Here is a 127,871-nt window from a genome sequence, read left to right as displayed (position 1 = left end):
TGAACCCTGTCAGACCTTCATGTTCACTTTACAATCTTTTCCCACACCAAATGTCGTTGACCTATTGCTGATACTCTTAGAATCTGAGAAAAGAACTTAATTTAATAAAAACTAATGTTGACCAATGATCCATGAAAATGAAGTCAAGATGAACCTCGTCCAGTTGGACATGTACACCTTACATTCATTCCATACCCCAAATTAAGCTTGAAAACAGAATATTCTTATATGAAATAAAATGTTTCGCTGGGCGCAGCTTGATACGACCACAGAGGTCGAACCCTGAACAGTTGGGGCAAGTATGGACACAACATTCAAGCTTGATACAGCTCTGAATTTGGATTGTGATTAAATATTTGACAGCATAGGTTTCTGACACAGAAAGAATGTGGTCTAAGAACTTGATTTTTTGAAATTTACCTATTATGGTCCAATATCCAAAATCAAAATACATGGTTAGATTCAGCATATCAAAGAACCCCATATATTCAATTTTTGTTGAAATCAAACAAAGTTTAATTTTGGACCCCAACTTGGACAAACTTGAAAACTGGGCCCATAATCAAAAATCTAAACACATGTTTAAATTCAGCATATCAAAGAACCCCAAGAATTCAATTTTTGTTAAAATCAAACTAAATTTAATTTTGGACCCTTTTGACCTCGATATGAACCAATTTGATAGCGGGGCCCACAAATAAAAAATCTAAATACATGGTTAGATTCAGCATATCAAAGAACCCCATATATTCAATTTTTGTTGAAATCAAACAAAGTTTAATTTTGGACCCAAACTTGGACCAACTTGAAAACTCGGCCCATAATCAAAAATCTAAACACATGTTTAGATTCAGCATATCAAAGAACCCCAAGAATTCAATTTTTGTTTAAATCAAACTTAGTTTAATGTTGGACCCTTTGGACCTTAACGTAGACCAATTTAAAAAACGAGCCCCAAAATTAAAAATCTAAAAACACGGTTAGATTTGGGATATCAAAGGACCCCAATAATTCAATTTTTGATGAAATCAAACAAAGTTTAATTTTGGACCCTTTTGACCTCAATATGAACCAATTTGATAGCGGGGCCCACAAATAAAAAATCTAAATACTTGGTTAGATTCAGCATATCAAAGAACCCCATATATTCAATTTTTGTTTTAATCAAACAAAGTTTAATTTTGGACCCCAATTTGGACCAACTTGAAAACTGGGCCAAAAATCGAAAATCTAAATACATGTTTAGATTCAGCATATCAAAGAACCCCATATATTCAAATTTTGTTGAAATCAAACAAAGTTTAATTTTGGACCCCAACTTGGACCAACTTGAAAACTGGGCCCATAATCAAAAATTTAAACACATGTTTAGATTCAGCATATCAAAGAACCCCAAGAATTCAATTGTTGTTAAAATCAAACTAAGTTTAATTTTGGACCCTTTGGACCTTAATGTAGACCAATTTGAAAACTGGACCCAAAATTAAAAATCTAAATACACGGTTAGAATCGGCATAACAAATAAATAAATGTGGTCAAAGATTTTATCAATCTAATGCGCCATACTGTGCAATTAAAGATTACTTCTTGAAATTTGAAAAAAAAAATATTTGATGAAGAATTATTTTTAATTTCTGAAATCTGAAATGAGAAAAAATTGACCCCCCACATTTTCTTTTTACTCCCCCCCCCCTTTTTCCCCCAAAAAATTCTTTCCCTCAAGATATGGTCATAATTTCAAATTTCCAATGGAGTTTGCAACTATAATTACCCATTTAAATTTACCATAGTGCTAACTTAATCTATTTTATAATAGAATTTAAAATATAGTGTCAAAACTTTCATATGGATTTTTTTGTAAAAAAAAAAGATGCAACATTTGCAGATATTTTTACTGGTCTTCCTTTATAAATATGCATTTCTTTAAACATAATTTAAAAGCAGTGTAAGGGAAGTTACCAAAACGTTGTATTTGGATTACCTCCCTTACACTGTTTTAAATTATCTTAATTGTTCATTAACCATTTCTTTATACATAATTTAAAAGCAGTGTAAGGGAGGTAATTTCAATGATGCATTTGATTTATCTCCCTTACACTGCTTTAAATTATGTTTTGTACTAAAGTATTTGTCCATTAACCAGGACAACCTTGTTTTTCACCCTTTTTTGCCCCTAATTCCTAAACGGTTTGAGCCACAACACCCCAAAGTAAATCCTAACCATCCCTTTGTGGTATGGAAACTTGTAGTATAATTTCAGAGAGATCCATACACCGTTCCAAAGTTATCGTCTGGAAACTAGAAAATGCTTATTTTTGGCCCCTTTTTGGCCCCTAATTCCTTAACTGTTGGTACCATAACCCCCAAAATCAATCCCAACCTTCCGTTTGTGGTATTTAACCTAATGGTAAAATTTCAAAGAGATCCATTATCTTAAACTAAAGTTAGAGTGTGAAAACCAATGTGTCTTCGGACGACGACGACGACGACGCCGGACGACGACGACAACGACGACGACGACGACGACGACGACGCCAACGTCATACCAATATACGACCGCAAAATTTTGTGGTCGTATAAAAAGCATAACCCCACCCTCAGAGTTAAATGGTCGTTCCCTTAACGTGGATAATTTATCTTTTTAACGAAGTCAATATCAGATGAACCCTGTCTGACGGACATGTTCATCTTACAATCATTCTATACACCAAACGTAGTTGACTATAACTAATAGTAACTGAGAAACGAACCTAATTACATAAACATTAACATTGACTAATAAACCATGAAATGATGTTAAGGTCACTATGATACAATGTCAGATGAATCCTGCTAGACGGGCATATGACTAATAATCATTCTATTCACAAATAAAGTTGATCTATTGTAATTATATCCGAGAAATGAACCTGTAAATTATGAAAACTTAAGATTGGCTAATGAACCATGAAAATGAGGTCAAGGTCATCTCATTCCATTCAACAAATATAGTTGACATATAGCTTATAGTATTGGGGAGACTGATTTAACGTTGAATATTGGTCCATGAATTGAGGTCAATATCATCTGAACCCGGTCTGACAGACATGACTTGTATACCTTGCAATTATTCAAATTGCAAAATATAGTTGACATATTCTCGTAACTGAAAAATATAATAAATTTAATCAGTTGCTGAACCGTGAAAATGAGAGGTAAAAAAGACAACAGACATTTGCTGGAAGGAAACTTCTGAACATAATAAAGTCATTTGTATACAAAATATGAATTAACCTGGTCTTCGGAAATATTATACAATTACTGTCTTTTGATGAGGTAAATGTGTGGTTTTATTGACTTTTGAAAAACTGATATTCACTGAGGCCAACGGCCGAAGTGAATGTCACTAGGTTTTTCAAAAGTCAATTAAACCACATATTCACCGAAACAAAAGACAGTAATTGTTTTATTCCATGTTCCGAGCGAGAAAAATATGTATAAAATAACAGTTATTTACCAAAACCAACTAAACGTCAAACATTGTATCGTTATTATACACGTAAAAGCACGCGACGTTTTGCGCGGTGAATATACTTTTTCCGCAGGTGAATATGCTTATTTATTCAAAATCCCATTCATATAGAAAAACCTACTAAAGTTCTATCAATATGGAATAAAAAGCTTTATACAAATACGTTACGTTTAGGTATCATGAGGAATAAATGAAACTCCAAAAAATGGTTGATGCTGTTCTATGAGATGGATCTACTGAAGCCATGTCGACAAAAGTTACATTAGTGAACTAAATTTTTCTGATATAAAGGCAGTGCAAACATATACCAAAGTTTTTGCTTGTTTATTGTATTTATCATATTAAATCAGATTAATCTGAAGTGAAGGTGTAGTAGTGTGGTTGTTTGAAGTTATATTTAGATACTGCAGTAAAAGGCAGTCAGTTTTATTGCTTTTACTGACCGGCGTAATATGAAAAGACCTTACCAAATTGAAACAATGCATTTCACCTAGTTTTTTATGTTCATAATTACAGATAAGGTTACAATAGGTGTATTTGAGCAATACATTGTAAATGGAAAATGATGGAAATATTTCCATGGAATTCCATAAAAACAAAAACATCATGGAATATGTTTACATGGAATTCTATGGAAAAATATCATGGAAAATATTTCCATGGAATTCCATGGAAAATGTTTTTAGATGGAAATATTATTTTTTCCTTTTTTTCTCTTTATTTTTGATGGAATTCCATGGAAAACAGGTTCCAATACTCCATGGAAGTCCATGAATTTTCCATGATAGACAATGGAAAATCTAGGGATGGGTAAAGTAAGAGAACGGAAACTAAAAATTCAGCAATTTTTCCATTTGTAAAGGGGCATAACTCTAGAACGGTAGAAGTGACGCCACCCAAACTCGAACTTGATCTGAATTATGTGGTAATAAGCATTGTGTATAAGTTTCATAACAGTTGGTTAAGGCAAACTAAAGTTAGAGAACGGAAACGAAAAATTCAGCAATATTTCATCTGTAAAGGCAATTTTTCCGTTTGTAAAGAGGCATAACTCTAGAACTGTAAAAGTAACGCCACCAAAATTCAAACTTGATCTTTGTTTTGTGGTAATAAGCATTGTGTATAAGATTCATAACATTTGGTTGATGCAAACTAAAGTTAGAGAACGGAAATCAATTTTGATACGTACGGACGGACAGACATACATACAGACAGACAAGAGTAAAACTTAATGCCCCCTCCGCTACGGTGGGGTCATAAAAATGCCATGCACCCCAAACAAGCTGAATGGTTGAAACCTTTGTTTTATGCCAGTTGAAGAACATATATTTCAGAGAGTTAAAATATTTTTAGAAATTTTCTGTGTTTATGCCTATCAAACTAGAGAAGTGTCAATGTAGCATTCTATAACTTTGAATTTTTGGATTGCCTAGTCCCAATGGGCCATGTGAGCAATTGCCATCACTTGACATCCTTTGTCAGAAGAAATCTTATAACAAACCCATGACAGATTTGAACCAAACATTGTGTGTATCTAGTTTATAAAATTATGAATCAGATATTTTAATTGGTCAACAATCACTTAGAACTCAAAAATTAAACCAATTAGAGAAAAACTGAAGTGTGTAAAAAAACATCAGCAGTTCAAGATATAATTCTATCTTGAAATTTAAAGACCCACTTCTGAGTAATTGCCCCCGAAATGTAAATTTTAGAAAAATTTTGGCTCCTAGCTTGAAAAAAAGTGGCTCTTTGACTTATGAATTTGTGAATGTCTACTTGGTGTCATCCGTCACTTTTTAGCTCGCCTAGCCCGAAGAGCCAAGTGAGCTTTTCTCATCACTTGGTGTCCGTTGTCCATCGTCGTCGTCATTAACTTTTTACATTTTGAACTTCTTCTAGAGAACCACTGAATGGAATGAAACCAAACATGGCATGAATGTTCCTTATGAGGTGCTGACCAAGTGTTGTTACTTTGTAGGCGATCCATCATCCAAGATGGCCGCCAGTGGGGGACTTCGTTTAACATATGACCCTATGGACAATACATACAAATGTCTTCATTTAGAAAACCACTGAATGGAATGAAACCAAATATGGCATGAATGTTCCTTATGAGGTTCTGACCAAGTGTTGTAACTTTGTAGGCGATCAATCATCCAAGATGTTAGCCAGTGGGGGACTTCGTTTAACATAGGACCCTATGGACAATACATACAAATGTCTTCTTTTAGAGAACCACAGAATGGAATGAAACCAAACATGGCATGAATGTTCCTTATGAGGTGCTGACCAAGTGTTGTTACTCTGAAGCCGATCCATCATCCAAGATGGCCGCCAGAGGGGGACTTAGTTTAACATAGGACTCTATTGGAAATACATACAAATGTCTTCTTTTGGAGAACCACTAAATGCAATGAAATCAAACATGGCATGAATGTTCCTTATGGGGTGCTGACCAAGTGTTGTAACTTTGTAGGCAATCAATCATCCAAGATGGTCGCCAGTGGTGGACTTAGTTTAACATAGGACCCTAAGGACAATACATACAAATGTCTTCTTTTAGAGAACCACTGAATGGAATAACACCAAACATGGCATGAATGTTCCTTATGAGATGCTGACCAAGTGTTGTTACTTTGAAGCCGATCCATTATCAAAGATGGCCGCCAGAGAGGGACTTAGTTAAACATAGGACCCTATGGGAAATACATACAAATGTCTTCTTTTAGAGAACCACTGAATGGAATGAAACCAAACATGGCATGAATGTTCCTAATGAGGTGCTGACCAAGTGTTGTTACTTTGTAGCATATCCATCAACCAAGATGGCTGCCAACGAGAGACTTAGTTTAACAAAGGACTCTATGGGAAATATATAAAAATGTCTTCTTCTAGAAAACCGCTTAATGGAATGAAACCAAACATGGCATAAATGTTCCTTATAAGTTGCTGATGAAGACCTTAATACATGTATCTTTATAGATTGAGATATACTGTAAACTGCAAAAATATCAAGAAAAGAAGATCTACACATAAGTCAACATGAGCAAAATTGTCAATTGACATCTTGTTGGAGTTATTGTCCTTATAAATTCATTTTCTACAATTTCAATGAATTTATTGGTAATTTCTGTAAACTTTACAAAAGTCTTCTGCTTTTGATTAAATTACAGGGCCAATATTAAACCAAATTTGGCCTCAATCATTATTAGGGTATCTGTTATGATTTAAATCTATTTAACATGATTTCCAAAACCAAAGTAGAATCAGGTGAGCGACACAGGCTCTTGAGAGCCTCTAGTTCTTTTTCATTCAAAAGAACTATGTTGAAAACAGCCCTTCATCTTTGAACTAATAAAATCTCAAATCATCTACTCAATATGACAGTATGCATTTTCATAAAAATTTCTATTATGGGCTTTTGCACTTGTATACCCCTTTGCAATTATCTCATAAACCGAAGAGAATTTTTATTTCCCTTCAAAATCTGACTAAGTATACCAGTGAAAATTTTCAGCTATTTTTATCCTCTCAGAGACATTTAAAATCTACAGTAAATATGTTAAACATACCAACCTATAAGAAGGTTTTCAGTAATTTAATGGGGAACAAAACATTTTATAGTGTTAGTAAAAAAAAAAAAAAATCACAAAAATACTGAACTCCGAGGAAAATTCAAAACGGAAATTCCCTAATCAAATGGCAAAATCAAATGATAAAACACATCAAACAAATGGACAACAACTGTCATATTCCTGACTTGGTACAGGCATTTTTGAATGTAGAAAACGGTGGATTGAACCTGGTTTTATAGCGCTAAACCTCTCACTTGTACGACAGTCGCATCAAATAAATAAAATAGTTTACACATTCTTAAAAGATCTTTCATGAATAATACGTTGAAAGTTTTTTTGTTGTTGTCATCCAGTGGCAAGCATTTCATACATATTCAGGAGGAAAACAAATCAAACCGTATGAATTATGTTTGTTTAACAAATGGATATTTTAATTTTACTGGAAGAAATGGGTATGTTTGGGAGAGCCCTTATTTGCCTGAAAATAAGTCTTTGAAATCAAAGTTACATCCTCTCAGATGGAAATTTTTATAACCGTAGGAACCACTGTTATAGGATTGTTAAAATGTAAATAAAAGGAGATGTGGTTTGTATGTCAATGAGACAGCAACCAAATGCAAAATAAAAATCCAAAAGACAAGACATCTAAAGATTAACAGAATCTTTTCAACATTAGACAGGTTTCTATACAATATGTCAAGCTCGAAATTACCATTGTTCTAAAAAGTCAACTAATCACTTAATACGTTATCCATAGTTCAAAATTAGAAAAAAATTAATGTTGAATAATGAGCCAATATAAATGAGGCCAAGGTCACCAATGAACACCATAGCATTAGGCATCTGTATACAATATATTGATTACATAGCACTTCTAACTTCAGAACTTTATACAAATAGTTTATGCCAGTACCTGATTAATGTTCATACCTTGCCTTCAGAGATATTGTAAGAGGCAAATTAATAATATCATCACAATCAAATTAAAATTGATAAACGAGTATTGCCTGCTGTAAGTAGAAATGGCATAGTCAATGTTTTTGTACGGCATTATTTAACCACAAAAATCAATCAGATCTAAAATAGCTGGTGCACAATTTCATGAACTGTAGAAGAAGCTGTTTAGTTCTAGTTGAATTCTGTCAAGCCATTTCAAGAAGTTGCGGATTAATAAAGTGTGACACAGACGATGAAGGAGACAATAATGACCTGGACTAAAATGCAACCCTGTCATGTGACCAAAAAGAGTCGCCATCTTAGGTGTGAATTCGGTACTTACATATATTAAAAGCAATAAGAGCAATCTCATGTCTATTGAAATACTGCTTAAAGGGAAAAAACATCAAATAAAACAGAAGTCAGATATCTTTCATGATGACAAATATTTCATTAAGATAAAATCAGTTCTTATTTTTTTACAAGTCACTTCTAGAACAAAAAATAGTCAACATCATGACATAATTTATTCTTTGAGAGTAAACTTTCTATTTATATGAATGTTTTTCTACACTGGATCCTGTCTTTGATAAAGTGTGCATATTGTGAGGTACAGAAATAGAATATTAAATCTGACCATCTTTACACTAGGTACTGTTCATAGTTGCACTGTCACAGATGTATAAAAGTGAAAAAAATCACCTTTTCAGTCACATTTTTTTTAAGGATAAATTTATCTTAGAAGTAGTGAGACAATGGTATATACTCCTTCAAAAAATCCTTACAGACAAAAACGTATGACTGTCTATCACTGAATGTCTTTTGTCCTATATCCTCAATACCCAGACTCAGATTCCAAACTTGCCACGTCTTGGTGTAGGTGTTCTTGGTTCTATCCTACCTGGTGTGGCAATGGCAGTTCTTTAAAAAAAAGAAAATAATAAACTTTTATTGCTATACCTTATTTTAACCCCTTCTCCTCCAAAAAAAATCATAAATACATGTCAATAAATAAATTTATTGTAGTAATTACACCACTTTTTTTAAAGACGTTTTGGCCACTGGGCATCAAAATGAATTAATTCCTACAATAATTTAATATGTGTTCCCTATTGGCATTGATAAACAAAAATAAATGAATTTAATAAAATAATTTGTTCTGTATTTGTACCACTACATGTCAATCACTGGACAAAAATGATTTCAAGTAAAGATTTCTAAAATACTCTATAGCTCAACTGAGAGCTATCAATATACAAATAAGATGTGGTATGATTTCCAATGAGACAACTATCCACAAAGACCAAAGGACAAAGATGTGAACAATTACAGGTAACTGTACAACCTTCAAAAAATGAACAAAACCCATACCGTATAGTAAGCTATACTGATGGACTTAAAAAATGCAACACATATTTTACCAAATCATGATTAATCTTCATATGATAGATATTTATGCTTACCATGCTTCTTTCTGTTTAGAAAAATTCAATACCTGACTTACCTGAGGTAATTGAACATACTATTGAAGTCGCACAAATTTCTTCAAGTGAGATTTGAAACACATGCATGATTTTTTTTAAATCCATAGAATTTTTTAATCATTTGCCAAAATGTAGTTTAGATCATGCTTTTTTCAAAAATATAACAAAAAATATGGATCATGGGGCCAAGACTAACCAATGAAAATCTGAATTGGGCCATAAGAATGTTGCAGGCAGGACTAAGTCAACATGCTCATCATTTTTGCTATTTCAAGTTTCTATCTATCATAGTTTTCAAGTTAATAGGCAAAAAGGCAAAAAATTAGGAAAAATCGTCATTAAAGGGCAATAACTTCAAAAAGGTGTCGACTGACGATTTCGATTATGTTGACTTATTTGTCTTGTTGATCATTTTTGCTATATAAAGTTTCTGTTTATTTATTATAATTTTCCAGATAATAGGCAAAATTCAAAAAATTGGTAAAATTTGTCGTTTAAGGGCAACTCCTGTAAGAAGTCATCTGACAGTCTTGATGTCAATATTTATTGTGAAGATCTCATCATTATGATCATTTTTGCCCCTGTCAGATTTTCTTTATCTCTAACTGTTCAAGATAAAAGACAAAAATTGCATTTTACCCCTATGTTCTATTTTTAGCCATGTCAGCCATGTTTGTCGGCAGATGGGTCATGGGCCCTTTTTAAAACTAGATACCCTATTGATGATTGTGGCCAAGTTTGGTAAAATTTGGCTGAGTAGTTTCAGAGGAGATGATCTTTGTAAAAGTTAATGAATGATAATGGGCGACAGAGACGACAAATGATTACAAAAGCAAATTATCAAGAGGAACCTTTAAAACAAACTTTCTGATAAAAGGAATTATCTTATTTTTTTACTTTTATAATGGTGGCCATCTGTATTATGGCTTTGATGAGGAACTTCAATTTCAATTTCATAACAATGTGTCCAAATAGGTTTCCCTGATATGTTCTATTAATTAATAGTAATGGCAGCCAAGTTGGTTTGTCACTGAGATTTCATAATACTTTACTTTATAAATCAGGCCAAGATTTGTTCAGATGTGCTCTGTAGATTCAAATAAGTAAATATTCCATGATAAAACATAAAACAATGACAGATGACTATTGCAAAAGGTCATTTTTTTGGACACTGGGGAGCCCAAACACGTTAACATCAAAATAAGTGTTTTACAACTGGCTTAAACATGGCAGCATAAACATTTACTAAAACATGAACTGAATAACATAATGATCAAAATGCACTATCACTACACTCGAATCACGTAATCAAGGTGTTATGTTTAATTTTGTAATTGGACTCCATGACAGATATGAAATGTAAACAACTGATCAAGGTAATTCTTTAATAATCAAGGAATCAACAGATTATATAGCCTGATAGCCTGATATATCCAGGCTGTTAAGTCATATTTTTTCTTAAGTTGTACTTTTATCCAAGTGGGATGCAGTTTTGAAAATGAAAATGACATAAAAAAAACATATTCTATAAACAAATAATTCAGAATTCTAATTGATCTCATTCTACAAACAAACAAGCATTATGATAGTATTGCATGGCAATACATAGTCCCCTACCGGTTACAAATTCATTGTACTGGAACAAAATGCTAACATGAACTATAACTTGACATGGCGTAAACTATATAACTAATATCAAATCAATATCTTCTAGCATGATGAAAAAAAAGTGTGGAAAACTGATTATTTGCGTGATATTTCTAAGTCCGAGAACCATAACTCTGCAAATAATCATCCTAATAGAACAAAATTTGAGTTTGAACTGTAACTTGTAATGGTTAAACTATATACCAAATATCAAATCAATACCTTCAAGCATAATAAAAATAAAAGCGGAAAACTGATTATTTGCCTGAATTTTCTAAGTCCGAGGACCATAACGCTGCAAAAAAAATTATCCGAACCGAACAAAATTCTAACTTGATCTGTAACTTGTCATGGTTAAACTATATACCAAATATCAAATCAATATCTTCAAGCATAATGAGAAAAATGTGGAAGACTGATTACTTGCGTGAAATTTCTAAGTCCAAGGACCATAACTCTGCACAAAATCATCAAACGGGAACAACATTAGAACTTGATCTGTAACTTGTTATCGTGAAAGTATATACCAAATATCAAATCAATATCTTCAAGCATTAAGAAAAAAAAAGTGGAAAACTGATTTGCCAGACTGACGGATGGACAGACAGACGGACAAACGTTTTGGTAACTTCCCTTACACTGCTTTTAAATTATCTTAATTGTTCATTAACCATTTCTTTATACATAATTTAAAAGCAGTGTAAGGGAGGTAATTTCAATGATGTATTTGATTTATCTCCCTTACACTGCTTTAAATTATGTTTTGTACTAAAGTATTTGTCCATTAACCAGGACAATCTTGTTTTTCACCCTTTTTTGCCCCTAATTCCTAAACGGTTTGAGCCACAACACCCCAAAGCAAATCCTAACCATCCCTTTGTGGTATGGAAACTTGTAGTATAATTTCAGAGAGATCCATACACCGTTCCAAAGTTATCGTCTGGAAACTAGAAAATGCTTATTTTTGGCCCCTTTTTGGCCCCTAATTCCTTAACTGTTGGTACCATAACCCCCAAAATCAATCCCAACCTTCCTTTTGTGGTATTTAACCTGATGGTAAAATTTCAAAGAGATCCATTATCTTAAACTAAAGTTAGAGTGCGAAAACCAATGTGTCTTCGGACGACGACGACGACGACGCCGGACGCCGGACGACGACGACGACGACGACGACGCCAACGTCATACCAATATACGACCGCAAAAATTTTGTGGTCGTATAAAAAGCATAACCCCACCCTCAGAGTTAAATGGTCGTTCCCTTAACGTGGATAATTTGTCTTTTTAACGAAGTCAATATCAGATGAACCCTGTCTGACGGACATGTTCATCTTACAATCATTCTATACACCAAACGTAGTTGACTATAACTAATAGTAACTGAGAAACGAACCTAATTACATAAACATTAACATTGACTAATAAACCATGAAAATGATGTTAAGGTCACTATGATACAATGTCAGATGAATCCTGCTAGACGGGCATATGACTAATAATCATTCTATTCACAAATAAAGTTGATCTATTGTAATTATATCCGAGAAATGAACCTGTAAATTATGAAAACTTAAGATTGGCTAATGAACCATGAAAATGAGGTCAAGGTCATCTCATTCCATTCAACAAATATAGTTGACATATAGCTTATAGTATTGGGGAGACTGATTTAACGTTGAATATTGGTCCATGAATTGAGGTCAATATCATCTGAACCCGGTCTGACAGACATGACTTGTATACCTTGCAATTATTCAAATTGCAAAATATAGTTGACATATTCTCGTAACTGAAAAATATAATAAATTTAATCAGTTGCTGAACCGTGAAAATGAGAGGTAAAAAAGACAACAGACATTTGCTGGAAGGAAACTTCTGAACATAATAAAGTCATTTGTATACAAAATATGAATTAACCAGGTCTTCGGAAATATAAAGCTTTATACAAATACGTTACGTTTAGGTATCATGAGGAATAAATGAAACTCCAAAAAATGGTTGATGCTGTTCTATGAGATGGATCTACTGAAGCCATGTCGACAAAAGTTACATTAATGAACTAAATTTTTCTGATATAAAGGCAGTGCAAACATATACCAAAGTTTTTGCTTGTTTATTGTATTTATCATATTTAATCAGATTAATCTGAAGTGAAGGTGTAGTCGTGTGGTTGTTTGAAGTTATATTTAGATACTGCAGTAAAAGGCAGTCAGTTTTATTGCTTTTACTGACCGGCGTAATCTGAAAAGACCTTACCAAACTGAAACAATGCATTTCACCTAGTTTTTTATGTTCATAATTACAGATAAGGTTACAATAGGTTTATTTGAGCAATACATTGTAAATGGAAAATGATGGAAATATTTCCATGGAATTCCATAAAAACAAAAACATCATGGAATATATTTCCATGGAATTCCATGGAAAAATATCATGGAAAATATTTCCATGGAATTCCATGGAAAATGTTTTTAGATGGAAATATTATTTTTTCCTTTTTTTCTCTTTATTTTTGATGGAATTCCATGGAAAACAGGTTCCAATACTCCATGGAAGTCCATGAATTTTCCATGATAGACAATGGAAAATCTAGGGATGGGTAAAGTAAGAGAACGGAAACTAAAAATTCAGGTATTTTTCCATTTGTAAAGGGGCATAACTCTAGAACGGTAGAAGTGACGCCACCCAAACTCGAACTTGATCTGAATTATGTGGTAATAAGCATTGTGTATAAGTTTCATAACAGTTGGTTAAGGCAAACTAAAGTTAGAGAACGGAAACGAAAAATTCAGCAATATTTCATCTGTAAAGGCAATTTTTCCGTTTGTAAAGAGGCATAACTCTAGAACTGTAAAAGTAACGCCAACATAATTCAAACTTGATCTTTGTTTTGTGGTAATAAGCATTGTGTATAAGATTCATAACATTTGGTTGATGCAAACTAAAGTTAGAGAACGGAAATCAATTTTGGTACGTACGGACGGACAGACATACATACAGACAGACAAGAGTAAAACTTAATGCCCCCTCCGCTACGGTGGGGTCATAAAAATGCCATGCACCCCAAACAAGCTGAATGGTTGAAACCTTTGTTTTATGCCAGTTGAAGAATATATATTTCTGAGAGTTAAAATATTTTTAGAAATTTTCTGTGTTTATGCCTATCAAACTAGAGAAGTGTCAATGTAGCATTCTATAACGTTGAATTTTTGGATTGCCTAGTCCCAATGGGCCATGTGAGCAATTGCCATCACTTGACATCCTTTGTCAGAAGAAATCTTATAACAAACCCATGACAGATTTGAACCAAACATTGTGTGTATCTAGTTTATAAAATTATGAATCAGATATTTTAATTGGTCAACAATCACTTAGAACTCAAAAATTAAACCAATTAGAGAAAAACTGAAGTGTGTAAAAAAACATCAGCAGTTCAAGATATAATTCTATCTTGAAATTTAAAGACCCACTTCTGAGTAATTGCCCCCGAAATGTAAATTTTAGAAAAATTTTGGCTCCTAGCTTGAAAAAAAGTGGCTCTTTGACTTATGAATTTGTGAATGTCTACTTGGTGTCATCCGTCTCTTTTTAGCTCACCTAGCCCGAAGAGCCAAGTGAGCTTTTCTCATCACTTGGTGTCCGTCGTCCATCGTCGTCGTCATTAACTTTTTACATTTTGAACTTCTTCTAGAGAACCACTGAATGGAATGAAACCAAACATGGCATGAATGTTCCTTATGAGGTGCTGACCAAGTGTTGTTACTTTGTAGGCGATCCATCATCCAAGATGGCCGCCAGTGGGGGACTTCGTTTAACATATGACCCTATGGACAATACATACAAATGTCTTCTTTTAGAAAACCACTGAATGGAATGAAACCAAACATGGCATGAATTTACTTATGAGGTGCTGACCAAGTGTTGTTACTTTGAAGCCGACCCATCATCCAAGATGGCCGCCAGAGGGGGACTTAGTTTAACATAGGACCCTATGGGAAATACATACAAATGTCTTCTTTTGGAGAACCACTAAATGCAATGATATCAAACATGGCATGAATTTCCTTATGAGGTGGTGACCAAGTGTTGTTACTTTGAAGCTGATCCATCATCCAAGATGGCCGCCAGAGGGGGACTTAGTTTAACATAGGACCCTATGGGAAATACATACAAATGTCTTCTTTTGGAGAACCACTAAATGCAATGAAATCAAATATGGCATGAATGTTCCTTATGAGGTTCTGACCAAGTGTTGTAACTTTGTAGGCGATCAATCATCCAAGATGTTAGCCAGTGGGGGACTTCGTTTAACATAGGACCCTATGGACAATACATTCAAATGTCTTCTTTTAGAGAACCACAGAATGGAATGAAACCAAACATGGCATGAATGTTCCTTATGATGTGCTGACCAAGTGTTGTTACTCTGAAGCCGATCCATCATCCAAGATGGCCGCCAGAGGGGGACTTAGTTTAACATAGGACTCTATTGGAAATACATACAAATGTCTTCTTTTGGAGAACCACTAAATGCAATGAAATCAAATATGGCATGAATGTTCCTTATGGGGTGCTGACCAAGTGTTGTAACTTTGTAGGCAATCAATCATCCAAGATGGTCGCCAATGGTGGACTTAGTTTAACATAGGACCCTAAGGACAATACATACAAATGTCTTCTTTTAGAGAACCACTGAATGGAATAACACCAAACATGGCATGAATGTTCCTTATGAGATGCTGACCAAGTGTTGTTACTTTGAAGCCGATCCATTATCAAAGATGGCCGCCAGAGAGGGACTTAGTTAAACATAGGACCCTATGGGAAATACATACAAATGTCTTCTTTTAGAGAACCACTGAATGGAATGAAACCAAACATGGCATGAATGTTCCTAATGAGGTGCTGACCAAGTGTTGTTACTTTGTAGCATATCCATTAACCAAGATGGCTGCCATCGAGAGACTTAGTTTAACAAAGGACTCTACGGGAAATATATAAAAATGTCTTCTTCTAGAAAACCGCTTAATGGAATGAAACCAAACATGGCATAAATGTTCCTTATAAGTTGCTGATGAAGACCTTAATACATGTATCTTTATAGATTGAGATATACTGTAAACTGCAAAAATATCAAGAAAAGAAGATCTACACATAAGTCAACATGAGCAAAATTGTCAATTGACATCTTGTTGGAGTTATTGTCCTTATAAATTCATTTTCTACAATTTCAATGAATTTATTGGTAATTTCTGTAAACTTTACAAAAGTCTTCTGCTTTTGATTAAATTACAGGGCCAATATTAAACCAAATTTGGCCTCAATCATTATTAGGGTATCTGTTATGATTTAAATCTATTTAACATGATTTCCAAAACCAAAGTAGAATCAGGTGAGCGACACAGGCTCTTGAGAGCCTCTAGTTCTTTTTCATTCAAAAGAACTATGTTGAAAACAGCCCTTCATCTTTGAACTAATAAAATCTCAAATCATCTACTCAATATAACAGTATGCAGTTTCATAAAAATTTCTATTATGGGCTTTTGCACTTGTATACCCCTTTGCAATTATCTCATAAACCGAAGAGAATTTTTATTTCCCTTCAAAATCTGACTAAGTATACCAGTGAAAATTTTCAGCTATTTTTATCCTCTCAGAGACATTTAAAATCTACAGTAAATATGTTAAACATACCAACCTATAAGAAGGTTTTCAGTAATTTAATGGGGAACAAAACATTTTATAGTGTTAAAAAAAAAAAAAAAAAAATCACAAAAATACTGAACTCCGAGGAAAATTCAAAACGGAAATTCCCTAATCAAATGGCAAAATCAAATGATAAAACACATCAAACAAATGGACAACAACTGTCATATTCCTGACTTGGTACAGGCATTTTTAAATGTAGAAAAAGGTGGATTGAACCTGGTTTTATAGCACTAAACCTCTCACTTGTACGACAGTCGCATCAAATAAATAAAATAGTTTACACATTCTTAAAAGATCTTTCATGAATAATACGTTGAAAGTTTTTTTGTTGTTGTCATCCAGTGGCAAGCATTTCATACATATTCAGGAGGAAAACAAATCAAACCGTATGAATTATGTTTGTTTAACAAATGGATATTTTAATTTTACTGGAAGAAATGGGTATGTTTGGGAGAGCCCTTATTTGCCTGAAAATATGTCTTTGAAATCAAAGTTACATCCTCTCAGATGGAAATTTTTATAACCGTAGGAACCACTGTTATAGGATTGTTAAAATGTAAATAAAAGGAGATGTGGTTTGTATGTCAATGAGACAGCAACCAAATGCAAAATAAAAATCCAAAAGACAAGACATCTAAAGATTAACAGAATCTTTTCAACATTAGACAGGTTTCTATACAATATGTCAAGCTCGAAATTACCATTGTTCTAAAAAGTCAACTAATCACTTAATACGTTATCCATAGTTCAAAATTAGAAAAAAATTAATGTTGAATAATGAGCCAATATAAATGAGGCCAAGGTCACCAATGAACACCATAGCATTAGGCATCTGTATACAATATATTGATTACATAGCACTTCTAACTTCAGAACTTTATACAAATAGTTTATGCCAGTACCTGATTAATGTTCATACCTTGCCTTCAGAGATATTGTAAGAGGCAAATTAATAATATCATCACAATCAAATTAAAATTGATAAACGAGTATTGCCTGCTGTAAGTAGAAATGGCATAGTCCATGTTTTGGTATGGCATTATTTAACCACAAAAATCAATCAGATCTAAAATAGCTGGTGCACAATTTCATGAACTGTAGAAGCATCTGTTTAGTTCTAGTTGAATTCTGTCAAACCATTTCGGATTAATAAAGTGTGACACAGACGATGAAGGAGACAATAATGACCTGCGACTCTTTTCACAAAAAATCTTACGATTAAAATTGATCGTAAGTTATACTGAAATGTGTATGACTTACGAGTATTTTTACTCTTAAGATTTTTTGTGAAAAGAGCCGCTGGACTAAAATGCAACCCTGTCATGTGACCAAAAAGAGTCGCCATCTTGGGTGTGAACTCGGTACTTACATATATTAAAAGCAATAAGAGCAATTTCATGTCTATTGAAATACTGCTTAAAGGGAAAAAACATCAAATAAAACAGAAGTCACATATCTTTCATGATGACAAATATTTCATTAAGATAAAATCAGTTCTTATTTTTTTACAAGTCACTTCTAGAACAAAAAATAGTCAACATCATGACATAATTTATTCTTTGAGAGTAAACTTTCTATTTATATAAATGTTTTTCTACACTGGATCATGTCTTTGATAAAGTGTGCATATTGTGAGGTACAGAAATAGAATATTAAATCTGACCATCTTTACACTAGGTACTGTTCATAGTTGCACTGTCACAGATGTATAAAAGTGAAAAAAATCACCTTTTCAGTCACATTATCACAAGGATAAATTTATCTTAGAAGTAGTGAGACAATGGTATATACTCCTTCAATAAATCCTTACAGACAAAAAAGTATGCCTGTCTATCACTGAATGTCTTTTGTCCTATATCCTCAATACCCTGACTCAGATTCCAAACTTGCCACGTCTTGGTGTAGGTGTTCTTGGTTCTATCCTGCCTGGTGTGGCAATGGCAGTTCTTTAAAAAAAAGAAAATAATAAACTTTAATTGCTATACCTTATTTAAACCCCTTCTCCTCCAAAAAAAATCATAAATACATGTCAATGAATAAATTTATTGTAGTAATTACACCATTGTTTTAAAGACGTTTTGGCCACTGGGCATCAAAATGAATTAATTCCTACAATAATTTAATATGTGTTCCCTATTGGCATTAATAAACAAAAATAAATGAATTTAATAAAATAATTTGTTCTGTATTTGTACCACTACATGTCAATCACTGGACAGAAAATGATTTCAAGTAAAGATTTCTAATATACTCTATAGCTCAACTGAGAGCTATCAATATACAAATAAGATGTGGTATGATTTCCAATGAGACAACTATCCACAAAGACCAAAGGACAAAGATGTGAACAATTACAGGTAACTGTACAACCTTCAAAAAATGAACAAAACCCATACCGTATAGTAAGCTATACTGATGGACTTAAAAAATGCAACACATATTTTACCAAATCATGATTAATCTTCATATAATAGATATTTATGCTTACCATGCTTCTTTCTGTTTAGAAAAATTCAATACCTGACTTACCTGAGGTAATTGAACATACTATTGAAGTCGCACAAATTTCTTCAAGTGAGATTTGAAACCCATGCATGATTTTTTTTAAATCCATAGAATTTTTTAATCATTTGCCAAATTGTAGTTTAGATCATGCTTTTTCAAAAATATAACAAAAAGTATGGATCATGGGGCCAAGACTAACCGATGAAAATCTGAATTGGGCCATAAGAATCTTGCAGGCAGGACTAAGTCAACATGCTCATCATTTTTGCTATTTCAAGTTTCTATCTATCATAGTTTTCAAGTAAATAGGCAAAAAGGCAAAAAATTAGGAAAAATCGTCATTAAAGGGCAATAACTTCAAAAAGGTGTCGACTGACGATTTCGATTATGTTGACTTATTTGTAGATCTTGTCTTGTTGATCATTTTTGCTATATAAAGTTTCTGTTTATGTTATATTATAATTTTCCAGATAATAGGCAAAAATTCAAAAAATTGGTAAAATTTGTCGTTTAAGGGCAACTCCTGTAAGAAGTCATCTGACAGTCTTGATGTCAATATTCATTGTGAAGATCTCATCATTATGATCATTTTTGCCCCTGTCAAAATTTCTTTATCTCTAACTGTTCAAGATAAAAGACAAAAATTGCATTTTACCCCTGTGTTCTATTTTTAGCTATGTCAGCCATGTTTGTCGGCAGACGGGTCATGGGCCCCTTTATAAAACTAGATACCCTATTGATGATTGTGGCCAAGTTTGGTTAAATTTGGCTCAGTAGTTTCAGAGGAGATGATCTTTGTAAAAGTTAATGGATGATAGTGGGTGACAGAGACGACAAATGATTACAAAAGCAAATTATCAAGAGGAACCTTTAAAACAAACTTTCTGATAAAAGGAATTATCTTATTTTTTTACTTTAATAATGGTGGCCATCTGTATTGTGGCTTTGATGAGGTACTTCAATTTCAATTTCATAACAATGTGTCCAAATAGGTTTCCCTGATATGTTCTATTAATTAATAGTAATGGCAGCCAAGTTGGTTTGTCACTGAGATTTCATAATACTTTACTTTATAAATCAGGCCAAGATTTGTTCAGATGTGCTCTGTAGATTCAAATAAGTAAATATTCCATGATAAAACATAAAACAATGACAGATGACTATTGCAAAAGGTCATTTTTTTGGACACTGGGGAGCCCAAACACGTTAACATCAAAATAAGTGTTTTACAACTGGCTTAAACATGGCAGCATAAACATTTACTAAAACATGAACTGAATAACATGATGATCAAAATGCACTATCACTACACTCGAATCACGTAATCAAGGTGTTATGTTTAATTTTGTAATTGGATTCCATGACAGATATGAAATGTAAACAACTGATCAAGGTAATTCTTTAATAATCAAGGAATCAACAGATTATATAGCCTGATAGCCTGATATATCCAGGCTGTTAAGTCATATTTTTTCTTAAGTTATACTTTTATCCAAGTGGGATGCATGCAGTTTTGAAAATGAAAATGACATTAAAAAAACATATTCTATAAACAAATAATTCAGAATTCTAATTTATCTCATTCTACAAACAAACAAGCATTATGAGAGTATTGCATGGCAATACATAGTCCCCTACCGGTTAAAAATTCATTGTACTGGAACAAAATTCTAACATGAACTATAACTTGACATGGCGTAAACTATATAACTAATATCAAATCAATATCTTCAAGCATGATGAAAAAAAAGTGTGGAAAACTGATTATTTGCGTGATATTTCTAAGTCCGAGAACCATAATTCTGCAAAATAATCATCCTAATGGAACAAAATTTGAGTTTGATCTGTAACTTGTAATGGTTAAACTATATACCAAATATCAAATCAATACCTTCAAGCATAATAAAAATAAAAGCGGAAAACTGATTATTTGCCTGAATTTTCTAAGTCCGGGGACCATAACGCTGCAAAAAAAAATTATCCGAACCGAACAAAATTCTAACTTGATCTGTAACTTGTCATGGTTAAACTATATACCAAATATCAAATCAATATCTTCAAGCATAATGAGAAAAATGTGGAAGACTGATTACTTGCGTGAAATTTCTAAGTCCAAGGACCATAACTCTGCACAAAATCATCAAACGGGAACAACATTAGAACTTGATCTGTAACTTGTCATTGTGAAACTATATACCAAATATCAAATCAATATCTTCAAGCATTAAGAAAAAAAAAAGTGGAAAACTGATTTGCCAGACTGACGGATGGACAGACAGACGGACAGAGTGCAAACCTAAAGTCCCCTTCGACTGCGTTGGTTAGGGGACTAATAATTCAGAATTCTAATTTATCTCCATCTACAAACTGAAAGCAACAAGACCTTAGAAGAAAAATTGGACTTATTTGAGCTTAACTGGTATAACAAATATATGATGCTTTTACTTGTCATTATAACTTAGGGAAAGTTCACAGAACAGACAGACGCAAAAGCAAATATTTTCAACTTACTTTCTAACTGAAACTAACGCCTCTTTTTCTTGATGTTCTTTCCTGACTTTGATCAAGTCTTCCGCTCTCCTCATTTCATCTTCCATAGCACTCATTTCGTCTATAGCATGCTTTTTTCTTTCCTAAAACCACAAATAGCAGTAACAATAAAATATACCAGTTCTCTCCATAATAGACGTAAAGAACATACTTCAGTCTACAGTAAGTTTATAATAGTGCTGCTCTTACAATTTTTTTTTTATAATGAGGACTCATTTATTTTTCTTGGTACCAATTTTGGTGGATTGAAGAAAAAAATGTATTTTTTGTAGATACTTCATTTCAAGGTTTTGTCAATGTTTCCATACAAGCCTATATGAAATTTATACTATGTTAAACATTTAATTTTGTGGTTTGCCTCTACCAACGAAATCCATGAAAAGTGGTACCCAACAAGTTATAATGAACCCACAGTATTCAAATATGTACTGTTTATACCAAATTGCAATTTTACATTGACTAACCACTTAGTGACTTAGACTACATGTTAATGTATATGATCATCTCTAAAAAAGTTTTCTTCGAAGAATTTCCTCTGTGAAGTTTAAAAGCTGATTCAACTGTTTGTAGCATTTTTGAATCACACAATCAAAATCAAAATCAACATCTTAGAAATATAAAGGGTAAGTATAAACTTATTTTTCAAAATGCAGCACAGCGCTTGAACAAACCAAGTTAAAAAGATAAAGTTTGGTATTATAATGTGAATTAATTAGGAAGAAATGACATTGGTCATTCATAAGATCATTGCATAATATTTCACAACCAAGAAGACTTAAGTAGAGGCTCTTAAGAGACTGTGTTGCTCACATGAATTTATGTACATTTTCATCAATGGCCACTTTGGAACATTGTAGACTAGAATTCCAATCATGACTAAAATCTCTTTTTTGTTGATCTTGTATTGCTGATTATTTTTTCTGTATAGAAGTGATTGAAAAATCAAAGTACGAAGTCAACACATAGTCCAGATAGCCTGACTTTGTACAGGCACAACATGTGGTAGGTTAAGCTAGTTTAAACGAGAACCCCCACCCCTTTAGCCTTTCTTGACCATATGTCATAAAAACTAAAAAACATTATAAAAACCTGCATAGTACAGCTACCGAAGGATATTGTGGGAATTGTCAATTGTAGTGTGATATGTGGAGTGATATATACCTGTCTGGTTTTACTAGAATCTTTAATACTGTAAAACATGGGACCTAACTCTGCCAACCAATGACCATCTACAGCTGTTACACACTGCATATACTCCTATAAATATAAAAACAAAAATTTGTTATAACTCTTCCAACCAGTGACCATCTACAGCTGTTACACACTGCATATACTCCTATAAATATAAAAACAAAAATTTGGTATAACTCTTCCAACCAATGACCATCTACAGCTGTTACACACTGCATATACTCCTATAAATATAAAAACAAAAATTTGTTATAACTCTTCCAACCACTGACCATCTACAGCTGTTACACACTGCATATACTCCTATAAATATAAAAACAAAAATTTGTTATAACTCTGCCAACCAATGACCATCTACAGCTGTGTGACAGTTCAGAGTAGGAAATAAAATACCATTATATATTAGAATGTCCTGCACCGAAACACAGTATCTCTTACCATACTATGTATTATTTGTATATCTTTTTGCATGTCATTCTCTGTACCTTTGAATTTATTGGTTTTTAGAGTATAATATATATATATTTGTACGGGTAAATTTTGTTACACAATGCATACATATTAAACAAGAGTGCCTAAGCTGAAATGTCTTGCCTGCTTTACTATTATGATTGAACTTACTGTTAATAGTCTTTAAGATAAAGGTTTTACTACAGGTATCGCATAAACTTAACATTATCAATGATCCTTGAAAATGAGAGCAAGGTATAAAGACATTTACACTACAATCTTTCCTTTTTTCATGGCATTTTTTAAAATAAGGTGAGACGTATGATTTTTTACCTTTTTGCTTTCAAATTATTGTTTAGAACTTCAATCTCCTGACAGTTCCATTAAAGTACCATTATGTAATTAAATTTATCCTAGAATCGTTTCTACTCAAGGTCAAAACTTTGGGATAAAATGAGATTTTATACACATGCATTACAGTTATAGTCTATCCTCGTCAAAGATTAAAATGTTTCCAGTTGCATTCTTTAAGAGCTTTTTTTTTTAATAGAACATTTCATATAGTAAATCAATATGCAATGCAATAAATTATGCCTTGATGCCATAACTTTTTTGTTTATCATAAATTGGTACTATTTAGTCTATACTAAAACTTGGCATTCTATGTCTTGCCTACCGGTGCATTTCATGAAAAGGAGACAAAAAAACAACAAAAAATAGAGAGGTGATCTAGTGATCACAGATACCCCTGCCTGAATCAACTGAGAGATCATGATTTTGTTTAGTGGTCCAAAACATTCCATTTAAATTTCATTCAATTTGAAATATTTTTTTTTATTTATCATCTGGCAACCAAAATTGTGACGAAGGGACGGACAGACATGAGGATTCCTATAAACCCACAACTCTGTGGAGTTGGGGTATAATTGTAACTAAAGCATTTAGATATTTGTTCTAAATTGAATGTATTTCTACATTAATACACCTCACCTTGCATATTCAATGATTCAACACAACAAAATTACAACAATTTATATCTTAATATTTGAGATATAAGCCTAAATAAAAGTTAAGCTAATCAAAATGAAAAAAAAAAGATTACTCTATATTGGAGATTTAAGCCTGACATCAGACAACATCATATAAGCCTTTTTCTAAAACCTATCTTAAGTAATAATATTTTTTGTAGCTTCCATATCCTAAAACTGATTAAATTTACATAAAGATTCCTCACGACAGTCCATCAAATAAATGTATAAAATATTCTGAGATTAAAGTATTTGCATTTCTAAATAGGCAATGATCATATCCTCTCAGTGTCAGATACAGACTGTCTCTGGTGTTTTAATTTATTTTCCACGGAAATGGATATGGAACTGAGTGCATATCTTTCAATCTGAAAACACAATTGTTGATTTATCTTTTATTGTCAAACTACAAAAAATAAAAATAATTAAAAATAAAAAATTGACTGATACAAAATTTCATCTCTAATGGATTATTCATGAGTACCGATGATTGATATTCCTTCTGGTATACAAACACATGACTTTTAAAATACTAAAACATTTTTTTTCAAAGAAAGAATGTTCAACATGAAACAACTTTCAATTAATGAAATTTACATAACTTAAATACCATGGCAGTGTCTACATGAAAGGAACAGTAATATTGAATTCTTAAAATCAAACACATTAAATTGATAAATAAAATTAATGGACCGCCTACCATCAAATTCTGAATTACCAGATAATTTCAAAATTTCAAGTGCATATGAAGCTAAAAATAGATCAAAGATTAAAATGGCCAGGTTGCGTAAAATATTTCTTAAACAATGGAGAATGGCCTATACTGAACAGTTAAATATATATATATACATATATGAAAATTGAAAATATAATAAACTGTTGACAACGAGATATGTCTCGCCTGTTGGCATAAAATTTTAAAAAGACAATCTGATGGACAGCAACATGGTCTATTAATTCAGTCACTGGACCATTATCTAGTGGGCAGGGCCTGAAAATAATCATCTAACTGATATGTACTGATAGTATTGCAACTTTATACAAAATATCACTGATCAATCACAAGTAGTTCTTATCGAACTGACTTAAGCAGAAAACTTAACATTGAAAATTGCTAATTAATTCAAAGTCAATGGACCATGACCTAGGGGGCAGGGCCTTGAAATAGTCGCCAAGCTGATATGAACTGATAGTAATGCAACTTCATACAAAATATCATTGATCTATCACAAGTAGATCCTGACAAACTAACTTAAGCAGAAACCTTAACATTGAAAATTGCTAATTAATTCAAAGTCACTGGACATTGACCTAGGGCAGGTCATCGGAATAGTCGTCAAACTTACATGAACTGATAGTAATGCAACTTCATACAAAATATCATTGGTCTATCACAAGTAGATCCTATCAAACTAAATTAAGCAGAAAACTTAACATTGAAAATTGCTAATTAATTCAAAGTCCATGGACCATGACCTTGGAAGCAGGGCCTCAAAATAGTTGTCAAACTGATATATACTGATAGTAAAGCAATTTTATATTAAATATCAATGATCTATCACAAGTAGTTCCTATCAAACTAACTCAAACTTCAGCACGAGCCCCCCGTTATGGCGCTTCATTTATGGTTAATCCAGACTTTTTATCAGTACCACTACAAATTTTGTCTAGTTTGAAATGTTTACCAATCAGACAGCAATAAAAGAACAAAGGACAAAGATAAACACAAACTACTAGATGAAGTAACCTAACCAGAAAACAAAACACAGGAATTTTTTCCAAAAGAAATATTTTAAAGCTGTGAGCGGAAACCATACTGACCTAGATAAAATTAACCTACATATACCTTAGGACTCTTTAACAGGAGGTGAATAACTAAACACCAAAATGCATTATAACAACAAATGAGAATGCGTATGATTGCATGTAAAGACATAGAATGCGTTCACACACTCTGTGATGAAAAAAGCCTGTTTAAACAGTTGAAAAACAAACTTTGAAAATCAGATGTAAAGTGCTTGACTCATCAGGTCAGAACTTAGCACAAAAACAACTAGCAAATACTACAAGTTTGTTTCAAATTAGGTCCAATGGTGTCAAGAGCATTTTAACAAGATTATGGACAATGGGGAAGAATAACAGATAATAAACAAAGGCAATAGCTCATACTAAATCTTCAGGACAAGTGAACAAATAAGGAATACTGATATCAAACAGTGCATTCATTTATAAACATTAAAATTTAATAGTTTACTTCAAATTTCATCTAAGTCTAGTCACATTGATACGTGATCAAGGACTAATCATTGATGAGGCAAGCTAGGGTGACAAAGGATTATATATACATACCTTGACAGTCATAACTAATTCATGGTAGACTATATAATCTGGATTAAGTCACATGACTAAGCAGTTAAGGACCAATCTTTGAAGAAGCAGACAGGGGTCACAAGGGATTATATATACATACCTTGACAGTCATAACTAATTCATGGTAGACTATATAATCTGGATTAAATCCCATACCAAACAAGGCACTAGTAGGATGGAGGTGGCATGGCATTCCTGTTCTTACATGTACATATTCTCCTATACCCTGTAATCAAGATTTAAACTTTTCAGCATATAAGTCTAAAACAATAAATTGTACAACTACTGTAAACATATCAATTCTCCATAGCATTAGGTTAACAAATGATCAATACTGGTCCTATAACATTTCAGGAAATATCATTTCACTAATTTCCATACATATTTGATGATAAAATGTGTAAAACAATCAGACCTATACAAATTCATTAAGTTCAGATACATTAAACCTGTAATGATGTCATAATTGTGCAGTCTGACGTAGTTTGATAATTGAATTCTTGATTTTGACTAAAATTTGGCGACATTTTGATAATTTTTGCTTCTGATGACATTGGCCTCATAAATGGATGTGTATCTCACCCATATACATCATTTTATAACAAATTTACTTTGGTCAAAGGATTTATCCAATGTTTTTAGGTAGGAAATAGACCTTAAAAATTAATTGAAATAGGTAAAATATCATAGTCTTCTAACACATACATTTTAAATGTATATAAATAAATTAAGCCAAACAATGTTAAGAATTTAAAATTTTCCGTGACAAATATATATTTTTTTCTAATAGTAAAAGCTACTAATTTAAAGATTACGTTTTTCAACATTTCAATATTTTAAAATCTATCTCATAGAGTAGAAATTAAAGTTGTAATGACTGACTTATCTCCCTTTCCCATAAAAAAAGTCATAAATCACAACTTATATCTATATAGTCTTAACTGATACATATGTAACATAATGGTTCACAAGTTGTATATCTTTCATCTCAATACAATATTATACAATAATGATATAAAATGATACTGACCTTAAGTCTAGCCGCCTGGTGGAAGTAGGCAGAACAAATAGTTTTTCTGACCACATCCCATTCATTACCACATGATATCAGAGGCATTTTTTGTGCGTCCATTATCTCTTTTAATTGTTGTCTCACCTCTCTGACCTAAATAGTATACAAAATGTAAATATGTAACTGTGCATATCCAAAAGGCTTTATCCTTTCACAATATATCTGTATTATTATTACCAATGCAGAGGTTTGTATTCATAATTTCTTTATTTTTAATACAGGTATTGTGGAGAAAGGTGTATAAATACAAAAATAGAGACTCCTAAGAGCCTCAATCATGCATCTGGGAAATTTAAACTTTAACTGCTCCAGAGAAGATTGTTTCTGATATTCTTAGCTTTGGACAGCTTTGTTTTCATCAATCCAGTAATGTTTTAATATATCTCCTTCAGTTTCAGAAGATACTATTTCTGAAAATTTGCCAATCAAAATTAAAATATGCCTCTGACAGTCATTTTTTAATCAGATTGGAACTAAACAAGTATCATTTGTAGAGAAACTTTTATACATCATGCATGACATGTTTTGTTTAAATTTGCTGAGCAGTTTCAGAGAAAAAGATGAAAATTTAGGGTTTCAATGGAATATATGTGCCACCAATGCCTTCATGTGACAACTGATCAACATCAAATAAGTATCATTTGTAAATTGTATTTTACCATTCTCCATAAGTTTCATATTTTGCTTTGAAGCTTCAGAATGGAAGATTTTTTAACATTGGCATATGGAGAATGGGCACCTATTGACTGCATATATATTTTATATACAGTTTAAATATTCACCTTATGAATGTCTTAAGTTTGAGATGTCTCCTATACCTGTCTTCCTATTGTAAAAATGGCACACCAGAAACTCATATGAGCTACCCATATTTCATGAACTGGATTCGTCCCAAATACAAAAGATTTAAAGAATTATAAAATCACCATCCCTCAATAGTTTACCAAAAACAATAGTTTATTTGCCAATTACTAAATTGATTCTATTATTACACACTTTTAAACATGTTGCCTCCCTTTGCCAATTGAAGACTGGTTCTATACAGGACAAAACGGGCTGCTCCCAGCTGTGGTGCATAGCATGATAAGTTGAAAACAACATGAAAGTTTTTTAAACAATTTTGAAAATAACTTTTGATATCTAAAGGTCTAAGCTTAAATAAAAGATTTGGAAAACTAAAAAATTAAACAAATTAAGCAAAGGTAAATTTGCTCTTTCCGCTAGCTCTTCTTTTTCAACAAAAATTATATCCTTTCTAAGTAAAACAACTTGTACAAATGGATACCTAATTACAGGGTCAATTACAAAATTGGCAAATACTGTGGATTCATTTATTTTCGTGGGTGCCATTTTTCATGGATTGAGGAAAACTTGCATTTGCATGAATATTTAATTTCATGGTTTTGTCAAAGTCTGCATACAACCTTAAATAAAATGTGTCATTCGTTGAACATTAAAATTTGTGATTCACCTGTACCCACTAAATCCATGAATATTGGTATCCAACGAATAATAATGAATTCACAGTAAACTATTGGTATTATAGTTTCAGAGGAATATGTGAATAATGTTCATAAATGTACTTCAAATAGTACAAATTAAATTTTTTCTTAATGTTTCACATTTTGAACCTACAATGGTCAGCTCCAGACTTGTCTTAAGCAGTGGGGGCATTTCATTGTTTGCAATAGAAGATTCTCTGTTTTATGTTTTACCTTCCTCATGGCTTTGATATGTATAAAATGTTCATTACTCCAGGTTGCTGAGTATCTGAAAGGAAAAATAAGGACAAAATTAAATAAATGTGGATAGTGTCCACATGTGGACACAGATGATGCCCCCGCTTGCATATCATATAGTTATAAAGGGACATAACTGAAGAACAGTAAAAGTGACGCTACCCAAATTTGAACTTGATCTGAGTTTTGTGGTAATAAGCATTGTGTGTAAGTCTCATAACATTTGGTTGAGGCTAGCTTAAGTAGAGAACAGAAACTAAAAATTCAGCAGGTTGGCCTGATGGACAATAAATGCTGAATATCATCCACTCTACTATTAAGGAAGTAATAATACTATAAGATACTTATCTTGGGTTCTGAATAAAAGTGTTTTGGTCAATAGACCATTACCAGTATGTAGAATGGGTATCTTACTGTATCTTGGGCCTTGAATAAAAGTGTTTTGGTCAATAGACCATTACCAGTATGTAGAATGGGTGTTTTACTGTATCTTGGGCCATGAATAAAGTGTTTTGGTCAATAGACCATTACCAGTATGTAGAATGGGTGTTTTACTGTATCTTGGGCCCTGAATAAAAGTGTTTTGGTCAATAGACCATTACCAGTATGTAGAATGGGTGTTTTACTGTATCTTGGGCCATGAATAAAGTGTTTTGGTCAATAGACCTATACCTGTATGTAGAATGGGTATCTTACTGTATCTTGGGCCCTAAATAAAAGTGTTTTGGTCAATAGACCATTACCAGTATGTAGAATGGGTATCTTACTGTATCTTGGGCCCTGAATAAAAGTGTTTTGGTCAATAGACCTATACCAGTATGTAGAATGGGTGTCTTACTGATCTTGGGCCCTGAATAAAAGTGTTTTGGTCAATAGACCGATACCAGTATGAAGAATGGGTGTCTTACTGTATCTTGGGCCATGAATAAAATTGTTTTGGTCAATAGACCTATATCGGTATGTAGAATGGGTATCTTACTGATATTGGGCCATGAATAAAAGTGTTTTGGTCAATAGACCTATATCCGTATGTATAATGGGTGTCTTACTGTATCTTGGGCCACAAATAAAAGTGTTTTGGTCAATAGACCGATACCAGTATGTAGAATGGGTGTCTTACTGTAACTTGGGCCCTGAATAAAAGTGTTTTGGTCAATAGACCTATACTAGTATGTAGAATGGGTATCTTATTGTATCTTGGACCCTAGATAAAAGTGTTTTGGTCAATAGACCTAGACCAGTATGTAGAATGGGTATCTTACTGTATCTTGGGCCATGAATAAAAGTATTTTGGTCAATAAATCTATACCAGTGTGTAGAATTGGTATCTTACTGTATCTTAGACCCTGAATAAAAGTGTTTTGGTCAATAGACCTATACTAGTATGTAGAATATGGGTATCATATTGTATCTTGGGCCCTGAATAAAAGTGTTTTGTCAATAGACCTATACCAGTGTGTAGAATGGGTATCTTATTGTATCTTGGACCCTGAATAAAAGTGTTTTGGTCAATAGACCTAGACCAGTATGTAGAATGGGTATCTTATTGTATCTTGTACCCAAAGTATCAAAAGTCAAGTTTAATATCGTTTATGTGTCAATCATTGCTTATATGATGCCCAACAGATTGCCTTTTGTTAATTAGTTTTCAGGGATTAAAATTTGGATAAGACAAAAAATGTCCAGTTTGCTCAAATATTTCTTAGAAGGCCTGCCATGAATGGCTGTATTTAGGTCAATAGACCTTTATCAGTATGTAGAAAGTGTTTCTATTGTATCTTGGGCCATGAATGATAGTACTCTCTCTAATCAACATTGCTGTATCAGCATGTAGTAAATTGTCAATCTAAACTCTTGACCGATAAACCTTTTAAGTATCAATCTTATGTTAACTTGGGTAGTTATAAATAGTCCAATAATGATAAGTGATGCAACAACATATAATATGCTATCTTAAGCCCTAACCCTATATCTTGTTCATGTTTTGATAGTGATGATAAACATTTCCTATTTACAATCCCCATTATATTTTTCTTTGAAGAGTTCAATATTTATTTTCAAATTAAGATAAGCACAAAGTATAACTTTTTTGTCAAAAAGTTGAAAATCATGAACTGAAGTGATTTTTAAATTCTAAGGTAAGATGAAAGTATAAACTTTAGTTGAAAGCTTGTTTAGTTCAGTAATTTGAAGTTAAATTATCATTATTTTCTATTTCTAGTTTTTCAAAGAACTCTATACCTCACTTAAATTAACTACTTCTGTGGAAAATAGGTGACAGTAAAAGAAACCTTATTTTACTAAAAGTAACTTTCCAATTATCATTTAAATACACATACCAACTAGTCAAAACAACTATTCACTATAAACAGACATAGCTGAATGCTATAAAACAAGATTATAGTTTTTAAATTAAAAGTGTATGTAAATTAAACTTAAGAATTTGAAATTTTTAAAATCAACAAGTATACAAATCATGCAGATGATATTGCTAAGGAACAGACTTTTAATGACAGACCTAATTGTCTCTTAAGATATTTAATGATTTTTCTGGGTTGATTCTGTTGGCGGTCAATATGTGTGATGTGGATCCATCACCCTTTCTACAACCACAGAAAATAACGCCACAACAGAAAAAAACAATAAATATTGCAAAAATATTGGGACAAGAGAAAGGGGCCAAGTGTCCATAGGCTGAGGTAAATAATGTTGTATACTGTGGAAAACATCAGAAGAGTGGAAATGAAAATCCAAAACTTAGTTTAAAGTCACAATGACATATCATCTTAACTTAATGATAAAACATGAAGTCAGAGATCATGAATTCTATCTGGTTACATCAAAGTCAACAATTTGATTTTAATTCACTTCATATCATAAAGACTGTCTCATCATGTTATTTTGTTAGTCAAACTCAATCAAGTTAATCCAAAAGTTTATAACAAAATAAGTATATGTTCCGAACCATTTGAGTATTTGGACCATACTTGTATGGTCATGACCATATGCGTATACCCATATGGTCCGACCATACACGTATGGTCGGACCATATAAGTATAAGACTCGTTTGGTTATTAACGGGCCGGACCATATGAGTATTTACACCATATAGATATTCTTCAAATAAATTATAACTTCCTTCGCAGGAGAACAAAGCTCATTCTCCGAACCCAAACCAGCACCAGTTACAAACTGATTCCTTTATCTTTACATATTGTCTGAGTCATGGTGTAAATGTTATCTTGCCTTCGCTAAAAACAATTTAGAGCGTTTTATTTTGTCAAACTTTTCGTCCGCAAAGGAAGCCACAGATGTTTTGGGCATGGACCTTTTTTCTTGTTTAAATTATTATTTCAGAAACAGAGTTTATTTTTATCTCAACTTATATTCATTTAATTATTGCTTTCTTTCTCCTTTTCGTATGATTTTTCTGTTATTGTAAGATCGTATAAATAGGAGCAAGAAAATATTAAATAACTAAAAACAATTTGAAATATTTATTTTATTAAAAAAACAATAAAATAAATTTAAAAAAAGAAAACAAAAATGCTAAAACATGTGTAAACAAACACACAAGAGACAGAAAGTAAGTAAAATATATTATCAAAATAAAATTTAATCTCAGATGAAAAGTTATAAATAAGTCTTGACATAGTTATTATTTAAAGGTTGAGTGTAACACTATATTTTGTTCTGGTAGTCATATCTTGTGGTTTTTGGATGTAATTATAAAAGAGGACCATTCAATTAGTGTATCACTGCATAGCTGGTGCATTTTGGTCATCAACTAATAAGGGGTCGCTGTAATATTCACAAAAAAGAAATTAACAGTTCACAAACGTTTTCTCTAAACAGCCTCCATAATTTTTAAGAAAAAAATCTATGTCTGTAGTTTACCTAAAAAATATCAACAGAGATTGCAACTTTTCAAGGTATTACCACACAACATAAAAATAAGAATGTGACAATTCTCCACCAGAGATTGATTGATTGATTGTTGGTTGCTTAATGTCCACTCTACCAAAGACCAAATGAAGTAGAAGGTTAGCAACTATAGGTCACTGAACATCCTCCAACAATGAGCAAAACCCATACTGCATAGCAAGCCATAAAAGGTCCCTAAAGGACAAATGTAAAACAATTCAAACCAGCATATAGCAAGGAATTTCTTACTGATATAATACCAACCCATTCTTTTTCCACTGATGATAAACATTAAGTAGAGTAAGATGATCACTTTCAGGAACCTGGAACTTCTCCCTGGCGTTATCTGAATCTTCTTCTCTTCCCTTAGGTCTGTAGAATATGGCAGGCACTGATAACATAGATACTATTATCTGGAAATATAAAATAATTAAAATTGTATTCATCATTGATGACCTTAAATTTACACTGAAAGTTTTCTCTAACCATGTATATTAACAAGAGGCTCTCAAGAGCCTGAATCGCTCACCTGTATTTCAGAGAAGAAGATTTTTAAATGTTAGCAAACTTGATGAACAAATTGTGTAAAATTGTCTTTAAAGGGCAATAACTCCTTAAGGGGTCAATTGACAATTATGGTCATATTATCTTTTTTGTAGATCTTACTTCGCTGAACATTATTGCTGCTTACAGTTTATATATATCTATAATAATATTCAAAATAATAACAAAAAACTGCAAAATTTTGTTAAAACTACCAATTCGGTGGCAGCAACCCAACAATGAGTTGTTCGATTCGTCTGAAAATTTCAGAGCTGATAGATCTTGACCAATTGAACAATTTTACCCCATGTCACATTTGCTCTAAAAGATTTAGTTTTTGAGATATAAGCCAAAAACTGCATTTGACCCCTATGTTCTATTTTTAGCCATGGCGGCCATGTTTGTCGATGGATCAAAAGTTTGGATACAATTTACGACAACAGACGACGGACGATGACAGACGCCAAGTGATGGCATAAGCTCACATGGGGCCCTGTGGGCCCCGGTGAGCTAAAAAGGGGGAGGGCACTGAATGTCTTGGGAATTTTAAATTTTTTTGAAAGAGGAACTTGATTCTATGGGCTAATAACCTTGAGACTGAACATATACCTGAAATGTTATAATTTTTTCCCTTTATTTCTATTAATATAATTAATATGATAATTAAATTAAATTTTCCAGTGTTCTCTGGTGAGTTTGGAGTTTACAATCAACAATGTGTAACAAGTAATATGATTTTTAACCCTGTGTCTTGCCTGCGATTGCTGCTCTCGGTGTTAACGTGTAATGTTGACTTAAAAGTCAGTCAACAACATACAGAATCTAAACTTTTTCTTAAGATGCTATTTCTTGGTCTTGAAAATTAGAAATTATTTTCTGGTGGGTTTGAACCCACCACTACTGAAAAATGGTCATTTTCAGTCTATTTTTCTATTTTAATACGACCTTGAGAGGTGAACATTGACTAAACTGTGTTTCTTTGTCATTCAAGTATTACCTTACAGTTACAGCAGTCTATCCATACTGACTGGAAGTAAATGTGACTTGAGAATCTTGCTGGGGAATTATTATTGGCTAGCCAAGTATGCCTAAATGTACGTTTTTACCGATTTCTGACAAAACGGTGTCCTAGATTTTACAGACCAGATTTCTTTTGGCCATATTATACCTCCTTGTGTTCCTGTACCATCTATGCATGTATTTATGGTAATAGTTGATACCTACAGCCCATACCAGTAACATAGTGGCCATAAAAAGACTACCACCCCTACCTGATTTTGGCTACTTTTCACGTTTTTCCAATTCTGAACTTTAAAAAGGCCATTAAAGTTGCCATATTTTCATAATCACACATCTGAGAAGAGTTTATGGACCATGAATTGCATGGTTGAAGTCCCTGCTGTAAAGACAGTCGAGCTGGGGTAGTTCTAAAAAAGTATGGAGGGTCATACAGGCCATCAAAGAATGGTGGTCGCCATCACAAATACAGGTGGGATTGGGTGGAAGGAGTTAATCATAAAAAAGCTTCTGCCAAAGTTTCATAAAATTCTATGAAGGGTTGACAAAGTAATTGATGTGTAACAAACTTTAACCTCAGACTGTATCTACTTGTTAACTGTAAAGTCCATTTATCAGTAATATACGGGAAAATAAAAATAAATATTTTCAAAATTTGGCTCTGGATACTGCATGTCTTTTGGTCATAAACAAGCTTCTGTCTAAATTTCATAAAATTCCATGAAGGCTTGACCAAGTTATTGATGACTGAAAAACTTTAACCTCAGACTAAATCTGAATGTTAACTGTAAAAATAACTAAGTCCATTTATCAGTAAAATACAGAATAATGAAAATAGATATTTTCAAATTTTGCTCTGGATACTATATTTTGGTCATAAACAAGCTCCTGTCCAATTTCAATAAATTCCATGAAAGTTTGACCAAGTTATAGATGATCTATTATAATAAAACTTTAACCAGACTGAACCTAAATCATCATGACGCCGCCAATGCTGACGACTGAGTTTAGGATCACAATGTCTTGCTTTCACAACATAAATGTTGCAGGCTCGACAAAAAAGTTCAGCACTCAACCAAAAGCTGAAAAAAAACATGTCATTTTGAAATGTTTTTCACAAAAAAGATAGGGGTGCAAAATACAGAATATAATTCCTTTACACTTCTCAGGACCAGGTGCAGAGACAGAGTCTTAATGCAAGGTATTCAAATACATCTTTCATATTTTCACTTATTTTCATTTCTTTTAAAATAAACCGCAAATGGTCAGTGCCCCTCCCCCTTTTGAAAAATCCTGGATCGGTCACTGAAAAGTGACATTAACAGTCATTTAAAAAGTTGAGTTTAAAAATATGCTGGAATCTGATGGTAATTAACTGTGGCAGATCTCACAAGTTTCATTCCATTCATTATTTAAATAATACAAAGATAATTGATTTAAGCTTCAAGGTTAAATTATTGTAAATATACTGATCCCACCTAACAATATGACATCCTGGCTTTTGTTATCCACCATCTACCACAACACGATATGATGTCAAAGTTCTATTTGTTAATAAATATCTATTCAAAATGTTGAAGTAGTAACAAATCACAAAATCTTATTTAACATGCATTTCTACACTGTATAATTTATTTACTGTAATAATTGTTAATTAGACAATACCCTACTAATAAACCCTTTTTATTCTTTGGTTGGTTGTATTTAACTAAGCAACCTTAACCTAATAATTCCCTGCAACAAAACAGAAAAAAATAATCACCAGAGAATTATTAACTTTGAAACTGTTGTGAGTTTTGATACAGGATAATAATGTTCTCCTATCCATCTTTTTCCTTCATCCTCACACCTCTTTTATTACAGTTACTTTTATTCTATCATTGTTTGTATATTAAATGCCTGTAATTTCTAACCAAGATAGACATAGTAAATCCTGATTTGCTATATGCTATTACTTGTTGTATCTAAATAATTAGTTCTGGAAATAATAACAAGCCTGTACAAGCTGAAATGTCTCTTTACTGCTCATGATCTAATATATGTTGGAAGCTGTATTACAGGCATCACATAAACTTAACACAATGATCCATGAAAATATGGTCAAGGTCAGATGACCCTATCCAGACAGACATGTTCACCTTACCATCATTCCCCATACCAAGTAAAGTTGACCTATTGATTACAGTATCTAAGAAACAAACCTTACTATAAAAACTAAATGTTGACCATGAACCATAAAAATGAGGTAGTGGTAAGGTGAACCCTGCCAAACTGACATGTACACCTTACAATCAATCCATACCACAAACTCAGGTGACCTATTGCATAGGTGACCTATTGCTAAAAGAATTTGAGAAACAGACCTAACCACATAATCTTAACCATGCAAATGAGATCAAGGTCAAATGAACTCTGCTTAATGGACAAATAAACCTTACAATGATTCTATATACCACACAAAATTGTCCTATTACTCATAATGAGTGAAAAAATAATGTGATAATAATACTTTAAATTATTTAAGCAGTGGCTGAAACATGAAAATAATGGCAAGGGCAATGGACTTATGTCAGATGGAAACCTTGTAAAATAAGGCATCTGACATTCTATATACATTGGTATGGAACATTGTGGTCTTCTACCATCTGAAGTATAAAACTTTATACAATAGTTTATTCCTACACTTAATTAGCATACCTATGCCTTGCATTCTTTGACAGTCAAGGCAGGCAAGGCAAAATAATTTTTTTGTATCTTTTTCCAAATACCAAACAAATTTCCTTATTAAACTTAAAGTCAACACTTCATTTATCGCCCTCATTTTGCCTGGATTATACTAATACAAGAACATTAATAAAAAGATAGGGAAAAATAGTCTCCTATTACGATAACTAAAGCGTCATTTCATTTTCTTATTTCCATTAGATTGTATAAACATCCAGAACGACCTTCAATATCATTGCAAAAAATGGTCTCAATCTCATTAAAAAAAACTATTAATTTAGTATCATATATCTGTAATTGTTTACAAGTTACTTAAATAGTAACCAACCAAGCAGGCAACAAGTGCTGAGATATTCATTTCTTTTAATCAAAATATAAAGCGGTCATCATTTTAAGGAGAAATTGTTTTGGTCAACTATCGTTGAAGGTTATCTACACACCTCTTTTAATTCATATTTCTATACATAAATATAAAGGGAGTAGGTTTTAACAATAGATAACAATCATGACAATGGTAGACTTAATCTTCCTTGTATTACAATTTTGATATGTAAAATGAGATTGGATGATAGAGACTGAATTTTAGAAAACAGATAAGGCAGTGTATCTTTCTTTTAACAAGCTAATATCAATATATAATTACTTCACAGTGTCATAAATGACCCTTCTGAATTCATATCATTCTTCAACATAAAATAATTATTCATGTATGAAAATAAAAACTATTCATCTCATACCAGTGGCATTGGAGTAGACTGAAAAGGATGGGAAAGGGGGCAAACTTCTGAAAGTGAAAGCCAAAAAAAACCCTAAAAACATCTAAAGTGTCTAATAGATTAGAAGTTAGTCAGTGGTTTCTTTCCTTTTCCTTTTCTATTATGAATAATTTTCTTTTCTTCCAAATATGTTTTATGTAAAATAATGGGCCAAGAGAAAAACATGAATAAATGTATTTTAATTATATGCTTCACAAATGAATTAAGAATAGATATTTTATTGTTGTTTGTTGTACAGTCACATATATTTCCTTAAAACTCAAAATGGCGAACACAGTTCATTTAAAATATGTACAGCTTTATCTACAGCTTGATAACCTTACATTGTCTGACGTGTAATGTCATATGCTTTTTTATTGTTATGGCCTTTTGTTTTGCACCTTTTTGATATCACTATGCAAGTAAGTACCTGCAGAGGAACATTTGGATCACCGGTTCTTAAAAGAGATCAAATTGTAAAAAAAAATTTGCAGATGGAATCATTCTAAATGAAAGATGTCAACTAATAGCAATAAAATGCTTCGCTGGGGCGCAGCTTGATACGACCGCAGAGGTCGAACCCTGAACAGTTGGGGCAAGTATGGACACAACATTCAAGCTTGATACAGCTCTGAATTTGGATTGTTATTAAATATTTGAAACAGCATAGGTTTCTGACACAGAAAGAATGTGGTCTAAGAACTTGAATTTTTTTAATTTACCTATTATGGTCCAATGTCCAAAATCAAAATACATGGTTAGATTCAGCATATCAAAGAACCCCATATTTTTGTTAAAATCAAACAAAGTTTAATTTTGGACCCCAACTTGGACAAACTTGAAAACTGGACCCATAATCAAAAATCTAAACACATGTTTAGATTCAGCATATCAAAGAACCCCAAGAATTCAATTTTTGCTAAAATCAAACTAAGTTTAATTTTGGACCCTTTGGACCTTAATGTAGAATAATTTAAAAAACAGGACATAAAATTAAAAATCTAAATACACGGTTAGATTTGGAATATCAAAGAACCCCAATAATTCAATTTTTGATGAAATCAAACAAAGTTTAATTTTGGACCCTTTTGACCTCAATATGAACCAATTTGATAGCGGGGCCCACAAATAAAAAATCTAAATTCATGGTTAGATTCAGCATATCAAAGAACCCCATATATTCAATTTTTGTTGAAATCAAAAAAAGTTTAATTTTGGACCCCAACTGGGACCAACTTGAAAACTGGGCCCATAATCAAAAATCTAAACACATGTTTAGATTCAGCATATCAAAGAACCCCAAGAATTCAATTTTTGTTAAAATCAAACTAAGTTTAATTTTGGACCCTTAGGACCTCAATGAAGACCAATTTAAAAAACGGGACCCAAATTAAACATCTGAAAACACGGTTAGATTTGGCATATCAAAGAACCCCAATAATTCAATTTTTGATGAAATCAAACAAAGTTTAATTTTGGACCCTTTTGACCTCAATATGAACCAATTTGATAGCGGGGCCTACAAATAAAAAATCTAAATACATGGTTGGATTCAGCATATCAAAGAACCTCATATATTCAATTTTTGTTGAAATCAAACAAAGTTTAATTTTGGACCCCAATTTGGACCAACTTGAAAACTGGGCCCATAATCAAAAATCTAAATACATGTTTAGATTCAGCATATCAAAGAACCCCAAGAATTCAATTTTTGTTAAAATCAAACTAAGTTTAATTTTGGACCCTTTGGACCTTAATGTAGACCAATTTAAAAAACAGGACCCAAAATTAAAAATCTAAATACACGGTTAGATTTGGAATATCAAAGAGCCCCAATAATTCAATTTTAGATGAAATCAAACAAAGTTTAATTTTGGACCCTTTTGACCTCAATATGAACCAATTTGATAAAGGGGTCCAAAAATAAAAAATCTAAATACATGGTTAGATTCAGCATATCAAAGAACCCCATATTTTCAATTTTTGTTGAAATCAAACAAAGTTTAATTTTGGACCCCAATTTGGACCAACTTGAAAACTGGGCCAAAAATCAAAAATCTAAATACATGTTTAGATTCAGCATATCAAAGAACCTCATATATTCAATTTTTGCTAAAATCAAACAAAGTTTAATTTTGGACCCTTTGGACCTTAATGTAGACTATTTTGAAAACTGGACCCAAAATTAAAAATCTAAATACACTGTTAGATTCGGCATAACAAATAAATAAATGTGATCAAAGATTTAACAAATCTAATGCGCCATACTGTGCAATTAAAGATTACTTCTTGAAATTTTTCAATATTTGAAATTTGAAAAAAAAATAATATTTGAAGAATAATTCTTTTTAATTTCTGAAATCTGAAATGAGAAAAAATTGACCCCCCACAATTTCTTTTTATCCCCCCCCCCCCTTTTTTCCCCAAAAAAATTCTTTCCCTCAAGATATGGTGATAATCTCAATTCAAATTTCCAATGGAGTTGGCAACCATAATTACCCATTTAAATTTACCATAGTGCTAACTTTATCTATTTTATAATAGAATTAAAAATATAGTGTCAAATCTTTCATATGGATTTTTTTGTAAAAAAAAATGATGCAACATTTGCAGATATTTTTACTGGTCTTCCTTTATAAATATGCATTTCTTTAAACATAATTTAAAAGCAGTGTAAGGGAAGTAACCAAAACGTTGTATTTGGATTACCTCCCTTACACTGTTTTAAATTATCTTTATTGTTCATTAACCATTACTTTATACATAATTTAAAAGCAGTGTAAGGGAGATAATTTCAATGATGTATTTGATTTATCTCCCTTACACTGCTTTAAATTATGTTTTGTACTAAAGTATTTGTCCATTAACCAGGACAACCTTGTTTTTCCCCCTTTTTTGCCCCTTATTCCTAAACGGTTTGAGCCATAACCCCCCAAAGCAAATCCTAACCATCCCTTTGTGGTATGGAAACTTGTAGTATAATTTCAGAGAGATCCATACACCATTTCAACAGTTATTGTCTGGAAACTAGAAAATGCTTATTTTTGGCCCCTTTTTGGCCCCTAATTCCTTAACTGTTGGTACCATAACCCCCAAAATCAATCCCAACCTTCCTTTTGTGGTATTTGACCTTATGGTAAAATTTCAAAAAGATCCATTCACTTAAACTAAAGTTAGAGTGCGAAAACCAATGTGTATTCGGACGACGACGCCGTACGACGACAACGACGACGCCAGCCGACGACGACGACGACGACGCCAACGTCATACCAATATACGACCACAAAATTTTTTTGCGCTCGTATAAAAACTCCATTGCAAAAGCTCAATTGGCTATTGACAAGGTGAGCTAAATTTGTTGATTCTAACACTTTCATCAATACCAAAATTATCAAATGGTAAGTTAACCAATCAATTAAGGAACAAATTAGGAAAGAATTTTCAAAAACTCATTTATAACTTTAGACAAAAATAATATCAGACAAATAAACAATAATTAACCATTATGAATTGAAATTTATTGATGTAAATTTTCACTTACTTATTATCATGTCTTCTGACCAGGTTATTTAAATGTTATACTTTTAATACACTAGAGCAAGGATTTATAAGGTGAGATATAATAACATATAATATCTTACTATATAAATCCTTGGCAAGAGCGAATGTAAATATACTTCATTCAAAAAAGGTAAATTTTTAGTACCTTTGTGCACACAACCTCCTTCATTAGAAATTTCTAATCCACCCTAATATGCACACCTCCCTTTTTTCAAAATTAAGTGCTTTCAGAATTTTGCACTCAACATGAGGAGGTTTAAACAGGGAAATCTAGATTTTATAAAGGTAAAAAATAAATCACAAGTTTCAATAATCAAACAAATAAAAAGTATAACTTAGCATGCTTTTAAAGGGAAGGCTATTAAATTTTGACTGTAATAAATTTATAGGAAAATTTCATTTTTCATTATTTTTTATGTTTGATAGAACCTCAGCAACCCCAATTTGAAATACCCTGTATAAATTTTTCCACTATTATGAGAGTGTGAAGATTAACATTCTGAATTGTCCAGAAGCAATATCTAACATCTGATACATTCTGTATCTATACTCAATCTTTACAAGGATTCACACAAATAAGGTAAAGTTACTTTAAATTATAGGAAAAATAATAATTAATTTGTATGGATTGGAAAATTAAATATTTCAAAAAGTCTTTCAAATTTCTGATATTATTATAGGCCATTTTTACTTGAATAGACAGAAAAAAAAATGTATTTAAGTTTCAGGTTTACTTTTTTCCTTTTATTCTTTTTTATTCTGCTTCCCGAAATGTTTTGGAAACTAAAGAATGAAACAAACAAAAAACAAATTAACAATCGATAAATTTTCATTTCTTTTATTAGATTTAGTTTTCATATTCAGCTGTGGTTGATCCAAAAGTTTATGGACAAAATGTAAAAAATAACTGTTTTCATGCAAAGTTAGCCATCCAAAGACATTCATTAATAGAATAATAGAAATTGACATCAGAAAATAAAAGTTTTTTTTTCTGGTTAATCTTGGAAAAGTGTTGAATATTTTGTACATGTGAAAAACCCTACAGGGAGGCCATTTGTTTGCCGTTTGCATTTCAAATGATATAAAACATTACTATATATTACAAATAACAATTTTATATCATAAAAAGACTGCAAAAGTTCTTAAAATAAGATTTATGAGGAAAGAATTTATACATTCAGAAGAGCACAGAGTATACACAAATCTTTTCCTGGGGTGATATAGTAATTATGGATTGTCCTATATAAAACAAGGTAATGTGAGGTCACCCTTCACATATTATGGTAGTCATCATAATAATCATCTATAGAATATTAAATGTGTATCTCAATGCATATTTATCTGATGACCTGTCCATTAACTATTGGATCAGTCTTGAAACTTATCTTAGACAATTTCTTTTCTGATGAGTCAATGTCATATAGTTTTAGGAATTTCTAATTTTCTACATGTTTAATACACATATTCAATAAAATTATGGATGGAAGCTTTGCATTAATTTTGTCTGGGTGTGTGTGTGTATTTATCACAGTTGATTTATAAAATACAGTATAAAAATAAGGTGGTGTGGATTGATTGCCAATGAGACATCTATACCCCAAAGTCCAAATGATGTGGATGTAAGCAACAATAGGTTACACTAGGGCCTTCAACAATGAGCAAAACTTTTGTCATATAGCTCTTCAACTGTTTCGGTACTTATACATCCCTCGGATTTCAAATGTTTGGCTTTGAGCGTTCCTGATGAAGGTAAATCCAGAAAAGCGCTTCGGACGCATGGAATTATTAAACGTGTTGTTTTCAATTTTTTACATCACTGGGTCGATACCTCTGCTGGTGGACTATCAGTCCCCGAGGGTATCATCAGCTCAGTAGTCAGTACTTCGGTACTGACATGATTTATAACAAACTTTTCTAAAATTGTCCGTTTATAAATTTTGAAATTATAAAGAAACTAAGGTTTCAACTCCCTCAGGCAAAGTTGACCTTAGATGGATTTGGCTATTCGTTTTAGGTATTTTTTTTGTCATATAGCTCTTCAACTGTTTCAGTACTTATACATCCCTCAGATTTCAAATGTTTGGCTTTGAGCGTTCCTGATGAAGGTAAATCCAGAAAAGCGCTTCGGACGCATGAAATTATTAAACGTGTTGTTTTCATTTTTTTACATCACTCGGTCGATACCTCTGCTGGTGGACTATTAGTCCCCGAGGGTATCATCAGCTCAGTAGTCAGTACTTCGGTACTGACATGATTTATAACAAACTTTTCTAAAATTGTCCGTTTATAAATTTTGAAATTATAAAGAAACTAAGGTTTCAACTCCCTCAGGCAAAGTTGACCTTAGATGGATTTGGCTATTCGTTTTAGGTATTTTTTTGTCATATAGCTCTTCAACTGTTTCGGTACTTATACATCCCTTGGATTTCAAATGTTTGGCTTTGAGCGTTCCTGATGAAGGTAAATCCAGAAAAGCTCTTCGGACGCATGAAATTATTAAACGTGTTGTTTTCAATTTTTTGACTTACAAAATACTACTGTAATCTTGTAATGACTTTGACACTATCAGTCATAAAAATAATTTGCAAAGATAGTCAACTTCAGAACAAAACATTTCAACTTACACAAAAGTTTATTTCATACTTTTTAAAATCAAATATTTACTTGATATTTCATTAAGTTGGACAGTTGTTATGAGTTGTTTTAATCGCTTTGCACATGACATTTCCTTTGCCTTAAAATAATCAAATTTGGGGCATTTGGTTTCGACAGTAGAAGTTTGAAGAACTAGAAGTTAATTTGGTGTGGCCTCTTTGATACAAAGCCTGTACAGATTAAAAGAACTTCATTTTAAAATACTGCAACTGTCAACTTTTACCTTTCTTTAAAAGAGCTTGCACTGAGTTGTGATTTATTTATTTTTTATCTTCTTAATTTCATATTACTCTCCATATTTTTTATGCATCTTCTGCTTTCCAAAACATTGGCTATGAACATTGGAAAAGAAGGTTAAAGATAGACTCATATTAAATTCATTATCCTCATATAAACTTTACCAATAAATATTCTGTCAATCTAGATATTTGCTATGATAATTTATCAAATTAACATAACTTTAACACCTACAACAATGTACTGAATTTAAATAGCCAATGGGTAATATTTTCTCTCCTACCATCTGACTGGTAACAATATTCAAATCAACAGATATCACATGTACTAATCTGCTAGTTTATCTATCCATAAATTGAAAATCAAATAACTTTCACTCAAACTGGAAATTAATTTTCATATCCTTACTTGGTACAGGCTTTTTCAAGAAGAAATGGTGGGTTAAGAACCTTTAAATCTGGATTTATGGTGCCAAATCTCAACCTAATATCAAATTTTTGTTTCCACATCTCTCAAAATTGTCAATATAAAAAAGGGAAGATGTGGTATAATTGCCAATGAGACAACACTCTACCAGAGACCAAATGACATAGAAGTTAACAACTATAGGTCAATGTACAGCTAGATTACGTTTATTGTTGAAGTATGATTTCCCCTGCATTAAAGCTGATTTAAGTGGTATTTCCCATCCAATTTTTTATGGTGATATTATTCATAAAGCTAACAAGTCTAGGAATAAGTTAACATGGATCTAAATCAAGGAATTCAATAGGTTGCAAGCATTAAACTGGCATATTAGATTAAAAACGATGCAAAGCAAAGCGTTATCCAGGAACCAAGTCTGCTACTCCACGAATATATTATATAACTAGTTCAAAGTAATGGGTCACCTTGTAAAAACTGTCTTTTAAAAACTAAGTTATAGCTTCACATGTACTTACACATCTTTGGTTTTCAAAACTTGTGGCTCTGAGAGCTCCTAATGAAAAGTAATCCAGAAAACTATTTCAAACTCATTGGTTTTGCTCATTGATGAAGGCCATAGGCTACCTATAGTTGTTAACTTCTTTGTCATTTGGTTTCTGATGGAGATTTATCTCATTGGTAATCATACTTATTTTCATATCAACATATTTGACAGTAGGATTTTGGTTTAAGTTATTGGAATTAGAAAATAAATCTGAAATGTAAATACATTTTTCGAATGTCTCTGCTTTATTCTTTCAGATAATGTATGTACAGTTTCTACTGTTGTTTTGTGTTGTGTCCTGCATAGCCGTAACCAATCAAACATGTTCCCAATATCTATCCAACAGCTGCTTTTGTGTAAATGAAAATGCAAAAAACATTCGTTGCAACTTTAACACAACTGATGCATTAGAAATCCTCAACAATTCGGTAATAATAGAAACAGTGATGAATTTGACCAAATTAGATATCTCAGGAAACAATCTGAGTGCTCTGCCATCTTCTTTCTTCAATGGAATTCATACTATTCGTGAACTTGATCTCAGTGAAAACAACTTCAAAAAGTTACCTGAATTTCTTCCACTACAAATTGCCACGAACATTAAGAAATTGAATGTATCATCTAATCACCTTACAGATATAGATGATTTCACTTTTTCTACATTGCATCTACTAGAAATACTTGACCTTTCTTATAATGAGCTAACAGAGGTTAAAGACAATACATTTGTAAATAACAGATACCTCTGGTGTTTAAATCTGTCGAATAACAAACTGCAATCACTTTCAGCAACAACCTTTAATGGACTGGAAAATTCTGTACGAGACTTGGACTTAAGTGAAAACAACTTATCCATCCTACATTCGGAAACCTTCATCAACCTGCATGATCTTAAATCATTAAAACTTGCATACAATCTATACAGTGAACAAATATCAAATCTGCTCATTCCACATCATGTGGTTTTACTGGATCTAAGTAATTCTAGAATTCAGCAAATAAATGACTGCCAGCTTGAAGGACTTATTGACCTTGAATATATAAATCTCCATGGTAACCCCTTAGCCTGTTCTTGTCATTTGAGCTGGCTCCACCAACGTATAATCCACAACCAGGAAATGGACAGTATCCATACAATTCATCCACATGAGATCAATGACTGGACTTGTATAACATCAGAGGGAGCTACAATCAATGTGACCGATCTTAGCGTTCAATGCTCAGGTCACTACTTTCTTAATCCACTAGAACACTGCATTAAATCAAAAGATCCTGACACGGATACTGGTGAAGAGAAAATACTAGATATATTAAAGCTAAAATTACAAACTGAAAAGGAAGATGATGGAGTTTCTGTTACATGGCAAAGTTACAACAATTCAAACTTTTATGGCTACGACATCACAATATTCAATGAAGAAGGAAGCAAAATTTACCATTCTCCAACTCTCCATCAATCTGCAACAAAATATTCTGCACAATCTTCTGAACTCAGAAATGGAAAATATCAAGTATGCCTTAACGTACTTCAAAATGAAACACACAGTGCAGGTCGCGTTTGTAATGAAATTTCATATATAGACTTGCAAATTATTGTCGGTATTTTAGCAGGAGTTATATTTTTAATTCCATGCATAGTTGCACTTGTTTACATCATATGTTTAGATAAGAAAAAATTTCTATTGTATGATGACTATGACGAATTGTCTGTGTCAACAGAGGAAAAAGACAAAGATAAAAAGACAACAGAAAAATCAGAAAAGAATCCCTCAAAACAAAATACAGCAAAATGGAGCAAAAACCAAAAAGAAACACTTAAAGTACCCACAATAAAAGTATATGACTACGCAAAAAGTGATGACAATACTCTTCCTGTAGTGCGAAGTACAGACCGAATTTTACCTGATGACGATGTCAGTATTGAACCTGATGGTGACTCAGGAAGTAGCGCTGGAATACGTATTGATATTCCCAGTGATAATGACGAACCTGGTGTAGCAAACGAAGGTTATACAGAAGACGCTGCTGGAGGATATGACATTAAACTCTAGACAATATAAATGATATCATTTCATGTGTTATTTTAGAACAAACAAGCAGACGTCAGAAATTCTGAAAATTTATCATTTTTGCTACAACCTGATAATCCATTATTCATTCCATAATATAATTATTCATTTGGTATATAAACTAAATATAACATGAAAACCTGACAATTCATAGTTCATTCTATGATGTAAATATTTATCACGTATATAAACTAAATATAACATAAAAACCTGGCAATTCAGAGTTCATTCTATGATGTAAATATTCATTAGGTATATTAACTAAATATAACATAAAGAGAGATATGTGTAGACAATGAATCAACCGAAACCTTGACAATCTGCCTGAAAAACACCATTAGAACTCTTTCATGTGCCATTTATCTATTTTTGAGTTTAAACATAAAATCCCGAAATTTTTAACACAAATTTATATTCTCAGTCAAAATGTTGCATATTACACTACTAATAGGCTTTTTTATTTTTAATCAAATTTAAGGGAATAAGGCCCTAGAACATAAGTTTGAATAACAATAAAATTGCTTCAATTATAATAGTGATGAGATTTATACTCAATTCGTTATAACAGTAGAAAAACAAATAAAAAAGTAAACGATTGTGATATCTATAAGTTGCTGTTTTATTTATTCCTTCTTTGTACAAAAAATATATCCAAGTCCAATATTCAAAAGCTAAATTATTGTCACCTAATTTATATTTATATTTAGAGATGATTTACAATATATATGTATTGTTGATATTTCCAAAATAGGAAAAAAATCTTATAATTTCATAACAATGTAACCACTTTATATATATATATATATATATATATATACTGTAAACCAGCAAATTTTCGCGAGTGATTTATTTTTGCGACTTTTGCGAGTAGGAAAATAACGTGAATATTAATCGTTGCGAATGTGTAAAAATGGGATAATTCTTTAGTTAACTACTCCAAGAAAACTTGAAAATTGTGAAATTAAATCGGCGTGAAGTAGGAGAGAAATGGTTAGACGCGAAAAATAGTATCTGGGAAAATAAGTTGGTTTACAGTATGTATGATGTGTATGAACCAGTTTTAAGTCCAGTAAGGTATTTTTTATTCAGCTAGATTAGGGCTTGAAATTACCAATCTATACAAATATTAAATGAAACTAAGAACCAAAAATTAGTTTATTCATTAGAATATCATCTCCAAAATAGAATATCAACCACAGTGTTGCTTAAATACATACAAATTTTTGGAGACAACCACTAGATCAACCTAATGAAATGTGGCTTTCTGTTCAATAACTTATTTGTCGAATATATAACGGGAAAAAATTGTCACAAAAAAAACCAGTTCTTTGCATTTGCACAAATTACCATTTCATTTGCGCCAAAATGTTTCATTGTATTTTAATATTCAAATTATATTATTGACTTCTATTGATCTCTACCGTTCGCCAGCCATACCTGTTATCCCTGGTCTCAACAGGGAGGTGGGAGTAGGATATGGTGCAGGATAAATAAAAAATTAAATAAACATTAATCATCATTTATATTACCTGAAAAAATGCACAAAAAAGTAGTTATTTTTGGAGCAAATGAAAAATAATTGCCATTTAGGCGCAATTGAAATACTGCATTTAAAAAAAAATTATGCAAATGCAATGCACCCTAAAATAATCAACAATTCTTAGCTTCTCCATCATATTGTAATTATATATATACATGTATTATTTTGCCAAATATGGTCAATACATCATGTGAATGTACAAAATACCAATTACATGCTTAGTATATATAGTATAGCATCAATTTATTTCCTGATGGGAGAATCTGTTATGAATGGTTAATTATCATAACAATAATACCTTCAAAAGTAAATTGATTTTTGCAGGAAAGCTGATTTTTCTGTGAGTAAGGAACATACTAATTAATTTTGATTCCCTTAAGCCACAGCATTTCTGATTTTACAAATTTTGCCTTTATATTAAATATGTCCAACCTTCAGTCAAAATTTCTATGTACATTTAGCAAGTTACAGCGAACTTTTTTCCATCTCAACATTATGCACGTTTAACAGACATGATTTAAGTACATAAAGTGACTCATAATTCTAATTTTTTACTATCAAGTCTAAATAGTTTTTAATATTTTATCATTACTCAACATACTAAATCTCAAAAGATTCTGTCCAGAGGCAAATCAAAATAGAAAAATATCTATAAACAATTGTCTGAAGCTGTTTCTAAACAATATTTCTACATGCATTAACATTAGATGATATATTTTAGAGTCATTTTTGTTTTAAGAACATCCAGAGGTGATTAAAAAAACTGTAACATGACCGTTTACAGATGCGAATCTAATATTTTGAAAAAGGGTGGGGGGCTTGGGCCCCTCAACAAGGCAACATTTGGACTGGCACATGTAAAAGTAAAAAGTCAATGCATTAACCATTAATGTAGCTCCATAAGGGGGACCAAGGCACCCTGGAAACCCCCCCCCCCCCCCCCCTAAATCCACCTCTGGGTTATTGGAATTTCAATTATTTTATAATGTATTAACACATGGTAGTAACACTTGTGTAATGATAAATTGTGATAGTGGTAATTTACTTAATGTAGTTACTGTTGCCTAAATCAGTATACAGCAAAAGCATTACCCAAACAATTTGTCATCAGAAAGTAGATAAAACACATTTACTGTACAAATATTTTTTTGGATGTGGATATCAGTCTTTATTATTTCTAAGCATCTATGAGTTAAATGGTAAAATTGATTTTTGTCAAATTCATCTTCTTACTGTTTTTATCATGGCTCCATAAACTATGAAGAGCAAATACCTTCAACTAAAAAGGGTTTTCCATAAGAGTACATTAATTTGGAATAGAATTCTCCAAATTTTAGACAATATGATCTACAATTAATTTTAGGACCATTGTGGCCGCATGACAATCATATCTTTGCCTTTATTTAAGTCTTTTTAAAACTCACAACAACTGGATGAAATTCAAATATTATTAATGGCAAAAAAACCTCATGATACTTTTTATGCTGTCAAGTTTATAGTTTCATAGTCCCTAAAACATTTTGGGACACTACACAAATATCTATGAATATATTGACTGCTTTAAAATATTTTCTATCTCCTTTTTTCGGGCAAAAGTTGAAAAAAAAAATACAATTATTTTTTATCATTTCAAATGAATATTTTTATGTGCACGTGACATTTGGCACAGGCATGGTTTATTTATGTTTATTTATGTTTTAAAAGTTATGTGACCTAAAAATTAAATTCATATCTTTGCCTCTAGAGGATTATTATCAAAGAGATTCATAACAATAATGACTAATAAAATAAACTGTTACTATACCTCTTAGCTACTATTTATTACACAGACTTACCATTACAGGTCAAAATAGTAGATATATACTTATGCTTTTATACAAAAAAAGAGGTTAACCACAAGTAACAGTGCGGTGAACTTTTTATCTATGGCGATGACAGACTTACTGTCTACAAATTTTAGCAAAGAGGGCACAGTTTAACAATGCACTTACAAAGCCTTAGTCTTATCCTGTTGGTTTCATTCTGATCAGCATATTTCTACCTATTTTTTTTCATATTGCATCACTTTGTTTATATACACAAGTTTGACATCATTGCAAGCTACATAAACTTGTTTTCCCCCATCCCTTTAAACAAGTTAATTACCCTTATCCATTTTTTTAACATCCCACTTTTTCGTCTTTCTAAGTTAACATTTCAGTTCCAAGGAAATACCATTGTCTGACAGATATCCATATTTCAGGAGCAATGTTTAGAAAATTAAATTCTACATGAAATCTTTTATCAAACTATCAAAAAAGAAATTACAAATGTGTATGAAATTAATATCATAAAGTTATTAATGTTAGATAAAGTTTCATTGGAAGAAAACATTTCATGTTTATTCTTACAAAAATCTGATCAAATATGAGCTGCAAGTCATTATATGAAGATTTATATTTTTGACACAAGATTGTTGGTAAATGTAACTCTAAATGAAACTTTACTTTTCAAGGTCAAACAATTTTGACTCACAAAGCCCTAATAAGACTTTTCCAGCACTGTCTATGAGATGGACATAAGGAAATAGAATATGTCAATATATTGTGTTGTGAATGTGAGATGCTACATGTATGCATTATAATAGTACTGTTGGTAACTTGAAATGAAACTTTACATTTCAAGGTCAAACAATTCTGACTCACAAAGCCCTAAGACTTTTCTTCCAGTACACTGGATGTTATGTCTATCAGATAGACACTGGAAATAAAATATTTGTCAATATATTGTATTGTGAATGTGAGATGCTAAATGTATGCATTATTATAATATTGTTTGTAACCCTAAATGAAATTTCATTTTTCAAGGTCAAATAATTCTGACTCACAAAGCCCTTAGACTTTTCTTCCAAAACACTGGATGTTATGTCTATCAGATAGACACTGGAAATAAAATATTTGTCAATATATTGTGCTGTGAATGTGATATGCTACATGTATGCATTATCATATTGTTGGTGACCCTAAATGAAACTTTATTTTTCAAGGTCAAACAATTCTGACTCACAAAGCCCTAAGACTTTTCTTCCAGTACACTGGATGTTATGTCTATTAGATAGACACTGGAAATAAAATATTTGTCAATACATTATGATGTGAATGTGAGATGCTACATGTAAGCATTATTATAATATTGTTCTTTTTCATTTAATAACTAATATACAATAAAGCTATAAGCAGGTTTGTCTTTTGTTTTGATGTAGTCTATTGAATCTTTGATATAAAAATAAGGAGATGTGGTATGCCAATGAAACAACTATCCACCAGATTCCATAGGCCAGGATATAAACAGTTATAGGTCAATGTATGGCTTTCAACAATGAGAAAAACCCAGACCATATAGTAAACTATAAAGGCCTTATCATGACAACAGTCTGTTTTATGCTATATACAATGAAAGAAAAAGTAAATATGGAAGACAGCAATAACTAAATTACATACTCCTGACTTGGGACAGGCACACAAAGAATGTGCTCCTGGCTTGGGACAGGCACACAAAGAATGTGCTCCTGACTTGGGACAGGCACACAAAGAATGTGGCAGGGTAAAACATGTTTGTGAGCATTCAAACCGTCCCCTCAGTTCTCTATTTTGTAAAAGTACAGAAAGCTTCTCTTAATCAATTTCTGACAAACACACAGTTCAATGTGTATATAACATAGACATACAGAATATAAAATCATCAGGTTTATATGTACTTGGATACAATTTTTTGGCATGTGCAGATCTTTATGGCACCCTTCTAATGTTTGTTTAGAATATTGTGTATAGGAATTTAAACCAAATCCTTTTGTTTCAAGATATTTAACAAGACTCAGTTTAGCATAAATATGATTTTTTTGTATCTCCTGCAGATCTGTAAAATCTGTTAAAATTATTGCACAAGGAATTGAACAACCCTTGATACTGATGATAGTATATGTATACGTACATTGGCTTGACTTGCAAGTTTTACAGACCACAGCAATCATTAAGGAAATTCCACTTCTGGATGTCCTCTTCCAAATATGGAAATCATTTTGAAATTATGGAGGACAATGAATACTTTTTCACAATCTTGAACTATTTCATATAGCCATCTTGAACAAAATGCTAAATTTTGCCTACCAGTTGATAAACATAAAATAAACATCCTGTGTGAATAATATTTTAGGCAAGGGTTTTTGTTCTATACAATTTCTTAGAATATGTGAATCAAACAGTCAAGATTTTTTGTAATTTGGCCATTTTACTGAATTTACTGTTATTTCAAGAATGATAAACCCCATAAAAGGATCTATGCTAGGCTTTAAGTAGTGTCTTATTTAAAAGAAAATAGATTTAAAACAAAACAAGAGTGCACTCGCCTGCTTTACTGACCATTTAACAATCATTCTCTACAAAATATAGTTGACCTATTGCTTATAGTATCTACGAAAACAGTAATAACCAGGAAAACTAAACATTGACCAATGAATCAGGAAAATGAGGTCAAGGTTAGATGAGCACTGCCAGACGGACTTGTTCACCTTACAATCATTTCATACACCAAATATAGTTCACCTACTGCTTTTATCATCTAAGAAACAGATGTTATCATGTAACTTTAACCTTGATAATTGATCAATGAAATGAGGTTGAGGTCAGATGAATCTGTCAGACAAACGTGTAGACCTTGCAAGGAACCATATACCAAATACAGTTATTCAATTACTCATAATAAGTGAGAAATTTACATAACAAAAAAGGAATAATTTTTTAAAGCAGTTGCTTAACAATGAAAATGAGGTCAAGGACAATGAACATATGACAGACGTAAACTTCGTAACCTAAGACATCTGTTAACAAGGCATGAAGCTTCCAAGTTTTCTACCCTCTGAAATATAAAGCTGTATACAAATAGTTTACGCTGCCACCAGATTGTAATCCCTATGTCATGCATTCTGCAACTTTCATCACAGGTGAGACAATAGACAAATGACAGACAGAAACTTCGTAACTTAAGGCATCTGTACACAAGGTATGAAGTCTTCAGGTCTTTTACCCTCGAAACTTCAGCACTGCACTGCATCTCAAGGGAGACAATTAGTATTTTAGACATGGCTGGATCTACTCACCAATACTTCAGCACTACACTGCATCTCAAGGGAGACAATTAACATTTTAGACATGGCTGGGTCTACTTACCAATACTTCAGCACTGCACTGCATCTCAAGGGAGACAATTAATATTTTTAGACATGACTGGGTCTACTTACCAATACTTCAGCACTGCACTGCATCTCAAGGGGGAGACAATTAACATTTTAGACATGGCTAGATCTACTCACCAATACTTCAGCACTGCACTGCATCTCAAGGGAGACAATTAACTTTTAAGACATGGCTGGGTCTACTCACGTATACTTCAGCACTGCACTGCATCTCAAGAGAGACAGTTAATATTTTAAGACATGACTGGGTCTACTTACCAATACTTCAGCACTACACTGCATCTCAAGGGAGACAATTAACATTTTAGACATGGCTGGATCTAATGGAAATTCTACCATTTGTCTACCCATTGGTGTCAGACATCCTGTGTTATCTATGGCCCCCAATATCCATAACTGATACATGGAATTTAATATGTTGTCCTACAATATAACACTGACATAATTATAATCATTGTATTTTCTACTTCATTTCCTTTTTCTTCTTCTTTAGGACAAGGCTTTAAGATACCTATTATTTTTTAAAGATCTACTGATCACATTTTTGTGACATTGAAAAGAAAAATGCCATGTCAAAAATAACTATGAGAAAACTGTAGGTAATATTGAACCAAATGTTGGTGATCATTAAGAAGACTGTTATAGATTTTTGAGAAATGGACCTAAATGAAAAAAAATAATCAAATTATCTCTACTCTACTAACTTGAAATGTCATTCATAGAGACCTTAATATACTGAATAGCATAGAACTTTCAAAAAGAGATATGGCATATACATCAATGTGACAGCTACCTTAAAACTCAATAAAACCAAAAATGATTGCATTGATTATACATCATAGTTTTAATATCATAATCACAAAGCCAAACCATCACTTAACCCTGTAATGTAGGTCATCATGACCCAAATGTTGCAGAACATTGAAGTCATATACTGGTGAAAGTATTATTATTCTCATAAACTCATTAATTTTTTACCAAGACAGAAGTTTTGCATTCCCTAATACAATATTAACAAAGTTCTTACCTGTGGAGGAGGGTCCATAAAATGGAATTTTAACAGATCTTGTACCCCTAGAGACTTTAGTAATAACACAACATTAGCTAAGTTGGTCCGCTGCATTTCTGGAATGGTTGTAATTAACATTTCATCTTTATACTGCCTCTGTGTATATAGTCTGTAACAGTGACTGAAAATAAAGACAGGATTTATATAGTTTTCTGACTTGTATTCATCAAATTCAATACCAATTTTTAAAACAATGCTGTTTAAAGTTTACAATTTTTGTATAGATGCAGTATTTGGTGTTAACTAAGCTCTACATTAAAATCAACAGACCACCAACTGAAGACAGATGCTGTCTGATTTCCAAAATAGATACATTTGACCATGAACCTATTTCTTGAGTTCACAATTTCTACCTAGGATACACAGATATAAGTTGCCCTGGATCTTATCTGCTTACTCCCACTGACCTTAAGTTTATCATTAGCTAGTATGTTAACAAAAGTTACACTTGTTAACATTGTTTACCTCTGGTTAGTTCTGGACTGAACAGAAACAAAAGTTACCCTTGACCAGACTTTCTGGTTAGTATTTTATGTAAAAACACATTTCATTATAAACTTGTTCTGCAAGACAGACCTCTGATTACAAAACTAATATTGGCTTTAATTATACAAGTGACCACTGTTACAAAACTAAAGCTAGGCCTATTTTGCAAGTCCATCCTGATGTATGTTACAAAACTCAACACAGGCCTATTCTGAAAGTCCTTCCAAACCTATGTTACAAAATTCAACATGGGCCTATTCTGAAAGTCCTTCCAAACCTATGTTACAAAACTCAACACAGGCCTATTCTGAAAGTCCTTCCAAACCTATGTTACAAAACTCAACACAGGCCTATTCTGAAAGTCCTTCCAGACCTACGTTACAAAACTTAACATGGGCCTATTCTGCAAGTCTGACATCTGGTTACAAAATGTACCCTTGGTCTGTTTAATAATGACATTTCATCAAAACTTACATTACCAAAGGTCATATTTCTCATTTTCTCGTGATAACTGGTTATTTGGTCTGTTATTAAACTAAACTTACCCTGGACCTGTTCTGCCAGCCCTTCCTGATCTCTGGTTAGCATTGGCCTGTAAAAAACAACAAAATATAAAAATACACAGAGCTTCAAAAATTAAGTTGATGTGAACATCCAATTACAATCTACAAAGATAGCAAGCAAAAAAGAAGAGTTTGTCACTTACTTTAAAAGTTTAACTTTACAGTTATTCAAAATATATGTTCATTCATGGAGGTACTAAATTACCTGGCTTGACTCTTCCTATACATTGATCTATATGGATATCCATGTTTTATTAGAAAATCTACTTTCAAGTAATGTTTATGAATATTGAAATATATCAGCGTTTCAATAGTCTAGTGCAGAAGACAGAAAAACATTTGTAGAAAAGTTATATGCATATGGTAGAAAAATTATTTTTAAATCATAAAACAAAGGGAGATAACTCATGTTGGGTTTCAGGTCTGAAAAAAGTAGTTGCACAAATGTTGCAAATTTAACTTGCTGTGAGATTCTTTCCATATATGATGTTGCCTTGATTTTTACATATTGATTTGATATTTTTTCCCTGCATTATTAGAACATACACATAATAACAAAACCAATTCTTTAGAAATGGCATTTTCTACCTTTTTCAGATCTAGTACAAAAGTTGATAATCTGTAGTTATGTTGTCAAATTATTTAAGAAGATGTTTATCTGTGCCAGTTTTGTCTAAGAACCAGATACAAGGAAGATCAATTTCCTTTTAGGCAACAGTGCCATAGACTTCATTGATTAATCATGTTGCCTGTCTATATTTCTTATACTAGTAAGTGTCTTTGTAAAAATCCAGGTCCATATTTCTTTTTAACGCTTAATTTCCTACCTGACTAATAGGGAAGACTTGCAGAGAATCCATACCAATCTTTGGATTGAACACCTTCAGTTTACAGTATCCAGCATCAACAACAAAAAATATACCGTCCACTGTAAAATAGTATCAGTTTGTATCAATATTAATCATAATATAAAATAATAATTATGACCAATGGTACAACCATCCATCAATAACCAAAGGACAAGGAAATAAATAACTACAGGTCTTCAACAAAACTATGTCTCTATATAATATTAGAAAAGAATCAAAAAGCATAGAAAATAAATGGAGAATGTGTCCATGGGACGCAGATGATGCCCCTGCATGCATATAATGTTATAAAGGGACATAACTCAAGAATGGTAAAAGTAACGCCACCCAAATTCCATCTTGATCTGAGTTTTGTGGTAATAAGCATTGTGTATAAGTTTCAAAACATTTGGTTGAGGCAAACTTTAGTTAGAGAACGGAAACTAAAAATTCAGCAATTTTTCCATTTGTAAAGGAGCATAACTCTAGAATGGTAAAAGTGATGCCACCCAAATTCAAACTTGATCTGTGTTTTGTGGTTATAAGCATTGTGATAAGTTTCATAATATTTGGTTGAGGCAAACTAAAGTTAGAGAACGTCTCACTGGCAATCATATCATATCTCCTTATTTTTATATAGACAGTAGTATACTTAATAGATAATGTCTATAGGTTGCATACAGCTAATTCACAAAAACCACACCTCTTTTGGGGAGATACTTAATTTTCATAGAAATAGTGTTTTGATAACCACTTGGTTCCCAGATATGATCTCCATGTTTAATCTCATAGAGACACAACTTGGAAAATCAACCAGTATAAATACAATTGGATAGCAGTCAAATTGAATTCTCAGGTTGACTCAAAGTGAATGGAGGGGTAACACAGAATTCTGGTGTAAGCTTAAAATCTAAGAAGTTTGAGGCATTTAATGTTGAAAAATGATGCATAACCTTTTGTTTTGATCTTTGCAAAAAATAGTAGTACAAGTGAAATGTCTATTTCATTATATGATGTTTTATGAAACTTCATAGTAAAAGTGGCACAGTGGTATGTGTAAAAGGAGTTCCTAAGAGAAATTGCATTGTCTTTATTTACACAGAAGTGCAACCAATAATGGCATAAAAAAATTCATTTCTCCACATGACAAAGTTACCTGTTAATGATGTCTCTGCTATATTAGTAGCTACAATACACTTCCTCATACCACCAGGAGCTTTCTCAAAGATCTTGGCTTGTAAGTCACTAGGTAACTGGGAATAAATAGGCAGTATAGCTAATGGCGGGGCGTCATCTAATTCTTCTAGTCTTTCTGAAATAAACAAGTTAGTAAAATAAACAAAATGGATAGTGTTACGGCTAATGGTGTTGGTCCAAAATTGAGATTGAGATGAAGTTCATATTTATGTAGTACCGTATATTTATTGAGTAAAACCTGTATAAAAAGGTCATTTAGGGACCAGAGAAAACTGACATTATAAGAGAAGTGTAAATTGAGGTTCAAACTTTAAAGGCATAACTACAGTGGAACAAGAAGAGGGGGACCCGACGAGACAGGTTTTTGTTTAATAGAGGTGACCTTTATAGCAGGTTTGACTGTATATAAATACAATGCACTTCTTGATATTTTTGCTTAGGTGCATTCAATCCTTGGTAAAATAAGAACCTGATTGGTCAAATAAATTCCAGAAAACTTAGAAAACAAAAATTTAAAGGAAGGGAAAATCATGATTGGGCAACATCTTTCTTCATATATCTAATTTGAAAAAAAGAATAAATAAATAAATAAAATACATAGGTCTGTTTTTTTCTTGCACAACTTCATTTCATTTGTGTTGAAGTGCAGTTGTTTTCTATTGATGCAATTTAATACTTTAAATGTATTTTTCTGAATTTCAAGTTGTTGACATCAACTTTATCATTGTAAAATCTGAAAAAAAATCATTTTGGCATAAAACAAAACAAGAAATTACTTCCCCTAGCATTTTGTACTTGTTATGGTCGTACCCCCACTCACACAAATTTTTGTTTCGCCAGGCTGAATTAGAATATTTTGTTCTAATAAAGTCTGAAGTTTATTCACTGTTTACTTTAATAAGGGTAACCATATGGCAAAGGAATAAAACATGCAAAAATTGAACAAAAGGTGATGTGGTGTTATTGACCATAACAGCTCTTTCTTAAAAAGTTCAATTACTTTACACATACAGAAAACAACTAAAAGCTCTGGATCCACTACTGTTTTACAGGATAAGTTATAACATACCTGCCAATATTTCACATGTGACTTCAATATCTTCCTGTCCTGGCATAAATACCAATATATCACCTATAACACAATGAAATAGTCAACAAAATATGGAGACTGAAATCAGAGAAATTAACTTTATCTTTTTTTGTATTCCTAATAATCTATCAACAGTTTGCTTTCTTCCTGATAGGGCTTTGAATTCATAAATCACTACTATACTTGATTCAAAATTTATGGCTAATGTATTTAGTAAAAAATCTATCATAATTTTTGTGTGTACTTAGTGCTAAGTATAGATTATCAGTTTTCTTAACACTGATATTTAAAAATTTATATTCACAGAAAACCTGATAATCTGTTTATCATCCTATTTCTGATCTACAAATTCTGCTTATGTCCTAAAACCTTAAGACTTATATTATGGAGCAACAGAGCAGGATGATACAGGCACAGGGAAGCAAAATAAGTTGTGAAGTGTAATACTCACTGCCTTACACTTTCAAGCATTTGTCATAAAGAGGAAATGCAAAAAAAGAAAAACATACTTCTAAACTGTGCATGCCATTCATTTAACCAGATAGTTGTCTTATAATTATTAAATCCATACAAGACCAGTCTGGTAAAAATCATGCCAGTGTTGGTTTGACTGGTTTTAAAATACCTACCATCCAGACCCATTAAATGTATCTGTAATGACTGTTTCACAGCAGCATCAACATAGTCCTCAACTGTATTCCTACTGAAGAATATCTCCACTGGGAATGTCCGTCCTGGGATAATAAATTCTGGAACATTACCAAAGAATTTGGCAAACTTTGTGGAATCCATAGTGGCTGAGGTGACAATCAGTTTTAGATCAGTTCTCCGTGCAACCACCTGAAATGTAGTAGGAAAAGGCAATAAGGTATATTGGCAGTTGATATAGGTGCACCAACACAACACAACAAAGTGGACAACATTTAAAGATACATATTAAATTCTGAAGAGCAATTCCATTATACCTTTACAAATAATTTTTTCCACTAAAAACTTTCTATGTGTCCACCTCTGACATATTGATTTCTGTGCAGTTTTATTTTTAAATAAGTCACAAAACAAGACTATGTATCCATAGGACATCATACCCCTTCAAGATTATTTCATTCCATATTCAGTGAACTGAATAATCTGAGTCAAAACCTTATTTTGGTATATATCTTTAAAAGTTTACTAATAGTGAACATGAACCAAGTTCCAAGTTGATGTAACCACAAGCTACCTTAAACTAAAACTTTTAAAAAATGATATAGGAGGGTAATAAAAATCATCAAATATTCACTGAACAGGGGCTGATAAGATCATAATTGCTCAAGTAAACTCAGACAAAATTAAATTGTAGTTATCTGTGCAATATTGTCTTAAACAGCTATCAGATTTTAAACAGTTCATGTAAAAATCTATATAAATTTGATTGTTTATTTGTGGAAGCAATTTTTTTAATAGTTAATGGAAAGATCCTTGGATCACTGGGCCTATAATTTTTTTACCATCGACTTTTCGTATGAAGAATTAGGTCCCGCATGTGGCAGGTGTGCTCGACTCCAATCTTAATTGACTAGGATTGTTAGTTTTCCTACCGAATGTTGTGATTCTCTCCGGGCACTCCGTCTTCCTCCACCAACAAAAACTGACCGTCATGAAATAGCACAATAGTGCTGAAAGTGGCGTTAAACATCAATCAATCAATGAAGAATTAGGTGTATAACATGCACTTCCTTGGTTAACATACAAAATTCATACAAATTTGATACCACCTGTAGGAATATATTTTCTACTATTGTGGATTCATTTACTTTCATGCATACCAATTTTCTTGGATTAAGGAAAAAATTAATTTTGTGGATATTTGATTTCCTTGTTTTACAAAACTCTGCATGCATGCCCATAGAAAATTTGTACTTCGTTGAACATTTAAATTTATTGTTTACTTGTACCCACGAAATCCACGAAAATTGGAATCCACAGTTGTTTTTTTATTGTTTTGTGGTTGTTTTAGATCACTTGACATACACCCAAATCTCTATATTCAAACTGTTTCAGTATATAGTCTGTTTGCTTTAACATATTTACATTTCAGATAAACTTTTATCAAAATTTTATGAGGATGTTGAACCCACCTCTCTTAATAAACCAAATAATACATCTGTATTTAATGATCTTTCGTGAGCTTCGTCCATAATGATTGCACTGTAGTTATCCAGGTCTTGTTCTCGTAATGATTCTCTAAGTAATATACCATCTGTCATATACTTTATCACAGTATTCTGAAAAAGACATACTTAAACATGATATTATAATATTAAAACTAGGCAAATTTGAATATTACCATAAAGTGTCCCTGACATTTCAAAACCAGTATACTAAACAGCAATTCAACTGTCCCTAAAAATGTTAAAACATTAAAGTTAAACACCAATTCCTACAAATATCTGTTGATATGGATAAATATAGATTCTTACATTGATACCAGTGGATTATGGGATTTATCCAATCGAGATAGTTAAATTATCAATTTTAAAGTCTGAGCCTTGGCGAGGACTTTAAAATTTATAATTTAACTATCGAGATTGGATAAATCCGATAATTCACGAGTAACTATGTAAGAATCTGTTTCTCTAATGATTAAAAAATACATTTTCATTTTTTGTTAAACCAAAACCCCCTTCGAGTGCCTTCCACATTTCACAAAGTTGTCAATTTCATTAACACCTGTTAGCATATTTTGAGCTGATAAAGGTTATGACCCTTAAATTCATCCAATCATCTTCTGAGATCACCGACAACCACACGTTGATTAAATTTTTTTATACAATGAGTGCAGAAAGGTATAAATTGTCAAAGAATTAGAGAAAGTAGTATTTCTCTAATTCTTTGACAATTTATACCTTTCTGCACTCATTGTATAAAAAAATTTAATCAACGTGTGGTTGTCGGTGATCTCAGAAGATGATTGGATGAATTTAAGGGTCATAACCTTTATCAGCTCAAAATATGCTAACAGGTGTTAATGAAATTGACAACTTTGTGAAATGTGGAAGGCACTCGAAGGGGGTTTTGGTTTAACAAAAAATGAAAATGTATTTTTTATTCATTAGAGAAACAGATTCTTACAGTTACTCGTGAATTATCGGATTTATCCAATCTCGATAGTTAAATTATAAATTTTAAAGTCCTCGCCAAGGCTCAGACTTTAAAATTGATAATTTAACTATCTCGATTGGATAAATCCGATAATCCACTGGTATCAATGTAAGAATCTATATTTACATAAGAACAAATAAAAAAGCATAGATTCAACACAACAAACAGGTTCCAATTCTAAACAGCAATCATAATCGTATATATATTTGGGATGTATACATTTGAAAGATCAATTGATTGATTGAAAAGCATTGACCCAAGCATATTTAAAACAAAGTGTTGAAGCACTTCAAAAGTGCTTCATACTAAAAATATGAACACAATCGATGCTTTATAACCCTATAAGTTACAAAAAGAAGCATTCAATTCTTGTAATAAAATTGAGAATGGAAATGGCGAATGTGTCAAAGAGACAACAACCCGACCAAAGAGCAGAAAGCAGAATAACATTTTTATGCTACAACTAGGAAACTACGAGTTATATCAAATTTTTCATTTGTTTTCCTTTGCATTGTTGTAACGTTGTCATGGGAACCAAGTGATGTCATGAATGTTGCATTTTATAAAGGAATATAATTTTAATTTTGGAATGCCTTGCAAATGTTGTCAGCCAATCAAACGTATGGATTCATATGAAATATACATGTAATTAAATTATTTGAACATTCTTATCAATTGCAAAGCCTGATTCTAAACATACCAAATAACATTGTATGTCTTAAATACGGTTAACATTTGCAAATTGTGTGATAAACACGCATCCATCAGTATGTGAATATCTATTAAGTCATATGAAAGTTATACAAATTAAAAAATGGTATCATTGAACCATACTGTGTTCAATTACAAAATTGATATGGATTATGAGTGTCTATTGTGTATATTTATGTTTGTTTTGAAGAAGACATTTCTTAGTTGCGAATCTGATGTGTAATGCAAGCATTGCTAAACAATAAATATACTTAAACAATCTTCTCATTCAAAGCATATGTAATACTATTCAAAAGTCAATAATTCTCATGAAAACTGGTTTAACCTTTACCTCTGAAGTGCAATCCTCAAATCTAATGGCATAACCAACATCATCTCCAAGTTTGACTTGCATCTCTTCTGATACTCTCTTAGCCACAGACATAGCTGCCACTCTCCTGGGCTGGGTACATCCCACCATACCACATTTGGTATAACCATCTTCATGTAGGTACTTTCATATGAAGTATACAATTAAATATTAAGGAATATATATGAACATGCATGGAAATACAGTCAGAATTTGCTCTCAATATAATAATATTTTATTTTTTCAGTTTTGCATATCTTTGTAACTTTGTTTAAAAAATTATACTTTTAAAAAAAAATCAAGTTCCTCCTTATTGTTGAAGGCCCTACATTGACCTATAGTTGCTAACTTCTGTGTCATTTGGTCTCTGGTGGAAAGCTGACTCATTGGCAATCATACCACATCTTCTCATTTTTATATTTCAAGTTAGAGTACATATATTATTTCCTATATGCTGTGTTTCTTTGATATAAAAAGAATTTCCTAGGAACAAATATTTCCTGATTTATGACTGTTGTATGATGTTGCAATACTTCAATGTGGTAGTGATCCAATATTTTAACCTTGATATATGCTAAAGATACCTGTGTGAGCTGCGTAGTCTTTCCAGAACCAGTTTCTCCAACTATTATCACAATACTGTTGTCTCTAATTACATTAAGTAACTGAAAGTAAATAAAGATTTATTCAAGATTTGTTTGTGATATCTTTTAATACAGTTATTCTAATCGTGACATTTGTCAAAAGAAAATACACCAAATATGAAATGTATCTATGAGAGAGAATACTGGTTAAATGAAAACTTGGGTATTATGCTGTGCTTATGGCAGAAAGTATTTTTTGCCAAAGAAGTGAAATTTAAATTCCCCATTCTTTTTTATAAACTAGATATGAGGTATATTATCATGTGTTCTAAACCTTAAATTCAAAATCAAAAGAATCACTCATTGTCACTGATAATTATAAGATCATCAAGGTCTAATAAGAGAGTACTAAATCAAGTTTTAAGTCATAAATTAATGTGTTCAAAATTAAAATATATTTAAATGTTAAGAACAAGAATATTTGAAACAACTCATACATTTATATTTTTATGCAAAACAGATGTACTGAACTTGTACCATGCTGAATTAAAAGAGTGAGTCAAGTCGATTTGATTAAGAAAAATAAAATGGATGGACAGGACAAAAACAATCTCTCTGCCATATGGTCACATAATAACTGCACTTTAAGTTCAACCTTGACCTTGTATACCATTTAGTATTACCATGATAATAATAAATCAATTAATTACATAAAGTGTGAAGAAGTATTTTGCTTTTAAACAAATATCAATATGTTCAATTCCTCTAAAAAGAGATTCACAATAACTGCAAGCAGATGGTATAAATTGTTTTCTTACTAAAACCAAAAAAATAATTGAAAACTCAATACAATTAATTATTTTCTTGAAAAAAGTTGTGAAAAAAGAAATGTGTTGAAAGTTAATTAAAATTTGTTGTAAATTAGTGCTTATGTTCCCTTACAAAAAAATAATACAAAGTATGTCAAATAGTTTAGCACCTTTCCTTTATCATATTAAGTTTAGCTTTCAAGTTGGTCCTATTTTCTGTAATTGAACACAAGAAGTGCTTAGTTTCATTCATTGTAATAGTTTTTGTAAGTATGAACAGTCCCTTCATCGTCTAGTCTCAGTTACAAAGAACAGCTAGTAATAAAAAGTATCAGATCCTAAAAAAAAGTTTGAAACAACAACCCTTATTATCATGATTATTAAGCATTTCTATCAAGTTTCATATTTAAAATGTTGACTAACTTTCTTATATTAATAAAATTGCCAGGTGCATGTTTAAAAGTGAAAAGCTTCAAACATGAAATAAAATAGGATGGGCACATCTACACATGGTTGGATGTACATGTAATTCTGTCGAGTTTTGCTCCATTTCTATGTGAACTGTAAGAGATTATATGATGTACACATTTTGTGACACACAGATGGTCACACATAACAAGCACAATGTGTATCTTCATATGAGAAAAATAATATATAAGCTTAAAGTTCAACCCTGTATAATGTACTTATTCAATTAAATTGATGATGATGATGATGATGGATGGCTGCTTAACGTCCAGCGGCAAATTAATATGCATATTCAGGATGAGAACATGTTAATGTAATATGAATATTTACCCTGCTTTGTGCTAGACCGACACCCTGAGCCAGATTTTTAACTTGCTAGTTCACAAGGTAACAATCCCCAGGAAGACATGTCACCTTATCTGGACATATTATTCTGACTCCCAGGTCGACCAGTCTTTGCTCTTGCTTCTTAATGCCACATGCTAAGCTGAGAAGCAGCAAATACTAATTTTTTAAAAGTCTTTGGTTAGACCCAGCAAGAGTTTGAACCCACGACCTTCCCCACTCGAGGCGAACACGCTGGCACGAGACCACAGAGGCGGTAATTATAAAATGACAAATATCAAGTATTATATTGGGTAATATTCACCAATATGATATATACTGCATTCAAAATGTTTTGCTTCTCTTACAGCATAAACCCTCCACAATTTCAACCAAATTTTTAAAGTGGTCAAATCTATTCAGTATTAAAGCTAAAATAGTATTAAAAAAAGATTATGTTAAAATTTTACAGCTAAAACCAAGGTAAATTTGAGGTAAAAACTGTAGCAATTGAAACAGAATTGATCACTTGCAAAAAACTAATACAAGGTTTTTTTTATGAGCTGTGTCAGAAAGAAATCAACCTTAATCAAGTGCAGTATATATGTACATGAATAAGACTTTGATTGATTTTGGAACATTTAAATACAAAGTAAAAGATGGATTTTGGTCTGTTTTGTAGAGTTTTTCAATTTTCAAACTGTTACATAATTTGCATAGTATTTTTACAACCTGGAAAGGTTAACAGATGTATTGATATTTATTTTCATAAGGTCTATTTCTATATATCAGCTGCAGCTTATCTGTTGTTGTTATGAAAATAAAGAGGGTGATAACATTTTCCCAATACTTTTTTTTTCCTTTTGTACTGATTCAATATGTTGGGTTTTTTTCCATTTTACCACAAGTTTGACGAAAAAAAGGTTATACCCAGTGTACAAACTTCTAAGTTGACCTTAGTTGAAGTTTGGATATTCTTTTTAGGTCTCTTTGGAACATATAGCTCTTAGTGTTTATATGTATTTATACATCCCTTTCTTTCAGATATTTGGGTTTTAGCACTCCTGATGAAGGTTAATCAAGAATAGTGATAAAGACTCACAAAATTTATAAAGTAATATGTTATATATCAGATGATTTCTATAACTGTGTATCATAAATGTACAGTCCTTTGTTGACATTTTTCCTGTTGTTTTTATTCCCTTATACATGTACTACATGTATAGCATATACATGGTTTCTAATGGGGTTTTTTTTATCATTTTTTTTGTTCGTTCTTGTTGTTTGTTTTTGTTTTAGTTTTCTTATTGTTTCTTTGCAATTTCTATAGATATAAGGACATCAATACAAATCGTTTTTAATTTTTCTTAACTGAACAGCATTCTTATTTTCAAAATTTTTGCCATCGCTTCTCAAATTTCAGAATTTCACCTTTTAACCACAATAAATCAATCAAAATATAAATATGATTTCAAAACTTTAATTATATTAATAACATATTATCTACATTTGAAAACAAATTATACAATGTGCATGTTAATACAAACAAAACAAAAACTCATGATTCACGGACAAAAAAGTCAAACTTCATTAAGAATAAAATAATATATCGTAACTTCATAATATCAAATATACAACAAAGCATTTAGTGAAATATTGTTTCCAAGAAACTTTCAAATGTCCTGAGTCAAGACTAAATAAATACAATATTTTAAAAAATTTAACTTATCTGAGTTCTGTTATAAATTTCAGCACCAACTATGCCATTTAAAATCCTAAGTCATATTATAAATCCTAAATCTAAAATCACAACAATGAATTTTAACACAGTCCTATGGATTTCTTGACTATGCTCATAAAAACCAGAGCACTTTCTACATAATATACAAGCACTTAAACAAAACAATGTCATTATTATTTCACACTATGTTCTTTATTTCTTGTCATTGTCACCACTCTGTGATAATCCTTTATCCATCATCTTTAACATCTCGTTCAGGTAACTATTGACTGCTGTCAGTGATGCTACTATAGCAGGAGATCCAAAGCCATGTGTTATCAAACTGAAGTGTGTTAAATGTTTCTGTATTCCAGGCTCCAGAATAGGTTGAGGTCTTGTGTTCCCTAATGGTGATCGATCTTGGTTAAGTAAGTCCATAAACTCCTTCAGAATTTGTTTAGTAGCTAGTACCATGTTTTTCCTTGCAATAACCTCTTGTTGGTCATTTCTATTATATTGACGAACATTGTACTCTGCAACCTGATGAGCAGGAAATTCTGTCTCACATAAGAATCCATAATCACGAGCTAAACGTACAGCTTCACCTTCCACAAGAGATGTCATGAGTGTAACATTGGCTGCCTTCCTTCTACCTGCTTGTAAAGATAGTCCTATTTGGTCTAGTTTACATCTGAGGGTACGACCTCCATCCTTTGACTTAGCTCTACGTAGAACACCTCCTAGTAATGAAGCATTCAAACATTCAGGGGGAGACAATCTCCTTTGAATTTCAGCCACAGTCACTTTGTATTTTGATGTAGAACTGAGAAGTGATAAACGTCCTGGTACTGCACAGAACACATCAGCTGGTGAAGCAATTCCGGACACTAGAACATCTCTTCTATTGTCAACAGGACGAATTGATTTATGTAAGATACCTATATTAACATCATCACTACATCCATCGTCACTTCCATCTTGGCAAACATCAATGGGCATGACTTCTTGGTTGTGTTGGTGCTGTATAAACTGAGTGTTTTGGTCAGGGTATCCCTGGTAAACAGGCATTATAGCAGCAGGTCTATGTATCTCACCATGTTCCATCCTAGAAGCATCAGCTGGCACAGTCAGTCCCTGCATGTGATGATGATGAAGTGGTTCTTCTTTGTATCGGATGCCATTGTGTACTGGTGGAAACCCAGGATGGAAGCCACCGATTGGAGGATACACATCAGGATTAAAGCTTGGATGGAATTCTAGTCCTGGTTGATGTATGTTGCTTGGTGGTGGAAAGTAAGGCAGAGAGAATTCTGATGCGGCGTGAATATATCTTGGTGCTGGTACACCGTTAGCAGCTATTGATGTAACAAGCTGCTCTAATCCCTCATCAGAACGGTTCTGATTCTGACTCTGGAAGTCACTATTGTACATGTTTCCTTCTCCAGTATTCATCTTACAAACTGATCAAGTTTAAATAATTTCCAAATGTCACAATATTTCAAACAGAACAGTATAATATCAATGTCAAAATTCAATTGCCAAATGAATGCCAACAATATATGTGTTATCACTGTACTTGTACACTTAATTGGTATGAAAACAAGATATGATCTGGTATGGGTCTAATGGGTGACTATATACTATGTCTGGAAGAGGATTTCTCACCTCTATGAAAACAGAGGAAATCTCAATATCAAGTTTGAGGAATACTACAACTTTCTCATTGTGTACCTGATAATTAGATTATTTAATTGTTGTGCAATTACAGGTTTGTAATTAACTAATTACACCTGTACTCAGGTAAACAACAATGTGACATGTAGGAAAGGATAATTACATTGTCAACATAATAAGATTGGATAATTGGATTGTAAAGGTGATAAAATGTTTTGAGACAAGGAAATATTAACTCAATTAAATGAAAAAAGAGTTTCTTTAACTAGAAGATTAATTTCTTAGGATGTATTTGTTTGGAGTAATATGTAAGTCATTTCTGATCATCTTGTGAGAATTGTAACTATTTTATTTACCTTAATTAATTCTACCTTATTATTTTTTTAATACATTTTCATTCCAATTGTGTAATTCAAATTATATTCTGTACATTACAGATATTTTAACATACAAATTATAAAAAAAAATAATTTCTTTCCTTCAACTAAACTGTTTTATCTATTTACTGTAATCCTTTTTTTTTAAATTACACTTCTAAAATTATATATCAATAAATAAGTAAAACTGAGAAGAAATAGTTAAATAAGTATAGGAAGAAATATTGCATGAAAGGAAGAAAGGTATAGTGATTTTTGCAAAAATTATTTCTCTGCTTTGCAACTTATACTATTTACAATAAGTAAATGTCTCTTTCATATATGCTTTCATAAACCTTAAGAAAAAGTGTCCATTCTTTTTAAGTTATTTAAAGAGAAGATTTTAAATCATAGCGAACAAAGAGAAATTTACATATGTCAGCTTAATCAACCATTAAAATTAATGTGATTTATACTAAATACTATAGTTAAGAATTTTTTGGTATCAATGTAATTTTAAAAAAACTTTATGAGAAGCAGGAAATTATTAATTTCCATAACAACACAAATAATTAGTTTGACAGATGTAAAAAACCTAAGTTTTAGTTGCATTTTTATTCAACTTAAATGCCCATAAATCCCATGAATAACACCTAGTGAAGGAATAGGAGTATAACATGATAATTAAATTATTCTTAGCCCACATACATTGTTCTATACTATAAACAACATATGGTTGACAATAAAGGGTGCTATAAACAGTTTCGTATAAAAAACTAGGGGTTATTCCCCGACTAAAAATAACCATGGAGGGAAATCCCTTTTTATTCATATAATTGGTGAAAAAGTATCATGTTTTTTGTATTTGATTGTATAAATTAGTTAATTAGCTTTCAATTTAAACAGGTTAAATGATTAAAATAATTTTAAAAATTAGATTAAATATACATGTTTGAGGGGAGACAACACTGTAAACATCCTGTTGTTTTGGCAGTGAAAATTGAAAACTTATTTGCAGCCACTGTAGCTCTTTTCGAAGCAGGAAACCGTACCCTGAAACATGATTTTTATTAAAGGCCAGGTAAAAACCTATGAATTTCATACAGTTTTGATTATGGGAAATGTGCCTGTATCATGTTTACATGGGTATGCACATGAGCTGATTTCAGGTTTTTTATGTTCAGATTAGGCAACTTTTTCCCCATTTTCTCTGGATAGAACTTTTTTACTATACTAAAAGTACACTATATTTTTATTTCAATATAAACTAGAGACAATTCTGATTCCAGTGATATCTAGTTTTATACAAGTATCTTTATTAACCATTCCACCACTAAGGGTCACTTAGACATGGTCCCTTAAAATATGACGTCATAGAAAAAAACTGTTGATTGCACCCTTAAAGGGTCAAACATATAATATAGTGAGGTTTTAGCATAGAGATGTGTTAGTGAATGGAGTAAAACAATTCTGAAAAATATCATATGGCATGCATACATTAATTTAAAAGCATCAGTTTGGTATATTTAATGCAAATATTACAGATTTGTACATAGCAACCAGATATAAGAAAACCAGACTGTGTGCAAATTTTGAAGTTTTTTCATCTTTTTGCGACGTCATAATATTTTTATTCATTCTTTCATACATTTGGAACCAAAAGTTGCACATGAAAAGTGTAGATTTTTTCTACTTTGACCTTAACTACTGATCAGTGTAACATACATTTTTATTCATTATATTATACATTTGGTACTTTTTATAGCCAAATAGCTACAAGTGCCATGCCTAAGAAATACACTATTTCAATATTTTTCTCAACTCAGCTACACCTTAGTTCATATAATACTAGGGACCAAATCTTTTTAAAGTAACTTTATTTATGTTTATTTCATAGTTTTTATTCTATTTATTCAAAAGAAACCCAATTTTATGATTTTTTTTCTTTGTATAACTGATGAAAATGTGATACAGGAAATGTTTGGAATATGCCAGTTTAACTATTTGCCACTGGCCAATATGCCAATACTATGCGACATAAAAAATGAGCTGTAGTTTCACTATCGATGGTCACAATCCTTAAAGTAAGACATCATTTTAATCGATATAATGTACAGATTCAGAAAAATAGAGAATTTTTTATATATCGCAAACAAAGTTTTGCTTAAGGGTGCTATAAACAGTTTCGTATAAAAAACTAGGGGTTATTCCCCGACTAAAAATAACCATGGAGGGAAATCCCTTTTTATTCATATAATTGGTGAAAAAGTATCATGTTTTTTGTATTTGATTGTATAAATTAGTTAATTAGCTTTCAATTTAAACAGGTTAAATGATTAAAATAATTTTAAAAATTAGATTAAATATACATGTTTTGAGGGGAGACAACACTGTAAACATCCTGTTGTTTTGGCAGTGAAAATTGAAAACTTATTTGCAGCCACTGTAGCTCTTTTCGAAGCAGGAAACCGTACCCTGAAACATGATTTTTATTAAAGGCCAGGTAAAAACCTATGAATTTCATACAGTTTTGATTATGGGAAATGTGCCTGTATCATGTTTACATGGGTATGCACATGAGCTGATTTCAGGTTTTTTATGTTCAGATTAGGCAACTTTTTCCCCATTTTCTCTGGATAGAACTTTTTTACTATACTAAAAGTACACTATATTTTTATTTCAATATAAACTAGAGACAATTCTGATTCCAGTGATATCTAGTTTTATACAAGTATCTTTATTAACCATTCCACCACTAAGGGTCACTTAGACATGGTCCCTTAAAATATGACGTCATAGAAAAAAACTGTTGATTGCACCCAAATGAATAGTTGCCTACAATAGCCTGATCAGACAGACAACAGATAATACTATATACATATAAAACTACAGTGTGGAGGTATGTATTTTGAGACTTTTAGAGGATCTTTCAATCGAAAATTGTCAAACTCAAGTTGAAGTTTTTTGGCTATTTTAAAATATATTTCTATATATATTTTATGAAATTATTAAAATCTGCAGCTGAGAAAACTGTTCTTAGATAAAAAAAAAAAAAAAAAAAATGACATGTCAGGATAGGCCTTACTTGCACATTGCTATGTGTTGCACATAAACAATTGACTATAATACTGATACAAACAATGAAATACCATTCATGGGAGTACCATTTTTTTTTTTATTTTGACACCAAGAAATAATTCAGCATGTTTTAAAGTAAATATCAAGTTTTGTTCAAATACTAATTGGCTATGCATTTTTTATTTATTTTATGATGGCCAAAAGATAATATTCAATTTGGAATAGCATATTATACCTATCTATAAATATTAATTCGAATTTAAGCACAAAAAGATGTTTCTCAAAATTTGTGATATTTAACAAAAACTAAGTTGTTACCTCAATTTTTTCCACAATTTCACAAAAATCAATTTTTGTCTCAAGGGAATCAAATTGAAATAGGTATTATACTTATATTTCAATTGGACATAAATGTACTTAAAATAATATGTTTGACATACCTCATTTCTTACAGCAAATATTGGCAAATATTGTCGTTGTTCCATTAATGATTTCTTCTTTGAGAAATCACTAGCAGCTTCACTATCTTTCATGATATCAGCAAACTTTTGATCTTTTTTAAAATCATAGTCACCAGATTCTGTTACTTCTTCCTATTGATAAAATTATAATTAAACATATTTCAATTACATCTTAATTGGCAATACAAAGAAAAAACATTCTTTTTTACTATCTGGAAGATTCCTTAGACAGTGAAATACAATGACCTATTTCATTGTTTTGTTTATTTTCATCTATAAAGTTAATTCATTTTAAATTATGTTCTCTTAACAACTATAAGCTTTTTTTCAAGTTAATGTCACTGTGATACTTATAAGTTATTGTTGTCTGATTTGAAAGATATGTGGTTTTACACAATTACTTTTTTTCTTCAAATCATAAGTCATCAAGCTGTCTGTGTGGCAATTTATTTATGAAGTTATTAGAGTCATCAATAAAAATAATTTTCTTTGTTTCAAATTACCTTATCGTCCTCTTTTTTTACCCCCATTATCTCCCCTATTTTGGTACCAGCTAACTCCCAATGTTTCTGTTGAGCTTTTTTCCTTTCTTTTTGTTCTCTGTGGGTTCTGACTACAGCACAACCTTTTTTTGAGACAATGGCCATATCTGATGTTGGGTCCTGGAAAAAAAGCATCCTTTGTTATAACTCCAAGTATTTATCTATTAATTTACAAATTATCAAATAAGGTCAGGAATGTTATACCTGATTAAGATCTATGTATCAGTGTTATTTATTTTATAAATCTTACAGCAAAAATTAAGTGAACATTACTAATATAAATAATTCATTAAACATGTAGTACTATATCTGATCAATTTCAAAAGTAAATATTTTTGTACATAAACCTGCAGTTACTTCTTTTCTTAAGTCCAGTGATTTAAAAGGTCTTAAAATTTGGTCTTGTTACTTAAAGGGGCATTAGCTGCCAAATTCTTGTTCACCGATTTGACTCAAATTCTCATATTTGATTTAAAACTTACTAAAACGTATATCTAAATTATAAAAAGTCTAAAATAAACAATTTACAATGCATGGGCTCGATAATATGTATCAGCATTTCATGTGAATTTTAGTCTAGACGCCATCTAATTAACCATCGAGGTGACCTCCGAAGACTGACAACAGTCATATAATCCGATATAAAAATAAATATAAATATAAATAGATAGCGAACATCGTTTTTACCTGTATAAGAATGAGATTTTTGGATCGAATCCGCCAATCAAATGGTTTACCCTTGTGTCACTTACAATGTTGACATTCTTTTCCTTTTAATAATTGAACACGCCTTATTCATGTGTAACCCATCTCTAGCTAAGGGGTTAAACTGAAGGTCACATGAATATGGTTTCAATGAGGTCGAATTATTCACTTGCAAGTGAATAATTTATTAGCGATGTTTCTTAGCTGTTTGACAAAATTGTACCAAACTGGCAGCTAAAAGCGAATTATTATTTCACTATTTCACTTTCATTAATGATTGAACAAAAAAAAAATCATATTTCAATTTTTTTTAATATCTCATAGCTAATGCCCTTCAACACTTAAGTTTTTACTGGAATTTTAGCTAAAATTCGAATGGTCATTTTGGTTCAGTGAACAGTCACTAATCATGTAGCGAGCCATTTTTTCCCCTGACTGTAAACAATGTAATACAGATCTTAATTACTTATACTTTAAATCAGCATCTGTTGGCATTATTTGGTTCACTGTCGTTCTAACAAATTTACAGAAAAAGGATTTAACTTCAATCAAAGAAACAAATACTATTAAAGGTTCCCTGTGATTTTGATAGCTTGATTGTTGTTTGCTTAATGTCCAGTGGCAAATATTTCTTGCATATTATGGATAATGTTGCTTCCATCGTATGAAGTACTGTAATAACAAAATTTTCTTCTTCTTCTTTGATATAGTAGTTTAGTTAAACTCATTGATGAGTACCCAATACTTTGTGTATGCGTAGGTGCAGATAATGTATATATTATGATCATTTATGCAATAAGTGTGTTGGAAGCTTTCATAGTGGGAGTTTTCACTGTCAAGTCCATTCTATTTTTTCTATGTTCTGTTTCAATTTAGACTGTAACTTTGGACATTTGTACTATAGTTTATTACCTTTACAGGAACAACAGGTTCTGGTTGCTTAGTAAATACAATTCTACCATCCAAAAATGGTGGCACTAAATTGTGTACAAGTAGATGGACCCTGGCTTCATTTTCTTCTTCAAAGTCCTCATCATAATCTGTTTTAGTAACTACACCTGACCGCAACATCCTGTTAGTCTCCCACATTTCATTATCCTAAAAATATAGATCAGTTGTTGTATGCATACTGACAACATCAAACATCAATAAATTATAAAAGAGTAGGCTGAGTTCCTTATGTGGCCTAAAAAATTCCAAAAATCCAAATAATGTATTGCATATTAATAATTGATAGGTATGAGCAAAGTTTAAACCATAAGCTCTTTCAAATATCATATACCTGCACAGAGATTTTAAGATCAAATGATAACATAGCATTCACTAGGTATTTCCTATTCACAAATATGTGTCAAACATTTGTGAATGGGAAATACCTGCTGCATTCAAGAACCAGGTAAGATTACTTGAGAAGTATTGATCATATAGATAAACACTGTTGCAAATCATTTAGTTGATACATACTGGCATACATTAAAAAATATCAATTGACAAGTGATCAAAATCTCTGTATTTTTTATCGTATCATGTAGAAGTGGCCTTTTTATGATGTCATAACTGCATTTATTGTGTAATGATAGGTCCTAAACTGTTTGTTTTTAGTTTTGTATTACTATAACTTTAGATTGAAAGTGAATTCCTGTTCAAAGTCAAAACTAAAATCATTTTCTATTCCAAACAAATAGTCTATACTTTAAAACAATATAAATTATTCAATAAGTATGGATGTTTCGGATGAAGGTTAATCGAATAAGTGATTTGGACTCCAAAATTTACAAAGTGTTATTTTAATTGAAATCTTTATTAGCTATATATGGTAAATATAGGTTGCACTTATGTAAATGTAGACAATGCAATTTCCCATAGGAACTCCTTTTACAACTAAAACTGTGCCACTTTTACTATGAAGTTTCATAAAAAATCATACCTTAGGATGAAAAGTTCATATGCACTACTAATTTTTTCAAGGTCAAAACATAGGGCTGTGCGGCATATTTTCAACATTTATATGCCCTGAACTCTTAAGAGTTCAAACTTATACTAAAATTCTGTACAACCCCTCCTTTCACTTTGGGTCTTCCTCAGAATTCAATTTGGCCGCTATAAATGTGAATTTCTACTGGTAACATTCCCAAGTTATGTCTCTATGAGATGCAACATATAGATCATATCTGGGAACCAATACATAAACAATCAAAATATTTTTCCGGTTCTCCTAGTTTCCTTTTGTTACCAGTTCCTAATCTGCCTATCTAATAAAGACAATTTCTTACTCTTTTAAGGGGTAGTAAATAAAGCTCATATTAAATTAATGCTCCACCTGAAAGACTGTCAAACTCAAAGTTACAGTAAATTGTACACGTACAACTAGCCAGACTCTTAAGTTACAAGAGAAGAACAGCATTATAATCCCCTCCCCCTTTCTTACTTTGTGTATCTGCCTTTGCTTTGCTGACATTCTGTTCTTCTTCTTTTTCTTCATTTCTTCTTCCTTTCTTTTTGTATATTCATCTGAAGTTCCAGAGAATGGATTGTGTTCGTCATCATATCCCTCATCCAAACCATACCACTCACGATCTAAACGTTTTTGTTCGTCTTCCCATTCCAGACGATCCTCCTCAGATTTAAATGGCTCATGTTTACCTATAATACATAATATAACAATAAACACAATACATAAGTAAAAGTATCTTAACTGTTACAAATTGTTAAAAATACACAACTAAAAGCATCTTACTGCTAGAAAATGCCAAAAACACACAACTAAAAGTATCTTACTGTTTGAAAATTCTGAAAATATATACATCTCAAAGCATCTTATTGTATTGTTTGAAAATGCTAAACAAATCCACAAGAAATTGTCTAATTCTAAAAGATGTTTTGTAGGATATATACAATGAACATTATGTTTAATTATGGTGGACCTTGATAAATTGTGTAGAGGCTTAAATTTTCAATAAATGATTGATATGTAATTTTCTGCCACATATGTACAGTAAATCACACACTGACAATTGCATCTGCCTGGGAATAAAATACTACATTGAACAGCAAGGTACAGACATTTCCATGTAATACTTTTGTGGTCGTATTGACTTACATAGTTTATTCTTTGACAATGTCCATGTTATGTGTTATGGTAAATTTATTCTGATCAAAAATATAATTTGAGGTACACAATGCTTTTAGGAACTATAAAATCCATAAAAGTTTCATATAAATTCAGTATCTGAATCAAGGAGAGTTGCCCATACAAAGTGTGGACAGACAAATATACCAATCAACAAAAGAAAACAACGACAACTATATACAGACTTCTTCAATAAGTGGGAGTTAAATGTTTAAGTCATTGCAGGAAAATGATCAACTATAAAACCATCAGACTATTTTCTTAATTAAATACATTTAGAAAATCAAAAGAAAAGTTATGGTCTATGGCTTAACAAGGAAATAATTAAATCCACAGCATTGTTAATCTTATCTGAGGAAGATATTTTCTATGTTAAATCTCAAATTCGTTAAATCTCAAATTCTTTAAATCTGAATTATTAAATAATCTTGCTTTATCAAATACATAAAAAAGAATAAATTCAGTTCAATGAAATACTGTCAAAAATGGTGTTTTTATATCTAATTTTGCTATTTTGAAAAGAAAGACTATAAACAGCATTCACAATTGTACATAATAACAAGGAAGAGGGATTAATTATCGTACATTTGAAAATGTAAAATTTATATCTGTGAGAAAGAAATCTAACAATTTTCAATAGGTTTAGTTATACCATTTTCATCTGTATCTCTTGGAGTATACTGTATCTTCTTCTTATCACTTGCCCATGTGTTATATTTATAGGTAGGTGTTGGCAAGGGTGTCTCATCTGATCTTTTCTTGTCTCTCCTACAAATTGATAGTTGATGTTACTGGTGTAGGTTGAGAAATGAGATATGTGAATATGAATAAAAAGGAGATGTGAGGTAAATATACATCAATGACCTAGCAACCCAACAACACAATTAAACCTGAAAAGTTATTCTCAGCACTGAGGATACATTTTCATGGAATTTGTCAAAACTGTCTGTTATTTAAATCTTTAAGTAAAAATTAAATCAGCAACATGAGATACAGTTTAACAGATAAATCATCATTTTTTTAAGTATATCTACGGAAAAGTAAACAAGTTTGCCTTTTTAATTATAAATGAAAAAAACTTGCAAAAGCAGTTTTATATTTCATAGAAAAAATGTCATTTCAAATACATATGCATTGCATATAATTTTTAAAGAAAAAATTGAAAATAACTTTGTACTAGTAGAATTAATAAATGATTACATGAAATACAACATGTTGAAATACAAAAAACAAATGTAAAGTGATATTACCAATATATTATATAGTGGTTTCATTGCTGATTAGTAGATTTGAGGTATTCCAATAATGACAATAAACTGCTTCGCTAAGCGCAGCTGGATACGCCCGCAGAGGTCCAACCCTGAACAGTTGGGGCAAAAATGGACACAATATTCAAGCTTGATACAGGTCTGAATTTGGATTGTAATTAAATATTTGACATATTAAAGGTTTCTGAATAAATGTAGTCAAAGAACTTGAAATTGGTTATATGAATTGAATTTATATTCAATTAAAGATTTCTTGCTGTTGTGCAATACACTGTGCTGTTGCGCAATACTAAGTAAATCTGTTGTCAGACTATAAAACAAATAAAGTTCAATTTCTTCTCAATGTCATATTTGAAATTTATGAAAATCAATAGGGAGATTACATCAATAGCTATAAATAATTCACCAAAGTTTCATGAGAACTGATGAAAGTATTTTTGAGTTATTGTCCGAAAACTGGAAAATCCCCCCTTTTTTAATGAATAAAACCCTATAACTCAGAAATGTAAAATCTAAAATTTATAAAATTCTAAAGGGAGCTTACATCAACAGATATAAACAATTCACCAAAGTTTCATGAGAACTGCTGAAAGCTTTTTTTAGTTATTGTCCGAAAACTGGAAAATCCCCCTTTTTTTATGAATAATACCCTGTAACTTGGAAACGTAAAATCTAAAATTCATAAAAATTGAAAGGGAGCTCATGTCAATAGATATAAACAATTCACCAAAATTTCTTGCAAGTCGGTGAAAGCATTCTTGAGTTATTGTCAGAAAACTGGAAAATCCCCCCTTTTTTAATGAATAAAACTCCAAAACTCGGAAACATTAAATCTGAAATTTATAAAAAACGAAAGGGAGCTCACGTCAATAGATATAAACAATTCAATAAAGTTTCATGCATATTGGTTAAAGCGTTTTTGAGTTAATGTCCGACATGTTGACAACGGACGGACAGACGGACGGACAGAGGGTCAACGGTATACCATAATACGTCCCGTAAACGGGCATATAAAAAGAGTTCAAACCTTTCAACAAGATCAGGGCAGATAGTCATGTGTTGTTAAAAATATAATATCATATCAATAATTAATATAACCTTCTATCAGATTTGAAATCCCTTGATGATCTGTAACTCCTCTCGCTATCATCATCACGTCGGGATGGTGATGGAGTGGGAACGTCCCAGCTGGATCTCTTTAGCGGTGTAATATCCTCATCATCTTCCCAATTAGATCTAGATGGGGTGTCTTAAAAATAAGAATGAATTGAAATGATATAATATTATATATATTTTATAAATCACTCATAAAATATGTCATTAAAATAGGGAATATTTTGATACAATGCAATGCTCTCCCAACAAATTTCAAATACTATCTATAAGGAAATAATTTCAGGTAGCATCACACTCAATCAATATAGCATCACACTATCATGATGCTAAAAGGTCCTTCGGAGAATGCTGCAATGTAAATGTGACATTTTTCTCCTTGCTGAGAACCTTACAGTAACTAAGGATATAATCAAAGCACTGTGAGTGCTGTGGGCAGTTAATAGAAAACCAAGGCTAAAGTAATGATTTTTAGTCTTGTATGTTTTTTAATTTTGTTCATTTATATGTTTTGGAGTTTAGTGTGAGGTCCATTTTCATTGAACTAGTACACATTTTTGTTTAGGGGCCAGCTGAAGCCCGCCTCCAGTTGTGGGATTTTCTCGCTGTGTTGAAGGCACATTGGTGGCCTTCGGCTGTTTTCTGCTCTTTGGTTGGGTTGTTGTCTCTTTGACACATTCCCCATTTCCATTCTCAATTTTATGAAAATTGTGGAAGAGTTGATTAATTATTTATCACAGCTTATAAAATATCTCAAGTATCAACATTTTTTTGTACTTTTCTGTTTTCCACTACCCTACACACTTTTCTCAACCACTATACCATTTGTTTTCAAAAGTTGATTACCAGATTTTAATTTACTTTAAAATATGTATCCTTTTTTAAAGTATGTCTAAGAAGATGTATGTATATGTATGCATGCCTCCATTGAATAATTGAAAAAAGCAAATGCGTCTATATAAATAGGAATTTATGAAAAGGTGGTAAAGTGAGTTTTATGGGAAGCTTCAATCTTATGATACAATGTACATTTTTTACACAAAATATTATATAGAATGACAATATGGATATATATTCAAAAAGGTTACCAATTCAACACTGTAATTAGATCTTTGAATATTGTTTTTATTGGTATTAATATTGATGTTTTTATCAGTAAATTAAAATCTAACTAAATATTATTTTTGTATACAAATGCACATCCCTGGCTCTAAAATCTGTTGTTACCTGTATCTTGGCATTGCACTAGGTGACTGTTTGTGATGTCTTTACACTAAATCCATTGGATGTTGGATGTGTACTGATTGATATTTTAGTCTTAGATGCATGATTTTTTAATTAGTTGTTATTTGCTTTGAACTAGCTGTCAGTAACTGTGAGTACTAACTCTCAGATCTGTACTTAGTGTCTTTTTTGTTGTGGGGATGTATAAGTACCCTCCCACGTTTGGAATGTGTTTTTGTTAGATGTATTTCTGCTTTGTATCTATCTGATGAGTTAAGCCCTTTTCAACTGATTTTTATAGTTTGTTCTTATGTTGTACTGTTACACCACTGTCCCAGGTTAGGGGAGGGTTGGCGCCTTCAAACTGTTTAAGTATATATACTTATCCAAGTAAAAAAAGTTATATTTTCTTCTTTTCTTGAATTTCTCATCACTAGTTTGCACTAATCATGCTAATAGAGTGCTTAATTGTCTGTCCTTTGCAGGTGTCTTTAATAATCATATAAGTATAATTTCATGGACAATGAAAATCTCATTTGTCTGTTATCTTCAAAATACTGCTCATTTACAAGCCTCCAGGGAGCAATTTTTGAAGGCCTTGCACAGTTACTTAACATCTTTGCGTAATTGATTTCTTTGTTTAATTAATGAGATGAAAGGTTGAACTCCAATTAAAAAATATTAGCAAACCAGAGAAAATTTGTTTCAGGCATGATTTTACCTCCCAAACTTGAGAATTTTTGGGGTTGTAAGATAAAATTACTTATATGAGTAATTTTTTGTGAGAAGATTAAGGGGAGATTATTCAAACCTTGAAAAGAAAATATAAATGTTACAAATTTACTTATACAAGTATATGATTACTTGCATCTTCAAGTAAATAAAAATGATTTGTATAAGTATTACCCCTGACTGTTTAATAGAGGTTAAAGTCAAGGTCAGAGTGACCTGACTTCGGTACATGACACACCCATAGCCCAGGATGAATCTGCTTACCAAGTTTCGTCAACCTATATACATGTATATTTAGCTATGTTCAATAATACTTAAGTAATGTGCCAGACACAGAGTGGGACGGAACTGACAGACAGACAAGGTGATTCATAAATAGCCCCCAAACTTTGTTTGCAGGGGTTATGAAATAAGGTTGATTCGGCCAAGCCATATCTAAACAACATGACAATACACAAGATAGACTAAGAACAGTATGTTACTGGTGCAAAGTTATTTGTTTACGGAGTAAAAACTTTTAATTCTAGATACTTTTTTAAATATAAATTTATTTAATTGAAGACTAAATCTATAGTGAAATTAGTATCTAATAAATATTCAAAATCAATTGTTTTTTTAACAAGCTACATACACTGTGTTTGTTTTCAGAAAGTGAAACAATGACTTGTATCCTTCCATCTGTCGAAAAGGTGTTTGAGAGTGGAAAGCAATTTATAAGTTCCTAGTTATACATGTTATAGAAGAAAACAAGTTGTCAATTATTTCATCTTATAATGGAAAGTTTTCAAAACCTGTTATTACTTGACAAAAATGAAACACCTAACCATTCCATGATTATTTTTTGTTACAAAAGTGGAGGAATATGAAATATGGAATAATTATTTGAGAAAGTTACAAAATATAATTGCAATCATTAATTTTACTCGAATTTACTGTTTTACTGAACTAACATTTCCTACGTTGTGTGTATGGTGTTATTGTTGTGTGAGCCCTGTAAATAGTCATGAAGACTTCCAATTACTTAGACATGTTAGACCAATTGACCTCAGTGGCCTTTTAAATAAATAGATATAAGAAGATGTGGTATGAGTGCCAATGAGACAACTCTCCATCCAAGTCAAAATTTATAAAAGTAAACCATTATAGGTCACAGTACGGTCTTCAACACGGAGCCTTGGCTCACACCGAACAGTAAGCTATAAATAAGCCTATTAACAATACCTTTAACATGAATATTTGGTGTAGCTGGGCTGTCTTTAAATCTGGGTGTTTCTGACCATTCTCTGTGACTACTCCCTCTACGACTACTCCTTTCAGAATCATGTCTTCTATCTGAATCTCTCCGATCTCTATCTCTTCTGTCATAATCTCTATCCCTTCTGTCTAAAATATTCAATTTTCTAAGTTATACATTTTGAAATGCTGAGTTAATTCTTTTGTGAAACACTTTATACAGTGGTCTCTTTAGCCCAAAATAGAAGGGTGCCGCACCCTGGGTGCCCTCAGCCGCGCCCTGGGTGCCTTCATCCGCGCCCTTCTGCCCTGACGCCTTTTCCCCAAAAACCCTTGTGCCGTTTTGGTAAAATTGCCTTTTGTTTCATCGATTTCTTATCACAAAGTTAAATTACATATATGACACCAGGTGATTGCCCCCAGGTTAATCATGTCATTACAATCAATTACAGTGGATAAGACATCAAAGGTGTTAATAACTAGGTAATTTAATTAAGACAATGTACCTTTTTGTCATAAATTTGATGAATGTGTCAGCGAGTGATTTTAGCTTGGGTCTGCATTTTCTATCTCCAAGAAGAGTGTATAAATGAATACTTTCATGACTTTAGAATAGAATTTAAGTCATCAAAATACAACTATGCCTTCACAGAAACGCCGTCGATCTCAACTTGTGAGCGACAAGCACATTAAACGTGTTAAAAATTAATTTTGGAGTTACTTCCCCTGTTTTAGCTTATTACAAATTTGTGCTCCTAAAATATTATCTAGTATTAAAAATAGGAATAAGTTACCAATTGAATACAAAATTATATAAGAATGTTACCTTTAACTGTCTTTGAACATACCAAAAAAAATATATTGCAATTTATTTTTGATAATCATACTTTTAGCAATCCATGTTCTATACATTGTCAATTAAGAAATTTATAAGTTCAATTGATAGGATGATGTTAAGCTGCAATCCTACAAAAATGGGTAGTGTGAAGTGAAACCATCATGACATCAACTTCATGAAGCTTTACTAAATAATTCCTTAAAACAATGAAAAAAAGTTTTGAGGGCCAAACTCTAGCTGAAAATTTTGATATAACTCTGTCACATGTATGCTAAACTATGAGATGTTTAGTTTATGTAGTTTTTTTTGGAAAAGGGGAGGGGGGGGGGGGAATAGTAAGTTAATTTGCCTCTATTGGTTTATAGTGATGTGATGTATGAATGTGTATTGACATGTTTTATGAACATGTCGTATGAATTACATTTTCTAATGCAAATTTTATAGAATAAATAATCAAAACAACAACTTATGCATCTTTATTAACAACATATACAGTAAAAAAAAGAATGTGAACTCGTGATACACACAGAAACATAGACAAAAGAAATGAGCAGTGCCTTTTCCTTTCATAAAAAAGTGCCCTGCCCTCCACTGGCACCCTGCCCCTTTTGATTTCTAGCTGGAGCACTGTTATATTTCAACTTTTTTTGCTTAGTCTTCAATGCATGTCATGGGTCTTTTGAGGCAGACAATTTTTTGTTAAGTGTCAACTTGTCCACCTGTCAACTGTTGAAGGTAAACTTTATTTTTATGATTTTGACCTTATCACACGTTTCTTTTAAAAAGAACATCTGCAAGGAACTTTATATCTGTATACTCAAGTTGAACCAGAAACTTATCTGTTTATGAAATACAATTAAGCTTTGTAAAGATTTAATTAATATTTTTAGATTAACATTTTTTTTAATCAGTTTTAACAGAGGATTTTTTAAAAGTTTACTTCCAATGACAAGGAGCCCCAAATCATGCAAATGATGCAATAGCTCACATGGCCCATATTTACAGTCATACAAATTATAGATATTATTATAATACAAACATCTATTTTCATCTCTGTCTCTGTTTTTTCTTCTATCTTTGTCTTTTTTATTTCTCTCCTTTTTTTCTCTTTCTTTAGAGGACATATAAACTCCTCTCTCTTTTTCTTTATGCCTCTTGTGCTGTCTTTCTTTAGCTTCTTTGCTAACACCTCCAGGATGAGAAGGTGTTTCTACTCTTGGTGGTCTATAATTTCTATAAAAATCAGGGATAAAACACATTAACTTTACATTCATAACAGCATTTTCAATACTGTAAATTCAGAAATTATTATTACGAATATTGAAAATTGGTCAAAAATGTGAGATCAATTATTGCAATTTCGAGAAAAGCTGCATACGAATAAATGCATCAGATATCATGGATATCATGATGCAAGTTTTTATTATTGCAATATTAAATCCACACATTATTCACATTGATAAAAACCTGACAATTATTTCTGAATTTACAGTAATTGTTGAGGTAAGTAAAAAATCTAAAGAATAGACAAAAAAATTCATAAAATAAATACTACATTTTTGTTCGCTTTGAAGATTCCGTATATCGCCAAGTTATCGGAATTCCAATGGGGACTAACTGTGCACCACTTATTGCGGACCTGTTTTTGTATTGTTATGAGTTACAATTTATGACTAAAATCAGCAAAGACCCATCGAAACAACATCTGATACAAAAATTTAACAATACTTTTAGATATTTGGATGATATATTGGCTCTCAACAATGACGAGTTCAGTATGTATACTAAAGAAATTTATCCTGTTGAACTTACTTTAAATAAAGCTAATACTAACAATGACCACTGTCCTTTCCTCGATCTTGATATCTATATCATTAACAGGAAGCTTAATACAAAAATTTATGATAAAAGAGATGATTTTTCATTTCCTATCGTTAATTATCCATTTTTAGATGGTGACGTTCCCTTGTCACCATCTTATGGTGTTTATATATCTCAACTTGTACGATTCGCTCGTGTATGTAACAACGTATTAGATTTTAGCGAGAGAAATTTATGTATTACTGAAAAATTATTACACCAGGGTTTTCAATATCATAAACTAGTCAAAACATTTACTAAATTTTATCATCGGTATAAGGACATCATTCGTAAATATAACTCAACATGCAGACATCTTATACGTTCTGGTATTTCACATCCAATCTTTTATGGTAATATTCTTTACAAAGCGCAAAAATGTCAGTATTCACCTCAAAAGCTAACAAAACCTTTAAACAGACTTATTAAGAAGGGATATAGTTACGATACTGTTGTCAGGTCATTAAAGATTGCATATTTTGGCTTTAATATTGATTCACTTATAGGGTCTTTGCATCGGAATTAAACACATTTATTCTAAAACCAGTTGTTGGCATGACACGGGTTATGTTCTTCTCATATATTTTATGACGGTATAATACTAAACCCCTAACAGGAGGGATTGTGCCTGATATTCATATGATGAAGACATAATCTTTCAATCACTTTAAATGAGGTCTGGAGCTGGCATGTCAGTAACTGCTAGTAGTCTGTTGTTATTTATGTATTATTGTCATTTTGTTTATTTTCTTTTGTTTCCTATTCTGACATCGGACTCAGACTTCTCTTATACTGAGTTTTACTGTGCGTACTGTTGTGCGTTTGTTTTTTCTACATTAGCTAGAGGTATAGGGGGAGGGTTGAGATCTCAAAAAAACATGTTTAACCCCACTGCATTTTTGCGCCTGTCCCAAGTCAGGAGCCTCTGGCCTTTGTTAGTCTTGTATCATTTTTAATTTTAGTTTCCTGTATATAATTTGGAGTTTAGTATGACGTCCATTATCACTGAACTAGTATACATATTTGTTTAGGGGCCAGCTGAAGGACGCCTCCGGGTGCGGGAGTTTCTTGCTGCATTGAAGACCCATTGGTGGCCTTCGGCTGTTGTCTGCTCTATGGTCTGGTTGTTGTCTCTTTGACACATTCCCCATTTCCATTCTCAATTTTAGACTGCATAACCTTTCTCAATATGTACAAAAAAAGTAGAACTCATGACAAATAAATGGCTTTCTTTTCATGAAGCTGCCATGTTGTACATGTTGTAAGTCATACGATTTCCTGCAAATTTGTATAACTGATGCTGAACGCTTTGAATTTATTCTGTTTGAGTACATAATAAAATGAGTCTAGCATGTCTAAAGCTTATTTTACATACGATTTTATAGCAAAATTCTCTGAGGAAACTCACCTCAGATCTATCAGGCAGATTTTTGTATCTGTACAAATATCAGTAAAAAGCTGACTTTGTGTATTCTTTGTTTTTAGGTACAAATTAGTGAATTAAACATTGTTAAACTATACTTTAAAACAAGACATTTTTTTATACTTTGTCACCTGTAATTATGCTGGGAATTTTTTTACAATAAATGTACATACCTTTCTTTGTAACTTTTATGTTTTGAAGATTTATGATCTTCTTCATCACTACTTGAGTCACTACTATCACTTTCATCTTTGCTGTCTGTATATGATGTTACCTTCGATCTTTTTGTTGTACTTTCACTTTTGATATCTAATTTCCTTTTCTCTGCTGCCAATTTATCAAGTCCCAATAGGGATACTTTGGGAAGTGATGGTTTCTTGAATTGAAAGTCTCCATTTTCTGATTTCTTTTTCATAATAACAAGTCCACCCTTTTCACTGCCCGATGACCCCTCCAGTCTATGTAATGCAGGATCATCATCTGGGTCTACGAAACTTGTCATTCTGAATTAATTTTTTACAACTAAATGTTTAACTTTTACTGCACAGCAGAACTAAGGGACATGATTTAATTACTTTTACAAATCAAACAGCATGTGATTTTCGTCTGATTTTAGACGTTCAATGACTTGACACGTGATTGTCTTAATTCCAGTGGGAAAGTATTAATTGGAAATATATCTAATTGGAATATTTAACAGGTTTTATCTAAACAAAACAACTTTCAAACATAAATAGTAATTCGTTAAAAAAATACGTTTTGAAACTTTAACCGGAAACTCTCTCCAATAAGAAATCACAAAAAACTATGAGGTGCGTTCTAAAAACTGTCTGTAAATGTCATAAATATTCAACGTTTAAATTCATGTTTTCCCCTTTATTTTTAAATTTTGATATTGATATAGAAATTAAATCAGAATATTTTAAACATATCCTTGTAAAATATTGAAAATGGAATAAAAGAAGTATTTTTTTTACATTTAAATTTGATTTTTCGAACTCACCTTAAAAGTTAGCAACAAGAAAGCGTCAATATGGCGGACACCTTACTAGTCCGCGCATTAAAAGGGAAACCAAAAACGTTGAATTTGTGTAATAAGAAACTTGACAAGGTTCCAAGGGCCATTGGAAAATTAGATTGTGTTGTACACTTGCAGTTGAGAGGGAATAAATTGAAGGATTTACCTATAGAACTCAGCCATTTATTTCAGGTTAATATCCCCAAAAATCCTTTTTAAATTTTGTACACAAAAATCTTCAATCACAGTTTATGTTTCTTATTTGAGTGTGAGACAACTTTGCCCGAAGACAACTTGGACTGTCCACAAAAGGACATCTCAGACTGCCTATAAGTCAACTCGGACCATCTATAGTGCTGTCAACGTATATTTGTTCCGCCTAACAGAAGTTCCACTGGAAACTTTGTTATAAACAATGTCATGATATCTGTTCCTGTTGGTCAAATATTCTATACCATTTATTCCGTTAGGAACATTTACTGTAATATTTATTCCAGTGGAAATAATATTCCAGAATATTGTTTCCATTTGGAACTTATATTATGAAGGAACTTCTATTCCGTGACAGTGCCAACAAAGTTTAAAAGGAGAGATTTTACTTTATAAATAATTTAATTAGTATATCTTCAACAAGAAAGACTATGTCTGAAGATAAGTCAGACTGTCTACCAAGAAAGAGACAACTAAAACCATCTACATGTAGCACAGAAATGCAAAGAATAAAGGGAGAGTATTAACACTGTTTTTGACTATTGGACCATTCATTGAATTCAATTCAATTATTATGGCTTAAATGATTAAAAAAAATGAGGAATAATCATCAATTTACTTTCAGAATATTATAAATAATGAAACACTTAACAGAAATATAAAGATAAACTAAGCAAAATATCCAAGATTACTCAGTTGGATGCTTGATTAATGTAAATTGAATAATACCTGTGTTTCCGTTACATGCTGAAAAAAACCCTTTTCGAATTCTGATATACATGTATTATGTATAAAAAATAATATGAATCGAAATATGATAACAGACATGTATATATATATATATGCGACGAAAAGTTGGTGTATACAACTTGACTTAAGTGCGTATCCGTGTGTTTGTGTTGTGTTGTTGGGTGTATGAGATTCGAGTCGTGCCTTTCACTCGTACACGGACGACAAATGCCAATGATACACTTTTACAGGGTTACCCTAGAAATCTACTGGTAGTGTGATTAAGGGAATCCTGGTCACATAAATAAATAAATGGATCCTGGTGTAGTCTGAATGAAGTCTTGTAAGTGAACATAAACACGAAGTCGAATAAAAGTTCAATACTGTATTAACAAAATTACATGACTATAACAAAGTTACAAGTATAACAAAATGTACATCTAACTTCAGGCTCAACAATACAGTTCTCCTCTCTACTATAAACGTAACTGTCCTCTCCTCACTATAAATTCTCTCTCCTCCCGTATCTCATGCTCTTTCTTTCTTTTATATCACTCTTACAAGCCCGGATACAAATATAGACTACTAGGACAACCGGGCTCCGTGTATTCCGTGATCCGGGTGCTCCGGTTATCTGGGCTCCTAGTGTTCCGTGCTCCTTACATAAATTTACTAGGGCACCATATGCAAATCATTAGGGCTCACTAGTCAAACAAAGAAATCTAAATACAACTCTTAATTAATATCTCTGATGATCTCTAACTATATTAAATGGCTATTTGTGAAAATACAAATGTATGTAAACCTGATACAATTACGTAACACACTTGCCAATGACCTAACATATAAAAAATGTTACCCAACATATAAAAATGTAACCCAACATATAAAAATGTAACACATATATACAAAAATATATGTCTTTTGGGATTGTTAACAAAAAAAATACCATGAATGATGATATTCAAATTCAACAGTTTTCTTCTCCGGAACCCCAGAGAAACATAGCAAAGAGTCAGTGTTTTTTTTTTTAAATTGTAAATTCAAAACCTTATCAGTGTAAACTTTGGGATCAAAATAGGGAAATTAAGATGCTATTTATTATCTCCCCTGAAGCTGGTACATGTATGTAAATATGCCCTTAATATTAATCCTAGTATTATGTTTTAGGTACTGAGTTACTAATTTGTAATAACATTTATACCAGTACAATGCAAATAGATGATACACATTTCCTTAAATAAAAACTTTATATTAAGATAAGGAAACAGGGGTTTTACAAAGACCAATCTTGAGTTGTTTTTAATGAATGAGCTATAACGGTTGACCCGAAGTCAGTAGTCATTGAACAATCTTGGACGTATATGTATTGTGATAAGACCTGTTCTTTCTTATTTTTATAAGGCCACTTGTCATAACAACAAATCTTTTTTTATAGTTACAGATATTGAACTGTGGAAACAATGAACTTGAAGATTTACCAGAAGTTTTAGAGTATCTCACTATGTTGGAGAAATTACATTTGTTTAACAATAACATAAAGAATCTTAACCCAAAAGTCTTAAGTATGTCATATAAAAATAAGAAAATGTGGCATGTCTATCTTTTTGAAATGTGATTATCAGTTTATATGCAAGTTACATGTAGTGATTTTTAAGTATTAACAACACTGTAATTGAAGAGTTGCCACTGTATATGTTTTGTAAATAAGGGGTAAGATTGTTGCAAATGCAGTTTTACAGGATACACCAAGCAGAGTATAAATCAATAAAATAACAGCACAACTACAAAAATAACCAAAAAGATATCAAGAGGGCAATATACACACAGTCTTCAGCGAGACAGGTGTCTGTATAATATGTCAAGCTCTAAATCGTCCAGAGTCTTTAAAAGCTAAGAAGAAATTAATCAGAAACAACAAAAGATCTGCAATCATCACCAAACTCTCCAAATGACAAAAAAAAAATTACTGTGGATTCAGTTATTTTCTTTACTACCAATTGTCGTGGATTAGGGAAAAAAATATACTGGATGCTTGAATTTTTGGTTTTACAAAAGTTTGCACACAAGCTGATATGAAATTGCTACTCCGTTGAACACATAAATTCATGGTTCACTAGGCCTATCCCCATGAAATCCAAGAAAATTGGTTCTCCATGATTGATAACATATCCACAGTAAGATAAGTTTTGATCCATTCTGTAGAAAAAATGTTAGACAGGTCATCAATATTTGGTATGTGGGTTCATCATAAGGAGTATTTGTCTGTCTGACATATTTCACATGGAATTGACATCATTTACATTATCCAGTAGTCAGGTTTAGTTGTAAGGATAAGGTCTGTTCCTCAGTAACCAAACATGGTTGAGCTCTAACAAACATGTTTAACCCCGCCACATTCTTAATTTGTCTAAGTCAGGAGCCATTAATTTTTGTGCTTGTTGTTGGTTGTTGTTTGTCATATTTGGTTTCCAAATTATTGTTTTGTCATAAGTCAGATTGTTTTACATTTTGTCATAACCATGATAACTGGACTTTTATAGCTGTTATATGGTAGGGGATTTTGGAATGTTAGTTTTTATACAGATACATATGTATATTGAATAGAGTAAATTATGATAATACATAAACTGAATAAATAATACTTAACTGTTATAGATGTGATAGATTGTTTTTTCACTTTCAGCACATCTGAGAAACTTGACATTCTTGAATATCAATAATAACCAACTCAAGACTTTTCCACCAGAAATATGCAGGTAGGTAAAAAAAAGTTAAATCAAATTACATTTTAAAGGAAGAGGTACACTATAACATTAAGGGTCCTTTTGGTCTGAAGATTTTAAAGTCTGTTGCATTGCGAAATCTTGTATAAAATTGAGAATGGAAATGGGGAATGTGTCAAAGAGACAATAACCCGACCATAGAGCAGACAACAGCCGAAGGCCACCAATGGGTCTTCAATGCAGCGAGAAACTCCCGCACCCGGAGGCGTCCTTCAGCTGGCCCCTAAACAAATATGTATACTAGTTCAGTGATAATGGACGTCATACTAAACTCCAAATTATACACAAGAAACTAAAATTAAAAATGATACAAGACTAACGAAGGCTAGAGGCTCCTGACTTGGGACAGGTGCAAAAATAAATTTTTCATAAATCAGTTGCTTATAGTACTTGCAAGGATTAAGCTTTAAGGTTTTTCAAATACTATGCATATTTACAAAGATTTTAAGATCACAAGATGAAATAAATTTTTTTATTATACTTTATACTGTACTATAGTAGACACTAATGAAAATAATTAGATATTACTGTATGTTTTTTATTCCTTATCCTACGGACCTCGAGGAAAATAACCTTTCTTTGATTTAATAATTATGGATATTAACTTTTCATAAAGGCCATAATTGTGTATTGTTATATAAAAAGCAATGAAACTGCAGAGATTTGACACATATTTTGGAGTGGAAAATATTGAATGATTGTAAAACCAAATAAAATTTTCAAGAGAGATGTTCATATAGATGGACATGGTACATGTAGTAAATTATTTAGTTGATATTTTGTATGAACTCTGTATTTACATGTCCAAAACCATACAAGAATCGATTAAAATCTATGTATTTTCAAAAAAATTCTTAGAAGTTTTTATTCCATGATGGCATAACTACATGTATTGTATTTATTTATTGACAGTTTTATTTAGCTTCATATGCTTATTAATGATTAAAGAATCATTTGAACTAAAAGATGGTGTTGCCATAGAAACAAATTCATGCTCAATATATTATGGGTCAGCATTTACATTGTGTATTTGCAGTTTGTTTGCCATGTAAATGCACTTTCAGCTGATCAGGGAACATGTGTAATTTAGTTGTCCGCATGGAAACTGAAATATGTCAAAATTTTAATTTAGATTTTAATAAGCCTGGGATGTATTAAAATTCTATAGTAAAAAGAAATTGATAAATATTTGGGAGGACATGTTTGCATTTGATGGTGCATGGGGTATGTTTCATTTTTGTGATCTATGTAATTACATGTGAAAAAGACTTAAAATTCCCGCAATGTAACGTTTATTATATTTGTTGATACTCAATATACTGTACAAGCTTGATTGATTCTGCCTTTTTTAGATTGTCCAGTTTACAGCATTTAAGTTGTACTAACAATCAATTGACAGAGTTACCAGTTGAAATGTGTGCTTTAATCAGACTAGAAGAATTCCATGTAGCTGGGAACCAGTTAACAAGCCTCCCATTAGAGTTTGGATTTCTTGTGAATTTAGAAAAGTTATATCTACAGAAGAACAAAATAAGAGAACTACCTGAGGTATTGGTTTCTAGAATATGAAAACATTTTTGGTAAAAAAGAAATGAAATTTTGTTTTAAATTTTACTTAAGATAAGAAATTCAACAAAAATGTATCCAGATATAGTATATGATAAATATTTTTAAGGAAATAGGCACATAAGCCTTGTACCAAAATCTGGGAGTTGCTCTAAAAGTATCATACAAATACAAGAATTAATTTATATATACATGTAAATGGAGCTGATTGTTTATTTTCTGACCTTTTAACTTGCCTAGTATATATATGTTGCCTTCATACTTAAAGATTTCAAAATGTACTGCATGCAATAACTTGAGTAGCCAATGTCAACAGTAACAGATCATCATAGAATTTTATTTGTACTGATAATTACTGTTCCAACATAATATATGAGTTACGGTTTTAGAAAGAAGCTTGAGTTAAAAATATAGTGTGAAAGGGAGTTCTTGTTTTCTCAATGTGGAAAAATTACAATTTCCAAGAAAAGCAAATTCTTAAGAGTGAAGTTACTTTTTAAATGGCTTTTTTACATTAAGTTTCGACTCGTTTGATTTATTTACAATTCTGCATAATGATAGATGTAAAACATATTTTTGTATTTTTTATAGAGTTTGGGGAAATGCTACAAGTTAAGAACATTAGACATTGCAGCAAATGAATTGAGAATTTTTCCTACAGAGGTAACCATTAAACAGAAAAATTGTTCCCATGTTACTGTGCATTTGTTTATTTTAGCGGGTACCAAAAACTACCAATTTTTGTAGATTGAGGGAAAACTAATTTTATGGATATTTGATTTCATAGTTTTGCCAAAACCTCCATACAAGCATATACAAAATTTGCAGTTTGTTGAACATTAAATTTTGGGTTTACATATACCTACCAAATCCACGAAAATTTGTATCCCATGAATAATAATGAATCCACAGTAATAGCTATAGTGAGTAATGTATATAACATACATACAATTATAATAATGTGGGTACAAATTACTTAGATTGAATATTAACACTTGATATAAGTAGTGCTTTTTCTAAATTGATTTTATTGCAGGTTTGTCTATATATCTTTTGTAATTTCACTCATCAATATAGAGGCGGATGGTTAGATAATCATAAACAAGACCAACCCTGCCACATGTTTACAGTAAAAACTTCAAAATGCTCTAATTTATAGTGAATAGGAGTAAATGTTGTTTAGTATTACTCATAGAGGTCTCTTGATTTGAGTTCAATAATATATTGACTTATCTGTGTTTTAAGTTAACATAAGTTAAATATATCTTTTACAGTTAGCATCATTACCTTTAAAAGAATTATTTTGTGAAGCCAACCCATTGTTACAGCACATTCCAGTCCACTCTGTACAGGAAGAAGAAGTTCTGTCACTAAAGGTAGATAATCCACTTGTTGTAACATCGGTTTCATATGTATTTATAAGTCACTGTTTGTAATGTGGATGAATATTAATGGTATCTGGTAATCTGATATACAGTGAAAGTCATTTTACAACATGTACACTTCAAAGAATTTTAAGGCAATTGAGATACTTAATTGTCTTAGATAGTTGTCTCATTGGCAATCATACCTCATCTCCTTATTTTATATTGGTAGTTTCATGGTAACATGCCCTCCTCTAGTTCAAAAGGCTACAGGGTCAATACCATATTGCATCTATCCAAGACTTTAAAAAACTTGATATTTGCTGCAACCGTGGATTGGCTCAGTGTCAGAAAAATGTCCAAGCAGAATGAAATGTCCTCTTGCAGTCTGTTACTGTGCGAGTTAGAACTTTAAAAATATGGCATCTTTTTACCATATAACATTAACATCTTATTGCCCTGAATATACATGGTACAGTTGTCACTGGAAATTAAGCATCTATCATAGTGTTAGCTGGAATACTCTAAATATATGCTTAAAGTTCATCAATAAACCGCCTTGTAACCTTAATAGTCAGTCTGAATATTTTTTAAAATGCAAGAATTCATAATTGACTAATTAGTAATTTAGTTAAATTTAAGGTTTTTTTTTTACATTTTGTTTGTTTTGAAAATTGCAAATTTAAAGTTGATAAAAATCATTACTCATAGAATTAACTTCCAGTCAATAAGTACATAATCAGATATGTTGTATTTACTATGTTTTCAGGAAATGACAGCAAGATATGTGATGAAAGAACTTAAAGACAGGTAATAGGACAGAACAGGAACAATTATCACTTAATAACTTATTTGGTCTAAGACATCTGGGCATTTTATACTGTAAATAATTTTTCTCTATAGAACCTATAGAGCCAAGGGTTTAGTCAATAACTTCCTCTTAAACAAACTTAGGTCAAATATATATGGCAAATGTCCTGTTATATTTAGAATTGTACAGTTAAATTTTTTAATCAGGGAAAACAGAAAAAAATATCATATGCATTAGAAAACTGTTTGGTTCAACAAAGGCTGTTTCAGTAAAAACCAGGGATAACTATTTCTAGTTATTCTATTGATAAAAAATAGCTGTTAATGATTAAATTTTGGAAATAAATACATTTAGAAAATTATAATTAGAACTTATGTATATAAATAGATTGACTAGGAGACTGAAACACCACAAAGTATCAAAAGTAGTATTAACTTTCTTGATATCTGCATGTGCTTCTTGTTTAAAAATTTTAACCTTGCACCTTATCTATAATAATAACCAGTAAGGATTGGTTTAATGTAGATATGACAATATTCACTTTAACTTTGAATTTTAGTATGAATATTCATTGAACTTTTAAATTCTTTTTTTCTTAAGAACTAGTATGATATCCAGGTAATTTTTCTAGAAGAAAATAAAGAATTGTAAATGTTGTATGATTTTGTCATCACTATTTTTATAGAAATTTTCTTTAGTAGATGTTGTGACCTAATCATATATATTTTAAAGATAATTCTATCTATATTTGAGAGATCATTGTAAATTAATTTACAGACAATTTACCTTAACACATTTCCATCATGAAAGATTTCTGTTATGAAAGTTGCAGAAATCAAGACTTTGTAAGGTATTACTTCTCCAGCAGCAGATGTGACATCAATTTTGACTCAGCTGGGAGGAATTCTCTCAGAAGCCATATAATGTTTTTGTGTTTACTATGAAAGTTTATGAGTAGGTCTATTGAATGGTTAAAGCAGTATAAGTCAGTTATGGTATGTAGTTGCCTCAGCACATCCCATTTCCATGGAGATTATCTAGCCACAATTTTGGAATAATTCACATGAAAGAGCATATTAGAAATTAATGTCATATTTTGACATGGAGCATATGTCCATTGTGGTATTTTTTATATTTTAAGGACCATCTGACCGTGGTATTGTAAATTATTGTTAATCTATATTTTGTATGATTTCGTAATTGAATCCAAGATGATCATGAAGCTTGAACATAATATGACTTGGTAGACTAGGCTGCCTTATTTTATGTTGTTATAGTAGAGTCAAGGTTATAGTTATTTATTGTATAGTACATTGATCCAGAATTTTTTCAAATTATAATTAAGATAGCGACAAATGGGTGTTTTTGGTAAGTTTCTATTTTTTCCTTTTTTTAAAACTATATTATTACAAGTAAAAACATTCGTAACATTAACTATGTCTTAAGGGTTTTTATCAGTGTTGATAACATGTCATAAATACAATTTTTGTGCATATCATCAACATAATGCATGTGCATATCAAGTAACTGCATGTGCATGGTCACTGGTATAAATTTACATGCTCATTCACTCAATAACATTTTGTTATCAAGACAATTGACCTCTGTTATACTTTACAGAAAATACTTTTAATTCATTATTCAATTTGTTTTTCAGATGGTCCTATTTACGGAAAGCTATTCGACATTACCCCCAAATAAAAGATATGTTGGCCCAGGCCAGTAAATGTGCGGTTTGTGGCGAATCATTCCTTAATACTTGGTTAGAATGTGTCAGATTTGTGGATGCTCAAGGGGTAAGATTTGGTTGTCCAATCAAAAGCCTGCATTATTTTGTGAAGCCTAATGTTTATTTCTTGAATTGCTTGTATTTATTTATATATATTATGAATACATGTACCACTTTTTTAGCCCTTTATAAAGCACTAATAATTGAATGTTATTTCTGTAGGATAGTCAAAACTTTGCACATATTTCATTGTAAAAGGGAATCTTTGTCATATTTAAGTTATAAATCTTTGCTTGATCAGAACAGAAAGTAGGTGTCTGATTGATCCAAAAGTGGTCACACATTACAACTCATCACTGTCAAGAGGGTGACCAAATATGACGTTCTGATTACCTGAAAAAAATGTTACATAAAATTTAAAGTGCAATCAACATGTTAAAAAAATCATAGTATCGGCAAACAGGAATAAAGTGTCTGAAAGATCAGAAAAGTGATCACAGGTTTCAACTCATCATGGACAAATGATCAGACAAGGTGAATGCAATATAGCACCCATTCCTAGATTGAGGGTATAATATCTGAAATACAGCTTTTCTTGATATTCTTTAGGGATACTATTGCTGTTTCTTTATTATATATGTATAATTTTACAAATGTAAAAGGTATTATAATACAGGTATTTTTTTTTAATTTCAGGATCTTAAGCTGAACAATTTAAATGGACTTGTGCCTGTTAGAGCTCTTCTGTGTTCATACAAATGTTTTAATTCAGCTGGACATGACTATTATGGTGTTGCATTTCCATAACCCTGATTACATGTATTGATATGTTCCTTTTATACTGAAATACATGTATTTATTAAGCCGAACTGTGATATTTCGTTCAAATTATTTTTTGCACTGCTGACAATTTTTTATTAACATATTTAATAGTTTATTTTTTTAGTATGATTCATTATTATGCCATGTTTTTCATGATTCTTCTACTTTTTTTTTTCTTTTTTTTCTTCATATAATCCTTACAAAACAAGGGAATTTCTGTAACTGTAGCTTAAAACAAGCTTGATGACATACTTATTTTGTATTAGCATGATATAATCTACAATTTGGGTGAGTATAAAGAAATCTATTGTTTAAGCTAAGAGCCACCAGAACATCAGATAACATCCAATCAATATATCATATACTGAAATAGTACATATCATTAAGCTTTTAAGAGCCATTTGTCAGTTGCAATTTTCTCTATAGTTAAAATTTACAAAAACATACAATATTTTTTTTCGTGAAGTCATCTCCAGCACAGCGTTTATTATTAATTGATCCTGAAGCGTTATACTGTATCTAATCTGTGCTGGTCTTTATGAGACTCATGTAGTTAAAAAAAACTTTCAGACTTTGTAAAACAAATCACCAAACTTAGCATCATCATTTTATCTTCAACTTATCTTAACTCAGAAATGTAAGAGAATTACACTTTCTTTTTTTTTTTTGTTATTCATTCATACAATTTAAATTTGCTCTTACAAGAGTAAGAAATATAAAACAAACATATCAATTATTTTTGTACAGAAACACATATTCTGACTTTAGAGCAGACTGAGCATAAATAAGTTGTGAGAATTTTTCTAGTTCCTGACTTTCGGCATTTGAAACGATTTATATGTAAAGTTATCATATATATAAATAAAAATAATTTTATTTTTAATAGAACATCTTTGAATTAATTTAGTGTACATATATGCAAATTTATTCATCATATTTTTAGTAATACTTTATTACTTAAAAGGCAATTATCCAACATTCTCTTTAATTTGGTTATTGACCTTTATCTATGGTACTAGAATATAAGATAAAAAGAAAATGTGTCCATAGGACACCATGTCCCACTTGTATTATCACATTTCAGTACAATGAACTGACAAATATGGGTCAGAACCAGAAGACCACATCATAATAAACCTGTGTATTAAGGTTCATGTAGATGTGACCACAACTTCTGTTCGTGGTATACTTTCTGGACCTAAACTTTAATCTAATACAGGAAAGACAGATGCATAGACTGGAAAAAATATTGCCCCTCTACTATCATTGGCTGGGCATAAAAATATTGAGCCAGTTTTTATTGAAAACTTATTTTACAGGTATAGATACATTTGCCAGTGAGCAACAGTATACATATTGCCAATCTTGTAGTGTTGAAGGAAAAGCTATGAAGATGATTTGTGGGTTCCCTGTTAAGCTTCTGATATTCAATAAACTGTATATTGAGTAGATTTTTTTACTCTGGGAAAATGTGACAAGAAGTACATTGCAATAACTAAAAACTTGCATTTTCCTTTTTTTCTAGTAAGATTTTACTTCAATATCACATTAATGAATCTTGCATTTATGTTGAAAAAAATAACCATTCACAGGCCTTTTTTTAACATATATATTGAGATTTTTTGTATCAAATGTTTTCTTTCTATGTTGAATTGTTGTATTACAAAGATATATTGAACTGTTAATAAAAGTGATTAATTTCTATTGCATTATAAATGTTTATTTGAAATTCCAGTTAACACATGCCATCCCATGGTGTAATGAGGATGCAGGCTTCTTTTGGCAAATCCTTTGTCATGGTTTCTTGATGCATATGAAAGTTGGTACATTGTAAAATTCTGCATTATGCTTGAACTTGTTGGTAGGTTGTTCAGTTTTATTCATGTGACATTTTGAACATGTTCGGTCTAGTTTGTTGAAGAAGATTTTAAGAATAAAGATTAAATTCCAACTAAAAAATGAATTCATATAAAATAAATCCAGAAATTTCATGCACAATGATTACAATAGATTTCAGACACTGCCAATAGTACTCCAAAGAGAAAAAGTTTAGGACAAATAGCTTTCAGTTTTGGTTATGGCTGGCAAATATGACTGTGATGGACCCTTGATTATAACTATATTTTGTTGTACTGACAACTGGACAATACTATGTATAAGAGTTAATGAATTCAAGGTTCATGTAGATATGTAAAAAAACTTTTAACTTTTAATTCCATACAATGCAATATAACAATCTTACACTGATTAAGATTTTTTGGTCAAAACTTTATTAGAGGTTTCAAATAATGAAAATCTGAAATATTTTCTTCCCTACCAATATTACAATAGAGTAACCATAGGTAAAGAAAAATTCAGAAAAAAGCATGTTAGGTTAGGTTAAACGAAAAAAATAAAAGGACATGTAGCATCAATGTAGACTTACTGAATGAGTGATCATCTATTCATCAACTCTAGAAATACCAACTGGTCAATTAAAATGTCAATGAATAGACCATTCTCATATTACCTACTTTTGATTTTTCGACAGGTAGGACATTCCAATATTCTGTCAAGTAAGATCAACAAAAAGAAATAAAATCAAGCTTACAATTGGTACAATTTTGGGGGAAAATTAATTGTTATATGTTTTCTATACACAGTTCATTGTAAAACAGTTGCTTTTCCGCCTAAATTGCACTGATTGCAAGCTTGATATTATTTCTTTTAGTTCTGCTCACATTTTTTTTAAAATGATCAAAACATTATTAGTTTCTCCATTTCAAAAGCTTACACAAGATCTTGGTAAGTTATCAAGAGTAGATAAAATACAGTTGGTTTCCCAAAGCTTGGGAAATGGGGATTTTCTACATAGCACCAGGGTGATATAAGCATAGTAACAACTTTCAACAGGTCTGGCTTGTTATATGATGAAATGCATCTGTTAAGTGACATTTGATATGTAGAAGATAACATAAAGGTGAGACAAATTGAGGTTGGAGATAAATAGGGCTATGCAATCAATTAACAATGGTGATCTACAGCATATAATAACAGACCTAAAAAAGTATAACAAATATATTTAACATTTTATTTTGAAAAAAATGAAGTAGTACAATGCCCTACATGGAAGTTAACAGACAATCAAATAATAAAACAATTCAACAAATAAAAAACATTCTATGGTAACTTTAAAAAACATTTGGCAAAATATACAAAACTTGAAAATGCTGACAATCTAAAATAAACAAATATAGAGTATAAAATTAAACAAAGTATATGCTGTCACACTGGCCATCCTGCCTAAGTTCACTAGAGATTATATCAGTATAAACAATAATGCCAATACTGACTGAAAATACCTTTCAGAGTATGGTATTTCCAGCCAGAATATTCATAATTTACAATATTCTAAATTCTGGAAAATATACAATTGGGTAATTATTTTGGGGTTTTTGACTTTAAAAACTTGTTTCTATACACTTCAGTCTCAACAGCTTTACAGATTAAATGAAGAAAATACATATGAATTGACTGTCATTAAGTTTTCATCTTGTCTGTTCCTTGCATTCAGGTATACACATTACTTTATGGAAATTGTTTCATACACTGTTTTTCCAAAAAATAGCTTTTTCTCAAAATGCTTGTTATTTGAGCTTCATAAAATGGAACTGATGGAAGTAAAGTGTATGCTAGTGTAACTTGTTCCACTGAAGATTACTAATTGTGATACAAAAATGTATAAATTGTACACAGCTAACCCTTGAATTAATAATAATTCAAACAAGTTTGATTATAAGATGTATATACCTTTTATACAAATTTCTAGCCTGGAATCCTTGCCCTATGTCTACTTAACATAAGCAGAATATAGTTTAAATAATTGGATCAACTTTCAATACTTATCAGGTCTGAAGTTAGTGCACATGTTCAAATTATATAATAAACTGTTAACACAGAGATATGTCTTGCCTTTTTGTACTTTTGATAATGCAAATGTTGAAATTAAAATAGCAATACTTTAACATGTAAGTTATACAAATATTCAAAGTCAATGAACCATGACTGAAGGTACATGGCAAAACAATCTCCATGGAAATGAGGTGTGCCAATGCTAATACAACTGCATACTAAATACCATAGACTTATCATAAGTCGTTCCCTTTCAACAAACCTAAACACAAACATTGACTTGTAAACTATGTAAAAGTTTCAAAGTCAATGAACCATGATGAGGGGGTGGGGGCTATAAAATCTCCATGGAAACGAGACTTGCCAATGCCAATACATTTGCATACCAAATATCATTGACTTAACATTAGCGGTTCATCTTAAACTGATCTAATCACAAACTAATACATGTAAACTAAGCAAAAGTTTCAAAGTCAATAGACCATGACTGAGGGGGTGAGACCAAATATTCTCCATGGAAATGAGATGTGCTAATGCTTATACAACTGCATACCAATTATCATTGACCTACCACTAACGGTTCCCCTTGAACTGACCTAATCACAAACTAATACATGAAAACAAAGCAAAAGTTTCAAAGTCAATAGACCATGAATGAGGGGGCGGGGCCAAATAATCTTCATGGAAATGAGATGTGCCAATGCTTATACAACTGCATACCAAATGTCATTGACCTACCACTAGTGGTTCCCCATAAACTGACCTATTCACAGCCTAATACATGTAAACGAAGCAAAGTTTCAAAGTCAATAGACCTTGACTGAGGGGGCGGGGCCAAATAATCACCATGGTAATGAGATGTGCCAATGCTAATACAACTGCATACCAAATATCATTGACCTACCAATAGTGGTTCACCATGAATTAGAACTAATCACAAACTAAGACCTTGTTGACGCCGCCGCCGCCACCGATGCTGGATACAGCATACCTATATCTCGCTTTTTGACGCTGTCAAGGCGAGACAAAAAATGAATTTTAAAACAGTTGATTCACATTGAAAATATAATTATCAAAAAGGTTTGGTTACTCTAACTACAATTTTAACTTATACATTAAGTGTTTGTGGCAAGCCATATATAACCTGCTAGTATATGGCAACAATTTATGCTATTCCACACTGCATTTTCATGAAGTCCAATAAACATTTAACATTTCAGTGCATTCTGACAATATCAGACATGCTTTCCAGTCTTATTTTCTGGGATAATTTTGAATAAATGAACATTTAGAATATCACTGATTGATCTTTGCCCTATTTTTCTTCTGATTAAGAAAATAGATCTTTGCCTTATTTTTCTTCTGATAAAGAAAATAGATCTTTGCCCTATTTTTCTTCTGATTAAGAAAATAGATCTTTGCCCTATTTTTCTTCTGACTAAGAAAATAGATCTTTGCCCTATTTTTCTTCTGATTAAGAGAATAGATAAGTTTAAACAAATTGTATCCTTTCATCTGGACTATTTTCACTAACCATGTATGACTTGATCAGTTTCAAGATTTGTGACAGGATTCCTTGTTCATGGACACTCACTAATTGCCTTAATTGGCCAAAGCTGTAAAAAAGGTTAAAAACTGAAACACTTTTTTCCTGATGGCTTATTCACTTTTGGAAGCCCTGATTACAGACTGCGCAAATTTATTGCACACACTCTTAATATCTGACCATTTATAAAGTGTTCTTCGTGTGTTTTAACAGTATAAATTAAATTCAATAGACACATGCATTTTTTTCTACACTCTTAAATAACAGGTACAAAATACAAATACATATTTGAACAAAATCAACCAAAACAAATATTTCTGTACTATGGTATGGGAAAAGTATCATCAGTATGTATCTTTTCTACATAGTTAAAATGACTGGTACAAAAATACAAATTTATATTCAAACAAAATCACTGCAACTAATCATTTATGATATATCACTAGTCCAGTTCCATGGTATGGTCATTTCCCCATCATGCATCAAGGCATAGTAATGAGCTATATTTAACTTAGAATTGTTTAGTCCTGACTGTAGAAAGATTTTATCATCCAGTAATCTCTCACAACAATGAATCATTTTATGAGGTGATACATTTTCTTCTTTCTTCAGTGATAACAGCTGAAACTCTTCTTTACAAAGTTTTTTAATCATCTTTTCCATTCCACCTTGTCTGAAAATAAAAATCACTTGAAAAATTGGAAAGATGTATTTCTAGCTAACACACAATCCTAAAACAAATAGAAAATAAAAGAAGGATGTGTCCATGGGACACAGATGCCTCCACTTGGAAATATGCAATAGTCAATGTACTAATTCAAACCTATTTACATTTTGTTTTCTTTGAAACTTATTGAAAGGAGTAGGCCCAGTAAGAACCCTTTTTGGCCCCAAAATTAAGCATTTTTACCAAAATGTTAAAATGTAAACTTTTAGCTATTTATTGGAAAGTAGAATACATCTGTTCCATAAATAAGGGCTGTTTTTGACAATACAATACACATGCAGCAGGTAATAGCATCATAAATTCATGCAATATTACTGAAATCTTCACAATTTTAGCATTTGTGCTAATTTTAAGACAGTTTTTGTCTAAAATGGAAGTGGCCAAATTTGTGTTCAGTCTTAAAATTTAAATATATGTTGTATTTGATGATAATACATAACATATATAAAGGTTGAGACTGAACACGAATGCGGCCACTTCCATTTTAGACAAAAACCATCTGAAAAATGTCGTTTTATGGCATATTTGATAGATTTTTCATTTTTAAGCTAGCATTTGAGCATCTTTAATGACCAAATCATTTTAAATCTTTCACATAAACAAATTGAATCGACTGAAATGGACACTTAAGTGTTTAAAAAATGTCAAAAATCTTTCATTAGATGTACTTCGAATATTAGGCCAAAACTAGCCCTTACCGGACCTTCTCCTTTGTTTCTGTGTTGTCAGTTGATGCAAGGTAAATTAAGAAGGCAGAAAACGGCAAATTCATCATTTTTTTCATTTATAAAGGGGCATAACTCAAGAATAGTGAAAGTGATGCCACCCAATTTCAAACTTGATCTGTGTTTGGTGGTAATAAGCATTGTGTATAAGTTTCATAACATTTTGTTCAGGCAAACTAAAATAAAATAATTTTGAAACATAGGTACAGACAGCGAGGGCATAAAAAAAGTCAATTAGAAAAGACTTTTTTTCTTGTATTTCATCTTTACTACCAATCTTTGACTGAATCAGATTTTTAATACATGTGAACCACATATGACATGTGCAGCTAACACCCCAGTAGGAGAGCCATATATGTTAGGAAAATCATATGGCATACAAAAATATATATTTGCTGTTTTTAAGTGCCTGTTCCAATTTTCGTGGATTGCAGAAAAATTGTATGATCGTGGATATTGATTTCGTTGTTGTGCTAAAGTCTGCAAAGCCTATAGAAAATTTCTACTTCATCAAACATTGAAATTCCTGGTTCACCTATACTCACAAAATCAAGAAAATTGGTATCCCACGAATAATAACGAATCCACAGTATATGAAAGGTTTTTGCTCATCGTTGAAGGCTGTATATTGACCTGTAGTTGTTCGCATTCTAGTCCTTTGGTCTCTGGTAGATAGTTGTCTCATTGGCAATCATACCAGATCTCCTTTCCTTTTTTTTTTCTTCATAAAATGCTAATATAAAAAAAACTTTATATAAATATTTATTAAGTGACTTACAATGCCATATCCTGTAGTATCATATAGGCCTTTTCTTTGTTTTCAGCTATGAATTTAACCAACACTATACCAGGTATAGAGGAAGGTGTTACAAACTTTCCAGTAGATGATAATGTCATTGGTGCTGAACCTCTGTCAAATACAATATTTTATCATAAATCTCAATATCAATATGCAATATGCCAATATCAATTAAATTTATTTTAAGATGCTGTCTTCATTTAAGAGCTATATAACCTACCAAAAGCTGTATTTTTTATAATTCAGCAGTTATTTGGATAAAAATACAGATATCTTATACATATAAAACTAACTCATGCACCCTTAAGGGCAAACAATAAAATAACAAGGATATGTGGTATGATTGCCAATTACAGTGGAGGTTATGATATTATGATTTTTTTCGCGGCATCAATATGCGATATATTGGGAAAAGAAGTATTTTTCTATTTAATTTAATCATTGGCTCGAAAACAAGTTCATGGACCCCTCTCTTTTAAAATGACATTTGGCCTGATTATGTACATGTATGAAGATTATTTGTACAATATTTTATGAACAATTCACAGATGAGTTTTTTTAATATTTGATAGATATACAGCAAAAAATGTAGTTTTTTTCTAAAACCATGAAAACTTAATAAATATGGATAATTTCCAAAGAATAGGTACACAGAACAAGAGGAAATTTATGAAAAAAAGATATTCCAAATGTTTAAAAAAAAACTTCATGTGTTTACCTTTTGAAACAAAAAAAATAAGTATGTCAACTTTTTGAACTCTCTATCCACGATCCAAAATTGCTTGTTTGCAAATTTTTGGCAAAAAAGAGAAATTTGCAAATAAGCAATTTTTCACCTAGTCAATTCAAATATGTTATAAAAAGAATAACTTCATAAAAATTTTGCTACTTTTAGAGAATCAAAACTGCATCGTATGCCCTTAAGGGGCACTTTCAAAAAAATTTAAAAAACACTTTTCAGTTTGTTTACTTCATGGATAGAGAGTTCAAAAAGTTGACATAATAAATAAATCTGCTTTACTTACTCTTCTACAACAAGTTCTAAGTGAGATAAATCTTCTCCATGGAAATATCTATCAACATCTCTCTGACAATTACGTAAACAATTAAGAATTTTATTGAGAATCAGTTCATATTCTGTTGCCATCATAATCTGTTTCTTCTTTCTACGATCAATTTTAATATTTCCTAAAAGTTCTGATAATCTTTTTTCCATGTAAGGTAATCTTTCTAGAACAGCATCATAAGCTGGGACATAGGACAAGAACTGAAAACAAATTTTTTTTTGGTTATTTTTCAAATTAATCTTCCAGTAGTCAATGTTAGGTTCTCACTAAGACAAGTCCATGAGATAGCTGTACTCATGAAATAAGACTGGACTCATCATATTCTAAACAGATGAATTTTAAGGTATGCATCCAGATTCTCAGTTGAACTTGAAGCTTAACCATGATCATTAAAGTGTGAAATCAAGGTCAAATGACTCATATCGTCAATTTGACCTGTTTTTTTGAAAGGTTATGAATTTTATGGTGAAAGTACATTGTAGTATCAGATATGCTTCATTTCAAGTTGCCTTATACCTGAAAAAGACAATTTACCATATTCAATGAATCATGCTTATATACAAAGTCATCCCTTCTCTGAACCAATGTTTCATATTTTACATCTGATATGAAATTTACCTCAGCTTAAAACTGAAACTTGCAAACTGGCTTACAAACATCAATACTTGATTTTATAATAAATAACTAACATACAAAATGAAATGAACATTTGACAATAATAAAAGATACAAAACTCACTGTCATCCAATCTGTATCACAATCAGCACTGCTTAGTACAACTTCTCCATATAAACTTACACCAGGTTTGTTACCAAATACCAAACTTCTACCTATAAAACATGTAAAACTAGTACTGTAAATTCAGAAATTATTGCGTGCATTTATTATTGCGATTTTGTCATTTTAGACTAAAATGCGATTTTAATTTTTGCGATATTGAGAAAAATCCTGTTTAATTCATATACAAAATTTCATAATGCGAGTTTAAATTATTGCGATTATAACCAGATCGCATTTTTCGCAATAATAAAAACATCGCAATAATTTCTGAATTTACAGTACACATTTTCATTTAGGGGCCAGATGAGGCCAACCTCAGGGTGTGGGATTTTCTCGCTGTGTTGAAGACCCATTGGTGGCCTTCGGCTGTTATCTGCTCTTTGGTCAGTTGTTGTCTCTTTGACATATTCCCCATTTCCATTCTCAATTTTAGTATTACTTAATTCAATTTCTCTATCTATCCAACAGCAGAATTATTTTTCTAATACTAATCCTTTCACTACAAAACATGTAGCAATTCTCAATACAATTTCGCTATATAAAACAACACCAGATATTTTATTCCAATACCAAACTTCTCCCCACAAAACGTAATAGTAAAATTTCTTCATACTAACTAACACCTGATCTATTATTCAAACTTATCTATGTGAACTAACACCATGGTTGTTACTAAAAATTTAATTTCTTAACTGCAAAATATGTAGCATTACTGAGCACAAATTCATGATATCATACAAAGTATACCCCAGTTGTGATAAGGGTTTAAGAAACTAGCAAAATGTTTATGACAAAATACTAAACTTTTCTGCATTTCTTGCAAGCTAGTGAACCATTCATATTTACTACCTACATGTATGAAACATATACAGTATTTGAGCATAAACAATTAATGCATTCTAACCTTTTAATATATTCTTGACTTCTTTTGGGTGGTTATGACAGAATCTGGAAAAAGACCGAAGACATCCCATATAATGATTGATTTCCCAGTCACTGTACCAATTTATATCTTCCAATCCAACAAAATCTATCAGTTCTTCATAAAGTTCATTTATTTGTTCCTGTATATTTTGACTAGATTCCAATTTTCTTTTGGCATCTGGTCCTTTTTTCTGTAACCAAGAGCTTAAATAAAACAATCCTCCATTTTTTATTAAGATTGAAATGAAAACTAACCAAGATTTGGCGTTGATTCGTACCTGTAAATTGGCCTTAAAAAAATAATTGGTTATAAAACTATTGGTTACATTATCAAACTGCTAAATGTAGGCATTTATTAAAATGAAAAAAAAGGTTAGCTTTAATAATGCAATTTGATTGTGAGTCATTGAAGTGACTTCATAGCGGTGATTTATTTAATTTTAGCAAAAAATACATGTAGGCATATTTCATGAACATTTCAGCTAAATTAGTTAAGACCACAACTTACTCCAAAAGTGATTTGTCAGCAAGTAGATAAACATAAAATGCATTTCCTGAGTAAATATCTTTTTGGGTGAGGCTTGTGATCTATATTATTTCTTCATGTTCTTAGCTTGTGTGTTAAACTGCAATAATTTTAGGCAAATTCACCATTTTACTGAACTTTTCGCAACTGTTATTACCAATGACTGGCAAATATTCTAAAACTAAAACAGTGATGTTTTATAACAGTTTATAGATACAACATTCAATTATGCAAATTTGAGAAATTTCCAATACAATTCATGTTAGGGCCAATTTGAACCCAAATTAGACCTTGTCACATTACGGAGTGGAGTATGATATAAAACTGACTAATGAAGAGACAAAGTAGTTAGTACAACAGTGTGCAAGGAGAAATTAGCTTTGAGATAAATAAGCAAATCAATATTATGTACCTCTACCAAAGTTTGACCTTTGTCATGCTTTCATACCAAATGTTGGTTTAGACCACTGAAATAATCTTGACCTTTCAAGTCTGACCTTATCAAGTGTGGTTATCTCTGAAGCAGGTCTGAACAGAATTAAATGATAAGCAATGTGGAAAGATTTCTACTTACATCAAAGTACCAGTATGTAGTTTACTAGTTGCCTGGTAATACTCGTCATGTGGGTTTTGTTTACCAGTGAAATGGTAATAGGATGAATCCCATCTAATTTGTGAGGTAGCTGGTCCCCGAGGTATGGTATCCAGGTAATCTAATGGAAGAGCTACAGACTTCAGTACTGTTGTCACAGTGGATCTGACATCCCCTGACAGTAACTTCATATTCACATACTTGTATTTGTCTATTAATATTTTAAAAATCCCTGTATTATATTAAAAATATAGTAACATAGTCAAATAAGAGTATGATTTTTAAGTGGCTAATACAATATCAAATTTCGAGTTTGCCAGTAACAAATATAAGTACTGTAAATTCAGAAATAATTGTGAGGTTTTTATTAATGTGAATAATGCACCTGAATGAGTATCGCAATACAGTAGACTCCACCTAATCGGATATCGGCTAAACGAATATATCGGCTATTGTAATATTATTTCAAAACACCAAACCCTTCCCTATACGTTGAATGTTATTTTATATCGTATAATCGAATATCGGATAAAAGAATATATCGGCAAAAAGGATAAGAATATTCAGGAAATTTTGTTCAAAACCATGCACAATCGGATATTTTCAATGTTTTTCTGACAGGAAATGGACCCGGAAGTTACGCAATTACAATCTTGCAGACAAGAAAATTTTGTTTTAAATTAATAAAAGGAACTATTTCTTGTTGTTATTTTCTATTGTTGTAGTAAGAACTCACAGTATTTTATCTGATACATATAACTGTATGCAGAATTTCATGAAATCACAATAATTAACCTATAATTAATTTTAGTCTATTCTACAAAATTCGCAATAATAAATGCATGCCATAATTTCTGAATTTACAGCAATCTTATCCACAATGAAGTAACTGTAATTTGTATAAAGGGTTGGTAATGAAAATTTCACTAATGTGCTGATACGGAACTACATGAGAGATTACACTTTGAAATTATATTCATTCTGATTATTTGAATATTTATTATGATGTAAATTTTAATTTGATAGTACCTTTCTCTTGTTTTCCTCTTACATAAAAGTTTATATCAGTTGGCTTTGCTTGGCCTGTTTTATGAAGGTCCGTTATATACTCATGTAACTTCTTTAAGGATTCTTCATTTACTTTCTATAATATAAAAAAGTTTAAGTAATATTTATGGTTTAGTGCCTCTTTTTCAGGCTTCAACAATTAAATTTTTGGTTGGCAGTTACTAGTTAATAGGGCAACAGATAAGTAACTTTTGTTAGTCAGTTGTCAGATGAGAAATGTTAAATCAAAAGTGTGGAGGTGCTCGAAAAGTCATTTGCCATATACTAAGCAATATGCATGTGTGCAAGTGTTTTTCAACCCTTTTTTGAACTAGTACAAGATTAGATCTTTAATCTCAAAATAATTTCATAACAAATATTAGTGGTAAAACAATTATCAGTTACGTTAAAACACTTTATCCAGTATGCAATATAAAATACAATGATTTAGTGCCACTTCATAGTCTTACATCAGATTTCATTTATAATTCATATTCATATTGAAATTTTAAGACTTTATTTATTGTCTGAGACTCAAGTAACATGGTCAATTCCTAAGGTATTGCAAGTTAGTGCCATCAAAATCATTTTACTTATTTTTGATCAGTTGCATTCCACAAATCATTATTTTATACCATAATAAAATGCTCCGCTGGGGCGCAGCTTGATACGACCGCAGAGGTCGAACCCTGAACAGTTGGGGCAAGTATGGACACATCATTCAAGCTTGATACAGCACTGAATTTGGATTGTAATTAAATATTTGACACAGCATAGGTTTCTGACACAGAATAAATGTGGTCTAAGAACTTAAAAAATTTTAATTTATCTATTCAAACCATATCATTATTATTTGCTTTTATATATAAATCAGAAATAACCAATTTAAAATGGAAAATTTTAAAGAAAAAAAGGAAAAAAAAATCCCCCCCCAAACATTTTTTGAACCCCCTTATGATTCATCACCCCCAAACTCAATCCCAGCCTTCCCTTTGTGGTATGGTACCTTGCAGTACACATACATGTGATGGACTGTGAAACTAAGATCAGGAGTTTTGGAGATTAGGACTCAGATCAGGATGTTTTTAATCGACATAAATTCTGTCGTAAATGTAACCGTGTGCTGTAAAAATTGTCTGTTAAAGTGTGTTTTCTTCAACTTTCCATCGGAATGTATTATGTTTATAGTACCTTTGTACTTATAAATTTTCTCTATCTTTTTAAACTTTCAACTTGTTCAATCTAACATTATTCTTTTTCAGTATGTTCTTTAAATTTTTTAGGTCATATCTTTTTTACCATTATTCATTGCAATCAGAACATTTGCTTATCTATCTGCAAGCAGATCTTTTATTGTTATCTTTAGATATTTTTTTTTATCATTATATGCCAGTAGATTTTTAATGCATGATAAGTAACACATTCAAACTGAAATTATGGGTCATAGTTATTATATAAATTTCAATTTAAGCCTTGAAAGGAAGTATAGAACCCTCAAATAATTTTCAAATTATTATTTTTTTATTTGTCCTAAAACATTTAAAATCATTTAATTACCATCCTTTTATGATTATTTGTTCAATTTATATTTTATTTATATTCTTTTAAAAATTTACATTATTTAAAGGAAAGTAACTTAATACAGGATAAATCAAGGGAAGTAACCCAACATTCATTTTAAATAAACAAAGTTTTATTACACAACGGCAGTTAGCCTGAGGTAAAAATCGTTTATTACCAGTATGTTTGACACCCAAGGTGACAAGTGAGGCCATATAATTATGCATGTTAATTGATTTACAGGTAAAATATAACTTCAGTAATGTCAGTTACACCAGATATGTTGGGCTGAAATTTTTCATTCATGAAATATTTCATACACGGGATTTTTTTGTCTTCAACAGGAGGTCAGGAGGAGACCCCTGAAAACGGGATTATTGTACTCCCGTCGGGAGGTTCACATGTATGAACTGTACAATTTCAGAGAGATCCATACACTTGAAGACAAGTTATTGTCTGGAAACAAGAAAAATGCTTGTTTTTTGGCCCCAAATTCCTAAACATTTAGGGCAATTACCCCCAAACTCAAACCCAGCTTTCCCTTTGTGATATGGAACCTTGCAGTACAATTTCATAAAGATCCATACACTTACACACAAGTTATTGTCCTGAAACTAGAAAAATGCTTGTTTTTTTTGCCCCTCTATGGCCCCTAATTCCTCAAATTTCTAGGGAATTACCCCCAAAATCAATCCCAGCCTTCCCTTTGTGGTTTGGTACCTTGCAGTACAATTTCAGAGAGATCCATACACTTGAACACAAGTTATTGTCTGGAAACTAGAAAAATGCTTATTTTTGGACCCTTTTTGGCCCCTTATTCCTAAACGTTGTGGGCAATTATCCCCAAAATCAATTCCAGCTTTCCCTTTGTGATATGGAACCTTGTAGTACAATTTCATCAAGATCCATACACTTACACACAAGTTATTGTCAAGAAACTGGAAAAATGCTTGTTTTTTGCCCCTTTTTGGCCCCTAATTCCTAAAATTTGGAGGCAATTACCCCCAAAATCAATCCCAGCATTCCCTTTGTGATATGGAACCTTATGGTACAATGTCAGAGAGATCCATACACTTACACACAAGTTATTGTCATGAAACTAGAAAAATGCTTGTTTTTATCCCCTTTTTGGCCCCTAATTCCTAAAATTTAGAGGCAATTACCCCCAAAATCAATCCCAGCATTCCCTTGGTGATATGGAACCTTGTGGTACAATGTCAGTGAGATCCATACACTAACACACAAGTTATGTCTGGAAGTTACAAAAATGCTTATTTTTGGCCCCTTTTTGGCCCCTAATTCCTTAACTGTTGGTACCATAACCCCCAAAATCAATCCCCACCTTCCTTTTGTGGTATTGAACCTTATGGTAAAATTTCATAGAGATCCATTCACTTAAACTAAAGTTAGAGTGCGAAAACCAATGTGTCTTCGGACGACGACGCCGGACGACGACGACGACGCCAACGTCATACCAATATACGACCACAAAATTTTTTTTGCGGTCGTATAAAAAGTCTTCTAATCCATATTCATGTATAATCAGGACACCTTTTTTCCCCACAAGAATTAAAGAAAAACAAGAGTGCACATGCTGAAATGTCTAGCCTGCTTTACTGACCATTGATTTTATGTTGATAGTCCTCAATATAAAGCTTTACTGCGAGTATCACATAAACTTAACATGATCCAAGAAAATGAGGTCAAGGTCAGATGAATCATGCCAGACAGACATGTACACCTTACAATCAATCTATGCATTAGAGATAGTTGACATATTGCTTATAGTATCTCAGAAACAAACTTAACTATGAAAACTTTACATTGACCAATGAACAATGAAAATGAGGTCAAGGTCAGATGATAGCTGCTAGACAGACAGATACACCTTACAATCATTCCATACACCAAATATAGTTGACTATTGCTTATAGCATCTAAGAAACAAACTTAACCATGAAAACTTAACATTGACCAATGAACCATGAATATGAGGTCAAGGTCAGATGATACCTGTCAGACAGACCTATACACCTTACAATCATTCCATACACTAAATATAGTTGACCTATTGCTTATAGTTTAAGAAAAATTGACCAAAACACAAAAACTTAACACTGAGCAATGAACTGTGAAAATGAGGTCAAGGTCAAATTTAACCTGCCAGACTGACATGTACATCGTAAAATATTTCAACATACCAAATATAGTTGACCTATTGCATATAGTATAAGAAAAACAGACCAAAACACAAAAAACTTAACTTTAACCACTGAACCATGAAAATGAGGTCAAGGTCAGATGACACCTGCCAGTTGGACATGTACACCTTACAATCATTCCGTACACGAATATAGTAGACCTATTGCTTATAGTATCTGATATATGGACTTGACCACGAAAACTTAACCTTGTTCACTGATCCATGAAATGAGGTCGAGATCAGATGAAAACTGTCTGACAGACATGAGGACCTTGCAAGGTACGCACATACTAAATATAGTTATCCTATTACTCATAATAAGAGAGAAGTTAACATTGCAAAAAATCTTAACTTTTTTTTCAAGTAGTCACTGAACCATGAAAATGAGGTCAAGGACAATGGAATATGACAGACAGAAACTTCATAACATAAGGCATCTATATACAAAGTATGAAGCATCCAGGTCTTCCACCTTCTAAAATATAAAGCTTTTAAGTAGTTAGTTAACACCACCGCCGGATCACTATCCCTAATGCTTAATTATCACCCCTTTAGGGTGTTGGACTAGACTAATTTTGTCATTATTTAAGTGCTAAGACATTGCAAGTAGTTTTAAATACTTTGGTTTCTCCTTGTGACACCTTCACTTCACACTCTTCTACTCTAATGCAAATAAAAGTGTTATGAAGACAATTCAAAATAATAATGAAACCTAGTAAAGCTCTGTAAATATAAAAATCAAAAAAATACCCTCAGCCTATGTAATGATAATCTGCAATATCAAGATATCCTGTCTCATTACTTAAAAGTACTTACCCTTTCTACTGGAAACTGTCCATAAAAATCTGGATGTACTGCCAAATAGAATGGTCTCAATGCTGTTGCTGTTTCACTGACTGTCAAATGTCTTTTTATAATCTTCAGAATTTCCAAACGTGTTGTTCTACAAAATGACAAATATGATTCAGTGTTCTATTGATGTGGACAGTGCCTAAAAAATTAGCAAGCTTCCACAAGAAAATTGGTCAACAGAAAGAAAAATAAAGTACATGTAACTACAATACTTGACAGTAAAATCTTTTCATCACAAGCATTCTTTCTGGTTGGAAATTCTTTCTGGTTGGAAAGAATACAAAAGAGTTAGATATAAGTAGTGTTTTGTGCACTGTTGTTGGATTGCTCATTTTTTATTTATTTTGGCCATGGTGTAGTCTTTTGACACATTGTTTTTGAAAGCCTCCTTGGTATAGTGTACTCTTCATCTACATTACTTTATTTATAGTATAACATGAAAACATCCATATCTTTTATGATTAAAGTCCCACAAGTCTTAGTCTAGGCAACACTTTAGTTCAGAGCCATAACTTCTGTCATGTTCCGTAAACTCATTCAAAAATGAACAGGTTAGTCAAATTTGAACATAAGTTCAAATCCTCAATATGGCTTTTTGTGTAAGTTTTATTAGATTTGAACAAGTGGTATTATCATTATCATACAGAGACAGAAGAAAACACAAACTTTAAAGGTAAATTAGGGCATAACTCTTTAACGGTATATTTCAAAACATCAATATATAACTAGACCTGTATTTTATGATCCATGATATTGTGTCAAAATTTCAAAAGATTTAGTCAAGTGGTACTCAAATTATCATCTGGAAACCAAACTTGATACTTTTGGGCTTTTTATAGCTTACTGTACAGAGTAGGATGGACAGCCTTATAGACAGACAGATGGACTGACTGAGGGACACACTTATTGATGGACAAATGTGTGCATTGCAGTATCTATATATCATGTATATTGCTAGACCAAATGTAGAGGGGCACATTTTTTATCTTACAGATGTGGCAGACAGTATTATTATGTAATTGTTATAAGCAACCAACAATCAATCAATTATGTAATTGTTATTTCCCTTGTTTAAACTCTAAATTTCATATTTCTTTATTTAATAATTTACATGATGCTTATTCAGTACATATTTGTTAAATTGAATAGATATTGGTATTTTGAATTCATTGGTTAAAGATATTTATTTATATTCTAAAGTTTAGTATTTGGATCGTCGCAAATCATTTATAAGTTCTTTGAAAAACTTATACATTTCATGGTTTGGAATTATTATGTTGAATGGTCTGAGGACTGATGTTCAATTCAACCTAGGAAAGCTGTGCATTTCCCATTTCCAAATCTCCCATCAAGGTTGGTGCATCTGCCTTCTTAAATACGGGTAACATTGAAGTCATTGAATGCTCCATTTCTTTACATTTGGATTTCATGGTAAAAGTTGTATTTGTTGAATAAATTATATACTGTTTTCACTATTTCTGGTTTTCACTTACTTAGATATTTAGATAGCTCTTTTACATTTGGCATCCATCGTCTCCATTTAAATCAGTTCACAAACTAGAACAAGCTGTGGTCCGCATCCCTGAATCTCCAGCAGAATTGCTCCTGCTACACAGAACATATAGTTCAAGTTGTCTCTTTTCAGACAAGAAACCATACTTACTTGTTTTTCACCTTAAAAATGTGCACCTCTGCTGTCAAATGTCTACCCTTAAGCAGTTAAGTCATAGCTAAAACAATGGTTTGCACCCCTTTTTCCCCTTTTTCAACTGCAGTGCAGATGCGCAATAATATTGTGCATTATACAAGCATGCAATGGTAGGGGTTGACAATGATTTGATTTTGGTTTGTGTGACTGAAACCAAGGATTTCTAGACAAATCCTTGCCGAAACGTCTCCAACGCCTCTTGTCAGATCACTGGCAATATTATTACATGTAGTTATGTAAGAAAATTTGCAAATATATTTCAAGTTTTGTACGCATTGGCAGTTTGCAATTCTTTGTACCTTTTACAAAAGTCATGTTTTGCTGTCAATAAACATGTGCTAAATATTTTCATTTTATCTACAGTTTGGTATCTTCTGCGTTTTGGAATCTGACAGCACCATTGTTGACATTTTCAATTACACTTATCTCCCTTGTTACGTAGATCGACACCCACATCTGTTCCCGATGTTGATTTCTTTAGAAAAAATTATATATCACGTGACAAAAAGTTTTAGAGCGCCCAGACTACAAAAAGTGCAAGATTTGTTTTACTGAGTTATTACAGAATCTGAAATGAATAATAGAGGTCACAAAATACCATTATACTGACATTTATACAAGAAAGGTTATTCAACACATACAAAATCAACTAAAATTTAATTAGATAAATCTGAGACTACTATAACACAGAGATTGGTCACTATAGATTTATCGGATTATCTGAGTCTCCGGTAGTTAGCTACGTTATTTTAACGTAGTTTCGTATTCGACCGTAGCAGACGACATATATCACCTATCACTGAGAATACTATAACAGTATCGGATATTATTATTTTTCTTTTAAAAATAATTTAAAAACAAAATTGAATTAATCAAAAAAAAAAGAAAAGAATATAGTTTTTATCTTTCAAATGCAGTTATCTCTATTCATATTTAAATTTTTGTTTTCAATCATTAATAATTTGTTAATAGTTTGTTATTATGCGGCCACTCTTGAAAATGTGAATGTGATTAATCTTATCAATCTTACAGTTACATTGTTTTGCTACACGTCCGTTAATTGTATCTAATATACAAATATTTTACCTGTAAAGACAGGTAGTCTCAAAAGCATGGGAGATGAATTTTGTTTCACAGCTGGGTGCCCAAGGTACACGAGGCTCCGTTTATTGCAGTAAACTTTTATTCTATACTTGTAAGGTATTTCACTGCTGAGTGCCCAATATACATGTTTATTGTAGTAAACCTTGTCAAATATCGTCGGTGCACTTGTGGTAGGATTCAGGAGGGTGTGGATGGGGTTTTATAGAATGGAGAAATAGGGGCAAAAAAGGTATAGAATGGAGAAAAATGGACCGACAAATAAAGAATAGAGAAGAGAAAATAATAAGTTATTAAGATTTAAAGAATAGAGAAAAATAGCATAGAAATTATAGGAAATAAAGAACCCCCATCCAGACCCTCATTCAGATTATCCAACGTAAATTTTTTTTTTCAAACAAGTCCAACCCCCTACCCACTTTTTTTAAATTTTCGTCTGATAATTAGGTCAAGTTTTTGCAAACAATGTAAAAAGCGGCGATCACAGAAGAGAGAAAAAATTTCATTAAAGGTAAATGAGTAATTTTCCTTACGTAACAGATCAGCAAAGAGGTTATAACTGCAATGGATACATAAAGCAAACATAAGCCCTACAAATTATATATATGTTCCCAATAAATAGCGCTGGCATTTTCATTTTTCAATTCACAATGTCCAGTAACATTGATTTTTTATCTTGGGATGATAGTGATCTCAATCTTGATCTTTTACGTGGTGAATATACTGCATCAGATTTTGAATCTGAGGATGACTATACGTCCCTGCTGCAAAGACTGCAAAAACTACAAAAACTCCAAAAGAAGCATCAACCGCAAGTACATGTAAATCAGAACGAAGAAGCTTCAAAATTATGTGACTGAATAATCAAATTATCTCTATGTTAACATAAATAGAACCACATTAGGGTAATTTACGATGACATTTTTTCAACACCAGAAATATGTGCCCTCTTTCAAAATCCCAGACAAGAAATTTTGTGCTTCAATACAGAGCCGTAAAGTTTTTGAAAATTTGAATATTGTCTATTGTTAAAGTGTCGTATGTTTTAGTTATATCGCTATGCTTTTTGTAACCCTAATAATTGAGCAACTCAGATGAAAAGAGTTGTGATTTGCTTTAGTTTTTTTAGCCACAGCAAATATAAATGTGCTTGTTCAATGTTTGGTGACATACCATGTTAATTGTTGTCTGCATGATGCTTTGTAAAAAGGTTTCCTATAACATTTTTTTGTTGGGTAACTGCTGACGGTTTACCATGTGAAAATTCTGAGAAGCCAAAAATAATGCGAAATGTATAAATAAGTAGCAATGTCAGATCTAAACAAGAATGTTAAATATGATAGCATATATTGATATCACCTTTCTGTAAATTCAACTTCGATTCACAACTGCTTGTCAGTGGCAAATATTTCATGTACAGTCAGCCTGATTAAACCGAAATGAACTATTTTCAAATTATGTTTAAAGTTTGTTTTTATGTTATGTCGTTACACCAATGTCCCATGCTAGTGGTGGTGATGAGCGCCTAAAAATATTTAACATTGTCATTCTTTATGTGCCCGTCTCAAGTCAGGAGCCTGTAATTCAGTGGATGCTGTTGGTTCATGTCCGTCATATTTGAATTTTCGTAAATTGCTTTGTTATTGTAGACACTTCGTTTTCTCTAGTGAATTGTTATATATTTTCCATGTCGGGGACTTTTGAAGCTGACTGCACGTTATAGGTTTTCTCATTGTTGAAGGTAATTACGGTGCATTCCAATAACTTACATCCACTTCATTGAACTTCATTTGGACTAAAGGAGTTGTCTGATGATCATTAGCAAAATTATATAAAAATCTCCTTAAAGTTTGCTTCAAGTGGCTATTCCTTTAATATATATATATATATATATATATATAAAGATGTGTGGTTACTTGTTTTTTTTTCTTTCATTGAACTGTTATCCAAACTGAGCGTGTTACACAATGTAGTGAATTTCTGCATTCCTGTCTTAGTTTTAATGTATATAATAATAAAAATGTATATTCAAAGACTTAAATATTTATTTCTCCATGTAAGACAAGCATGACAAATTCAATGAAATTAAAAAAAATACTAAAAAAAGTCATTTTCTCCTGTAGTACTTCTCCCTTCTTCTAATGCGTGATTTCTTTCTGGGGGTATTCCTACAATAAAGAATATATTATAAATAAAAAGAAATAATGTTTGTCAAGTTTATAGCATAGGCAATTCATTAATTTTTAAGACAGTAATCTGAGACTTGAGACTCAGCAGTAATTGACCAATCATGTCAATATGGATCAAAATAGTTAAACGGATGCAGACCAAAGGTGCATGTACTTTTTACATCATGTTTGGGTCAATTATTTAAAAAACATACGTCTATTTAGGAACTCATGATGTACTGGTATTTCACATGGTGACACATTTTCATTGCATAATATTATTATACTAGCATGTATAGACTGCATATATATTATCAAGGGAACCAAATATAAATCTGAATTTCTTTCACTAACAATACAAATTCACCTATCATACCTCATGTTGTGTGTGTGCAACTTGTCTCGTGTGTTTCTCAGTTCTGCAGCGGGAACTTACTGATACAGAAAAATTGGAATTTCATATAATTACAAATTTTACATCATTACATCGGTTAATTACTAAGGCTTGCACATACATTATCCGAAAAACAGATTGTTCATCTGAATGTAAGTTATGGGTGAGTTGCTCATTGACCCTGTCCCACGGACTGGTAATAACTCGAGGTTACTTTCCGGTTTGGTCGGTAAATTCAAGTCTATAACTGCACTTATTTTATTTAAAGTGCTTATAAACCAACATTTATGAACATGTCAAATCTTATATTCACACTTACCGGAACATAACACTCTTTATAAATCCACATTTGTTAATTATTATTTTCTCTTTCGCTGTCAAAAATGGCGGTCGAATCCTTCTTGTCAATCATTGCGAGTCACGTGCCGAGTCACGTGATCGAAGACTTACAATTAATTACTATTTGACTGGTCAGTACGGGAAGTGACCAATCTCTGTGTTATAGTAGTCTCAGGATAAATGCACCAGAACTTTAACTTTGTCAGCAGGAAAGAATAGAATGACATGTTGAATGTGACTCAAGGCAACTTATTCCCGTTATTAGTGTAAGATCTTATATATTTGAACCAATGAGTAGGAGGGTTATGTTTTTACTGCATATTGGTGGCAGTATAAATTAGAGCGGACTATTAGGACAGCATAAGTTGTTTATATGAACAGTTTCACTAGCTCAGTAACTGTAATATGTTGTCAAATATTGGAATATATGTTAACAACTTAAACAAGTAGTATCCAAAAAATCTTACAAATAATGACATATTAGATGACTGTCAACATGGGTTCAGAGGGGGTAAAAGGTCTTGTGAGACCCAACTCATTATCAGTATCCAAGATTCATCAAAATAATTTGCAAATGACAATCAAATAGATGTTATACTTTCTGATTTTTGGTTCCCCACCAAAGATTAACTAAAAAATTAGATTTTTAGTTATTTGGAACCAAAATATTTTAGCTGAGAGGTAACAGCTGGTACTTTTAAATTAGATTCTTCTTTATAGTTCAGCACTCCATCAACATAGTGATGATAACGTGCTGGCACTGATGTCACTATGCCGCGCGTGATTCTGGTGTTCCCCAGGGAACAGCATTAGGTCCCACATTATTTTTTCTCCTTATCAATAATTTACAGAATATGTAACTTGCAATTCAAGAATGTTTGCAGATGACTGCTTATTATATAGAAATGTAAACAATGAATATGATGCACAATTACTTCAAAGGGACTATATAAATTTTGATCCTGAAAAATGTTATGTCATACATAATACGGCATGATACAGGTTATGTTCTTATATCATATATTTTATGATGGTGTGATATTAAATCCCTTATTGGAGGGATTGTGCTTGATTTTCATATGATGAAGACATAATCTTTCACTCAGTTTAATTGAGGTCTGGAGCTGACAAGGCATGTTAGTAACTGCTAGTAGTCCTTTGTTAATTTATGTTGATTATTGTCATTTTGCTTAGTTTCTTCTGTTACCTATTCTAACATCGGACTCAGACTTTTTTTAAACTTAATTTTACAGTGCGTATTGCTGCATGTTTGTTTATTCCACATTGGCTAGAGGTAGAGGGGAGGGTTGAGATCTCACAAAACACGTTAAACACGTAAAATTTTTGCGCCTGTCCCAAGTCAGGAACCCCTGGCCTTTATTAGTCTTGTATGTTTTTTTTAAATTTTGGTTCATTTATATGGTTCGGAGTTAAGTGTGACGTCCATTCTTGCTGAACTAGTATACATTATTGGTTAGGGGCCAGCTGTAGCCCGCCTCTGGGTGCAGGATTTTCTCGGTGTGTTGAAGACCCGTTGGTGGACTTCGGCTGTTTTCTGCTCTTTGGTCGGGTTGTTGTCTCTTTGACCCATTCCCTGCTTCCATTCTCAATTTTATATATCTAAATAACTTAACCCTTCTTCTTCTAATTATACCTTGCATAATCATGTATTAGAGTCTGTTAAAGACAGTTAATATCTAGGTGTAACTATAAGTCATGATCTCAACTGGGGTCGGCATATAAATAATTTTACCTGTAAGGCTTATAAAACTTTAGGCTTTCTTTGTAGAAATTTTTAAAAACTGCACACGTGAGGTTTAAAACTTGCCAGTCCAATCGTCGTATACACTTCCCCTGTTTGGGATCCATACAAAAAGCATCACATCACTCATGTTGAGTAGTTTCAGCGTAATAAAAGAAGTTCATAAAGACAATTTAACAAAATCTGATAGACACACTAGGGGTCAACATAAATTTCTTCAAATTTCTACTAACATTTGAAGGATCAACACACCAATTGTTTAAACCACCAAAGCTACTGTACATAATGTATATATGTTGATCACTAGATTTTTTTTAAGCCCCCGCCGCTAGTTGAAGAGGGCATTAAGTGTAACCCTTGACTGTCTTTCCATCCGTCCTTCCATTCATCCCATTTTTGTTTCCACTATCTAACTTAAGTTTTCCTCATCCAAATTTTATGAAACTCATACACAATGCAAAGAACCAAAACTTGCAGACAGATTTCAAATTTTGGCAGTGAGTCACTTTCCGTTCTAGAGTTATGCCCCTTTATAACTTGGACAATTGCAAATTTTTTCGTTCCACACTTAGTTAAGTTTGCCTCGTGCAAATTTTATGAAACTCATACACAATACTAAGAAACAGAACTTGCAGACAGAATTTGAATTTGGGCTCTCAAAAAGTATTTTCAGGTATTATAAGCAAGCTTGAGCGGGGCATTCGTGTCCTCAGACACATTCTTCTTTTATTTTTCTTTCTCTTGTTAATAGTTAATTTTGATACTAAGTCCATATGCACATAGCACCCAAGTTCTGGGAAGTGTTACAATCTTAACTATTAGTCTACTCCTGTATTATGAAGAATTAATAAGAAGATCATAGGAGTTTTCACGACTTTCAAATTCATGCATTTTATCGTACATTTCCTATGTCACAATGCTTATGTTATTATGTCACAGCAAGAACAGATTGTTTAATGACTCCATTTACTCTGTTTGAACTCTGGTTAACAGTTTAACTCATTTATAAAAAAACAACTTGAGATTGGTCTATAAATAGAAATATGATACAAATTATCGCTATTTGTACCCCATTACTGGACATCATAAATTTTCCCGTCAGAAAAGATCTGACGCCACAAAGCAAAATGGATTGATATATGACTTCAATAGTTCAAGTGTTACAGATTCCCAAATTTATAGCAATAAACTTATTAAACGATCTTATAAGAACATAGTAATTTTTTCAAAAGTAGGGTTCTGAGAAAAAGGAGGCATCCCCTCCTCAGTTATTTTTGAATAACATAGCTTTAGAGAGAAGTAATTGGAGATTCAGTTCCAAAGCCAAAAAATTGAAAGAGGTTAACAGGATTTTATAATTAGAAAAAAAAACATGATTTAAGAATTTTCAAAGTCAGATAATTTTGTTTTCTAAAATTTTGAATTGTCATAGCTTAATTTTTTGTTTAGCAGTTCATAATTTTTTGCTTTTGTTTCATAAATAATCATTTTTATTTTTTAAATTAAATAATTTTCTTCTTTCACAACACATCTGAGGAAAGAAACAAGTGACTACAACATTTTATTTCCTTTGCAGGATTAGAAAAAAATAAATGCCATAATGACAGATTGGTTACATTGTAATACTTGCTTCCGACAGCCTGGTGAGGGTATTGGTTTTAGTCTGACCAACTGTGGTCACATATACTGTGAAAAATGTTCCAGAGTTGGTATGTATATAAAAATCAAAAGATAATATCTTTACAGAATTCAAAAACTATTTTTCGATAAGATAATTAGATTGCAGTAATATTTGTGGCTAGGCTTTTTACAACTCATCTAAGGTCTCTTTTACATTTTGATCTAATTTTTTATCATAACAAAAATGTTGCCCATTCTAACATCATTCATGACGAGATGATAACCTTGTTCTTAAAATATGTTACAGAATGTCACATGAAATCTATTCTAAATTCTCTTCCTTCCAAAAAAAATCTTCATTCTTTATGATAAAACATTGTAGCATGGAGTGCAGGAGTAATCTTTGAAGGAATCAAAATTTTAGAAATAATGTTATGAGGCATGAAAACCGATTAAAATTAAATTTTATGAAAACATTAATTGAACCTTTAGAAGAAAGTCTGACAACTAAAGACACCAATAAACATGGCTAGCTAGTAACTGTTTCATTTTAATTAAGTACATTTGTAGCAGTCTAGCAGATAAATTGAATTTCCGAAATCTTTACATGCCCAGTTTTCTACAAAATAATAGATTGTAAAACACCACCCTCCTAAAAATTCAGTTAAATTAAGAATTATTCCTATTGTCGTGTCACCAATAAAAGTGCATTTGAATCTTTCAAATCATCCGAAATTAGCAGTGGCAACTTTTCATACATTTACTGTTATTCATTAATTAATAGACTTCAAAATTTTATTTACATTTGCTAACAGCATGCAATGAAAGATGTTCTATGTGTGGAAGTGTCTGTGATAAGATCACTCTCTCAGGCAGAGTAAGTATAGCAGTCATGTGTCTAGAAAATCTCAAAATATACTTGATCATTTACTTTATTGCTTTGATTATCAATTATCTACCCTTAGTTGTTATATTATCTTCTCATTATTATTGTTTAAATTTACTTGCAGAAGTAGGAATACATTTTTTCTAGCATATTGTCTTTACGTGTCAGACCACCAATTCACTCCCTCCAATTTAGAACGTATGTAAAAGTAGCCCTACTCTGACACAAAATAGTGCTTTTGATGTCATTGTTTACTTAAACTAACCAATAAATTTGCAGAAATGAAACTTTTTTTGAAAGAGAAATATATTTAGACCATTTTGAGCCAAAATTTACTTGTCTATGAGTTTGCATTAAAAATTGAGGATCAATGCTCTCCATAGTATACTAATTTAAGATTTCCAGAAAACCAGGGGTTATTTTCAGTACTACTTATCTTCCGATGGTGCAATTTTTTCTTAGAAGACTTTAAACATGGGTTGAAAATTGGCATGTATAAAGGTGATACATGTACAATTCAGGATATACCTGGTTTCTATGAAGTTAAACTTAAAGGTAAAATATTAAGAAAGCTGTGAAAATTGCAAAATTTGGTTGAATAGATGGGGTCAATTTTGAATTGGTGGTCTGACACCTTAATAATATCATATGGAGTTTTTAATGTATTTGTCAAAGTAATGTGATAGAAAAGATTAGCTAAATATTTTTGTGATTATTCCTCTTTTTTAATTCACTTTTTTTCTTGGCAGAATCAAAGAATGTCAGAAGGTCAGGGAACATACATAACTTTATATTTCAGATGAAACCTGATGTAGAAATGTTTTTCACAAGCCCATCAGATATGCACAAAAAAGACTCAAAAAAGTTTTACCAGGTAAAGGAAATACATTCACATACTCCATTTCGTAGTTAACAGAGGAAGAGAGCTGTGTTTAAATACCAAAAAGAGAGAAGCAAGATGTTGCATAGTCATAAATTAATTAGGAACTGACTGAAAAAAATTTAAACATTAAAAAGATTTTTCATGAATGCAGATATTTTTCTATTAATTTCTTACTAGTCAGTGGCTATTTAACTTTAGAAGTCAGCAGCAACACTCGATCATTAAGATAAACCAGTCTGAATGGATGTGAAAGTTGTAATTTTGTTTCTGAGGTACCTTGCATTTATTGGAATATATACTATTACCACCAAGACAAATGTTTAGTGCATGCATTCATTGTAATTACTGTTGAAAGAAATATTAATGGCATAGAAGAAATAACTTTTACATTGAAAGTATTTTAAATGTATCATATAATAAAATAAAAGCATGTGATTTCATCATTGAGACAGCCAAACATACAACTTTGAAACAGCTTAACATGTATTCAATAATAATCATTGTATTTTCAACAAATTTGTAGTAAATCATTAGTCTGTATTAGTTCTTTTCCTACATAATTGTAGGTGATGGAGTTTCAAGACAGTCACAGAAGAAGATTTGTAAATCACCTGAAAGATAAGGTATACATACTTTTCCCATACCACATAAAGTGGGGACTTAGAAAAAGTCTCAATTTAGACAATACTGATGAGTATTAATATTAATAATATAATCTGCAAAATTAAATGTTTGTATTGTG

The 127,871-nt window shown here is 31.7% G+C and overlaps 4 protein-coding genes and 2 long non-coding RNA genes across 10 annotated transcripts in view; 2 read left to right on the top strand and 4 right to left on the bottom strand.

The window, feature by feature from the left end:
• Positions 1-8,454: 8,454 nt before the first annotated feature.
• LOC127700465 (pre-mRNA-splicing factor ATP-dependent RNA helicase PRP16-like) lies at positions 8,455-88,775 on the bottom strand. 4 transcript variants are annotated; one of them, XM_052203953.1, is made up of 26 exons: positions 88,168-88,775; positions 85,751-85,944; positions 83,862-84,023; positions 80,670-80,820; positions 78,956-79,071; positions 77,602-77,816; positions 76,086-76,271; positions 74,430-74,588; positions 73,906-74,058; positions 65,037-65,117; positions 64,435-64,596; positions 62,369-62,515; positions 60,878-61,088; positions 60,228-60,290; positions 59,118-59,273; positions 57,941-58,041; positions 57,096-57,142; positions 56,023-56,185; positions 55,254-55,418; positions 33,959-34,107; positions 29,746-29,800; positions 27,989-28,123; positions 27,059-27,184; positions 23,081-23,176; positions 21,881-22,002; positions 8,455-8,946 (listed from the first exon to the last, which is right to left on the bottom strand). In XM_052203953.1, the coding sequence occupies exons 1-26, from the start codon at positions 88,494-88,496 to the stop codon at positions 8,874-8,876; spliced, it is 3,717 nt and encodes a 1,238-aa protein (XP_052059913.1). In that variant the 5' UTR covers positions 88,497-88,775; the 3' UTR covers positions 8,455-8,873. The 4 variants fall into 4 exon arrangements, with proteins under 4 accessions (XP_052059913.1, XP_052059912.1, XP_052059914.1 ...); XM_052203952.1 differs by lacking the exon at positions 8,455-8,946 and adding an exon at positions 18,320-18,810; XM_052203954.1 differs by lacking the exons at positions 8,455-8,946; positions 21,881-22,002; positions 23,081-23,176 and adding an exon at positions 23,190-23,255.
• Positions 88,776-89,003: 228 nt separating this feature from the next.
• On the top strand, positions 89,004-100,731 carry LOC127700484 (leucine-rich repeat-containing protein 69-like). Its single transcript, XM_052203983.1, has 9 exons — positions 89,004-89,204; positions 91,390-91,516; positions 92,638-92,710; positions 94,090-94,285; positions 94,895-94,966; positions 95,578-95,679; positions 96,437-96,477; positions 98,136-98,274; positions 98,904-100,731. Exons 1-9 carry the CDS (start codon positions 89,028-89,030, stop codon positions 99,012-99,014), a joined length of 1,038 nt encoding a protein of 345 aa, XP_052059943.1. The 5' UTR covers positions 89,004-89,027; the 3' UTR covers positions 99,015-100,731.
• A 1,354-nt stretch (positions 100,732-102,085) lies between these two features.
• Positions 102,086-118,412, bottom strand: LOC127700474 (T-cell activation inhibitor, mitochondrial-like). 2 transcript variants are annotated; one of them, XM_052203969.1, is made up of 9 exons: positions 118,276-118,412; positions 116,233-116,359; positions 111,636-111,750; positions 110,589-110,838; positions 109,469-109,692; positions 108,523-108,614; positions 107,743-107,984; positions 106,697-106,828; positions 102,086-105,139 (listed from the first exon to the last, which is right to left on the bottom strand). In XM_052203969.1, the coding sequence occupies exons 1-9, from the start codon at positions 118,326-118,328 to the stop codon at positions 104,896-104,898; spliced, it is 1,479 nt and encodes a 492-aa protein (XP_052059929.1). In that variant the 5' UTR covers positions 118,329-118,412; the 3' UTR covers positions 102,086-104,895. The 2 variants fall into 2 exon arrangements, with proteins under 2 accessions (XP_052059929.1, XP_052059930.1); XM_052203970.1 differs by having other exon boundaries at positions 110,589-110,817.
• LOC127700497 (uncharacterized) lies at positions 113,051-114,726 on the bottom strand. The gene is made up of 2 exons (XR_007981602.1): positions 114,417-114,726; positions 113,051-114,255 (listed from the first exon to the last, which is right to left on the bottom strand). It is a non-coding gene; the product is annotated as an uncharacterized LOC127700497 (long non-coding RNA).
• Positions 118,413-121,104: 2,692 nt separating the features above from the next.
• On the bottom strand, positions 121,105-122,158 carry LOC127700492 (uncharacterized). The gene is made up of 2 exons (XR_007981592.1): positions 121,959-122,158; positions 121,105-121,245 (listed from the first exon to the last, which is right to left on the bottom strand). It is a non-coding gene; the product is annotated as an uncharacterized LOC127700492 (long non-coding RNA).
• Positions 122,159-127,699: 5,541 nt separating this feature from the next.
• The window catches only part of LOC127700491 (uncharacterized), a 7,162-nt gene continuing 6,990 nt past the window's right edge, over positions 127,700-127,871 (top strand). Inside the window, exon 1 of the mRNA XM_052203991.1 lies at positions 127,700-127,752. The gene's annotated coding sequence lies outside the window, so the exon portion shown is untranslated. The remainder of the gene's footprint in view (positions 127,753-127,871) is intronic.

The sequence above is a fragment of the Mytilus californianus genome, unplaced genomic scaffold (assembly GCF_021869535.1).
Source record: "Mytilus californianus isolate M0D057914Y unplaced genomic scaffold, xbMytCali1.0.p SCAF_5, whole genome shotgun sequence".
NCBI lineage: Eukaryota > Metazoa > Mollusca > Bivalvia > Mytilida > Mytilidae > Mytilus > Mytilus californianus.
The sequence above is the reverse complement of the archived record's forward strand: the minus strand, read 5'-3'. Positions and strand labels throughout refer to the sequence as shown.

Bases quoted from the DNA above. Each gene is read 5' to 3' on its own strand.
- LOC127700465 (XM_052203953.1), bottom strand. From the start codon at position 88,496: ATGACAAGTTTCGTAGACCCAGATGATGATCCTGCATTACATAGACTG. The intron at 74,589-76,085 runs GTAATAAACTAT...CTTTTTTTCCAG, and splicing joins AACCTGTTGTTCCTGTAAAG to GACCCAACATCAGATATGGC. The intron at 60,291-60,877 runs GTAGGTATTTTA...ATTGTGTTATAG, and splicing joins ACATTTAATGGGTCTGGATG to GTGATATATTGGTATTTATG.
- LOC127700484 (XM_052203983.1), top strand. From the start codon at position 89,028: ATGGCGGACACCTTACTAGTCCGCGCATTAAAAGGGAAACCAAAAACG. The intron at 91,517-92,637 runs GTATGTCATATA...TTTCACTTTCAG, and splicing joins TCTTAACCCAAAAGTCTTAA to CACATCTGAGAAACTTGACA. The intron at 98,275-98,903 runs GTAAGATTTGGT...TTTTAATTTCAG, and splicing joins GATTTGTGGATGCTCAAGGG to GATCTTAAGCTGAACAATTT.
- LOC127700474 (XM_052203969.1), bottom strand. From the start codon at position 118,328: ATGAAAATATTTAGCACATGTTTATTGACAGCAAAACATGACTTTTGT. The intron at 108,615-109,468 runs GTTAGAATGCAT...CATGTTTTATAG, and splicing joins AGTCAAGAATATATTAAAAG to GTAGAAGTTTGGTATTTGGT. The intron at 105,140-106,696 runs GTAAGTCACTTA...TTTTATTTTCAG, and splicing joins ATACTACAGGATATGGCATT to ACAAGGTGGAATGGAAAAGA.